The 121896-nt window shown below is 44.2% G+C and overlaps 1 protein-coding gene across 3 annotated transcripts; it reads left to right on the top strand.

The window, feature by feature from the left end:
- The first annotated feature begins 53926 nt into the window (after positions 1–53926).
- CCNH (cyclin H) lies at positions 53927–116563 on the top strand. 3 transcript variants are annotated; one of them, XM_029573667.1, is made up of 9 exons: positions 53927–54250; positions 58836–58958; positions 68109–68182; positions 77384–77594; positions 84185–84348; positions 100739–100809; positions 101897–102008; positions 109938–109995; positions 116057–116563. In XM_029573667.1, the coding sequence occupies exons 1-9, from the start codon at positions 54134–54136 to the stop codon at positions 116093–116095; spliced, it is 969 nt and encodes a 322-aa protein (XP_029429527.1). In that variant the 5' UTR covers positions 53927–54133; the 3' UTR covers positions 116096–116563. The 3 variants fall into 3 exon arrangements, with proteins under 3 accessions (XP_029429527.1, XP_029429534.1, XP_029429517.1); XM_029573657.1 differs by having other exon boundaries at positions 53929–54250; positions 109935–109995; XM_029573674.1 differs by lacking the exon at positions 109938–109995.
- The last annotated feature ends 5333 nt before the right edge of the window (positions 116564–121896 follow it).

The raw sequence follows: 121896 nt of genomic DNA on the forward strand, positions 1-121896 counted from the left end.
CCCAGAATTGCAAGGTCTGTTCTGTATAAACATCGAGTACAGGGAGGCCTGGGGGTTCCTAATTTAGAATGCTACTATCTAGCTGCACAATTTAAAACTTTAGTGGATTGGCACAGAACACATAACATAAAACCTTGGGTCTCTTTTAGCCAGCAACTACTGGGGGACACTCCCATTTCTAGTATATTATGGCAGCCAAGAAGAACCTGGAAGGTAGACCCTATGAAGTATCTCCCGCCATCTATGACATTCACAATAGATATCTGGATTAAATACAGTAACACTCTAGTGGGGGATAGGATATACCATAGAAGCACGAACTTATATGCGAACACTGCTTTCACTCCAGGGTATGATAGCTTGAAATTTAGGGCTTGGAAATCTAAGAATATTCGATACTGGGAACAACTATGGTCTGGTAAGGATTTGCTCCCTTTTTGAGTTTTGCAAATCAAATATGACTTACCTGCTATATTTACCCGTACCTGCAATTACAACATTTTGCACAGAAATATGGGCTTCAGGGCCAACTACAACAAGATAAATCTTACTTTGAAGTCCTATGTCAGAAGGCTGACCATGCAACCAAATTGCTATCCACAATATATAACTTGCTGGGAAAGGCCTTGTTTACTAAACCTAAACATCTCATAGCCTGGGAAAGGGATCTACAGAAAACATTTACTCAACAGGAATGGGAAAGGATATTTACCCGAATAGGCAAAGGGTTAATAGCTACCTCAATGATAGAAAATGCCTACAAACTGTTATACCAATGGCACTACTGTCCAGTTCGATTACATAGAATGATATCTACAGTTTCTGATAAATGTTGGAGGGGATGTCTTGAAACGGGCAGTTATTTACATATATGGTGGGATTGCCCACCACTTAGTAAATTGTGGCATGATATCGAGATCTGGGTCAGCCAGATGTTTCACACATGACTGAAGATTCAACCCCAACATGCTTTGCTGGGTGTACAGCTTTCTTCCTTAGATTATGACGACAAGGTGCTTTCCTATATACTAACTGTCGCTAAAGTTGAAATTGCCAGGAATTGGAAATCCACTATTATACCCATCTTGGGAGTAGTTCAATATAAACTGGCAAAACTCTACGTACTGGCAGAAATTATGGCACGGAAGCATAAGTAGCTTGGAAAGTTTCGGAAGACATGGCAAGCATATCGAATATGGCAAGAGACACTTTCAAACTCGCCACAGGGTTCCAGTAACCCTACGGATAACCACTGACCCTTTACTCTACACTTTTAATCCTTGTATGGTTATTGATACAGTGAATTCTTTGATAACATTACCAGGTGACTAAGGGAAGGGAGGGGGTTGGGGATGAGGGGATATAAATATAATAATTGACACAACGCAGACGTGATGGGAAATGACCATGTTTATATCTTTTATTTTCCAGTTCAGCAATCCTATGTTATTTGTGTACTTTCAACTCAAACTTTGTATGTAGCACAATGATATATATACTGCATACATATACGATAGTATAATGGTTAATATTCTATGCCTTTCTACACCATGTTATACTTGTATTACTGTGTCTTGAATAAAACATTAAATTTAAAAAAAAAAGCAAACAGAATGTTAGGAATTATTAGAAAGGGAATGGTGAATAAAACAGAAAATGTCATAATGCCTCTGTATCGCTCCATGGTGAGAGTGTACTTTGAATACTGTGTACAAGTCTGGTCGCTTCATCTCAAAAAAGATATAGTTGCGATGGAGAAGGTACAGAGAAGGGTGACCAAAATGATAAAGGGGATGGAACAACTCCCCTATGAGGAAAGACTAAACAGGTTACAACTGTTCAGCTTAGAGAAGAGACAGCTGAGGGGGGATATGATAGAGGTGTTTAAAATCATGAGAGGTCTAGAATGGGTACATGTGAATCAGTTATTTACTCTTTCGTATAATAGAAGGACTTGGGGCACTCCACGAAGTTAGCATGTAGCACATTTAAAACTAATTGGAGAAAATTCTTTTTCACTCAATGCACAATTAAACTCTAGAATTTGTTGCCAGGGGATATGGTTAGTGCAGTTAGTATAACTGTGTTTAAAAAAGGATTGGATAAGTTCTTGGAGAAGAAATCCATTACCTGCTATTAATCAAGTTGACTTAGAAAATAGCCACTGCTATTACTAGCATCAGTATCATGGGATAGACTTAGTTTTTGGGTACTTACCAGGTACTTATAGCCTGGATTGGCCAATGTTGGAAACAGGATTCTGGGCATGTTGGACCCTTGGTCTGACCCAGTATGGCATGCTCTTATGTCTTAATTCAGGACAGCTTAGAGTCAACAATTACTTCTAGATTTCAGGCCTGAGATTAAATAGATATAGCAGCAGCATCTGTTTGAATACTCAGTGGAGTTTCTATTGCATTACTATGTTGGATTCCTATAATCTCTGTTTTTGTCAGATTTAAAGCAAGCTTTTTATGACTAAGCCAGCACCTAATACTGCTCATACAGAGAGAAATTAGAACAGTAGTATCAGGCCATGATATTGCTAATGGGATGTAAAATTGAACATCATCAGCATAGTGTTAGGAAAGTGGACCTTCATCGTCGGCGAGGCGGGAGAGGAGGGAAGGCCCAATGGGAGCTTCACTTATACCAACCCTCGTTCCCCACCGGTTGAGCCCTTGGGTACCGGGGCCAGCAGAACTTAGGCACAGGCCTTCCCAGCGATGCCAGGAGGTGAATAGATGAAGCGAGGGTGAGATCCAACAGAGGAGGCCGGCGTAGGACAGACAGTGTAAGGCCACAGGCGAGGAGCCAGATACCAGGCAAAGAGTCAGGGCAGGCGGAGTTCAAGCAGAGTCAAGTATCAGGCAAGGAGTCAGGGTATGCAGAGTTCAAGCAGAGTCAAGTACCAGGCAAGGAGTCAGAACCAAGAGAACTATCCAGGGGATGAGGAGAAGGCAGGAACCGGAGACAGGAATAAGGATGGTGGAACTAAGGATCTGGAGCGAGGCAAGGTGAAGGCAGGAACACAGACAACTCGCACTCTACCGGAGAGCAGGACCCATTGCTGAGGCGAATTGAGAGTGGAGAGGCAAGGTTTAAATACCCTTTAAGGCTGATGTCATCAATCCGAGCTGTGGGGAACTTTCCCGCTGCTGGCCATTTAAATCCTGTGCTTCGGCACGTATGCCTAGGGAGGCAATCACGAGGAGCAGGAGTCGGCTGCATCCCGGGCCCACCAGAACAGGCCGTGAGCAGAGTATGAGGCCAGGAGTGGCGGCTGAGTCGGGCTTCCAACTGACTCAGGTGAAGGGGATTGGTTGCGGGTCGGTGCAGCCGGGATTCCTAACAGTACCCCCGCCTTTATGCTCCCTCTTAGAAGCCCAGGGTTTGTCAGGATGCGAGGTGTGAAACTGACGGAGCAGAGTTTTATCAAGTATGTTGGCTGCAGGTTCCCACATGGTTTCCTCAGAGCCGAAGCCCTCTCATGCGATCTGGTATTCCCATCTCCTATGATGACATCCTATGTCCAATATCTCCCTGACCCGATGGATCTCTTCTTTGGCAGTTAGGTCCTGTGGTTCTGTGATCTTGCGGCGTGGCCAAGAAGACACCAGGGGGTTTAAGGAGGGAGATGTGGAATGTGTTATATATCCTTAATAAGGATGGTAACCTCAGGCGGAAGGTAACTGGGCCGATTCATTCTGTGATGGAGAAGGCTGATGTACCTGGGAGCCAGTCTCATAGACGTATCTGTAGCCAGATGTGGCAGGTGCTAAGCCATACCCAGTCTCCTGGATTGAAGAGAGGTGCCGGCCGTCGATGCTTATTGGCTGTCTTTTCTGCCTCCTTGGCCACCCTTCGCAGATATCCTTGAGTATGGTTCCACAGGGTATGCAGTTGCTGAGCGGTAACTTGGGCTACAGGCGAAGGCACTGGAATCACCTTTCGAAGTGTCAGAGCTGGTTGCTTCCCTTAGACCACTAAGAAGGGCGAAGAGCCGGTGGAAGACTGGACATGCGAGTTATGTGAAAACTCGGCCCATGGCAGTAGTGTGGACCAGTTGTTCTGTCCGCTGTTTGCAAAGGCTTGTAGAAAGCTTTTTAAGGTCTGGGTCATGCGTTTGGCTTGGCTATTACCCTGAGGATGGTATGCTGTAGTAAAGTCAAGCTGGATGCTTAACTTCTTGCATAAGGAGCGCCAAAAGTTGACAGTGAACTGCACTCCATGGTCTGATGTGATGTACTGAGGAAATCCGTGTAGTCTGAAAATGTGTTGGGTGAATAGGTGGGCCAACTCTGGAGCCGACAGCAACTTGGGGAGAGTGGTGAGATGGACCATTTTGGAAAACCTATCTATGACTACCCAGATAATGTAGTGACCATTGGAGGGTGGCAGGTCCACCACGAAGTCCGTAGATAGGTAAATCCACGGTTCTTTAGGACTGGAAAGTGTTTGGAGTAGTCCCCAAGGTTGTCCTGTGGGAGGTTTCTGTTGGGCGCAGGTTGGGAAAGTTTCAACAAACACCTTGACATCCCTCTCTACTCGTGGCCACCAGTAGTAGCGTAACAGCAGTTCAAGCATGCAAGGTCTCCCAGGGTGTCCCGCAGTGAGGGAATCATGGGCCCAGGACAACGCCTTGAGCCGAAGTTGGAGGGGAACCACCGTCTTCCCTGGAGGAGCAGTCTGGGTGACCACTAAGGCCATCTTTGCTGGGTCCATAATATATTGGGGGACTGGTAGAGAGTCCTCTGGTTCAAATGCTTTGGAAAGCGCATTGGTCCATGTATTCTTGGTGGCTGGTCGGTAGCGGAGAGAAAAATCAAATCTACTGAAAAATAATGACCAGCAGGCTTGGTGGGGATTCAGTCGTTGGGCGTGGTGAAGGTATTCAAAGTTTTTGTGATCCGTGAAAACTGTAGTGGTATGCTGATCCCCCTCAAGCCACTGCCGACACTCCTCGAGTGCCATCTTGATGGCCAGAAGCTCCTTGTATCCTATGCTATAATTCTTTTCTGTAGGGGAAAACTTCCGGGAGAAATAGGAGCAGGGTAGCAGGGCCCCATGCGGAGAAAGTTGGCTCAAGACTGCCCCCAACCGCAGTGTCAAATGCGTCTACCTCCACCACAAATGGGCATGTGGGGTCTGGTGTCCTGGAGGAAGGCTCACTTCAGGTTCTCAAAAGCCATAGTCGCCTCGGGTGACCATTGCTTGGTATTGGCCCCCTTCTTGGTGAGGGCCATGAGAGGGGATACTAGCTGAGAGTACTGCGGCATGAAGTGCTGGTAGAAGTTGGCAAACTCGAGAAAATGCTGGAGGGCCAGGAGTCCCGTAGGCTGGAGCCAGTTCTGGATCTAGAGACCTTATCTGGGTCCATATGAAATCCTGTGAATGAGACAATGAAGCCCAGAAAGGGGAGCATTTCCTGTTCAAAGAGGCACTTCTCTAGCTTGGCAAACAGCTTGTGGTCCCGCAAATGTTGAAGCACCTGTCTGACTTCCTTGCGGTAGGAAGTGAGATCTTTGGAAAAAATCAATACATCATCCAGGTATACGATGACACAGGAGTGGAACATGTCCCGGAATACCTCATTCATAAGGTGCTGGAACACAGCTGGGAGTTTACAAAGACCGAAGGGCATCACTAAGTACTCATAGTGGCTGTCTCTCACATTAAAGGCGGTTTTCCATTTGTCACCTGGCTTTATACATACTAAGTTATAGGCGCCTCGGAGATCCAATTTTGTGAAGAGTTTGGCCCCCTGAAGGCCCCTGAAGGTCCAGAAGCTCGGAGATGTGCGGCAGAGGATACCAGTCCCTCCTGGTGATGGCGTTCAACCCCCAGTAGTCAAAACAAGGCCGCAATGAGCCTTCCTTTTTCGCCATCCCCCGCCGGGGATGTGGACAGCCTGATGAAATCCCTGTTAAGGTTCTCCTGGATGTACTTGGCAATGGCTTGGGTCTCAGGTAATGACAGGGGGTACATTCGTCCCCAAGGAGGCATAGTGCCTGGAAGGAGGTCGATAGCACAGTCAAAGGGACGATGTTCGGGGAGAGTCTCGGCCTTTTCCTTTGAAAAAACATCCCCAAAGTCTGTGTACTGCAGAGGTAAGGCAAGTGGTGTGGGAGCTGCAAGGAGAATGGGGCGAGACACCTCTCGGAAACAAGAAGTGTGGCACTGCAGGCCCCAGGAGGCTATTTGCAGCGTCCACCAGTCGGTGAGGAGAATGTTTCTGCAGCCAGGGGAGACCCAAGACTACTGAGTGAATTGTCTTTTCCAAAACAAAAAAGGTGAGCTCCTCCTCGTGGAGTACCCCGGTGCAGAGCCTTACTGGGGCAGTGGTGCAGTCAATCCTCCCAGGAAGTGGGTCCCCATGGATGGACGAGATAGTTAGCGTCAGTTCTCTGGAAAGTGTGGGCAGTTCCAATTGTGTCACAAGATCCGCTAGGATGAAATTCTCTCCGGCGCCAGAGTCGATCAGGGCTTGAGCGGTAAAATCCCCGTGGGTGAGGCGGAGGGTCATTGGCACGATGCATTGGGGAGCAGATTTAGTGCAGCCCAGGGTCATCGCCCCGATGACTCCTAGGCTTTGGCGTATCCCGGTCTCTCGGGGCACTGGGCCAGCAGTTGTCCTTGACCAGCACAGTATAGGCATAAGCCCATGCTGTGCCGACGCAACCTCTCTTCTGGGGTCAGCGGACTCCGACCCAGCTCCATGGATTCCTCCGTGGGGATGGTCTTGGAAGATATTGTAGCAGCTGGCGAAACCGGCTGTGAGAAAGACAGCACTGGCACCATTGGTCTGCGGGAGGGGCACAATTCTCAGAGGCGTTGCTGAAGTCTTCAGTCGACCCGACTAGCGAGGTCTATCAGTGCCTCCAAATCCTCCAGGAGGTCCTGGGCAGCCAGTTTGTCTTTGATTTTGGAGGATCGTCCAGAAAGATGCTCTGGAGACTATCCTGCCAACCTAGCTTGGAGGTGAGGGTGCGGAATTCAACTGTGTATTCCGGCAGAGGACACAACCCCTGCCACAGGTGCAGGAGGCAGTGGTAGTCTGCCAGGCTCGTCAAAGACTTGTTTAAAGACTTGGACAAAACAAGAGAGATCCTAGAGCAAGGAGTCCCCTCGTTCCCAAAGGGGAGAAGCCCATGCAAGCGCCTTGCCATCAAGGAGTGAGAGAATGAAGGTTGTTTTGACTCCGTCATTGGCAAACTGTCCGGCTGCAAAGAGAAGCACATGAAGCATTCATTCAGGAAACCTTGACACTGCCAGGTATCTCCTGCATAGTGGGGCAGAGCCAGCAGATGGAGGTTCACTACTGGAGTTGTGGGTGGCGGGATATGAGCCAGCTGAGGGCTGGGAGACAGGGTGGCATCCAGACGATTTGCCAACCATTCCATGGTGGCCGCCAGCACGTCCAAACACTGCTATTGCTGCTGTAGTCATTGGGCCAGGCCAGGAATGGTCTGTAAGTCGGACAGGTCCACCGGGTCCATGGCCTCAGCAATCTGTTAGGAAAGTGGACCCTGAGCCAAGGTGAGGTTGTTGCTACTTACAGGAATAGGCCCCTAGAGGTTCTCATCATCGGTGAGGCAGGACAGGAGGGAAGGCCCAACGGGAACTTCACCTATCCCAATTCTCGTTCCCCACAGGTTGAGCCCTTGGGTACTGGGGCCGGCAGGACTTAGGCGCAGGTCATCCCAGTGATGCCAGGAGGCGAGAAGATGAAGCGAGGGTGAGGTCCAACAGAGGAGGTTGGCGTTGGACCGACAGTGTAAGGCCACAGGCGAGGAGCTGGATACCAGGCAAGGAGTCAGGGCTGGTGGAGTTCAAGCAGAGACGAGTACCGGGCAAGGAGTCAGGGCAGGCGAAGTTCAAGCAGAGTCAAGTAGCAGGCATGGAGTCAGGGCAGGCAGAGTTCAAGCAGAGTCAAGTATCAGGCAAGGAGTCAGAGCCGAGAGAACAATCCAGGGGACAAGGAGAAGGCAGGAACCGGAGACAGGAACAAGAAGGTGGAACTGAGGATCTGGAGCGAAGCAAGGCGAAGGCAGGGACACAGGAATGCAGACAACTCGCACTCTACTGGAGAGCAGGACCCATTGCTGAGATTAATTGAGAGCGGAGAGGCAGGGTTTAAATACCCTGTAAGGCTGACATCATGAATCTGGGCCATGGGGAATAGGGATGTGAATCGTGTGCCCGATTGTTCTGGATAGGCTAGGGGGAGAAAAAAATCTGATCGGCATGATTTTTTTGCAAAAAAAAATCGTTTTTCTGAATAGTGCGCACTAACTCAAGTTAGTGCGCACTATCAAAAAATTGTTACTTAATGGTTTAAAAGTAACATTTGAGGAAATGTTCGTTAGCTAGAGGTGCACACTAAGCCACGCATGCTTGGTGCTGTCCCCTGTGGCCATTTTGCTACCAGATATAGCACGCACTAGCCAGAAAGAGAAAAAAGTGCCAGCAGGCTGCAGCAAGTGACAGTGCCAGCAGTAGCCACTAGCCAGTAGCCAGTCTAGCCTCAGCCTGCTCTTTAAATTTAACCACTGTAAATATAATAAATTAATAATAAAGTTTTTTGTTATTTTTTCTATAGTATGTTAATGTTTTGAAGCTCAGGTTGCAAGTTTCTTTATTAAATGTTTTGTTTCACTAAAATAGAATATAGAGAAGTACTTAATTTCATGTTATGTAAAGTTTCTTTAGTTTAATACACAAAGTACTTCATTTTATTTTATTCTACTCTAGTGAAAAAAAAGAAGTTTAGTTTAACGCAGGAACTGCAAACTTAAGCACAGTGAATGGGGGGGGAGAGGGATGTGAAGGAGGAGACAGCCCCTGCATTCAGCAGCTCTGATTTTCTGAAGAGATCTGTCCTTCAGAGACCAGGTAGTGGGACTGCCTTGGCCCTTCACCTCCCCCCTTCCCTTCATCAGCTACCAACCATTTCCATTTCCCATACCCCCATATATTAAACCATCACCTCAGTGGGAACCTTGGTAACATCAATAAATAAGAGGGCAGCCAATAGGAATGCTATTCATTCCTAACTGACCTGAAAAGTGTCAAATTGTAATCATTTTCTGTTAGTGCGCACTAGCCAGAGGGAGAAAAAAGTGCAGCATGGCTGCAGCAGTGACAGTGCCAGCAGTAGCCACTAGCCAGTAGCCAGTCTAGCCTCAGCCTGCTCTTTAAAATTTAACCACTGTAAATATAATAAATTAATAATAAAGTTTTTTGTTTATTTTTTCTATAGTATGTTAATGTTTTGAAGCTCAGGTTGCAAGTTTCTTTATTAAATGTTTTGTTTCACTAAAATAGAATATAGAGAAGTACTTAATTTCATGTTATGTAAAGTTTCTTTAGTTTAATACACAAAGTACTTCATTTTATTTTATTCTACTCTAGTGAAAAAAAAGAAGTTTAGTTTAACGCAGGAACTGCAAACTTGAGCACAGTGAATGGGGGGGAGAGGGATGTGAAGGAGGAGACAGCCCCTGCATTCAGCAGCTCTGATTTTCTGAAGAGATCTGTCCTTCAGAGACCAGGTAGTGGGACTGCTTGGCCCTTCACCTCCCCCTTCCCTTCATCAAGCTACCAACCATTTCCATTTCCCATCCCCCATATATTAAACCATCACCTCAGTGGGAACCTTGGTAACATCAATAAATAAGAGGGCAGCCAATAGGAATGCATATTCATTCCTAACTGACCTGAAAAGTGTCAAATTGTATCATTTTCTGTTAGTGCGCACTAGCCAGAGGGAGAAAAAAGTGCCAGCAGGCTGCAGCAGTGACAGTGCCAGCAGTAGCCACTAGCCAGTAGCCAGTCTAGCCTCAGCCTGCTCTTTAAATTTGACCACTATAAATATAATAAATTAATAATAAAGTTTTTTGTTTAGTTTTTCTATAGTATGTTAATGTTTTGAAGCTCAGGTTGCAAGTTTCTTTATTAAATGTTTGTTTCACTAAAGTAGAATATAGAGAAGTACTTAATTTCAATTTATGTAAGTTTCTTAGTTTAATATACAAAGTACTTCATTTTATTTTATTCTACTCTAGTGAAAAAAAAAAGAAGTTGTTTAACACAGGAACTGCAAACTTGAGCACAGTGATGGGGGGGGGGGGGGGGGAAGAGGGATGTGAAGGGGGAGACAGCCCCTGCATTCAGCAGCTCTGATTTTCTGAAGAGATCTGTCCTTCAGAGACCAGGGAGTGGGACTGCCTTGTCCCTTCATCTCCCCCTTTCCCTTCCCTTTGTCAAGCTACCAACCGTTTCCATTTCCCATCCGCCATATATTAAACCATCACCTCAGTGGGAACCTTGGTAACATCAATAAATAAGCGGGCAGCCAATGGAATACATATTCATTCCTAACTGACCTTAACTGACCTGAAAGTGTCAAATTGTATCATTTCTGTAGTACTCACTAACTTCCTTTTAGTGCGCACTAACTCCTGTTAATGCGCACTAACCCGATTAACGATTTTTTTACGATAAATCGGGGGAATTTCTATTGTATCGCACTCTTTAACGATTAATGACGATATTAAAAATATCGGACGATAATTTAAATCGTTAAAAAACTATTCACATCCCTAATGGGGAACTTTCCTGCCACTGGCCCTTTAATTCCTGTGCTTCGGTACGCTCACACCTAGGGATTCGACCACAAGGAGCAGGAGTTAGCTGTGTCCCGGGCATCGCCGGAACAGGCTAGGAGCAGTGGCTGAGTCAGGCTTCCAGCTGGCACAGGTGAGGGGGACCGTCGCAGACTGACACAGCCGGGATTCCTAACACATAGATTTGATAGCTTGAACACTGGGTAGACATCAGTTGATAGATCAGAGCCAAATATATGTGGAAGAATAGGGCCGATAGTGCGGATCCCTGGTGAAAGCCTGAGCACAAAGGGAACCAATCGGAGCATGATCCATCAATAATCATTTTTTTGTTGCCTGCTAGTTAAATAAGATTTCAACTATTACCAAACAGAACCTGAATGCCTATCTCCTTCAGCCTAAATATCAAGATCTTATCAACAATGGTATCAAATTCAAATGATATGTCTAGAATAACTAGAACATATTCTGGAGAGGATTCCAAACCTCTCCTAACAGAATGAAATAGAGATTGTAACAAAATTTCGGTGCTTAAAGACTGCTGAAACCCAAATTGAAATCGACTGAGGATTTCATGATCTTCAACAAACACTGCCAATTGTTTTAATACTACAGATTCAGTTATTTTGGTCGCAAAACATTTATAGATATTTAACTAAAGTTTAATTTTGTAACTCAAAAAGTTAGATTTAAGGATTAGTAACAAAACATTTATTAAATTAAAGTTTAATTTATAACTCAAAAGTCAGCATTTAAGGATTGAGCAAAGGCTGTCATCATTATGCAAAATCTTCTAGAGTCTGATTACTAAGAAAATTATCTTAATGAATCAGTGTACATAATTTATTTCTGCAGGTATATGACTGGACAAAGCAAACTATTACCAAACTCTGAAGCTAAATAATTTGCACCCTTATTGTGGAGTTTTTGTTTAAATTATGTATTAAATAGCACCACGTACTGCAGGACATTTGTTTGAACATTAAATCTGAGACAAATGAAAAAATTCACATATTTTAAGCTTGCAATGAATTTTGCAATCGGTTGTTGCAGGTTTGTTTTGTTACTGAATCCTTAAATGTGCCCAGAGTTGTTACCGAGATTATATCACTTCTGTAAATTATATTACCTTTAATCTTCCTCTACAGTGGAACAGTAAAATATGATGTAAGAGATGGCTCATACTGCTGAGCTTACTAATAGTCTAAGCCTCAGGGGTAGATGTATTAAGGCTCACAGTAGGCTGCAAATGGGAATTACTCAGGTACAAAATGTATTTGCTTTATATTAAGTGTTAATTGTACTCAAAATAGCTATTAGAATTTTGGGTCTCATTTCTAAGCATTTTTTCACAGACAGAAACATATGGAAGAAAAGCCTTTTTGTCTAACTATAATATCTCATTGTCTTTTCATCTGGGGAGTGGTTGTATTTAACAAGATGCACAGACAAAAATGTGAGAGGGAAACCTGGTAATGAACTCACAATTTTATGGAATGAATTGTTTTAGATTTTATGCCTTTTCTTCCAATAACTTTCATTTCTTTTTCCTTTCTAGCTGTTTACATGACTATTATGCTCACCCATTTTGAATTACTGTCTCCCATTCTGGATTGCTTTAGGCAGGCTCACAAGTTCTGAAATTGTTTTTTAACTTGTTTGTCTGTTCTATGCTCTCCACACTTCTCAGAATGCAAACAGCACAGTCCTGCTCCTGCTGCACCATTGCTTGATGAGTTGCCAGTATCACCTTCTCCATTTGACTTACTAAAAACCAGCTCCTGCAGCAGTATGGGTATAGCCTATGTCTCTTGCTGTTCCACAGAGAGAGAACCAGAGGTGTAGAAATAGAGACTGCAGATGCTGATGTCATGGTTGCTATCTCAACATGGCTAGCATCTTCCCAAACACCAGATGGACCTGTACAAGTAAGAGAAGAAAGAGGAAAATGACTGTAATAATCTAGACTTAATCCCTATTACAGCAAGTGTACACTGGTTTTCCCACTAGCAGACTTCTTGAGGTTGCCGCCATCTCACTCTGACATAGCTCCTACTACAACATCCAGTCACCTCTTCCTACCCTCATTTCAGCAGCTGTATTACTCCCAAACCCTTAGATCTAGACTAATAAGAAAAGAATTCTCTTTGTCAAGGGATGAAAGATTTCCTTCAGAAGGTGTAGGCATTTGTCAGAGGCGGGACCAAGTCTGAAGCAGTGCCCACAGAACCATAGAACCCTAGAACAACAGAATATAAATATAACTATAAATAAAGATAGTAAAGGCCTATCTAGTCTGCATATCATAGACCACAGTTGATTTGAGGCTTTCCCTTCACTTCTTGGCCATCTGTGATCCTTTGTGCTTATTTTATACTTTCTTTTAATTGTGCTACTGTTTTAGCTTCCATCACTTCAACTAGGAGGCAGTTTCATACATTCAGCACTCTTTCCATGAAAAATACTTCAACATCATCTTGTTCCTGTTTGGTCAGATGTAAGGGGCAGAGTCTACCCCCACCAGTGTTTTATTGGTGTTCCCTTATGTACGACTGCTTGAGGAGAAGCTTGTGTTTGGCATCTCTGAAGCAATGCTTTATGAAGGCAATTTTCAAACTGGCTACTTTGCACCAGAAATGTGTGTACTTTCCCAGTGAAAATTATCATGGATTAAAAGTACCTACAGACTTTTTCACCTTTTAACAGGGTAGATTTTCATGGAAAATAATGTGTACATTTGAAAATGCAATCTATGAGCATTATTTTCCAATCCCACACATTAGGCTCTCCCAGGAATTTCACCACCTAATGTGGCTAAAAGAACGTGCATTAAGGAATATTGTGTACTTTTAGATAGGGGAGGTTTCGTCTGCTTTGCCAGGCTGTCAGCATGAATCTTTAAATGTTACTTTGGTTTATGGAATTTGTGGACTTCTGCTGCATATGCAACCTTGCATTTTATGCAATTACTTTGACGTGAAGTAAACAATCTTAAAACTTTACTTGTGCATTGGCCTTTTTTTTCTGGTTGGAAGGACATCATGGGTGTTTCTTTTCTGTTTTTTTGGCCTGGGATTTACAGGACAGCCCAGAAACCTCAGTCATGAAGATGGCTGGTCTGTGATAACAGTCATGGGCCTATCCTCGAGTCAGAAGTTTCAAGGTCTGTGTTTCATGGATGTCACAGATGCTATCTCCCTGGGCCAGAGATTTCCACAATGGTGTGGAAAACTGTCCCACGGATGACAGGCCTGTGATAATATGGAGTCACACTGATAAGGATCAAACCAGTCTGTCATTAAAAGTGTCACTTTATTAAATCTCATTTAAAATCAGAATATATTTTTTAAATAAAAAAAACCAGGTACATGGCCATGGTGTGCATTAATAATACTCTTAAAATTCAAACATTAAAAAAAACAGGTAAATGGTGAGTTTCTTCTGGCATTCATCTTCACTGGGTTTTACACCGCTCTAAGGAGAGTCAAATGGAGTTGAAACACTATCTCTTCCATACAAACCTCCCCACCCCTGTTAACTCATCCCCACTCCTACCATTTGTAAAAATGTACCTCCAAAATAGTCTCCTATGACCTTGTGAGAAAGCTCATTCCCCCTTGCCGTACTATCTCTGTCTGTAGCAGGTGCAAACATATTCGGCTCTGGCCCCAGTTCTGGATCCACATCCAGATGAAGACCATGCCGGAAGACGATATTATGAAGCATATAATATATGATGATGATATCTGGTACTTTCACTATTGAATACTGTAGTGTCCTCCAAAGTGGTCAAGGCAGCAAAACCAGCTTTTCAAAATGCCAAATGTATGTTCTATGACTATTCTGGCTCTTGTGTATGCTTCATTATACTAGACTTCTGCTGCTGTATATGATGCAGAGGCATGAACAGTCATGCTTTACAGTCGTAACCAGCTGCAAAAATTTGGAAATACAACAATCTATTAACTTGCTGCATGCCATGCCTTTCCTTTGACACTCAATAACAAAAACATGGCAGAGCCAAAGGTACCAAAATAAATCATGCTGTCGACCTGTTGATACCCATCCTGTAGATGCTTACATGTATAGTGGAGTAATAAGCTCTTTTGGCCCCATGAACCAGAAAGTGTTTACTATTCTGCTTTCGGTACTTACCCCGAAAAACTTACAATATTGTAACTGTTTAGCCCAGAGAGCTTACATGTATTGTGGGATAGTATGCACTTTCGGCAACATCAATCAAACAGTGTTTACTATTCCAAATTCAGTACCAACCCCAGAGTTTACAGTTTAACTTTTTAGCTAACACTTTGGTTTGACTTCCATTACTAACTTATCCAGCAGTCAGCCTTTGCCATATTTCCCCTTCCATAAAAGTCTATGCCAGTGCCAATTATGCAAGGATGAAGAAATCATGGCAGCATAAGGGGTTAACATCTCCCCCGGGAAGACCAATAGTTTTAGGGATTCGTTCAGTACTGGAGCCTCTGTCAGTGTTTGTAGATTATTTTTTAAGGCCATTTGTATCACAAGCATGCTCCTATGTGGGGATTCATCACTCATTATTAAACTTTTATAATGTATTTGTGGATCAGTTTTTCTGATTTCTCTAGACATTGAATTTTTGTATTCGAATATTCCACAGGATGCAACCATTGAAGCGATTAAATCAACCTTGGAGAGAAGGATGGATTTGTGTGTTCCTTCTTTTTTTGCTGGAGCTTGCTACACTAGCTTTAACTAGAAACTATTTTCTCTTCAAGGGTGAATTTTTCCAGCAGATTCATGGGACAGCAATAGGGGTCACAATGGCCCCCAATATCGCATGTCTCTATGAAACACACTTTGAAGTTTGTTTATGGTTCAGTGTTTGCTCCTCATATAGTTATTTGGTTTTAATACATCAATGATGTATTTCTGGTGTGGAAGGGTAATGGGATGAGCTTGATTTCTTTCTCGTGTTTTTGAATGGATGTGACTCTAATTATGTTTTACGTCCAATGTTAGTGAAACTGACATTTCCTTTTTGGATATGAAGGTGCAGCTTGAGATGAGTGTTTTTTCTATGGAATTGTTTAGAAAACCAATGCATCACAATAACTTGTTACATTTTAGGAGTTGCCATCCTATGTTTATCAGGGAAAATATGCATCTTATGCAATATTTTTGGGTACATAGGATTTGTTCTTCACTTGATAATTACAAGAGACATGCAAGAGAATTGTCTAATCAATTTACAGAGTGGGGATTTCCACATAAATTGTTTCAGAGGGTTATATAAATTAGCTCATTTTGTTAATTGGGATTTGTTACTGATCCAAGGTACTTCTTACTTAGGAGTTACTACCCAGGAAAGAGATCTAGGCGTCATAGTGGATAATACATTCAAATTGTCGGCCCAGTGTGCTGTGGCGATCAAAAAACCAAATGGAATGTTAGGAATTATTAGGAAGGGAATGGAAAATAAAATGGAGGATGTGATAATGCCTCTGTATCGTTCCATGGTGACCGCACCTTGAATACTGTATGAAATTCTGTTCACCACATCTCAAAAAGATATAGCTGCACTGGAGAAGGTGCAGAGAAGGGTGACCAAAATGATATGGGGCATGGAATGGATGCCCTATGAGAAAATGCTAAAGAAGTTAGGGCTGTTCAGTTTGGAGAAGAGACGACTGAGGGGGGATATGATAGAAGTCTACACAATCATGAAAGGACTTGAACAAGTTAATGTAAATCGGTTATTTATTCTCTCAGATAATAGAAGGTCCAGGGGGCAGTATATGAAGTTAGCAAGTAGCTCATTTAAAGCAAATCGAAGAAAATTCTTTTTCACTCAGCGTATAGTTAAACTCTGAAATTCATTGCCAGGGATGTGGTTTCAGCAATTAGTGTTACTGGGTTTAAAAAAGATTTGAATACCTTTCTAGAGGTTAAATCCATAAACTGCTATGACAATAATTAATAAGCAATAGTAGCTTATGATCTATATGTTTGGGAACTTGTCAGGGACATGTGACTTGGATTGACCACTGTTGAAAACAGGATACTGGACTTGGTGGACCTATGTTCTTAAGAATCCCCTCATTTGGAATGTGTGTAGGTGGGGTTATTGATATTATTAAGGAGCATAGCATTTACTGGAGGATTTTGAGTGGCTAGAACTGATTCCTACATTTAATTTAGACATCCTCATATTCTTAGGGACTGGTTGGGACATTCAGTTTTGCGCACGCCTAGACCAATTGATTCTGGGTTGCTGGTTGGTCATCATTCTCATACACTGTTCAGTTTGCAGTTTATCCTTGTTAATTTCTCACTTATACACAGCAAAATAATAGACTACAATGGCCATCAGAAATGTCATTTAAGTTTTATTCCTGTCCTGATGCAGGCATTAAATTTTCCAAGTTAAAAAGCAAACATTAAAATGCCTCCTTGATAACATGGCTCTCTGCATTGCCCTATAATAGCTAATAGCTTTGTTTACATGCAATTTGCATGCACCAGTGCTAAGCATACCACGGGATTCATAGCATGAGTTTTTCGGTGATAAAACCCATATACATACCTGAGTAGAATTAGCGCCAAAAAAACAGAGTAAAAACTCACGGAAAGCTCAGCATGGCTTATTACATTGGTCTTAGAGTTACCACTTCAGAGCTGAGGACAATTAACAGTAATTTGGGCTGCAACATCAGTCCACATGGTGTGAAAAGGATATGTGACCAATAATTGCTGTAAGGTGTCAGGCAGCCTATGACTGAGTTCTGGTAAAGTTTATAATTTGGCTTTCGATGAATCCCTTAAAAATTCTTAAACAGTGATCTAAGAGATAAATGTTCTTTCTCTCATCAAACTATTGCCAACCTTTGGGTTTTTCTTCCTGTAGCCGGTCCCCCATATGGGTGGTTTAGCCGAATCTAGGGGTGCTACCAGTTTGGGTCCAAGTCAGGATGGAGAGAAAGAAAAGTCTTTGGGGGCCTCTAGTGCTATGAGGCACAGGCTAAATCCAAACTCACACCCTAGATAGATCTCCAGAAGGTGCCAATCTGACCAAAGAAGGAGCAAAGAAGCCAAAACCAATAAAAGGGGTAAATACCAAGACTCAAACCAGTGTCCATGCATTCAGTTATTGCACTGGGATTAGTAGGACAAATCAAGTATGGTGTTCAAAATAAAGTCTTTACTGCAACAAAGAAAAGAACCCAAGCCAATATTACAAAAATCAAAATCAGCATACAGCTGGTTTCCTTGTCCATTGTAGATGTACTCACAGCTCTACCTCTTGAACATTCATCCATTGTGAATATATCCTCTCCAGTGAGGGTAAGATAACTAGAATGTAACTACACCTCCAGCATAAACTGGTCAGATGGGAAAAATTATCCCCAAGCAAAGAATATCAAACTGAAATCCAAAAAAAGCAAAACACTTCAACTGTACAATTTACAATTTATTTATATACCGTTATTTTGTAGAATTCAAAACAGTTTCAAATTTAAAAACATACATAGTATGTAAACATCACAATACATTTTAAAAAAAAAGTAAGGTAGCTGCATGGATAATAATTAATTTGAAAATGGCATTTGAAAAACCATGTCTTTAGATCTTTCTTAAAAGCTGCAGAGGCATCATATTCAAACTCTCAAACAACTAAATCTCTTGAGTTTTTGGCTCAAAATACTTAATCCTTCTCTTCACCCATGCTGTTGACTGGTTGCCTGGGCAAAAAGATCTTTGATCCAGTCCTTTGGGATATTGAAGGTATACCCTTTCTTCTGGAACTGGTCAATCCAATCCAATGTCTTCCAAAACTATCTTCCTTAAAAACTCTTGCTTGAATAGCCTCTTTGAGATCCTGGGGAAATCTCCAGCTCTCCAACCACTCTTTCTCTGAGATCCTGGAGAAATTTCTAACTCTCCAATCCAACTGCTTTGAGATCCTGGAGGAAGCTCCTAGCTCACTCTTCAACCCATTCTTTGCCCACTGAAATACTGGGCATGTTGCAAGGTAATTTATACCCTCTTGAAATCTTTGCACCCAAAAGGTGGGGTTATAGCAATGGGAGGAATCAAAAAATTGGTGGAATACTTTCTGTGGGAATATCATGTGTGGATATCTACAATTGATTAAAATAATTTAATCTGATAACCTTATGATACAAATTCATTAGTTTAAAGGAGCAGTTGCTTACATTTTTGTGAGGTAATCAATCAGTTTTATTTTAGAGCGTAAGTACACAAGGTTTTTAATACGATACAGATTGCTGTGGGAGTCTCAGTTTAGTGGACCCTTGGGCCGACCTGCTGGAGACTGGGAATAGATGGTCAATGTCTCTAATGAATAGCAGGCCGGGAGGCAGATGTTCAGGCGGGACGTAGATGCTCTTCACCCTGGAAGCTGGTACTCCCCCGGGAGGAGCCCGTAAGAGCCCAACCACTGGGATAGGTAGCTTCACCCTTGGAAGCCGAAGCCTCCCCGGGAGGAGCCCGTAGGGGCCTGGCCGCTGGGACTTAGGCGGGTCGTAGATCAGGACAGGTAACTGGAACCAGACTAGGACAGTAGCTATACTGTAACTGGGTACGGGTTCTGGAACCAGGCAGGAACTGTAGCAAGACTCGGTTACTGGAACCAGGCAGGAACTGTAGCAAAACTCAGTTACTGGAACCAGGCAGGAACTGTAGCAGGTAAACAGGAATCAAGCAGGCACTGTAGCTGGCAGGCAGGAACCAAGCAGGTACTGTAGCAAGCAGACAGGAACCAAGCAGGTACTGTAGCAGGCAGGCAGGAACCAAGCAGGTACAGTAGCAGGAATGGAGCGACGTAGCCAAGCGAGTCACTCCGGGGCACAGCACAATAGGAAACCGGGAAGCTAACCCGTTGCAAGGTGAGGACTGGACGGCTGCGGCCGGCTTATCAAGGCCGTGGCGTCTGACATCAGGAACTGGGCGGAGTCACCACTGGTGGGAAATGGGCTAGAAAGGTGCCCAAGTGGCGCGCTCGCGCGCCTAGGAGCAAAGCATCCTCAGGCACCTTCGCGGCGGCGCAGCCCCAGCGGGGACGCCACCAAACAGGCCGCAAGCCAGGGCTCCGGAGGCGGGAGCAGGTCCGGGAACAAGGAGGTAAGGGCCTGGCTCCGGTGCTCACGGCCAGGACCGCAACAGTACCTCCCCTCTTACGCCCCCTCTTAGCCGGTCCAGGTTTACTTGGGTGATCCAAATGGAACTGCCGTAATAAGTCCTTGTCGAGGATATTATGGGCCGGTTCCCAAGAGTTATCCTCGGGTCCGCAACCCTCCCAGGCAAGCAAGTATTCTCATCGGCGTTGGTGGAACCGTACATCCAAAACTTCACGTTCGTGATACGTAGCCTCATCCGGTACTGAAGGGTCCGAGGGTTCAGGAGCCCGGGAGTGGTATCTGGACAACACAAGAGGCTTCAGCAATGACACATGGAATACATCATGTATGCGCATGGAGGAGGGTAGGCGTAGACGGTATGAAACTGCTCCCACTCGTTCAAAAGGGCCCACAGAATTTTGGAGCTAATCTTTGAGACGGAATCCGTAGCTGTAGATTTCTGGTGCTAAGCCAGACACGGTCTCCTGGGAGGAAGATAGGTGCTGGCTGACGATGCCTATCCGCCCACTCCTTGGTGGACAGGGCGGCTTTACGGATCTTTACCTGGGTAGAGATCCACAAGGACCGAAGCTGGCGGGCTGAGAGTTGCACTGCCGGGAGTGCACTAGGTTCAGGCGAAGGTAGGGGCGGTCGAAGTTGCTTCCCATAAACAACGAGGAACGGCCAACTTCCAGTAGCAGCATGCGTGTGATTGTTGCATGAGAACTCCGCCCACGGGAATAGATTAGACCAATTATCTTGTCGTTCGTTCACAAAGGCACGAAGAAAAGTCTTCAGGGTTCGATTGGTTATTTCCGTTTGCCCATTACTCTGAGGATGGAACACAGACGAAAGACTAAGCTGCACATTGAAGCGTTTGCATAGGGCTTTCCAATAGCGAGCTGTAAACTGCGGTACTCAATCGGAGACTATATCCTGTGGGAGACCGTGAAGTCTAAAAATATGCTGAGTGAACAGGCTAGCCAGGTCAGGGGCAGAAGGTAGTTTTGGCAAGAAAACAAAGTGCGCCATCTTGGAAAATCGGTCCACGGTTACCCAGATGACCGAATTACCCTTGGAAGCAGGAAGATCCACAACGAAATCAGTGGAGATGTGTGTCCAGGCTCCACCAGGATGGGCAATGGTTGCAACAAGCCCCTGGGCTTCCCGATGAGCGGCTTTTGAACAGCACAAGAGGGCATGAGCCCACAAAGGCTTGGACGTCCTGTCTCACCGTTGGCCACCAGTAGAAACGGTTTAACAAGTCTAAAGTCCCTTTCCAACCAGCATGACCCCCAGTGAGGGAGTCATGGGCCCAAGCGAGAACTGCTCTCTGGGAGCGACGCGGAATGACGGTCTTCCTTTGGGAGGACACCAAGGTTGCAGCAAGACTTACTTTCACGGGGTCCAAGATATACTGAGGTGTGTCAGGAGTCTCTTCGACCTCAGAAGAGCGTGAAAGCGTGTCAGCTCGAACGTTCTTAGAGCCGGGTCGGTAGCGTAAGGTAAAGTCAAACCGATCAAAAAACAGCGACCAACGGGCTTGCCTTGGATTCAGGCGTTGGGCTTGCTTCAAGAATGCTAGGTTTTTGTGATCGGTGTAAATCGTAACCAGATGGTTGGCTCCCTCCAACCACTGTCTCCATTCCTCCAGGGCAAGTTTCACAGCTAGCAACTCTTTGTCACCAACACAGTAGTTGCTCTTGGCCGGGGAGAATTTCCTTGAGAAATATGAACAGGGCAACAGCTGTCCAGAATCAGAGTACTGGCTCAGTACGGCCCCTACGGCCACATTGGAGGCATCAACCTCCACCACGAAAGGCCGGCTGGGATCCGGATGACGAAGGCAGGTGTCTAATAAGAAGGCTTCTTTGAGGGCCTCAAAAGCTTGGCAGGCAGAAGTTGGCCAATCCACCACGATAGCCCCCTTTCGGGTGAGGGCAGTTAATGGAGCCACAATACGAGAGTAATTGGGAATAAAGTGACGGTAGAAATTGGAGAAGCCGAGGAAGCGTTGCAACGCTTTAAGACCCCTCGGCCGGGGCCAATTCTTAATAGCCGCCACTTTCTCAGGATCCATTTGAAAGCCTGTTGCAGAGACTATGTAGCCTAGGAATGGCAGGGAGGTCTTCTCAAAGCTGCACTTTTCCAGTTTCGCATACAGGCCATGCTCCCTAAGTATCTGGAGCACTTAACGGACATGCTGACGGTGTGACGGCAGGTCCTGGGAGTAGACTAACACGTCGTTGAGATAAACAATTATGCAGGTGTTCAGAAAGTCCCGTAACACCTCATTCATCAGGTACTGGAACACCGCCAGGGCATTACATAAGCCGAAAGGCATCACGAGGTACTCGTAATGCCTGTCTCGGGTATTAAATGCGGTCTTCCACTCATCTCCAGGACGGATTCTGACCAAATTGTATGCTCCTCGTAAGTCCAACTTTGTGAAATTCTTCGCTCCTTGAAGCCGATCAAGGAGCTCCGAGATTAGTGGGAGCAGGTAGCGGTCTCGCTTGGTAATTGAATTTAGGCCTCGATAGTCTATACACGGCCTCAGTGAGCCATATTTCTTGCTGACAAAAAAGAAGCCTGCCCTTGCAGGTGACTTGGACGGGCGGATAAAACCCTTGGCCAAATTCTCTGCAATGTACTCAGACATAGCCCAGGTCTCAGGTATGGATAAGGGATAAACCCTTCCTCGAGGGGGCATAGTACCAGGTAGCAAGTCAATAGCACAGTCATACGGACAATGCTACGGAAGGATCTCCGCCTTGATCTTAGAGAATACAATCGTGAAGTCCTCATAAGGTGCAGGGGGACCCACGGCAGAGTGCATCAACGGAAGTGCGGGAGTCTTAGGCACTTTCATACAATTAGCCAGGCAGAAGGGACTCCACTTAACAATCTGTAGCGTATCCCATCGAATCGTGGGCGAGTGTTTCTGTAACCACGGCAACCCTAGCACCACAGGGTGGACAGCCTTATCCAACAATAGGAAGGCTATCTCCTCTGAATGGATCGCACCGGTGCGGACCGTAATGGGTGCCCTGGACATCTGGACAGGACCAGGGAGGAGCGTCCCCTGGATAGAGGTAATTCGTAATGGGAACTCCAGTCTATGTGTAGGAATCCGCAACTGGGAGACCAAGTCGTGCAGGATGAAATTACCTCCGGCTCCAGAATCCAGGAATGCCATCGTCTCAAAGGTTCCTCCGGGGTATTCCAGAGTAACAGGAACTGTACATTGAGGAGCTGTAGCACAGCCTAGGAGGAACTCCTCCCTACCTCCTAGGCTTTGGCATTTTCCGCACGCTTCTGGCAGCGTGCCAAGAAGTGGCCCTTCTGGCCACAATATAAACACAACTTCAACAAATGGCGACGTTGTCTTTCTTCAGCAGAAAGTGGGGCCAGTCCCAGCTGCATGGGTTCGCAGGAGGGAGCATCAGGACGAGAACTCTTAGGAGAGGGCGCAGGTCTCAGCTCACAAGCTGGACTGTGGCGAGAGGAGCGCTGCTCCTTGGCCCGTTGCTGTAGGCGGCGGTCAATGCAAGCAGCCATCTCAATCAAGGCGTTGAGGTCCTCCGGCAGATCTCGAGCTAGAATCTCATCCTTAATGCTTCCAGAGAGGCCTTCCAGGAAGATGGCCTTAAGACTACCATCTTGCCAACCTACTTCCTGGGTTAAAGTCCGAAACTCCATTGCGTAATCTGCCAAGGAGCATGCCCCCTTACGAAGTTGCAGCAGATCAGACATAACCGTGGCTACTCGAGCAGGCTCATCAAAGGCCTGGTGAAAGTTCAAGATGAACAATTGTAAATCCGTTAGTGAAGAATCATTGTTTTCCCAAAGGGGAGAAGCCCATATCAAGGCTTTCCCATCGAGCAAGGACAAGATATATGCCACTTTCACTGCATCCGAGGGAAACTGCCGAGGCAACAGGGAGAACCATACAAAACATTGGTTCAGGAAGCCGCGGCAGGTCCTTAAATCACCAGCATAGCGGGAGGGTGCCGGCAGCTGAGTCACTGATGAATCTTGGCCCTCGGGTGCTGGTTCTGGGGCAGACGAGACCCTGGCATCCAATCGGGCCGACAACTCCCCCACCGAACCAGTAAGGACCTCGAGGTATTGTTGGCCGGCAGCTGCTGGGCCAACCCTGGCAGATCCAGGGGAAAAGGCGCATCAGCCGAGTCCATGGCCTTGCAATCTGTTGTGGGAGTCTCAGTTTAGTGGACCCTTGGGCTGACCTGCTGGAGGCTGGGAATAGATGGTCAATGTCTCTAATGAATAGCAGGCCGGGAGGCAGATGTTCAGGCAGGACGTAGATGCTCTTCACCCTGGAAGCTGGTACTCCCCTGGGAGGAGCCCGTAGGAGCCCAACCACCCTGACTTAGGTGGCCTCACCCTTGGAAGCCGAAGCCCCACCGGGAGGAGCCCGTAGTGGCCCGGCCACTGGGACTTAGGCGGGTCATGGATCAGTACAGTTAACTGGAACCAGACTAGGACAGTAGCTATTCTGTAACTGGGTATGGGTTCTGGAACCAGGCAGGAACTGTAGCAGGACTCAGGTACTGGAACCAGGCAGGAACTGTAGCAAGACTCAGGTAATGGAACCAGGCAGGAACTGTAGCAGGACTCAGGTACTGGAACCAGGCAGGAACTGTAGCAAGACTCGGGTACTGGAACCAGGCAGGAACTGTAGCAGGTAAACAGGAACCAAGCAGGTGCTGTAGCTGGCAGGCAGGAACCAAGCAGGCACTGTAGCAGGCAGGCAGGAACCAAGCAGGTACTGTAGCAGGTAGGCAGGAACCAAGCAGGTAATGTAGCAAGCAGACAGGAACCAAGCAGGTACTGTAGCAGGCAGGCAGGAACCAAGCCGGTACTGTAGCAGGAACGGAGCGATGTAGCCAAGCGAGTCACTCCGGGGCACAGCGCAACAGGAAACCAGGAAGCTAACCCGTTGCAAGATGAGGACTGGACGGCTGCGGCCGGCTTATCAAGGCCGCGGCGTCTGACATCAGGAACTGGGAGGAGTCACCACTGGCGGGAAACGGGCTAGAAAGGTGCCCAAGTTGTGCGCGTGCGCACCTAGGAGCAGGGCGCCCTCAGGCACCTTCGCGGCGGCGCAGCCCCAGCGGGGATGCCGCCAAACAGGCCGCAATCCAGGGCTCCGGAGGCGGGAGCAGGTCCGGGAACAAGGAGGTAAGGGCCTGGTTGCGGTGCTCGCAGCCAGTACTGCAACAACAGATTTTCTTCTCTTTGTTTTTGGTTTTAATTTATAATGGTTTCACAGTGCAAAGCACTATAATGAAAGATAAACAGAACTATGCATTATCTCCAAGCCCAATTTTGCACTTGTTAATTACACAATTGCCAAACGAATTAACCCAGCTGACAGGTAAGTAAACCGATTTTATCTCACCTTTAATCGGTTCAGGTCACATTCCTGTAGAAGTCCAGGACCTGTCTCAATACCACGGGCACATCTGGTGAACCCAGAAGAGATGACAGAACCCAAAGATCTCAGACATCTCCACGAGATATATCGGCCTAATGCACTGTAGCAATCGAAGTTCTGGAAGCAAAGCTCTTTGTGATAATCCACAGTTTGTATAATTCAGAGTGCTTTTCTCTTTTCAGAACCTCAGTGCATATTCACTTCCAAAGGATCAAAAGTTGATCTCGATTAGATACTACCACCTTCTATAGTCAAAGTATTGATGGAATACAAATGATGTCATCTGAGTCTAGATGCATATGATATTCTTACTGCAGGTTAATGAAGTTCATCTGCAGACATGTGAACAATATTCATTTCATAGCTGGTCTCATGGCTGGATACAAAGTTTTCACTAAGGTCATGTGTACAATTCTTGTCCAAGGTTCTCCTCTCACAATGTGAGGTGCTGACAAATGTCTGATACAGAAGAACAATCATAGTTTATTCTTCTCTGTGTGAATCACAATCTCATATGAAGCTGTCAAGATCATTACGTGGCTGAAGACTCCATCTTTGTGTTGCTTAGACTTACACTTTTGGTTCATTCTATGTACATAGCAGCAGGCTTCAGTTCATTTATGTTTAGGGTCACTGGTGTTTACCGTACATTTGCCACCTTGTGAGATGGAATGTGCCGCAATGGACATATTGCCTCTTACACCTAACTAGCAAATATAACTGTGCAAGTTGAATTCAGAGTAACACAAGATAAAAATAAATGCAGTAATATAAAATGTAATAATCAATGCAAAATGAAATGAAGAAAATAAGAATATATTTCTATTGATTAAGTTTCAATGTAATATGACCAGTTAAATGTAATAACTATAGATGAATATATTTAAAAAATATCATGTGATTAAACTAATCTTGTACAAATAAATGTGAGTAAATATATTTCACATAATATAATTATGTGAAAATTAGAATAAAAATATTTTATGTGAGCTAGGTAAGTTATATGAGTTCTTTAAGTAAGCCAAAATTACAATCACTTAAGGTATCATATAATATCACAACTCAGTAGCTTGGTGTTCCACGAAGTCTTGCAAACACAGTGAGGTGGAAGCAAAATAGTTCTGCCCACAAGAAATCATAGCCCTAAACTTTCAGTTCATGAAAAATGAAATAATGTATTGTGTGAGCAAAAGAACGCCAAGATATATTGAAACACAGTCCATCTATAAAATGTCCACATCACGGAAATCATAGTGATAATTGCAATCTGAACAGCATCCTGGTCAACAGAGAGTTCAATAATGTGAAAGTCTCTAACTCTTCACTAAAGTTAATAGCATGTCCCCGAAACACATCTAAGATCTCTATCTCGGAGGGGACAAGTTATGGGTCCAAACAGTACAGACAGACCGGTGCTTTTCAATATATTTATAAATCATCTGGAAAGGAATATAATGAGGGAGGTAATCAAATTTGCAGATGATACAAAATAATTTAGAATAGTTAAATCACAAGTGGACTGTGATAAATTGCAGGAGGACCTTGCGAGACTGGAAGATTGGGCATCCAAATGGCAGATGAAATTTAATGTGGACAAGTGCAAGGTGTTGCATATAGGGAAAAATAATCCATGCTGTAGTTATACAATGTTAGGCTCCACATTAGGAGTTACCACCCAGGAAAAAAATCTAGGCATCATAATGGATAATACAGTGAAATAGTCAGCTCAGTGTGCTGTGGCAGTCAAAAAAGCAAACAGAATGTTATGAATTATTAGGAAGGGAATGGTGAATAAAATGGAAAATGTCATAATGACTCTGTATTGCTCCATGGTGAGACCGCACCTTGAGTACTGTGTACAATTCTGGTCACCACATCTCAAAAAAGATATAGTTGCACTGGAGAAGGTACAGAGAAGGGTGACCAAAATAATAAAGGGGATGGAACAGCTCCCCTATGAGGAAAGGCTGATGAGGTTAGGGCTGTTCAGCTTGGAGAAGAGACAGCTGAGGGGGATACGATAGAGGTCTTTAAAATCATGAGGTCTAGAACGGGTAGATGTGAATAGGTTATTTACTTTTTCGGATAATAGAAGGACTAGGGAGCACTCCATGAAGTTAGCAAGTAGCACATTTAAAACTAATCGTAGAAAATTCGTTTTCATTCAATACACAATTAAGCTCTGGAATTTGTTGCCAGAAGATGTGACTAGTGCAGTTAGTTTAGCTGGGTTTCAAAAAGGTTTGGATAAGTTCTTGGAGAAGTCCATTAACTGCTATTAATCAAGTTGACTTAGGGAATAGCCACTACTATTACTGGCATCAGTAGCATGGAATCTACTTAGTGTTTGGGTACTTGCCAGGTACTTGTAGCCTGAATTAGTCACTGCTGGAAACAGGATGCTGGGCTTGATAGACCCTTGGTCTGTCCCAGTATGGCAATTTCTTATGTTCTTATGATATTCCTCCCACTATTCTTAGGAATAGTAATAAGACACACATTACTGGGCAGAGGCATTCTGTTAAAACATATTTACTATGAAAAACTATCTCATTCTGTGGTGTACTAACTAAATATTATTTACAGCACACACATGTTATAAAATATCGGTCCCACGCGCACATGTGCGAGCGGATTGCCTACTCCGTGCACGGGTTTTTAGAAAAATATGTGTGGTGATGCAATCGAACCTCCCCCAGTTCCCTTCCAGTCCTCTCCAATAAAGGAGCAGACTGGGAGGGAACTTTCCTATCCCTAACCCTACCCTTCCTACCTCTTCCCTACTCCTCCCCGACCCCTAAATCTACCCTATTTTTTTTATTTTTGAACTTACCTGCTCCTTTGAGCAGTAGTAAGTTCCCCGTGCCGGCTGGCTGCCAGCCCGCACTTCCTTGCAGGGCCTGGCAATTCTGCGTGTAACAGGGGTTACACGCGTGGCCGGGCCCATTCTAAAATGTGAACATTGCGCATGGCCCTTTTAAAATCGGGCCGTAAGTATTACTGAGGATTATCATGTGGATAAGCTAAGAAGGCAGATATGTTCACATGAAGGACAAAATAATTGGATATGTACCTACATTAATCACCTGCTTCAATTTATTTATTTATTTATTTGTTTATTGATAAACATTAGGTAAATTCAACTATAAGCACTCTCCATTTTATCTGTGTATAACAGAATGGCACTTTCCATGTGGAAGGCAATTTGAATCTGAATAGGCTCAATGGAATTATGAATAATCTTAGCAAAAGCATCAGTAATGAACTCTGAGGACACCAGATAAGTAGGGATCTGACCCTGCATAAGGCTATTGATACTATTTTCTAACTCTCTAAGCAAGTCATTGGTGAAAGCTTGAATAGATGAAATAAAATGATGTTCTTCATTGACTGCTTTCTTAAGAATATACAATTCTTGTCCATGTTGATCAATGGCTTGTGAAAGTAAATTAAATACTGTGACAGTTTCTTTCAGTGTCTTGCCATAGGCAGTTAATTGACTCTGTTGATGATGTAACTGAACTGAGATGCTAATCATATCAGCTTGCAACTCTCATTCACTATTCTGTAAATTTCTCACAGAAACAGCATTCTCTATAGACATAGCGGAACCAAATAAAGAACCCAAAACTATGAAAGTAAATGATCCCACAGCAAATCCTGCAAATCTCTTGGATCTGTCTTGACCTTTCCTGTCTGGCTGAATCATAATTTTTTTTGTCTCAGTGTATTTACTGTATTATAGGCACCTGAAACCATTGTTGTGTAAAATGTCATGTGAGAAAGGCTAAAATGTCTCTAGACCAAATGGCGAGGATTCAGTGATACATATACTCTTTCGGTAACAATCTGTGACTGGGAGATCAGGATTCCAGGAGTGTCCTATACCACAATTCCTGAGGTAGGACCAGGTTCAATCAGCTTGGCAACCTCAGCTCCCATCAGCAGCAGCATCAGGACAAGGATCTTTATGGTTTGGTTCTCTAACTGTAAAAGAAAACAAACTATTCTCCCTTGGTTAGTATCTATTTGGAATAGATTCTTGACTTCAGAACCTGCTGGGATGGCAAGGTCGAAATTGATCAGTGTGGGTCCCATTTAAGGAGGTCTTCCCCTTCAGTGTTTTTCTTAATATGAATAAGATATACAGCAGGTGAAGCTTTGTTCACAACTGGACATGGTCCTTTCCAGCTAGGTAAGAATTTTTCTTTATTTTGCCTTATCCTTTCCAAAATTGTAATAAAACAATTTATCACCAATTTGGTACTCTTTAGAAGTAGTCCTGGGATTAGGTTCTTTTGACCAAAGGCAAAGGTACTTGGCAAATGTTGCCTCAGGTGTTCCATATATTCATGTGCAGATGTTGCACTTGCTACATTAGCATCTTGCATTCCTGCAAAGAAAACACATAGTTAATTCTCTCCCTTTCATCATTTCAAATGGGGACACTCACAAAGTGCAACGGGGAACAGGTCTGATAGCCATCAGTATCTGTAACACTTGTAGACATTTAAGTCAATTAAGCTACAGCCATAAACATCAGTAACAAAAGATTTTTTACTAGTATAACAATTCTTTTGCTGAGCTTTCTCAGCCTCATCTGTCAGCTGTACAAGCATTAGCTCCTGAAAGGTGATTGTACATCAGTTCCTCCAACCTGGGAGTGGTTCATGCTGAAGAATCTCAACTTCCTTTTCCATCTCTTCTGTGGCATGTCACACCTATAGCTGTCATCATCATCACAAAAAAGGGGAAACCATGTAAGTGCTTAGAATAGTTGCCCATTTATCAAATCATAAAATTTATTAATGTGTTTTTTAATTGCTATATTTTAATTGAATTCTTTATTTTTATTTGTATAAAGAATGAACCACATCAGCAAACCAGGCAGTGTATCTCCTGTGGCTGCAGAGATCGCTCGGTCTTTTCAATCACTTGCGGTAGATTCTATATGCGGTCCATCTTTAAGGTTGCAGTAATATGAAACAGATCAAATTAAATAGGCTCGCTATGTAGACATGTGTTTAAAAACATGATTGATGGATATTCAATTCAAGACCCGTTGAAATTCCAAGGTCTCAGCAGAAATTAAATAGGTTCAACAATGGCCGAAGTTTTGCTCGCATGCTTCTTCAGGAGCCAAACTTCTCGAAGTACTAATGTGTCAGAAGACAAACAAAGTCTATGATGTGTCCGTCTTTCACAAGAAACAGGGACAATGAGTCTCCAGAGCCTATAAACAAAGTCTTCTAATGCATATTCAGGTTCTGTCAACTGTTGAACTTGGGACGAAAAGGTCTCCCACTTGATTTCAAAATGGACAGAAACCGATGTCCCATATAGCTGTGACAGCTTTATGGGAATCATCTCTTTCAACAAATGGAATCTCTGTTTTGTCAAGCTCCCTTAACAATACCAGATTATCCTTTCCTGTTTGGACTTTGGAAGATTTGTTATCATGAGGCCCAATGTACTGTAAGTGACATGGCCTTTAGGAGATGTTCTGAATAATTTAGGCATTTCCTCATCTGGAAGAGTTTCAAGCATAAGCCTATGACAGGAAATCTCAACTCCAGGTCAGGGAAAGATTCTGCAATCAAAAACCCAAGAAATTCATCTTTAGTTATAGTTATTTCTTCTGGCTGTGTGTTTGTGACTAACAAGTGCAGTTTCCCGTTGATAGCAGGGCTGAATCAGCCATGATGTCTTGGGCTGTCTGTCAGGCCTGGGAAGGTGGAGCTTTCCAAAGCTGTTACACAGAGTTCAACTCTGTACAGCTGCGCGTGAGTTCCCACGCAGGAAAAGCAGATTCTCCTCAGTCTGTTTTTTCTACACACGGGAGCGCACGCGGAGCTTCTCATCTCCTCAGGGAAAACATTTTTCTGATGATAGAAAGTTCAAAAAACAGAGCAGACTCACACAGCAGAAAGGAAGGTAAAGTGCCCAGGCCATCCGTGTTCAAACCCTGTGCCTGCAGCAAAATCATGTCATTGACGGATGGCCATTCTGCCTGCTACGTGTGTCTGGGCCCAGACCACTACCAGGCTATCTGCAGACACTGTGGGAAGATGTCGCCCAGGGCGAGACGCCAAAGGGCAGACAAAATTGAAAATGTAAAAAGGGCTCGAAGTTCTAATGCCCCCCCTCAGAATCCCACGCTTCTCTGGGACTGGAAAAACAGGTGAGACTGATTCAAAAAAGGGCAGCCTCTCTAGGCCCTTCCTCCTTGGGCTAGGGTGACTGAGTCAAGCGCCGAGAGAAAGGTCATAGAGGCCTTTTGGCAGAAAGGGCATCCACCCCGCGATTGATGCAACCTTCGCGAGCATCGGAGGTGACGCACGATTCACTATCCAGTGCCTCGGAGCGGCCACATAAATCGAAGCCAGCGCAATCTTCTGCGTCGAAGCAACCAAAGTCGAAGCACCTTCCGACGCTGACGCATCTCCCTGAGCTGGGAAACCTGCCAACGCACTTACCAGCGCCGACATCGAGACCGACGCACCCATTAGAAAAGGTGAAAAAATAAATGCATTTACTCAAAAAAGCCCATAAATGAAGTCATAGCACTCCAGTCTTCCCTGGAACTACCAAGAAGCGACGACAAAAAGGTCACTCACCGATAATTTGACCATTGAAATTCAGGCCAGCAAAACATACTCATAAGAGAAAACATACAGTTTACCCGCATACTTCGGGTACTTCTACACCTGTGGATCACTCAGCATGACGAGTGCAAAAGCTGGCACTTTTATCACATGGCTCAACTGGCCATCAATCTCCTCTGTCGCACACAGCTTCAGAAGAATGGCTACAGGTCTCCTCCCATTCATCTCGATTCTCGTCATCCTCTTTACAAATATTCTCAAATGTGTCATCAATTTCACACACCCGACACGAGGATGTAGGATTACAAGAACCCATACATAAAAGGAGAGGCCTAGAAGAAGAATTTCCACCACAACTGATAATTCCAGTTCCAGGGGATCCTCTTCCATCCCTGCCACGATTGGAACCACCGTCAACAATACCTCCTCAAATGCCAGAACTAGCACAACAGGCCCTGAAGCAGATTTCCACTTTTTGCTTCATTATAATCAGCATATCAACTTCCTGCTCCTTACCCACTGGATCCGTTGCAATCTCCTTCCCGCTCAAAGGATCACTCTCAATGGCCTAAAAGTATTTCTCCAGGATGACCGCTTCCTATCCTTCCAGCACCAGTTCAGCCGGAGCAACCAATATCTCCCATAATACCGCAACAATCTATTTCTATCCCATCTTCTCCTACCTCCTCAACAGGATACCCATCAGATCCTTCTGAGGAACAGCAGGAGCCTTACTGACCCCCAGAGGACCTTACTTACCCGAAGTTCATAGAGAAAGTAGGTTCAGCTCTAAAATTAGAAGTACAAAAGGTACCTGACCCTCGCTCAGAAACCCTTGGTATACTGAAGATCTTTGACCTTCCTACTGAGCCGACTAGTCTACCATCTCACAGTGTACTAGAAGCAGTCCTGGAGAAATCTTGGGAAACCCCTTTCAATATCACTTCCGTGTCTAGAAAGATAGACCTCAAGTACAGGATGAAACAGTCACCATTCTACTCAACCCCACAATTGCCACATCAATCCATAGTGGTTGAGTCGGCTATGCAACGTGCTAAGAAGACTCGAACACACTCTAACAATCCACCAGGCCGAGATCATAAATACTTGGGCGACTTTGCCAAGAAATCCTTTCAATCATCAATGTTAACTGCACGTATTGGACACCACCAATTTTACATTGTCCAATACCTGTACGACTACTTACAACAAGTAAAAATTCTTCTCCCAGCTTCAGATTTGTCTTCTGGTATCCTTCAACTAATCCAAGACATGGAGGAAGGACTACGCCACCTCCTGAGAACAATTTATGAATTGTTTGAAATGTCTTCACGTAATTCAGCTTCGGCGATACGTGAAGATGTCCACGACAAGCTGGCAAATCTTCCATGTCGGGGAGACAATCTCTTTGGAAACAGATTGCAAGAGACAGTCTCACAATTGAAAGAGCAGTCAGTGGCGGTGCAATCATTGGTTAACTCCACATCATATTCCATATTTCCCAGGCGTTTTTATCCACCACCTAGGAGGCAACCATATCAAAGAAGACAGTACAGGCCATATCCACCATACCTTCCACGCTCCTATCAGCAGCCTCAATAGTCTCAGCTTCCTCAACAGCAAAACAGATGTGGAAGGCCTAGAGCCCGATGCACACAAGCTCAGGCATCAACATCTACAGCCAAGACTACATCATCTTTTTAAAGGTAGCAGGGCCACCACCACAAACTATCATAGCGGGCAGAATAACATTTTTTTTTCCATGCTTGGAAGAAAATCACTACGGACCGCTGGGTATTGGACATAGTGCAACAAGGCTATCACCTTCATTTCACATCCCAACCACCCCTTCCCTCTCTGGTTTATACCAGGCAGAGCAAGAAGAACCAATCACACCTAGCACAGGAAATCACTCAACTACTCAAACAACGCGCAGTACAACCCATTCCCCATGCGTCATGGGACAAAGGTTTCTATTCCCCATATTTCCTCTTTCCCAAGAAAATGGGGGATTTTATTTTATTTATTTATTAGCTTTTATATATCGACATTCGTGGGTTCATCATGCCGGTTTACAATATAACTGAAGGAGGAAATTACAAAAAAACCAGGGTGGGGGGAGAGGGAGCAGATAGGAAGAGAGAAAGGGCGAGAGAAGAGAGGGAAAAACAGGAAGAGGAGAAAAGGAACAGTATCTGATGGAAAACAACAGAAGAACATAATAAGTAGCATTGCAAATTATACACTCAGTAAGGGACTGTGTATAACCTTATATAAATTATACACTCCAAAAATATTATATACAATAATAACAAAAAGTATTATATACAATTATATACATTATCTTTAACTAGTACATACAGGAGACACTATATATGACATTACAAATTATGCGTTCAGAAAGGCAACTATATATAGACTAACAGGGTTGCTATAGGGAAAAGTAAGATTTAAAGGATAGCAGAGGGGGTAAATAGGTATAAAAGGGTTACTATAGGGAAAAAGGGAGGGTTTAAGGACAGGGAAAGGGGTATAAATGGGGGTATATAAGGGATTTACGCCCTATCTTGGATTTGAGCGAATTGAACAAGTACCTGGTGAAGGAAAAGTTCAAGATGGTTTCCTTAAAATCCATCCTGCCTCTGCTGCAACCCAATGATTGGATGTGTGCACTAGATCTGAAGGATGCCTATACACACATCCCAATGCATCTGATGTCTTGGCGATACCTCTGTTTCCAATTCAATGGCAAACATTACCAATACAAGGTACTATCGTGTGGACTAGCGGCTGCATCCAGAGTGTTCACAAAATGCATGGCAGTGGTGGTGGCTCACTCAGACAACAGGAAATTCAAATATTTCCATACTTGGTCGACTGGCCATGATTCTTCAATATCACGTCACTCAAACGATACACTGTCTGCAGACATTGGGACTAGTGGTAAATTTCCAAAAATCCAGTCTCAACCCATCACTCTTCAGTTTATTGGAGCTCACCTAGTAACCCATCAAAGCAGAGCGTTCCTTCCACAAGACAGGAAAAACAAACTCAGAAAATTACTAAAGACCTTAAAGAGGACACTACGGCCGACAGCGCTTCAAATCCTTACAGTCCTAGGGCATATGGCAGCAGCCATATATACAGTCCAGAATACTCGCCTTCACATACGAAGGCTTCAATGGAGATTAAAAAGACAATGGTCACAACACCGTCAACCAATATCACAGGTTATTTCGCTAACTCTCGAGATGCAAGTGGACATAGATTGGTGGTTAAAAAGACGAACACTCGCCAAAAGGAGCCCTGTTCTGCGCTCAACCTCCCAATGTGGTTCTCACAATGGACGCTTCACACAAAGGTTGGGGAGCCCAACTCGATCACCTCAAAATGCAAGGACAATGGTTTCTCCGAGAAACCAAATACCAGATAAACCTTCTGGAACTCAGAGCTATCAGGAACACACTCAAAACCTTCCTTCCACAATTACAGGGCAGACGAGTAATGATCCGCACGCACAATCAAGTAGCCATGTTCTACATAACAAGCAAGGAGGGTCAGGTTCATGGATCCTTTGCAAGGAAGCGATCCTCATACTGGAGTGGGCAGCTCTTCATTCAATTCACCTCCAAGCGACTTACCTACCAGGAATTGTCAATACACGGGCGGTCAGGTTAAGTCGTATTTTTCACCCTCATGAATAGTCACTGCACCAACAATTGGCAGACAAGATTTTCCGCCGCTGGGGTAAGCCAGTCATAGACCTCTTCGCCACGGACCAGAACAAGAAAGTACGCAACTTTTTCTCACTAAGACACAGCCTTCACAGAATTGCACAAGATGCCTTTCTCATTCCCTGGTACAGAGGACTAATATATGCCTTTCCACTGATTCCTCTTCTCAATAACACTATTCAGAAGTGCATACAGGACAGGGCAGAGCTCATTGTGTTTGCACCAGCGTGGCCCAGACAACCTTGGTATGCCTACCTACTCAAGTTGTCCATAGATGGCCCAATTCAACTTGAGGATTGCAGCGATCTACTATCACAGGATCAGGGCTCTCTTCTACACTCCATGCACAAGTCATTACATCTGACTGTATGGAGATTGAGCGGTCATTACTAGCAGACATGGGCTTATCCTACACTGTACAGGACATCATACTTTCAGCTAGGAAGCCGTCCACACGACGTAATTACCAGTTCAAATGGAAAAGATACACTACGTGGTGTACCCAGCACCACTTTGACCTGTGACACTGCCAACCTGAAGAACTGTTAGAATACCTACATACATTATATGCAGCAGGGCTTGCTACAGCTTCCGTGAGAGTTCATTTGAGTGCTATTGCGGCATTACATGTCCTCCATAATGGTCAATCGATTTCCATGCACCCAATAGTTTCTCGATTCATGACGGGCCTAGCCCACCTTCGACCCCCAGTGACAAAACCAACAATTCCATGGAATTTAAACACTGTATTTGAACAGCTCATGCTATCTCCATTTGAACCTGTGGACTCTTCCCACATAAAATACCTTACGTGGAAGGTGGTCTTTTTGATAGCAGTTACTTCTGCACGTGGAGTCAGTGAAATTCAAGCATTAGTTCACTACAGTCCATACTTAGTATTCTACCACCATAAGGTTGTTCTTCGGATGCACCCAACTTTCCTTCCGAAAGTGATTTCAGCCTTCCACCTCAACCAATCTATTGAGCTTCCAATATTTTTTCCAAAACCGCATAAAAATGAGAGCGAAAGATTGCTACATACATTGGATTGTAAAAGAGCTCTAGCTTACTACAAAAGCAGAACAAAAATTGAGTCCAGACCTCTCAACTTTTCCTCACATTCAACCCAAATGCTCCAGGTTAACCTGTGGCCAAGAGAACTATCTCCAGCTGGATTATTCAGTGCATAAAATTTTGTTACAAGAGAGGGTTACAGCTCTCCTCCACACCAAATGCCCATCAGGTACGGGCAGTATACACTTCTACTGCTCACCTAAGTCACGTTCCGCCAATTGACATATGTAAGGTGGCAACATGGTCCTCTCTGCATACCTTTACAGCACATTACTGCCTGTACCAACAATCAACAGATGATGTCAAAGTGGGCAGGGCAGTACTCAATACCCTACAGACATAAACTTTAACACTGGCTGTCCACAATCATAGGTCACGCTACGGTTACAAACGAATAACAATACTTCCATAGCATGACAAGTTAGCTTGGGACTCCCAAGTCAGCATGGCTAAATCAGCCCTGCTATCAATGAGAAAAAGCAAGTTTGCTTACCGTAAATGGTGTTTCCGTAGATAGCAGGATGAATCAGCCATGCTGACCCGCCCACCTCCCTGGTCAGCCAGGTAAAGGACTTTAACTTAAGCTACTGCTATGTCACAGACTGAGGAGAATCTGCTTTTCCTGCGCGGGAACTCACGCGCAGCCGCACAGAGTTGAACTCTGTGTAACAGCTTTGGAAAGCTCCGCTTTCCCAGGCCTGACAGACAGCCCAAGATAGCATGGCTGATTCATCCTGCTATCTACGGAAACACCATTTACGGTAAGCAAACTTGCTTGTATGGGTCAGCTACCTCCATGCAGGGCATGGCATATACAGACAAACCTAACTCTTCAAAATAAGAGTTGAGGACAAAGAAGGCTAAAGGGTCTAACATTTGTTGCCCTTTTCCAATGAGCATGAGCAAGACTAGAAAAAATGTTTGAAAACCTAGGTACCAGTTGAAACTTTTAGCAACTTGGGGAAAACAAATCTATGTGTTCATTTTTTACATATAATTTGTCTTAATATTTTTTTCTTTGAATTTCTTTGCTCTCCCCTTCTGCATTTCTTTCCCCTCCCCTCCCCTTTTGACAGTTGCTTGGACAGGTCCCAGTACTAGATGCAGTGGGGTGGTACGCTTGATCTGGCACCAACTGCAGCAGTGGCTCTGGTGCAGCAGTGGTTCACCGGCCCTGGTGGCAGCTCCCCAGTTATGCATCCTTGCCTAGAAAGCACTTTGCCAATGCTGTATCTATGATCGATGGGATGTAGAAAAGAAAATTATTCCTTACCTGCTAATTTTCGTTCCTGTAGTACCATGGATCAGTCCAGACGGTGGGTTATGTCCCCCGTCCAGCAGATGGAGTCAGAACAGATTTTGAGGGTGTTACCATGTAAACCAGTACACCCTCTGCTGGAGCTCAGTATCACAAATAGCAAAGCCCAAGTACAGCAAAACACAATTTGGATCAAGTGCACTTTAACTATAAATGGAACAGAGAATATAACAAGAAAACGGCCAAAAATAGGCCAACAACAGCCAACTTGTAGGGAGCTGTGAAGATCAGGTAGAGAAAATTGAAAGAAAACAGTAGACAGCTACATTAAAGAACCCGAGCAGGAGACAAAATCCCAGTGGTGGGCGTCTGGACTGATCCATGGTACTACAGGAACGAAAATTAGCAGGTAAGGAATAATTTTCTTTTCCCTGTACGTACCAGGATCAGTCCAGACGGTGGGATGTACCCAAGCTTCCCTAATTCGGGTGGGTCCCTGAAAGACCTGCTCGGAGAACCTGATCGCCAAAGAGTCCCGATGCCGACGGCGTCAGGTGTAGTCGATAATGCCTCGAGAAGGTGTGCAGTGAATACCATGTCGCCGCACGACAACTCTCCTGAGAGAAGGCGGAACGAGAGTCCGACCAGGACGCCGCATGTGAAAGAGTGGAGTGAGTTACGACGTCCCGAGGCGGACCCCGACCCGCTCCGATGTAAGAGACATAAATAGCTTCCTGTATCCAGCGAGTGATCGACGTCGTCAATGCCTGCGACCAACCAGAGCCCAAACAAGTGATTGGATACTCGGAAGTCATTGGTAGCCTGCAGGTAGCGTAGCAAGGGGCGCTCGACGTCCAGATGACGAAGAGACCTTGGGTCCTTGTAGGCGAACGCAGGGAGATCCACCGTCTGATTGAAGTGGAAAGACGAAATCACCGGGAAACTCCCGAGTCCGAGAAGTGGAGATAAGGTTCCCGGCATGATAAGGCTTGCAGCTCCGGAATGCGACGTGCTGAACAGATGGCTACGAGGAATACCGCCTGGAGTGTAAGATCCTTGAGGGTTGCTCCGCGGAGTGGTTCAAAGGGCGAGCCCGACAAGGCCCGCAGGACAAGGTTGAGGCTCCAAGAGGGACAGGGATCCCTAACCGGTGGACATGGATGCGAACACCCTTGCGGAAACGTGCGATGTCCGGTTGCAGAGGAAGAGAGATGTCCTGCTGAATCGGGATGGTCAGAGCCGCCACTTGGACGCGGTGAATTATAGACGAGCCCCTTATCCAGGCCCTCCTGAAGAAACTGTAGAATCAGTGGTACCGTCGCCTCTGTGGGCCAAACCCCATGGTTGGATCACCATATCTCGAAGACCCTCCAAACTTGGACGTAGGCAACGGAGGTAGAAAGCTTATGAGCCCGCAGCATAGTCGAGATCACCGACTACGGGTATCCTCTGTGACGGAGTCGGCGCCGCTCAAAAGCCATGCCACAAGACAGAAAAGATCTGACGACTCGAAAAATACCAGACCCTGGTACAGTAGACAAGGAAGGTGACCTAGATGAAGCGGACCGACTGTCGCCAGCTGTAGAAGGTCTGCAAACCAGGGACGACGAGGTCACTCCGGGGTGACGCGGATCACGGCTCCCGGATGGTTTTCTATTCTGTGAAGAACCCTGCCCACCAGGGGCCAGGGGGGAAAGACATAGAGTAGCTGAGCTGAAGGCCCCGGGAGGGCTAGGGCATCCACCCCTTCAGCGCCACGTTCTCTCCTGCGGCTGAAAAAGCGGGAGGCCTTGGCGTTGTGAGAAATCGCCAGCAAGTCCAGGTGCGGAGGTCCCCATCGGCGAATCAGGTGGTGCATCGCTTGGTCGGAGAGAGACCAGTCTCCGGGATCCAGCTGTTGACGACTCAGGTAGGCCGCCTGAATGTTGTCCATCCCGGCAATGTGCGAGGCCGCGATCCGGACGAGATGAATCTCTGTCCATTCCAGCAGTAGCGTGGATTCGAGGGAGACCTTCATGCTCCTTGTCCCTGCTCGTCGATTGATGTAGGACACGTTGGTGGCGTTGTCTGAGAGAATCCTCACCTCTCTGTTCCGGACCATGGGAAGAAAACGCTGGAGCGCTAGGCGAACCCTGGTTTCCAGCCGATTGATCGGCCACTTCGCTTCCACTGGTGACCACGTCCCCTGTGTGGCGTTTCGGTCGCAGACGGCGACCCATCCCACGAGGCCGGCATCGGAGGTCACCACCACACAATTGGGCACCTCTAGCGAGATGCTGCGAGCCAGATGCGACGGGACCAGCCACCAATTCAGACTTTTCCTGGCGGTCGAGGGGTAGTATCACCTAATAATCCTGTGAAACTGGTTTCCAACGGGCGAGAAGAGACGCCTGCAGAAGTCGTATATGTGCAAATGCCCAGGGCACCCTGTTGATGGAGCTGCAGATAATTGCAGGTGGTGGGCTCTGACAATGCAGAAAACCGACGTATGCGTTCCGTCAAGGATTGGGCCTTGTCCGGGCGTAAAAACACCCTGCCCTGCCGCGTATCGAAGCTCGCTCCCAAGAAGTCCAAGCGTTGTGAGGGGACGCGGGAGCTCTTGGAGAGGTTTACCCCCCAGCCCAGGGAGCGGTGGGACCGAATGACCCTGGCTTCTACCGACTGCCCGTGGGTGAAGGACTTTGCGTGAACCAGCCAGTCGTCCAGATAGGGGTGTACTAGGAAACCATCCTTTTGTAGAGCCGCCGCCATCACGACCATGATCTTGGTGAAGGTACGAGGAGCGGTTGTCAAGCCGAAGGGCAGCGCCCTGAAATGAAAATGCTGTCCGAGAATCTTGAAGCGGAGGTACCGCCGGTGAGCTGGAAGGAATGTGTAGATATGCTTCCGTCAGATCCAGGGAGTCAAGAAACTCTCCCTGGTGCACTGCTGCAATCACCGACCGCAGCGTTTCCATGCGAAGCCGGCTGACTCGAAGGGATCTGTTTACCTCCTTCAGATCCAGGAGAGGCCGAAAGGAACCGTCCTTCTTGGGTACGACGAAGTAGATGGAATAAAGTCCCAAGGCCACCTCGCCGACGGTGACGGTAACAATGGCCCCTATCTTCCGCAGCCGGTCTAGGGCTTGTTGAACCGCCATCCTCTTGAGATCTGAACTACAGGGGGAGAAGCGAACCTGTCCCTCGGAGGGCGGACGAACTCTAAGGTGTAGCTGTTCCTTATAGAGTCCAGGACCCACTGGTCTGTGGAGATGTGTACTCACTCCTCGAAGAATTCCACGAGCCGTCCCCCGAGTGGGGGAGTGGGCTGCCCCGGCATCATAGAGTGGAGTTTGGGGTAGAGTTCCCCTGCCCCGAACCGTCTCGTGTGGGCCTCCTTCCATGAAAGGAACGCGACCAGGGTTGAGACCTGGCGGTGGCTGTCCGCAGGACAGACTGCCGGTAAGACCTGTAGCGCCGCTGCGCCCTTGCCCTGGTTCTGGCCGAGGCAAAGGACCGGAAGGAGCGTTGACTATCCTCAGGAAGCTGGTGTGCAGCCTTCTCCCCTAGGGACTTGATGATTTGAACCAAATGCTCTCCAAACAAAAACTGTTCCCGGGAGGAAGGGATCCAAGGCTCAACTTGGAGGATGTATCTGCCGCCCAGGTACGGAGCCACAGAAGCCGCCGGGCCGCTACAACAGATACCATGGATCTTGCCAGCACTCGAAAAATGAATCATACAGAACATCCGCCCCGTACGCTGTAGCAGCCTTCAGGCGGTCCTCCTGGGCGGTTTCTTCGGGAGAAAGATCCCGAGACGGGAGGAGTGCTGGAAACCCAGCGCAGACTGGCCCGCTGTGCTAGCGAGCTGCACCTGACAGCTCGCATCCCTAGGGTAGAAGAAAACTCAAACACCCGTTTGAGGAAATCTCCAGTTTGCGGTCCTGAGCATCCTTCAGGGCCGCTCCGCCCGTGACCAGGATGGTAGTTCTCTTAGTTATCGCCGGAAACGCTGAACCCACCTTGAGAACCTTGATGAGATCCAAAAAACCCTCAGGCAGCGGGTACAATTTTCTTCCATGGCACGTGTGACCTTTAGGGATGTTTCAGGAGCGTCCCACTCCCTGGTGAGAAGCTGCAGGAAAGAATCATGTATGGGACAGGCCCGCGCCCTCGGCTGTAGGGCGGCAAGAACTGGATCCCCTATTCTTGGAAGACGTGGCGACGGCAGGAGCCACTGGAGCTGGAGGGTCCGTTGGTGGATCAAGGTCCAGCTCCTAAAAAATCTGTGGGATGAGCTCCACCAGCTCCTCCCGCTGGAAGATCCGCAGGACGCGAGGATCGTCACCGTCCGACTGCCCATCCTGGTGCGCTGGGTCTGATAGGTCCGGGAGGTCAGCTCCTGCCGGCGCAGCCGCCCCCGTAACACGGAGCCGGGGTGGCAACCCAGGGGCCTCCGAGGGAGAACCCCCCGGGCCCTCCGGTTCCTGTAAGTATGCACTGTGAAGTAGCAGGATAAATTCAGGAGAAAACAACTGCATACTGGGCAGAGGCCCTGTGGGGGAGGATCCTCCATGGGTCCCTGATCGGGCAAGTCCCCCTCCGGGGATAGAATCAGGTGGGAGACTTCCCGATACTCCCCTTCCCTTGCTGAAGCCCTTGTCGCATCCTGAGGAAATTCTAAAATGGCCGCCTTTCTCGCCAATGGCGGCGAAGTGGCCGGCCCACACCGCCCGGGTCGCGGGGAGGGGAAGAAAGCAAAAGCGTCTAGAAGCCGGGAGGTGCCTTCCCCTCTGGGGGAGGGCACCGCACACATATCCCCTCCCACGAAATGCGGGACCACGGCTCGCCGCAGGCCGCGCACCGCAACAGCCGCGGCATGACTACCGCCGTGGAAAAAGAGCCAAATGCCTCGGGGGGGGGCTGAGGGCTGGGAAAGTGCCGCGGGGGGGCCCGGAACGGCCTGCGCAGCCCGCCTGCGAGGTCCCTGGCCGCCGGAGGATTTCCCTTCCCGGCGCGAAAAAGCCTGCGAAAAGGAGCCACCGGGCCGCAGGACCGTCAGCAATCGAGTGGAGAGGCCGGCACCACCAGCATCCACGAGGCACTGTGTTCGAGCTGGGGAAAGAAAACCTGTAAAAAATAAAAACCGGCAACTTACCCCGAGGAGGAGAAGAGACAGCCAAGGGAGGCCGAACAGAGAAGAGACACGCCTCCCCAAAAGTTGAAACTTTTTTTTTTTTTTTAAATAACTTTAAACTTGATCCAAAAAGCCAGAAAACAAGTGACAGAAGAAGGAAACAGAAAATAAAGATTAAGATCCTGTCACCCTGGGGGAGCCACATGATCCCCCAACTTTCATCTGCTGGAGTCAGAAAGATACTGAGCTCCAGCAGAGGGTGTACTGGTTTACATGGTAACGCCCTCAAAATCTGTTCTGACTCCATCTGCTGGACGGGGGACATAACCCACCGTCTGGACTGATCCTGGTACGTACAGGGAACAGTGGTTCTGAATCCAGTCCTCAAATGTCCCCTAAACAGTCTGCTTTTCAAGATATCCACAATGAATATGGATGAGAAATACTTGCATGCACTGCTTCCATTATATGCCAGAAAAACCTGCGATCCCAAAACACAGGCCTCCTTATCATACCCCACACAAAACTAGCACACCTTACCACCACCAGACAACATACCTTCTCTGTAGCTGGCCCCACCCTCTGGAACAAACTGCCTTCCCAACTCAGACTGGAACCCTCCACCCAATCTTTCAAAAAGCAATTGAAAACATGGCTTTTCCAAAAAGCCTACCAACACCCCACCTAACCCCTCCCCCCCCCCTTGCTCCACCTCCCCCCCTACCTCCCCTCACCCCATTTCTCCCTCTCCCATACACTCTAGCCTCCCATTTAAATCTGGTTCATGTCACCCCGTACATACTCCATCTACCGCCTCTACATTATAAATTTTGCATGTTCTGACTCAGGTTGTCCCCATCATATCCTTTATACCTACCTTATTCTTGCTCAACTTGCTTAACTTACCTGTTTCTATCACTAAGGTTTTTTGCCAAATGTTATAAAGTTTGTTATAATGTTCCCCTCTTAAAGTTAATGTTACAATGTATAAATTGTATCCAGTCATACTATTCCTCTGTTATAATGTGAACCGATGTGATGTACGCCAACGAATGTTGGTATATAAAAGCAAATAAATAAATATGCAAATATATCTCATGTATATTCATTATGAATATCCTGAAAACCAGACTAACTACAAATCCTGAGAATTGGGTTTAGAACTTTTTGTGTAGAAGGTGTAAACATGCCAGAAGTAGAATGTATGAAGGCAGAATTCACACTATTATGTTATGATAATAGTGCAGAATAAATGATGGAGTGATAAAGTCCTTGTATGTAACATATAAGACTTCAGTTCCCAGTGAACTGAACCTCGCTGTGCTGTACTGATGTATAAAAGGGATTGTGAGGTTATGAGGTAATGATAGCAGGGCAGGGATTATAATGTATGCATAAAGAAAATTTATGCCTAGTGTCCTATGAAAGTTGTCTCTTGATGGAAAGATGTGAGCAACGAACTGAATATCTTTTGTTAGGTCTATTCTGATTATTTTATTTTATTTGCTGAATATCTTGTGAATAGGTTTTAAGTCTTAAAGGCACAGCATGACATTGAATTTAAATCTAGGAAGTTTTGCTTGAATTTAGGAGTCCCCAAATGTAATCCTATCAATAATGATCCTTAACAAGAATAAAAAGATAAATATTCTCACTAAATATCTAGTCATTAATAAAAGCAAGGAACCATGTACTAAGAATGAACACAGAATAAGAACAAAAAAGGTTTGAATGATCCAACTATAAACAACTAGGGAACATAAAATGTTTCAAAATTGTCACAAGAAATAAAAAAGAACTGATATTTAGTATTATTGTCTTTTAAGTTTGCTATCTTATGTCACTACACTTGATTTTAGCCAAATACTTTGGCATTTGCAATTTTTAATGGCCAAATAAAGCATTTTCATAGTCTGCAAACTTTTACACTTGATTGGTTACTACTAGTGATTAATAACTCTTCACAGTTAGTTATGAAAATGAGATTATAATGCTAGTGAAATTAACATTGCATTTCTAATTTTCTTGTCTTCTAAAAATATGCTCAGCAAGCATTCCTGCAGTTCATAATTAAATTGGTGTACTTATCTTCAGACTTCGGGTTCTATTTTAATTTTCATTTGTTCTACAGTCTTCCTGATTTATATTGCTTTTTTTTGTGGTTGTACTATTTTTTCCAGTTTATGATAATTTCATGTGAGTAGCTGTTCAGTTATAATGTGCTACCTGATTTATTTAATGTTATATAAGGAAAAGGAATGTTAGAAGACTCTTCCCTTGGAAAAAAGCATCAACTTCAAATCTCCAGTATGTTCACTGTATACTCATTCAAAATGCACTGAAACCATAGAGGCAGATTTTCAAAGGGATACGTGCGTACCCCCAGAAAACCTGCCCCAAGCTCCCCCTGCGCGCACCGAGCCTATGTTGCATAGGCTGCCGGCGTGCGCAAAGCCCCGGGACGCCCGTTAAGTCCCGGGGCTTTCCTGGGGGGGCGTGTCGAGGCGTGTCACAGCCGGCGCGTGATAAGGGCGTTCCGGGGGCGGGGCTGTGGGCGTGGTTCCGGCCCGGGGGGTGGCCGCGGCCTCCGGACCAGCCCCCAGACCGGAACATGGCGCGCCAGCAGCCGGCCCGGGGCAGGCATAACTTTGGGAATAAAGGTTAAAATCACTTCTGCAAACAGCGCATCACTCCAGGTCTCTGCGCTGTTTGCAGAAGTGATTTTAAGCATTGCTGACAATCACTGACTGTATATTGGGAGAGAAATGCAATACTGAGATTTTTTCACGACTGTGGAGTGTTTAAGCCCCTGAGGCAGCGGTTTTTGAACCGCGAAACTCGGCCTGAGTCGGGCAATTTTGAACAAGTCTCTGTTTTAATAAACAATTGAAAAAGATCCAGGCATCTATTTTTGTGTTTATCCTTATCCACTATGATGCCTGGATCTTTTTCCTGGGTGGTAGCTCCTAATATGGAACCTAACATCGTGTAACTACAGCAATGGTTATTTTTCCCTATATGCAACACCTTGCACTTGTCCACATTAAATTTCATCAGCCATTTGGATGCCCAATCTTCCAGTCTTGCAAGGTCCTCCTGTAATGTATCACAGTCCGCTTGTGATTTAACTACTCTGAATAATTTTGTATCATCCGCAAATTTGATAACCTCACTAGTCGTATTCCTTTCCAGATCATTTATATATATTGAAAAGCACCGGTCCAAGTACAGATCCCTGAGGCACCCCACTGTTTACCCTTTTCCACTGAGAAAATTGACCATTTAATCCTACTCTCTGTTTCCTGTCTTTTAACCAGTTTGTAATCCACAAAAGGACATCACCTCCTATCCCATGACTTTTTCGTTTTCTTAGAAGCCTGCTCCCCAGTTGCTTGCAAAATATAATTTATCCTGTGACAGCACTAGGGATGTATAAATTGGCAGCAACTCAGCCGAACCCTGTCTTGGGTCCTCAGAGTCATGGTTAAAAATTAGTTTGACCTAACTTTTCCATGATTCTGAAGTTCACTATGGTGTAACATCACCTTTTTTTTTTTTTTTAAATCATCCTGCTACACCAGTCCAGACTAATGAGTTACCTCCACTTACTAGTAAATGGAGATAGAGAAGACGCCCTTTTTTCAGTGACATCATCACTTGGTATACAAGCTGGTGCTGCACCAGCATTAATATTTCTCTATCTCCAGCAGATGGAGGACAGACATTGGTCTGGTGCAGTAGAATTTCTTTGCTCCTAACTCCCTGGTGTAGCTTGCTCCTGGGGAAACAGCTTGCATGCTGTTTTCCCTGGTACAGAAGGATCTCAGCAACTAAGACATCAATTTTTGAGGTTGCTCCCCTAGTGGAGCAGACCTGGATTGTAGCTCCAAAGAATCCCTTTGGGGTCTGGTTGAGCAGTAGTCCAGATCATGATTCCCGAATTCCCTTCAGGGCCTGGGTGAGCAGTGGCCCAAATTGTGACTCCCAGGTTCCCTTTGGGATCTGATTGAACAAGGCCTAGTTGAGACAAGAAGTCTGGTAAGGGAGGCCTTTGGCAGATCCCCCTCTATCTGAGGCTTGTGTCTGTGAAAATAGGTAGCAGTAGCAAAATGCTTTTATTAAAAAAAAAAAAAAGAGTTCAGTGATTGCTTATGACCTGGTATTTGTATGCCAGGAAATGGCTTTGTGTTTTGTCTCGTCAGCCTAAGTCTTGAGTGTGATAGCTCAGAGAGGAATATTCTTTAGCAGTGACTTTCTGCTGGAGTTGATTAGACTCAAGTCTTTTTTCATATCTCTAGTCATTTTACCCTAGCGGACAGTCATCCTGTTTATGCTGATCTTCCTGCAAAAGGGTTTTTGAGAAGGGTTGAGCCCCTAATTTCCTGGGGGTGCCAGTTTCAGCTATTTCATGGTATAGGCATCAGATCTGGGGCATTCGGTGTTAAGCGTATTTGCCCTCCTCTTGGAGCTCCAGTACCCCAATGAAATCTGGATCTGGTTCTTAGAACTCGTCTCCTCCACACATTCTCAAAGGATATTCCTTAAAGGTGTCATCCTTTTTACCCAAGGTAATTTTTGCCTTCAGTTAAACAGGCAATTTATCTTCCAGTGTCCCATAAAGGGGAATGTGATGGTAAGAATAGTCTCTCTCCCTATTAAAGGTTCTTTGAACCTTCCTCAGGTATTTAAAAGATGGCTAAACCCTTTCAGCTACAAGAGAGGCCGTTATTCAGCAGACCTCAAGGGAAAAGGCAGTTCATAATTCTTATTATCTATGTAAATCAAGCAGATGATCCCTTCAGCCTTTATTAAAGGGTCAACAGGTTCCGAAGATGCTTTGTGCTCATTCTAAAAGGGTGCAGGCTTCCTTTTGAGCAGAGTCTACAGCACCTGCTCCACAGGAGCCACATAGATTTTATGTTCTCTCATAGACTCTATGGATTAGATGTACAAGCCAAGAGAAATATTGCATTAAGACCATAAGAACATGCCATACTGGGTCAGACCAAGGATCCATCAAGCCCCGCATCCTGTCTCTAACAGTGGCCAATCCAGACCATAAGAACCTGGCAAGTAACTAAAAACTAAGTCTATCCCATGTTAATGTTGCTAGTAATAGCAGCGGCTATTTTCTAAGTCAACTTAATTAATAGCAGGTATTGGACTTCTCCAAGAACTTATCCAATCCTTTTTTAAACTCAGCTAACCACATCCCTGGCAACAAATTCCAGAGTTTAATTGTGAGTTGAGTGAAAAATAACTTTCTCTGATTCGTTTTAAATGTGCCACATACTAACTTCATGGAGTGCCCCCTAGTCCTATTATCCAAAAGAGTAAATATCCGATTCACATTTACCCGTTCTAGACCTCTCATGCTTTTAAACACCTCTATCATATCCCCCCTCAGCCGTCTTTTCTCCAAGCTGAACAGTCCTAACCTCTTTAGTCTTTCCTCATAGGGGAGCTGTTTCATCCGCTTTATCATTTTGGTTGCCCTTCTCTGTACCTTCTCCATCGCAAATATATCTTTTTTGAGATGTGGCAACCAGGTGCATTATGACATTTTCCGTTTTGTTAACCATTCCCTTCCTAATAATTCCTAACATTCTGTTTGCTTTTTTGACTGCTGCAGCACACTGAGCCAACAATTTCAAAGTATCATCCACTATGATGCCTAGATCTTTTACCTGGGTGGTAGCTCCTAATATGGAACCTAACATTGTGTTACTGCAGCAAGAGTTATTTTTCCCTATATGCAAACCTTGCACTTGTCCACTATACATTTCCTCCCAAGCTGTGCAAAATACAAACATATCAGAGATGCACATTTCCCAAAGATGACAAAATTAAAAAAAATAAATTCCACAAAAGAAAAAGCAGGGACAACCCCGGCATGATGTACCCACGAATGTCGGTATATAAAAGCTAATAAATAAATAAATAAAACTCTGTATAATCCTGGAGAAAACAGCAGTTAAGCAGTGAAATCTGTGCATCCTGCCATTAGGCCAGAAATGTAATCTGACCAGGGATAATATGGGCCAGCACAAAAAGATGAGAATTACCCTTGTACTTTCTGTAACCTGTAATTTTCTTTACTGATATTATTATTTTGTAATATTTCTTCCCCTCTTTATTTTAATTATCTTGTGTATCACTTTGGCAACAAATGGAGAACTGTCACACCAATAAAATCTAATAAATTACTAGTTATGGTATGGCAGATTTGTTATACAGGTGCTGAATGTGTTTTCTTGCAGGATTTTGTGTTTGTTATTATTGCAACTGTACAAAATAAGGCCCTCTGAAGCTATAATAAATGTCCAGAATCCTCTCAACTCAACCCAACCCAACTCCATAGTATACAGATCAGTCCAGACTAGTGGGTTAATGCATCCCTACCAGCAGATGGAGGCAGAGAACAAAACTTGGGGACACTGCTACATAACAGAGAGTGCCACCTGCAGTCCCTCAGTATTGACCTGTACACAAGCCAAAAAGTAGACCCTCTTCCCCACATTTTTAGGCAAACTGGAAAAAATCTAACCTAGGGTTGGAAACCCCTGAACTGGCAAGCCAAACAATACACAAAATCAGTCTTTCGGCTGCAACAATGGGTGGGTCTCTGGACTGATCTATGGTATTACAGGAACAAAAATTAGCAGATAAGAACCAATTTTCCTTTCCCGTACATATCCAGATCAGTCCAGACCAGTGGGATGTACCCAAGCACCCCTATACCAGGCAGGCACCTGAAAGACCCGCTCTTAACGCACTCTCACCACAAGACGCATCCTCCTGCGCTCGAACATCCAAATAGTAACACTTGGTGAAAGTATGTAATGAAGACCACACTGTAGTCTTTCATACCTCCTGAGGAGACACCAACTGACATTCCGCCCAGGAAGTTGCTTGTGCCCGAGACGAATGCGCCTTGAGACCTGCCAGAACTTCACGACCCTTACAAATATAGGCTGAACAAATGGTCTCCTTCAGCCATTTAGAAATCGTGGCCTTAGAGGCTTTCTTGCCTCTTCTTGATCCGCCGAACAACACAAACAGGTGATCCGACCTCCGAAAACTATTAGTGACTTTCAAATAACGCAACAGAGTGCGACGCATATCCAGGAGATGCAGATCCCTACCCTGAGGAGACCCACATGACAATCCGGAAAGGCCGGCAGCTCAACCATCTGATTCACATGAAAAGAAGATACCACTTTTGGCAAAAAGGAGGGAACCATATCCGCCTGTACACTGTCCACTCCCGCAATGTGTGAGGCTGCAATCCCCTCAAGATGATGCTCAACCCACACAAACAAAAGTTGTGTGGGTGCAGCATTATCACCCAAGCAAAAGCACGACTCTTTGTTCCTCCTTGTCGATTGATGCATACCACTGTCGTCACATTGTCTGAAAACACTCGTCTCCAGATGACTGATCGACCAAGACGCTTCTGTCGTTGACTAAATCCCCTGGGGAGACCAACCCAGGCACACCGCTTCCCAGCCCTTGAGGCTGGCATCTGTGGTGACCATCAACCAGTCCGGGGGCTCCAGGTCCACTCCTTTCTCCAGGTTGCTCCTCAATAGCCACCACGAAAGACTGAATCTGGATTCTCCTTGCAGAGGCAATGGCAGATGATACTCGTCCGACAATGGATTCCACCTGGACAACAGAGTTCTCTGTATAGGACACATGTGAGCAAAGGCCCATGGAATCAAATCCAAAGTCAAGGCCATGGAGCCCAGAACTTGCAGGTAGTCCCAGACCTTTGGCACTGACAGACTCAAAAGTCACTGCACTTGCAACTTCGTCAACCTGTCTACCATCAGCAACACCCTGCCTTGGTGGGTATCAAAATGGGCCCCTAGATACTCCAATTATTGGGACGATACCAGGTGACTCTTTGTCGCATTGATCACCCACCCCAGACAACTGAGGGTGTTCATTACGTGCTGCACTAACTGACTGCACTCTTCCTCCGTCTTTGCCCAAATAAGCTAATCATCCAGATATGGATGTACCAGAATCCCTTCCCGACTCAGGGCTGCCGCCATGACTACCATCACCTTTGTGAAGGTTCGGGGAGCTGTAACCAACCCAAAGGGAAGAGCCCAAAACTGGAAGTGTCATCCCAGCACCATAAAACAGAGAAACTTCTGATGGTCTTCCCAAATGGGAATATGTAGATAGGCTTCGGTCACATCCAGGGACGCGAGGAATTCTAATTTTCAGACCGCCGCTATTACAGTACGTAGTGCCTCAATCCGGAAACGTGGTACTCGCAAAGCTATATTTACCTTTAGCAAATCCAAAATAGGATGGAATGTACCCTCTTTCTTTGGCACCACAAAATAAATGGAGTACCTCCCCCGTCCCTGTTCGCTCAGCGTAACCGGAGTGATGGCCTCTATGCTTAACAACCTTTGCAGAGTCTGTTTACTGTGCCCTTTTGCTGCAAGACGAACAGTGGGACTCCAGAAAGGCCTCTCTGACCAGGCGCGAAAATTCTAAGATGTAACCCTCTCTTATGATGGCCAGCACCCACCAGTCCGCAGTGATCATGCTCCAATCCTCGTAAAAACGGGACAACCTGTCCTTTACCACTTCCAGTGAGGAGTGGATGGGCCTGGCTTCATTGCGAGGCCTTACCTCCTCCAATCCCCTGACCAGAGGTGCCTCTGGAGGATCTGCCGGTGCCCTGAAAGGGCTGCTGATGAACTGATGATTGCTTCAACCCCAAGGTCGCGGCCCCTCTTCCAGGATAAAACCTCCTTGAATCCCAAAACCAGGATCGGGGTAGAAATACCTTCTTAGAATTCTTCTTATCCTCAGGCAAACTGTTTCCCTTGGATTCCCAGAGGGACTTCATCGGCTGATCCAGTTCCTCCCTGAACAGCAATTTTCCCTTAAAGGGGAAATTACACAGCTGTGCCTTGGATGCCAAATTTGCTGACCAATTGCGTAACCAAAGATGCCAGTGCGCTGAAACTGCCAAGACCATACTCCTGGAGGAGGTACGCACAAAATCGTACAGTGCATCAGCTACATAAGCCACTCCAGCTTCCAGCTGAGCCGACTGGACGGGACTGATCATCCCGCTAGGTGCCTGCTCCTGCGACTTCTGAATCCAGCATAAACAGGCCCACTGCATCATACTAGCACACACCATGGCTCGAAGGCTTAAGGCAGACACCTCAAACGTGCGCTTCAACTGAACCTCCAACGTGTGGTCCTGCACATCCTTAAGTGCAGCCGAACCTGCAACTGGAATCATGGTCTTTTTGGTCACAGACGAGACTGCCACATCTAACTTAGGTGTCTTTAGACGTTCCAAATGTTCATCCATCAAAGGATAGAGCTTTGCCATAGCCCAACCGACCTTTAAGCCTGCCTCTGGAAAATCCCACTCCCAACTTATTGTATCTTCCTAGGCAATGGAAAGGCCGCAGGCGGACCTTGCAGTCCATTTAGGACCAGATTGACAACCTCATTATCCGACTCCTCCTGAGTCTGCTTAAAACGCAATTCCTCCAACACTTAAGGAATGAAAGGCTGCAGTTCCTCCTTCTTAAATAGCCGGATCACCCAAGGGTCATCCCCCTCCGGAACGGTTTCAAGATCCGGATCATCCTTACTCAAATCAGGATCCAGAAGCTGACCCCCATCAGGATCCTCTCCCTGCGGTAACACCAGATCCAAAGACTCATCCAAACTATCCAGGTCCCTGGAGTGTTTGCCTGCTCTAAATCACCTGAAATGTCCTCCGATGCCATCCTCGTTTTTTTGGGTGAGCCGGAATGATGCATCCTGGATCTCTTGACTCCTACCCCCTTCCTAGCCAGGAAGGCCCTGTGGGGAGAAATCCTCCGGATCGTCCATCTCCTGAAGGAAGAGGTTGTCCTCCGAATCTGCTCCCTCCTCATGGTCACCCTCAGCATCCTGCACCACAGGAAAAAGAGGAGGGGGAGAATTGCTGGTGCCCTAGCCCAGAACAGCCCCCACACCATGATCCTCGCAGGCCCCTCTCCCCTGCACTACAATCGCAACTCCTGAAGCGTGGAAAGATTTTCCTGACTTTGACCCCCCCACCAGATCCCTCTGCTCTGAAGCACAACCTGTGCATAGGAAGTGGGAATCAAGATGGGACAATCAGGGCCACAGGCCCTGCACGTGGCCACACAAGGTGTCGCCATGGCGCCAAGCAGCCATACCTCCGCGCAGTCAAAACCTTGCCTTTAACAAGCAGGCCACACCATGAGGGAGCTCGACTGGCCTGCACGCTCGCAAGCAGCATGCGCCGGAGCCACAGCAGGCCGAGGAATGCGCCAAAATCAAGTGGCACAGTCAAAGTTTTCCCGCAGGGGAAAAAACATCAAATCATGACAGTTGCCCCTCCTCCTCCTACGGCACTCGATAGTTCCCGCTGCCTAAATGTCCCGATCTGCGCTATCAGAGTCTCCGTTACCACAGGCTAGCACAGCCAGGGGCATCCAAGCCCCTATTTGCCTGGCTTCACTCAAGGGATGGCCCACAAAGGAACCTAACACCTCGAGAAGCTGCTCAACTTCTAACGTCCAAACTCCAACTCTCAATCAGGACTGCAGGTTTTGCACATCTACCAGCTGCTGGAGACAGAAATACTGAGGGACTGCAAGCAGCACTCTCCGTTATGTAAAAGTGTCCCAAACGTTTGTTCTCTGCCTCCATCTGCTGGTAGGGATGCATAAACCCACTGGTCTGGAATGATCTGGGTATGTACAGGAACTTTGCTTTCAGCCTGTAACATAAGCATGACAGTTACTAGATACCAGCGACTTCTTGCCCAAATCAAATATGCCTGCAGAATGTCTCACGTGATCAGAGCGCAGCCTCCCCCCAATTAGAGCTTTCGAAAATACAGGAATTTCCTCTCGCTGCCTCCGAGGCCTCATTCGCTTGCGGCGATAGGCGGGAGACGGAGAGCTACTCCGCGAGAAGCGGGCCCTCCCCCCGTCGGCTCCGTGACGTCAGACGCTCACCCGGACGTCTTCCGCGGCGCGCGAGTGGCAGGGGCTAGAGAGAGAGTAGCGAGCGATCTGCGGCTGCTGCTCAGCCCCGGTCTGCGAGGAGGCGGCGGCGGCACGCCATGTATCACAGCAGCACCCAGCGGCTGCACTGGACTTTCACCAGCGAGCAGGAGCCGGGGCGTCTCCGGGCCCAGGCGAACGCCAGGGTCAGGGCCAAAGTCTCCGCCGTTGGCAAGGTGAAAACAACAAAAACGCCACAGAACTTTTGTGATCAATTCGGAGTTGAGCTAAGATGGAAGGGGAAGCGGGATCGGAGTATAGGGAGCACGCTGGAAGTCAAACAGCGGGGGCGGGGGGAAGAAAAGCACAGATATTAAATAGCTATGTAGATCCCGTTTGAAGTTGTCGGAAGTAGAACATGGAAATGAGGTAGGAACAGAATATGACAGAGATAGATAGTAGAGGACCACAAGGCCCAGCCAATCGGCTCGTTTTCCCTTGTCAATGCTCTTGGGTCATATTACCTGCCGAATCGGCTACCACAGAGATGGACCGCAGCATCGGGAATGATTCCATGGTTTCAGATCCTGGATGGAGAATCCTAATCATCTGTGTGTCATAGGTTGTAAACACTAAGAAATGTCTGAAATTGTGGATGTTTTTTTTTCTTAAACTGCGTTTACATGTACTGGACAGAGAGAGAGCAGTTGCAGTTTCTCTGTGAATCTCTGTTAAAACAATTATTTTTACAGTGATACAAATTTTGGGAACCTAAGAGACCTTAGATTTTTACAGTTCTACTAATAACCATAAAAAGAAATAACCTTTCCCCTTTATAAGATGTAAAAAAAAATTTTAAGAACACACAAATTAAATAACTGTGAGAGTGCAGAAAATACATGTAGTAGCTGCGAGCCAGGCTAAAAAGACACCCAAATCCTAGGTGGCAGAAAAGTACTTAGAAAAGCTTGGTAGTAAAATTGTTTGCTTATATATGTATCAACATTTTAACTAGTGTAATAATTTTCTCTGATTACTTGGGTTCCTTTTTGACAGTGTAATTTGTTCAGTTGCACATGCAGATGAAACAGTCATTCCACCTTATACCCTCTGCTTCCCTTTCCCAAAATCTAGATATTAATCTCATTAAAGAGAAAGTCCTTAAATTGGGGCAGGCAGCTCTAGTCCTCGAGAACCTGAAAAGAATCTGATTTTCAAGGTAACTAACATTATGTATATTCACTGGCTTTTTAAACCAGGCATGGAAATGATCTTAGAAAACTTAGGGGCCAGCCAAAATCTTTAGGAACTGGAGGAAAATACTTTTTTAATCTTATTTTTCATGATTTTTTTGTTCTCATCTAACCATCTTACCTTTTTTGCCTCCCACATCCTCTCTTCTGCAGGATGACAGATGAACCTAATCCCTATTTATACTGCTGCTAGCCCTGGCTCTTCTGCCCAGTGGCATGTGCTGAACTTTAGACACCCACGTGCCTGTTATTTTTCCAGCTATACCTTAGATCAAATGTTTGTAAATATTTCATGCATGTTTATTGTGGGTGTATTTTAAAAATCTGACATATTTGAAACTTTCAAAGACTGGAGTTGCCTGCTCCTACCCTAAATAGTGACAAATTTCTTGGAAGAGCTTGAAAATTTGTAAAGAAAACATGATTTATGCACATAACATATGACTTAGGTGCACAAAAAATGCTTTCTGCACTAAATCTACTCCACCTCTGACTAGGAGTTGTTTCCATCGTTTATAAAAATATGATGATTTGCTTGAGAGGACACAAACCTGTTCACACATGCACATTTTTTACTGGAAAACTCCTTGGTGCACTGAATAAGAAAGTATCCACCTAGGTGATTATTATTATTATAAAGTTTCTTAGCATTCATATGGGTTAAGCCACACCAGTGGGTTATGCACCTCTACCAGCAGATGAAGATGGCGCAAAGCTGACCTCACGGTATATATACCCCTGCGCTTTCATCAGCCCGCCAGTATTCTCCATCTCCAGCAGATGGTGGATGTCCATCTCCCTAGTGCGGATTGTTTGAAAAAAAAAATACTTTTAGAAGGAAAATTAATTTGCCCTGCTCTCCTGTGGTGATACCTTCAGTCGAATTTTCCTGAGATGATATCTGCGGATCTCTCCCTCAGTATAGTGCCTTGGTCCGGTAGCTGGTTTTCTGGCGTGGACTTAGCAGTAGAGAGACAAACAGCAGGAAACAGAGTGCAGCAGTACAGGCCTTTTCCCTCTCCCCCTGCCGCTGGAGACTGGCTCTGTACTTGGCTGGGACCAGCTGAGCTCAGGTAAAGAGTAAATATATATAAAAAGAAGGGGAGTTAATTTTAGGGATTCCTTGCCCCCGACGTCCATTCCTGTCTCTGGGGCAGCCGGGGGACTCGTGGCAGCTTAGTGGGTTGAGCAGCCTTTTTGGCTAGGCCTCGCTCTCAGGCTTCGGTGAAACGCCATGTGGTAGGCTGCAGTGGAGTTTGCGTGCTTTTCTATACACGTCTGCCATGAAACAGTGACTGACATTGGTTCATGTGCGTCTGGGCGCTCGGGGGGTGCCTAGGTTTTGGGCATCCATAGTGTGCGCTTATTGGACAGAGCTTGTTTTTGAGCGCTCTATCCAGGCTCACTTGTGCGGGCGCGCAGCTGAGCGCACAATTGTCAGACACTTTTGGGAGTATGCTGCTAGCAGGTGTTCATTCATGGTGCCGGTAGCAAAGATGCCTAATGTTGCGCCGGCCAAAGGGCCAGGGTGGGGTTGACGCAACCCGAAGGAAGGATTCCCCGGGTCCCCACCGTCAGCAGGCGGAGTGGGCTGATGGACGGAGCCTGGCTGGTGCTTCACCAATACCAGCCCTCGTTCCCCGTGGGTTGAGCCTTTGGGTGCTGGGGCCGGCTGGACTTAGGTGGGCTTCCGTACGTCGTCGTCGATGGAAAGATCGAGGTCAGCCCAAAGGCAGCAACAAAGGAGAGAGGAGCTCTGTACTTGAGGCGGCGTCCTGGAGACCCGGGCGCCAAAGGAACAAGAGTTAGACAAGGGGCGCCCGAGCAAGAGCAGGCCGAAGCCTGAGTAGGTCAAGTCCAGCATGTAGACTGACGAGGTGTCGTAGGGCAAGCTTGGGTCAGGGGCTGGCGGCGATCTAGAAGCGGGTGGCAAACAAGGCAGAGGTCAGAGCGAGGAGATAGTCAAACGTAATCAGGCAATTCAGGGGTCGTGGCTCGGAGAGACTCAGTAGCGTAGTCAGGCAATGCAGGGGTCGTGGTTCAAAGTCAATCCGACGGGAAGGGAAATCAGGAACTTGAAGAATCACCAGGAGGCAACACGAAGTGAGAGAACCTGTTGCAAATAGGTCCTGGTGAATGACGTCACCAGGACGGGCCCGCAGCCTGAGCGTGCCGTGGGCTCTTTAAATCAAGCAGAGAGGTGAGCGCACGTGCCTGGAGAATTCAGAAAGAAGAGGCCACCGGTGGGCGTATCTGCCACGAGGGGAACGCCAGCTGCGTCTCCACCATGCCACAATGCCGAGTGCCGCAGGCAGGGCTGTTGAGAGGAGAGCAGCGCAGGAGGTGCTCCCTCCGCGTTTGCTCCCGGGATGGCAGCGGTGGGAAGTAAGGAAGGCCAGCGTCACGGGCTACAATAGCCCGCTGGATTAAGGAGGTTATCAAAGCCGCGTATGTGGATGCCGAGTAGCCATTGCCTAATCAGGTTAGGGCTCAGGCAGTGTCATGGGTAGAGATTAGATTGTTGTCTCTCATTGAGATTTGTCGAGCTGCAACATGCTCCTCCTTACACACCTTTTCCAGGCATTATCGTCTGGATGTACAGGCCCGGGAGGATGCAACTTTCACGCGTGCGGTGTTGATTGGACCACGGGCAACCTCCCGCCCTGTTTGGGAGTAGCTTTGGTATATCCCACTAAAGTGGATTAACCTGTCTGAATGCTAAGAAAGGAGAAATTACTACTTACATGATAATTTCCTTTTCTTTAATGAAGACAGTTTAATCCACCTTCCCACCCTTGGCTGCAAGATGGTGGTGCAGTTGTCCTCCTGTGTGGCTGTGTTTCCGGGGATTACTGGTAAATGTCAGATCCAATCCCTGGATTTAGTAATATTACGCTCCTTGTCTGAGCTCAGTGTCTTCCTGAGTGCTTGAATGGTTGTCTAAGTTATCTTCATGTATTGTTTAGTTGTCCCGCAGTTGATTTTGCAGAGAATACTGGTGGGCTGATGTCGGTGCAGGGGTATGTCTACCGTGACGTCAGCTTTCTCCATCTGCTGGTAGAGGTGCATAATCCACTGGTGAGGATTAACCTGTCTTCATTAAAGAAAAGAAAATTATCTGGCAAGTAGTAATTTCTCCTTAGTTGTCACATCCTAGATTATGGGTAATAAACCTGTGGGTATGGCAGAACAAAGCATATTTGCTGTGCTTTTTTCAAAGGCAACCCACCTTTAAATTTGTCTATTGAGTATGCTAAAAAGCCTAGGGAGGAAATTTATCAGTGGTTTTTCTCTCAGGCATAGACATTCTTTGATAAGCCAGGCCCTCAGTTTTCTTACCAAACATGCTCTGCACAATAGTACAGAATGTTAGTGTACAATTTTATGGTATTCTGTGCCATTCACATACATATTATTTTAATAATTTTAATTGAAGTTTAAATCATTACCATTCACATATTTTAAAAAGAGATCTTTTATTCAGGGAAGTGAGATTTTTGCAGACTGAACTAAACGAAGAACATAATTCCTGAGCTGTTGCCCTATCTTTTATCTTGTTTTCTGAAAGGTACTACCAGCTGATGCCCCATTTCTTGAGCCACATGAAGAGTTGACAATTTGTCGATACTATGAGAAGAGGCTTCTGGACTTCTGCTCTGCTTTTAAACCTGCAATGCCCAGATCTGTCATGGTGAGCTCAGCAATGCATTAGTAACATGCTGAATTATAAATAACACAGCAGCACGTCACTGTTTTACTTGTAGTGTTTGTTACCTGCGTGGCTCGAGGGATTTATTTCTTTTGGATATCATGAAGCACAGTTGCTCATTTTAGTCTGCTATGCATGTCAGCTTTTTCTGATTTGGGTTTGGAAGAATAGATTCAGCAAAGTAGAGTCTCCACTTTCCAGTGCCAGTAACAGTTTTGCCCTTTCTTTGAAGCATGCTTTTGACAACTTTTGAGGGAATAGTGTAAGGAATTTTCTGTGTATCAAAAGCCATTGCTGAATCATGCATTTGAGCTGCAAAAACCCAAGGGGGTGGTCAAAAGAGCAGCATCTGGGGGTGATCGTATCTGATGATCTTAAAGTGGCCAAGTAGGTGGATAAGGTGATGGGGAAAGCCAGAAAGATTGGGTTTATAGGGAGAGGAATGATCAGCAGAAAAAAGGTGGTGGTGTTCCTGTATAAATCGCTGGTGAGACCTCATTTGGAATAGTGTATGATTCTGGAGACCGCACCTTCAAAAGAATATAAACTTAAAGGCGTCTGCCTAGAGAAAATGTTCAGTGGTCTTTGTTATAAAACATATGGGGGGACATACTTAAAGATCTGAACATATATACCTTGGAGAAAAGGTAGGAAAGGGGGTTATAGAATAGAGACATTTAAATACCTCTAAGATATCAATGCACAGCAGCCAGGCTATTTTTGACAGAGAGGCGGCTCTGGAACAAGGGTTCGTGGGATAGGGGTGAAAGGGGTGGACTTAGGAGTAATATAAGTAAATATTTCTGTATAGTAAGCATGGTGAATGGTAGGCTCAGCCTTCCCTTGGAGATGATCTGAATTCATGGGAAAGCACAGGGGATCTCTGAGAGTGATAGGGATTGTAGAGCTGAGCAGTTGGGCAGACTAGGAAGGCCACATGGTCTTTTTTTTTCTGCTGTCATGTTTCTCTGCCAGTGGGTCAAGATGGTGTAGAAAATCTGAAGTACCATCTTTTCCAGCAATTTTGCCTTTCTTTATGAATGTTAAGCCAGCATTCATTTCCCCAGATTGCATTGGTATAAATTGTTGAGCAGACTCTGAACATTTTACTATTAAGCCTCCAATTTGTTTTTTCTTGACCTCTTGTTTATGTTAATCAGAGAATCCCTTTAAAGAAGCCACTAATTTGACTTGAACAGCATTTGCACTAATTAGCAGATCAGTCTCTGCTAAATTCAGTGCGCCAAATTTCCTGAGAAGTCTCCAAGTTCAACTAATCTATTTCTTTTTCAAAACTACAAGGAAAAAGAAACTGATTTGGTTCTCAAAGGAAGTGTCTGAAAAAATAAAGGCAAAAAGATCAGCGTTCAGCAAGTGTAAAAGATCCCAAAAAGAGGAACACAGGGAAGAATACCTGCAAAACTGAGGGAAATAAATCAGGAAAGCAAAAGGTCAAGCAGAAGAAAGGATTGCCAAAGAGGATAAGAGAGGTGACAAAACATTTTTCAGATATGAGAAAAAAGGAAAGCTGGAAGTGATATAGTGAAATTGAAAGTTGACGAGGAGCAATATGTAGAAACAGATGAAGAAATGACAGAAATAGTAAACAAATACTTCAGTTTGGTATTCATTAAAGAAGACTCTGGACAAGGACCATCACTGGTTGACAAGACCGTAGATGGGAATGGGGTAGACACAACTCCTTTTACAGAAAAGAATGTATGGTAAGAGCTAGGAAAAATGAAAGTGGACAAGGTCATGGACCAGACGAGGAACATTCCAGGATACTAGAGGAACTCAGATGTCCTGGCGGGTCTGCTGAAAGACCTGTTCAATAGATCCCTGAAAATAGGAGTGGTGCTGAAAGATTGGAGAAGAGCAGTTGTGGTCCCACTTCATAAGCATGGTAACAGGAGGCTAGAAACTAAGGCCGGTTAGCCTCACCTCGGTGGTAGGAAAATTAAAGGAAATGCTCCTGAAAGAAAGAATACTGAACTATCTACAATCCAGTAAGCTGCTGGACTCAAGGCAGCATGGATTCTCGAGAGGAAGGTCCTGTCAGACAAATCTGATACATTTTGTTTGATTGGGTGACTAGAAAATTGGATCAAGGAAGATTGTTCAATGTCATCTGCTTGGATTTAGGCAAAGCTTTTGATATGTTCCCACATAGGAAGCTTGTGAATAAAACGAGAAGCTTGTGAGTGAGCACCAAAGTGGTGGCATGGATTACAAACCGGCTGACTAATAGAAGACAGCTTGTAGTGGGGAAATGGAACCTACTCTGAAGAGAGAGCCATGTTAAATAAAGTGCCACAGGGATCGATATTGGGACCAGTTCTGTTCAATATCTTTGTGAGCGATATTGCATACAGGATAGAAGGTAAAATTTGTCTATTTGCAGATGATACTAAAATCTGCAACAGAGTGGACATGCTTGAAGGAGTAGAGAGAATGAAGAGTGATTTAAGAAAGCTTGAAGATTGGTTGAGGATTTGCAACTGGGATTAAATGCCAAGAAGTGCAGAGTCTTGCGTCTGGGATGCAGTAATCCAAAAGAGCCCTCTGTGATGGGAGATGAAAGACTGATGTGCACAGACCAAGAGAAGCAATCTGAAGATGGCAAAGCACTGTGACAAAGCGATAGCAAAAGCCAAAGAATGCTGGGCTGCATAGAGAGAGGAATAACCAATAAGAAAAAAGTGATAATTCCCTTGTTGAGGTCCTTGGTGAGGCCTCACCTTGAGTACTGTGTTCAGTTCTGGAGCCCTTATCGCAAAAATGATAGAGATAGGATGGAGGTAGTCCAGAGAAGGGCAACCAAAATGGTGTGGGGTCAATATTGGAAGACTTATGAGGCAAGGCTGAAGGATCTGAATATGTACACCCTGGAAGAAAGGAAGTGCAGGGGAAATATGATGCAGACATTCAGATACTTGAAAGATTTTAATGATGCACAGATGTCAAACCTTTTCCGTTGGAAAGAAATCAGTAGAACCTAGGGGTCATGAAATTAAACTCCAGGGAGGATGACTTAGAACCAAAGTCAGAAAATATTTATTCACGGAGAGGGTGGTGGATGCCTGGAACGCCCTTCCGGAGGTGGTGGTGAAGACAAAAACTGTGAAAGAATTCAAAGGAGCATGGGATAAACACTGTGGCTCCCTAAGGGGTAAAAGATGGAAATGAGGTAAAGAGTGCATGGGGGTAACTTGCTGGGGTGGTGGTTTCTACCCTTAACCAATAAGTCTTGATGCTTTTGATGCAACTCAATTTTGCTTTCTCCTTCAACTGCAGGGGAAAAGGGGAATTGGATTCAGACAGCAACAAAGGAGGGCCCCGACTCTTATGGTGTGGGGAATTGATAAGCATGGGGGTAACTTGCTGGTGTGGCTGTTACTACCCTTAACCAATAAGTCTTGATACTTTTGATGCAACTTCAACATTGCTTTCTTCTTCAACTGCAGGGGAAAAAGGGAATTGGGTTCAGAGAACAACCAACACGAGCCCTGTTTTTTTTTACTGTCTAGGATGCTGATGTGCAGCCATAAGGCAAAAAATACAGGATTGGTTCTATGGCCAAGTCCATAAGCAAAGCACATCAAGCGTAAGGCTTGGGGATAACTGCACAGAGTAGGGGTTGCTACCCTTAAGAGAAACATGGGAGTAACCTGCATGGCATGCAGATACTACCATAAGAAGCTTGGTGGGCAGACTGGATAGACCATTTGGTCCTTTTTCTGATGTCATTTCTGTGTTCTATTCTGTGTAATATATATATACCGTATTTTTCGATCCATAAGACACTTTTTTTCCCGCAAAAGTGGGGGGAAAATGTATGTGCGTCTTATGGAGCGAATATAAAAAAAACAACTAAAAATCTAACAAAACCCCCCCACGCTCCTGACTCCCCCAAGACCTGCCAAAAGTCCCTGGTGGTCCAGCGGGGGTCCGGGAGCGATCTCCTGGACTTGGGCCGTCGGCTGCCAGTAATCAAAATGGCGCCTACGGCCCTTTGCCCTTACTATGTCACTCACTCTAGCCCTTGTGACATAGTAAGGGCAAAGGGCCGTAGGCGCCATTTTGATTACTGGCAGCCGACGGCCCAAGTCCAGGAGATCGCTCCCGGACCCCCGCTGGACCACCAGGGACTTTTGGGAGGTCTTGGGGGGGGGGGGGTCAGGAGGGTGTGGGGATTGTAGTAAATTCATTTGGCAGGTCTTGGGCGGGGGGGGGGGGTCAGGAGGGTGGGGGTTGTTAATTTAAAGGGTTGGGATGTGGGGAGGGTTTGGGGGGGTCCCAGAAAACGATAAGTGTTTTCTGATCTGGGGATTGGACCGAAATGGCCCTCCCCAGACTCGAAAACAAAATGGGGAGAAAAAAAAATGTTATGCACTCCCCTAATTTGCTCCATAAGACGCACAGACGCCCAGGGACAGAGCCGGTTTAGCACAATTTTTTTTTTTTTAATTTTCCCCCTTTGAATCCTAGGTGCGTCTTAATGTCAGGTGTGTCTTATGGAGCGAAAAATACGGTAGATTTCACATAGTCTAGACAATTTTGTCTATAAGTATCTAAGGATTCGAGGAATGCTGTTATCGATTCTCCAGATTGTTGGGCTCTTTTCCATCAATACCAACAATTAGGACTTCAGCAAGAAATATGCTGCATTCTAAAACCTTAATGGATGTTCTTCATTGCTGTAGCACATAGGGACTGTACTGTCTTGTAGGAGAGATTTGTTGAATGGTTTTGTCCATCTCAGCAGTAAAACAAAACCACTCTGCATTATGGAAAGTCCATCTTGGCAATGTATTGATGGAATGACTATTTCAACACCCATATGACTAATAGTTGGCCTGTGTTGGCTATGTGTAAAGTCTGAGAGGATAACTAAGACAGGAACCCCATTGCCATCTGACAAGACCAAAATAAGATCAGGCTTATGTTCCCTCCCCCATTACAAAAATTGACAAGTTGCCCACTGTTTAGTATCGCATGTGAAATGAATATCTTGGGCTGACAACGAATCTTTCAGATTTCCCCTTTATAGTCATGTATTTTATAACCCCATTCAGTGTGATGACTACTAAATTCTTCTACTTATAGAACTGTATGTTGAGGAGGGGGAACTGGATTTATTATTATTTTTTTTTTTTTTTATTGGCGGAGAGGATGGGGTAAGCTTGTTGGTACAGTTAGAGGTGTAAATGTTGTAGTTTTTTGCATCTCTGCCTTAGCCTTGGTCTTCTCAGAGGCTGAGTATTGTGAACCCATGTTGACATAGTAAATGTATTGACATACTACCATCCAGAACTGGGGACCTTTCTTGTGACTTTGATATCAATTCCCATTCATTGGCTACCAACATTTTCAAATACTACCCCTCCTTTTTCCTTCTAATAGGATGTAGCAACACATAGAACAAAAATGTGTACCAATGCTAATCCAGACCTTCCTAAATTTAGAGACCCTCAAGATCCTACTACTTGTCATATGATTCCAGAGATGAGAAGATCTGGAAAATAATGGAAATATTTGGAGGGGAAAATCCTCCCCTCCCCCCCTAGGTCTAGAAGTGGAAAAATTGGAAGTTTGTCGATTTCCAGTTTTTACCCTTCTAGTCATGGTGGAAATTTTTTTTTCTGTGTCTTCACATCTGTAGAATGATGAGTCGGAGGGTCTCTATGGATGAGAAGGTTTAGAAGACTGAGCATCTTTTCCTTTAAGATGCTGAAGAATTCTGGAGGAAAGTTAATGCAGAAAACACTTTTTAAAATGCATGTTAACATAGCACCTCTCCTCTGCATTGCCTCTTTTCGCCTCCTTGGTGTAGTTTTGGATCAGCTTAATGTACTGTGATGTCTTTGACACATTTTTAAAAATTATTTTAATGCAAAATTATATAAATAGCAATGGTATTGATTAGAGTAAGTTGAAAACAGGCTAAAGAATCCTGAGACTAATGATCACTGGTATTCAAATTCTGCATGCTAGTTAGTGAGCTTGCACTCATGCAGCACTTACCTACAAGTTCTACATTCATAAACCTTTTAGTATAATGGCATTCCCTTATTGTTGCATCAGACCAGTCTAGATGCATAGTTTTGCTCCCTTTACTGAACAGCTGTAGGTAACATGACCCCCTATATATAGGTGAGCAGCAAATTAGTTCTCTGTCTGGTATTATTTACAGATGTTGGGATCCTTGACGCTGACCCCCTGGGCTGGCGTGGCCATTGTAGAGCTTCCTTCTGTCTTTTTGGAAGGCTCCGTCGCAAGACTACAAGAGGACAGTTCCATTACTGGTTGAGGCCAAAGCTAGCCTGGGTTGGTAGCTCTCTGATCAAAATCTGTCAAAAGGAATGAATTTGGAGTTCCTCAATTTAGATAGTGGTAAAGACAGATGCAAGTCTGAGTGAATGAGACGTGTATTATCAAAGCAGGACAGCCCAGTTCACTGGCATATGATGAAGCAAGTTGTCCATTAGTCGGTTAGAGACAAGAGCCATAAGGAGAGGCTTGTAGGAGTTTTCTAATAATTGACAGAGGACCAGTGAGAGTGTTCTCAAACAGTTTACTGTGGTAGTGTGTGTGAACTGTCAAGGGGTATTAGAAGTTTCCCAGTGGCCATGGAAGTGAGTCTCTCTTGCTCAGGTGGCAGAAAGACATATGGAGGAGCACTTTGCAGGCATAGAGAACGTCCAGGGAAACTATCTGAATGGGAAGACTGTACACCAGGGAGAGTCTGGGTTAGCAGATTAGGTCTTCTCAATGATTGTGCATAGGTGGGGAAAACCACTGGTAGATCTCATGGGGGAGAATTATTCAGAGAATAGAGGCTCATATCAGGGTTGAATAAGATTGGCCCAGGTGCCCTTTGCAGACCTGATAAAGCTCAAGCTGTGGGAAATTCTGAAGTTTCTTCACACAGAAGGTCTCTTGAGGTAAGGGCTGATCCAATTAGAATAAGACTTGTCCTCCATCTTGCAGCATGGCTAGTAAGAGAAGGCTGAAGTGTAGGCATTACTCAGAGGTAAGAACATAAGAAATTGCCATACTGGGTCAGACCAAGGATCCATCAAGCCCAGCATCCTGTTTCCAACAGTGGCCAATTCAGGCTTGCAAATACATGGAAAGTACCCAAACACTAAGTAGATCCCATGCTACTGATGCCAGTAGTAGCAGTGGCTATTCCCCAAGACAAATTGATTAATAGCAGGTAATGGACTTCTCCTCAAGAACTTATCCAAACCTTGGACTTCTCCTCAAGAACTTATCCAAACCATTTTTAAACCCAGCTACACTAACTGCATTAACCACATCCTCTGGCAACAAATTCTGAGCTTACAGGCTTGGAAGAAATCAAATTCCCTAGCTTACATCCGGGTTTTGGAAGATATTTGAGGCATAGTGTAAGAAGGTGGGGATTTCCCCCTTTAGGGCACACGTTTACTTGATTTTGGCCTTTTTTGCAGAGGGATTTGATGCTGAATTTTCTTCAGGTACAGGTGGCAGCTGTAGCCTGTTACTAGAGGAAGAGTTCAAGAGTTGTCTTTATCGGCTCACCTGAATATTTTGCAGTTTCTCAGGGGAGTTGAGTATCTCTGTCTGCAGTTCGGGTGATTATTCCTTCCTGGGACCTCAACTTGGTACTTAGGACTTTTTGTACAGCTCCATTTGATCTCAGTTAAGGATTTTATGCTTAAGTCAGTGTTTATGGTTGCAATCTGCTTGCTGAGGTGCATTTGAGAATTTCAAGCCTTGTCATGTAGAGAGCTATTTCTGAAGTTTCAGAGGATGGAGTGTCTTCATACAGTTTCATCATTCTTGCCTAAGGTGGTATCTCCATTTCACTTGAGGCAATTGGTGGATCAGCCAGCCTTTTGAAAAGATGGATTCGCTGGAGAGAGATGGTGAGCTCTGTCTTCTGAATGTGCACAAAATTCTGCTAAGAAGGAAGTCAGATCACTTGTTCCTTCTTTAGGATGGACCAAGGAGATGTGAAACCACCTCAAAAACCACAATAGTTTGGGGGCTCAGGGTGATGATGGGTTCGGTTTATGTGTCTAAGGGTCTCGTGTTGCCTATGGAACTCAAAGTAGACTCAACCAAAGTACAGGTGGCTTCCTGGGCTGAGCATTTTGGTTTCATTGGCTGTGATCTGCAAGGTGGTAACACGGACTTGTGCTTTTTCCACCCACCCCAAACACTATTGCTTGGATGTTCAATTGTGGGATGCTGCCTGCTTTGGGATCGGCATCTTGAGCATGGGCATTGAGGCTCCCTTCTGGGGTAAGGGTTGCTTGGTTACATCCCATGCATCTGTGTAGGTCTGGTGGGACGATAAGGAAAAGGTTTGATTCTTACCTGGCAATTTTCTTTCCTTGAGGCTTACCAGTCCAGGAATCTACCCCGTCTAGCCTTCAGCCTGCTTATCAGAAGTGATTCTACCAAGTTGTTCAGAATTCATAGATTTTTAAACTCCTTAAAGGTTTTCCATAAAGTTCTTTATTTGAAGGAGGTCAGTAAGGGTCCATCCTTATCACTTTCTCATGGGGGTAGAGAGGCAATATTATGTTGATCCTTTCGATATGGAAACCCTGGAGATCTGCAAATGGTACGGCACCCTATATAGAGTGAGTTCAGCAAACTAGTGGTTATACCTCCATCTGCTGATGGGGGAGCCAAACCATGCATTTGGACTGGTGGGATTGAGGGAAAGAAAATTTGCAGGTAATACCAAACTTTTCCTTAGTGGAAGCACAATTTTATCTTGCTTAGTGGAAATATCCATCTGCACAGTGTGACAGCCAATCCACCTAGCAATCTGAGCGACTAAGGGTCCATCAGTTTTTAGATACTGGAAATGGGTTATCACATAATTTCATCTTGTTTCCTTGTAGGCATGTACAAGGCACTGAGGGATAGGTGCAAGAAGTGTTTTATTGTAATAGTGCTATTTGATCTTAACTAAAGCATAAATTGGTTTCTGAGATTTATTCTTTATAAATCTTAGTTTGGTTTTCTTGTTGCTTTTTATTAGTGCTGACACTGACTGCAGACAGCTGTGTATGTATTCATTTTTTAAGCAGAATGTCTTACTGAGCTTTCTCTTCTTTTTAAACTTAGGGAACAGCTTGTATGTATTTCAAGCGTTTTTATCTCAACAATTCAGTGATGGAGTACCACCCTCGAATAATAATGTAAGTTTTAAAAATATAGCATAAGTGTCATGCTGGGTCCACTGAACCCAGCATCCTGTTTTAGACAGTGGCTGATCTGGGTCACTTGAAAGTATCCAGCAGATCCCTCTTGCTTGCTTACATAAGTTTTTCCCAAGTCTACCTGACTAGTAATTATTAATGGTCCTGTTCACTCAGGAATTTGTTCAAACTTTTTTTTTTTAAGTCCAGCTATATTGCTAGCCTTGACTGTATGCTCTGGTAACAAATTTTGCAATTTAATTGTGAGTTGAGCAAAAAAATACTTTCCTAAATTTGTTTTAAATTTTCTACCAGTTAGTTTCAAGGAGTGTCCCCTAGTTTCTTTAATCTTTTGAAAGGATAAATTAACTTGTTCCACGCACTATTATTTTTATACATCTAGAGCATAATAAGATGGCATGCTGGGTCAGTCCAAAGCTTCATCTAGCTTAGGATCCTGACTCCAATGGTTACCTTTAGGGAGTACCTAAGCGATCCCAAAGAGTAGATCCAGTTCTTAGTTTTTCACTCCCAGGGTCCACGTAGCTAAATTGTTTATGGACACTTCCTCCAGAAACTTGTCTAAACTTTTAAACCCAGCTATGCTAGATGCTTTGACCACATTTTCCAGCAACAGATTCAACAGTTTAATTGTGTGCTGAGTGAAAAAATGCTTTCCTCTTATTTTTCAACCTGGATCTGTTTTTTGTCCATTTTATGCTGATTATAATTATGTTTATACTCTTTTTGTAAACCGCTTAGATCCGCTACAAATTGTATAGACAGTATACAAGAATGTTTAAATAAATGTACGTGCTAGTTTCATGGCGTGTTCTCTAGTCCTGATTCTATTCGAAAGAGTAAATAAGCATACCTTATTTCATACCACTCATCACTTTATAAACCTCATATATCCCCTTTATCTCATCTCCAAACTGAAGAGCCCTAACCTTTTTAGCCTTTCACATAAGGGAGCTGCTATCATTTTTGTTGCCCTTTGTACCTTTTGTAATTCTACTACATCTTTTTTGAGATGGAGCAACTAGAACTGCACACAGTTCTCAAGGTATGATTGCACCGTAGATCTATACAGAGGTATTACGGTATTCTCAATTTTATTCTGTATTCATTCCTTTCTGAATAATTCCTAACATTGGCCTGGATTTATCAAAATGCACTAAATATTGCATGCGATAGGAAAAGGGGCTTGTTTTATGGTAATAACGCACTTTGCGATAAACAGACTATCTTAACGCTTTGCATAGGTATTACCACAAACTGCAATAACTTTTTCGCACTTTGCAGTAAGTGCCAGAATTGTTGTAATTCCTACCTACAACCACTGGGGGGGGGGGGGAGAGAGAGAGCACCTAGCTATAAGGCCCTCATACTAGGTAGGTATTTATACCTCTATATGTGGCCCACCTAGCTACTCGAGGTGAGGTTTAGTTATTAGCGTAGGGGTTAGGTGCCACTTTGACATTCAGAGTGCCACGTACGAACAGAACAGTGCTCTCTTGTGAAGGTTTGATGACCTTCGGAGTGAGGAAACTCACTCAAAGATGAGATTTGTGCAATGTTCTCTCAAGCTAGCTTGATGTTTCCCAGGTAGAGAGTCCATCAAGCTAGGTTGAGAGAACATTGCACAAATCTCATCTTTGGGTGAGATGCCTCACTCCGAAGGTCATCAAATCTTCACAAGAATGCACTGTTCTGTTCGTACTTCGCACTCTGAATGTCAAAGTGACCCCTAACCACCTACACTACGACCTGAACTGCACCTCGAGTAGCTATTTGGGCCTCATATAGAGGTATAAATACCTACCTAATATTGAGGGCCTTATAGCTAGTCTCTCCCTCTCCCTCCCTCCCAGTGGGGCTGGGCTAGGCTCTCTCTCCCCTAACAGCTTAAAATACTGAAAACACTGTAACATCACAAAGTGCAATAAAGCCATATTGCACGGCTTAACGCAAATGAAAAAGGTGTAGTTAAAATCTGCGTAAAAGCTGTGCGATATGGCTTCGCAAATTGCAAAGCCGGCCCACTTGGCCAGAAATCCCGCCCCAAACTCCTCCCCTTTTCCTAATTTGCATCGCACCATGCGTTATGGTGTTTTTGCATGCGTTAAAGGTGCTTTTCACATGCGAAAACGCCTTAACGCATGCAAAAATGCCATATAGCACTTTGATAAATGACCCCCGTTGTTTGCTTATTGGACTGCTGCTGCCCACTGAGCTGAGGATTTCAATGTATTATTCAGTTTCTCCAAGATTCTTTTCCTGATTGGTTAGTACTGAAGCAGGATGTACAGAATCATTCAGGGGTTTGCAATTATTCAAGGACTAAAGATTTTTTCTCTATACATGGTGATAAACTATGTGTTACAAAATATTTGTCCTGGGTAACCCTGGCTGATGGAATAAGTTTTTTTTTCTCACCCCTGGGTGTTTTTTTGTATTTTATAGCAGCTTCTTGTTATATACTGCTGCAAGGTTTAGAAAGTTCTGCAGCATAACTGAATGTATTTGTACAAAGAATGTATTTTGCAAAGCAGCCCAAATTTATTTTGAATTTTAAATGTTTCTTGAAGAAAAGTGTTCCAACCTTTGCATGCCTCTGGAGTTTTTTTTTTTAATTTCATTTTTATTCTTTCCTTTCTATATACTTCAGTTCTCTGTTTTTATATTTCATTCCTTTCTTCTCTGTCCTTTATCTGTGCTTTTCTTCTTTCCTCTCCTTCACCACTTCACTCTGGAGTGTTTCTGTAACTCTAATAACTACAAGAATACTGATTTGCTGCCAGTACCATGTGACCTAATAAGTAGAGCCACATGAGCAGCTCAAGCAGTAACAAAGCATGAGGAATGAGTGGGGCTGATGATGACTACATGGAGAGAAGGGCAATTAAATGTTTTGCTTTTTTTTGGGGGGGAGAGGGGATTCTGCTTACAAAAGGCAAGTTCTGTGGCAGTTATGACTACAGAATAAAGGCAGGCTGAGGGGAGGGGAGGCTGGATGGAGTTACAATGTATTGAACAAAGGTGGGGTTTGGCAACTGGTACCTTCTCTGTTGCTTGGCTTGTTTGAAGAGCGATAAAGCCTCCTCTACAGGTTAGCTGTCACCCTGGGGTACATCTTAAGGCAGTTTGTGGAGCAAAGCACCACTGGAAAAAATGTGTAGCTACAGGATATGGTTAAAGTGACTAGCATAGCAGGCAAGAGGTTTGGACAGTTTCTTGTAGGAAAACATTAGCCAGGTAGACTAGAGAAAGCTATTGCTGTCCCTGGGAGTGAATAGCAAGAAATAAATCTACTTTAGATTTGCTGGTTATTTGGGACCCAGTCTGGTCACTGTCAAAGACAGGATGTCGGGTTTGATGAACCTTGGCTTGATGCAGCATGGCCTTTCCTTATGTTATGTTTCCTAAAATTATTGAAATAGAGAATCTTGGTGCTGTCCTTCATTAGTATTGCACTGCTGCTTGATAAGTGAATAGTTCATCTCTCTCCCAGACTATTATATGGTTGGGTTTTAGTCTGAGGTGTGGTTTGACAGCTTGGAAATAATACTTTTTGTTTAGATGGTGTAAGTTTTTCACTGAGAATTCTCAGTTCCTTGCTGAATAAAGAAGTGTTTAGAAATACAAATTGAACATAAGGTTTTCATTTGGTCTTTCTTGTGGTATCCAAATTGAACATTCTCAGACTACCTCTATGTATTCACATTGGGCCCCCTTCAGTCTCATCTTTTCTGCAGAGTTGTGGACCTTCTCTTTCCTATTAGGGATTGTTTTTGCTTCCCAGAAGCACATGATTAGTTTTTTTTGGGGCCCAGCAGTTTTCTCTCGCCCATTTAGTCACCTTCAGGAATGCTTCGAGCATTGTTACTTTGTCTTCTTTTTCTATGACTTCATCATGCACAGGTACCAGTGCTTTGAATTGCAGTTTTTCCTGACATTGAGTGGTCTGATTTCACTGCGCTAATTTTTTGATTGATGCCCCAGAAGGAGGAGAAAGCCAGCAGCTTCAGAGTGCCCCCTGTATGAATGGGTCATGTCTATCACGGATCCCCATGACAAAATGTATCCTTTGTTGGAAGACAACCAAGCTGTCCTGGAGTGTCCCCTCTGCGAACTTAAGAAGGTGTCATTCCCAGATTGATCATTATAGAAAATCAGTTTGGGTATCGTATGTCCAGCCCACAATCAACATTGAGGTGCCCAGTTGCTTCACAAACAGCTGGTGGTACATAGACATCAATCCCCCCTCACCATTGAGCATTAGACAGGAACAGGAAGATAGGCCATTGTCTGACTTCTTCCACCGGAAGAGTGAAGGGTTCAGCCTCTTGGGTACTGGCATTACAGAGCTCCAGCAGCATGCATTGGTCTCTGATGCACGATGCTGGGATTAGGGACATTCTGGCGGCAGCTTTGAATCCCTCAAAGCATTCCCAAGGAAGGAGAACTCATCCTCCATGCATTCTTTGGAATTGCGACAGTCTCCATGGGTCAAGGATTCTGTCACTGATACACTTCTTTTCTGCACTGATACACTTCTGGCATCCCATAAAGGACATGGCTTCTGTTGCCCAGGCCATATTGGCATCGGCAGTTTTTGAGGAGTTGGATAGAAAGATCCACTGGGCCTTGTATCGTAAGATGCAAATCATCAATGTCTCTGCAGCCAGATGTCCAGCCCCTGCTGGAAACTATCTTGGTGCCTGGTGGAAGGGTCCCCGGCGCCATTTCTTGCAGGGGAACTGACATTGGGAACTTCAGCCCATCAGGGAGGAAACTACACCAAGGCACAGGAGTTCATTGTGGTCTGATGCCCCAAAAGACAAGTGCTGTCCTCTTTGAGGCCTTATTTGCTAGCTGGGTGAGATCAAGATCTACATCCCCAGCTGAGGGTATGACTGTGGACTTCTCTGATCAGGAGGGGTCTACAGGTCTCTCATCAGACCCTTTTCCTCCACAGGAAAGGGGATCATCTCCCCTAGAGGAGCCCTCCTTTGCTGATTTTGTTAAGAGAATTGTGGAGTCCATTCTGTTTACATTGTAAAAGGAGAAAGAGTCCAGGGAAAAGATGCTTGAAGTACCCTAGTTTGAGGAAACCTCAGAGGATATTGTGGCTATGCACGACCATGATATCGTCAGGAGGCACAGATGAGGAAGAGAGCCAATCTCCATGGCTCTGCTTAGTAAGAAGGTAGATGCAATAGATTATATCCAGAAGGCTTCTGAATTTGAGAAGCAGCAGCTGCTTCATCAGTCTACTCTCAAGAAGTCCAAGAGGTCAGGAACCCATTTCTTGGTACCCCTTGAGTGATTCTTGTACCCTGGATTTGCTTGGTAGGAGAGGTATTTCAGGAGGCTATGCGCAATGCCTGCAGAGCATCCTACTCAGCTCTTCATGAGCCAGTATATGAGAACTTACTGAAGAATATAAAAAAGCTGACAGAGCAGCTTCCTCTGAAGCAGCACAATGCCTTGGAATCACTTGTGAACAAGAATGCGGAAAATACATGGTCTGCTCTACTTTTGATGTTGTCGAGATGGCATCAAGAGACTCTGCAGTGGGTATTGATGCCCACAGACTTACTTAGCTGTGGGCCTCAGACCTATAATAGGGTGTCCAGGAAAGACTCACTGATATGCCTTGCAATGGGGAGAATCATCTCTTTGGAGATAAGGTCAAAGAAGTGGTGGCTCAGATTGTGCAATGCTTCAGATCCTCTCCAGACCTGCCATTAACCAAGAGTGGAGCACCGAAGAAACATTTCTATTTGTCAAGGAGATGTTTCCCTCTGCTCCTAAGGTCCCATCAGGAACATGGTCCTCTTGCACATCCTAGATGGGATGGTTTTTGATTGGTTTTTTTTGGGGGGAGGGGGGCACCTAGCCAGGATCCCAGTATCTGTGCCACACTGCCTTCATGTTAGAGTTAAGCTCAGATTTTATGTAAACTGTTGGCCCAGAATAACTTCAGTCAGTTGGGTTCAAAGAGGATTCAGAATAGTACCTATTGGGAGTCACACCAAGTTACTTACCAAAACCTGCATGGTCGGTATCTCAGCATCAGGAATTGCTGAAAAACAGCTCTTCTCCCTCTTAGAGGCCAGTGTGGTTGAGCCCATTGCACCAGGGGAAAGATTCTGATTTCCTCTCCATAAAACAAAAAACAGGGCACTGTCAAATCCTAAACCTTAGGGCTTTGAACAAGTACCTGATGAGGTTAAAAGTTCAAGATTTCAAGATTTCCCTTTTCTAAGAAAAAAGAGACTGGCTTTTTTTTCTAGATCTGAATGATGTTTACACCTACATAAATATTTCCAGGTCACAGAAAGTATCTCAGATTTGTAGCAGGGTAAACATCATCTCCAATATTGTGTGTTGCCCTTTGGCTTGGTGGCAGCACCACTTGTATTCACAAAGAGTCTTGTAGTGGTGGTGCATCAACACAAATTAGCATTGCATATGTTTCTCTAGACGAATGGCTTACATCTCATGGTGGTGCTTACAGAATTCATGAGGGAAAACCTATCCCCAGGTCCCTCTTGAGCCCATCCATCTCAATTGGAATTTAATGGAGCAGTGCTAGACGTGATTCAGGTGAGATCCTTCCTCCCTTAAAGAGAGAATTACCACATTGATATCTGCTCTGGAGGTAACTAATCAGCAAGCATTAGCATGGTACTTGTTGAAGATGCTGGGCTTCATGACATCAATACTCTGTTACTCTCTTGGCACATCTTGACGTGAGAAGAGCCCAATGGACCTTCAGATGGTATGCTACGCGAGGTCTGCAGGACAGAATCTGCATCACCCAGCTTTTGTTGGCTGATTCATTGCAATCTCACCAGGGGAATACCCTTCCCACTTCCTCAAGTGCAAATTGTCTTCACAGATGCATGCAGCCTGGGTTGGGAGAATCCACTTTAAAGGACTTTGCACCCCAGGGCCTTTCATCTACTCAGGAAGTTTCATCAGAAAAACTTTGAGAGAGGCTTTGAGAGATTAGTTAACCAACAAAGTTATGCTCATCTAGATGGACAATCAAGTAGCAATGTTCTACATCAAGCAGGGAGGAACAGGAGGCCTTACCTCCTGTGTCAGGAAGCTGTCCAGTTGTGGGACTGCACCATGTACTGGGCGGATAGACTGGCATTCAGTTTCTGGAATCCTACAAATGGTCCCTGGACCTAGAATTGCAAGCTACATATTCTGTGGTAGATCTTTTTGTGAGCCCTCTGAACAGAAATGTCCTGCTCTTCTGTTCCAGAAGGGGGGGGGGGGGGCTTTAGGAAAACTAGCCTCTGATGCCTGTGCCTTGGATTGAGCTTTTCTCTGGACTGCATCTAGTAGGTATTCTTTCAGGGGAATGCCCTTCAGAATTGGGCACACTACTCGACTGGAGCTTCTCGGGGGGGGGGGGGGGGGGGGGGGGGGGAGAATCCCCTGGTCCCCTGGTCCCCAGTACAGAAGAGTCACTAATGCCCACCCTTTTTTATGCAATCTAGCATATCTCCGGTTCTAGCCACTGCTTTATGCACTTGAGATCACTGGACACATTCACTCCTAGGTTTCTCTCTTCCGGTCAGTGCGCATCAACTTCCAAACCAACCCCATCATGTTTTGCTCTCTTGGATTTCTGCAGTCCCCAAGTTCATGACTCTGTACTTTTTTTTGCTTTGAATCTTCTGCCAAGCCTTAGACCACTTTTCAAGTTTTCTTAGATTGCTTCTCACTCTTTCTACTCCCTCAAATATATCGTCATAACCCCTCTGCAGTATCACTCAGATATATTGAACAGAGCCAACCTTATGACCAGTTGTAATGGGTATAGGAATGATGTATTTGCCAGGCAACTCGATCACACAAACACACCAAGAAACTGACACCTGATCACAGCTTATGTGAAAGTATGAAAAGCCATATTACTCTGCATAATATATGCACAAACAGACGTTTATAAGAACATCACCCTTAATTGCTTTTATCATAATGAATTCCATTTACCACTACCTTCTATCACTCATCCAGTTTCTAATCCAGTCCACCATCTACATACTTCTCCCTGGGCTGCTCATTTTATTTATGAGCCTTCTGTGTGGGACAGTATCAAAAGCTTTGCTGAACTCCAGGTAATCCATATCCAGTGGGTGCCCTTAATCTAATTTTCTAGTCACCCATTAAAAGAAATCAAGCAGATTTGCTTTGAGATGCTTCTCTCACGGTAAAGCTATGGCTTTAAATCCTGTAACCCACTGGATTCTAAATGAATGTATGTATGTATTTAGTGCATTTTTAACCCATAGGTTCAGAATGATTGCTCCCTGCAAGGTACAGCACAATACCCATAAATCAGATAAATCATAAAAATTCTACATAAAATAGCAGGTTACATCACAATGAAATTTTGAACAAGTACAGAAAGATAAGGTGCCAGAAAAAATCTGTTTTTAGTCCTATTCCAATTTTAAATAGTCTTCTAAATGTAAAACTAAAGGAAGTTGTGTTCCAAAGATTAGAGCCTGCAATGAAATGTGCATAAGACTTAGTTATATTTAGGCAGGCATGGCTAGCTGATGGAATTAAGAGTGTCATTGTATTTTCAAACTGGAGACTTAATGGTAAGAGTATAAAGCAAAATTAGGTGTCTCAACTATAAAATATAGAGCCTGAACATCCCATTAAACGAAATAACGAAGTGCCAGTGAGTTATATGGCTTTATAAAGGTAATATCAATCTAGCTGCCACATAATGGATAACCTGGAGCAGATATAGAAGTAAATGTTCCTGGATAACTTTGAAACCTAACCAGTTGTATACCTGGATAACTTTATTAGTTGATATTCAGCGGAACATTTATCCGGCTAACTTTAGTCATATAAATTATCCACTTTAGGGGTATTTGAATATTGACCTCAAACTCATAAGGTCTGTCGCATCTATCCCAAAATGTGAGGGATCTGTAAAACTAGAAAGAATCTGCTTATCCAAACCTATTTTGAAATGTGTATCCAAGGTATTTTGTCTGACTGCTTTAGTGTGTGTTGTACAGCCTGTTTAGTTGCTTGTCTTATATGATGCTGTATATAGACTTCCTTTATATAACCTGCATTTTTTTCCTCTTGACAGATTCTACTTGAGTATATGTGGTAAATGCTAAGATGAAATTTTTGTTTGTGTTTAAGGCTTACCTGTGCTTACTTGGCATGCAAAGTAGATGAGTTTAATGTGTCCAGCATCCAGTTTGTCAGCAACCTACAAGAGAGTCCCCTGGGACAGGAAAAGGCACTCGAACAGATATTGGAATATGAACTACTACTTATTCAGCAGTTGAATTTTCATCTTATAATACACAATCCCTATAGACCATTTGAAGGATTCTTGATTGATCTTAAGGTATTCTTTCTTCATTTTAGCAGTAAGAATGTTTTGGTTTCTTTGGGCTGATTTTCTTAAATACTGGCAACCTCAATTCTCAAGTCCAAGCCTTGACTTGAGACTTAGGAAAATATTTAATCTTCATGCCATTGGTTGGAATGCCAGACATTAATCTGTTTAGTTTTGTATCCCACTTCTGTCCCATTTTAGATTATAATATGACACATGACAAAAGGTTTTAGGGACACATACAGGATTGTTAACTGATGGTTTAAACGTGAGCAGAGATTGCAATTGAATTTGTATTTCAAAACTTGGCTGTTGGTTGGATTACTTTTGCAACGTTTTTAACTTTCTCCTTTCTCTCTCGTAGAACTGCAATTATGTAGATTGGAACAATAAGTTTAGCCCATTCTGAGAGCCTAATTTTTCCGAAATCTGTAAACAGAGTTCCCTGTACGTACCCAGATCAGTCCAGAATCCTGGGTTTTGCAACCCTGCCAGCAGATTGAGACAGAGAAAGTTTTATTGACACTGTTACATAACACTGAGTGCCACTTGCAGACCCTCAATATTTCTCTGTCTCCAGCAGATGGTAGACTGTGCAAAACCTGCAGTTCTACAGTTAGAAGAAGAAAAAAAAAAAGAAAAGATAGAAGAAGAGAGCCTTCCTCCCATGGGGTTGTTAGGTCCTGGTGGGACCATCCCTTTTGGTCTGAGGTGGACGAGCTGGGGGTTGGTGACCTTTAGTTCCGTGGGGTGTAAATCTGGTGGGCCAGATCCCTCCCCTTCACGAGGCGGCTTGAGGCATAGTGAAGCAGCTTGGAAGCAGCCTGTTCCCACTTGCAACTCTATGTTCCAGCCTAACCTAGGGAACTATCCTTACTTTTGTTGTTGGCTGTAAAGTTAATTTGAAAATAGAAAAATACAGAAGGAGGTTTCTGTTTTCCTGCTTGGGGTGGCCGATTGTGTTTTAGACCGCTTCTTCTCAGCGGCAGAGCATGTGCGGTGGGCGGCTATTGCTGAAGGGATCCCCATGGTTGCGGCCACGGGTACCATGTCACATGGCTCGGCCTGCTGTGCTTGCAGGTCAGCTCAGTTGTGGCTCAACCGGCCAGGTTGTGCACTGGCTGTTTGTCGGACGGTGAGGGATCTTTGCGGGACCTGTTACTGCTACAAAAAAAAAAACGGGCTCTGACTTCTGCTCCTCAGCTATGTCTGAGTTCACACCTGGCTGCGCAGGAACGGCAGCCATTTTGCAATCTCGGACAACTTTTGCAGTGCCAGCAGAGGGGGGAGGGGGATTCCTCTCTGAGGCTGTCTCCAGAGTTTAGGGGCTCTGAAGGAGAGAATTTTCCTGGTCTCCCTATTCTGAGTCCTCTCAGCTCATTCCTGGGTCTTCAAGGCCTTTTTCCACAGACTTTGTTCTGTTGATGCATGAGGATATTTAGCTAAAAGGCTCTCTAGAGAGGCGCATTCTGGGACCCCAGCCTGGCATTCAGAGAATCTGATTCCAGATCACAAGCCTGGGCAGGTAAAAAGGAAGTGATCTTTGCCTGTCCAGCGTGTGTTGGGCCTTGCCTCAGCATCGCAAGACACAGAGTCTTAGGATTCAGAAATTGCTACAGAAGCACCAGGGGTGCCACAGGAGGTTGACCTGGATGCAGCGCCATGGATCAGGTAGGGGATCCAGATGAGATCCCTGTTACTGAAGATGACTCCAGGGTAGTCTTTTTTTTTTATTATTATTTTTTTTTTTAATGAGGAACTGTGGCCCTTGATTCCACAGGTCCTGCAGGAGCTCGGCCTCAAAGTCCCTCAGGAGGACTCTGATTTGGAGGAAGTGGATCCTGTCCTGATGGCTTGAGGGGTCCAGCAAAAGCTTTCCCGTACCACAAGTTGGTTAAAAAGTTGGTGGATTGAAAGTGGGATACTCCCGAGGCTGGGTTGAGAGTTGGGGGGGCTATGACAAAACTTTATCCTTTTGCTCAAGCAGACATTGGAGCTTCTGTTACTTCCTAAAGTCGATGCTTCTGTGTCTGCAGTCATTTAAGAAGATGACTATTTCGCTAGCAGGGTCCACTGCTTTGAGGGACGTCCAAAATCGGAATTTGGAGGTTCACCTCAAAAACATTTTTGAGGTTTCGGCCCTGAGTTTATGAGTGGCCATTTATACTAGTTTTATGCAGCGGGCTTGTCTGCACTGGGTCCAGCAGTTGCAGGAGGCTCATTTGCAATTAGGCGAAGAGGCTCAGAAGGCTTAACGCTTGGAGGCTGTGGTGGCATATGGAGCAGATGCTGTATACCAGTGGTCCCCAACCCTGTCCTGGGAGCCCACCAGCCAATCGGTTTTTCAAGATATCTACAATGAATATGCATATGAGAAAATTTTCATGCACTGCCTCCATAACATGCAAATTTTCTCTCATGCATATTCATTGTGGATATCCTGAAAACCCGACTGGCTGGTGGGCCCCAAGGACAGGGTTGGGGACCACTGCTCTATACAACCTGGTCAGAATGTCCTCTAGGATCATGATGTCTGTGGTATCAGCCAGAAGATTGTTAAGCTTGTGTAACTGGTTGGCAGATGTGTGGTCCAAGTCTCATTTGAGGTCTCTTGCTTTGAAAGGAAAGCTCTTGTTTGGTGAGGAACTAGAACAGTTAATGTAGCACCTGGGGGAAACCAAGGTGCACAGGTTGCCAGAGGATAAGCCTAAGGGCAGAAGATTTTTCTTGGTCCCATTTTTGGGCTAATAGAAGGTTTTGCCCACAAGGGGTTCTTCAGGACCTCAGAAGCAATCAGTCTGTCCTGGGGTTAGTCCTTTCGAGGAAGTCGGAGACCCTTCCCGGACCTCACGGGGGGGAAATGCAGCTGGGGCTAAAGCCTCGCAATGAAGTGAGATTGGTCCATTCCTTCATTCCAGCTGTAGGCAGGCACCTGGCACTGCTTTACTGGGAATGGACCAAAATTACCATGGATCAGTGGGTTCTCAGTGTAGTAAGAGATGGCTACGCTTTAGAATTTGCTCATCCCATTTGTGATTTATTCCTAGTTTCCCTCTGTGGCCCCCTTGACAAGCAGATGACAGTTCGGGGAAACGCTAGACCGGTTGAAGAGGCTAGGTGCCATAGTGCCCGTGAAGAACGAGGCACAGGAAGGTATGCCATTTACTTCGTCATGCCAAAGAAGGAAGGCACTTTTTGCCCGATACTGGATCTAGAAAGGGTGAATGCAGCTCTGAAAGTTCTGTGTTTTTTGAATGTAGACCCTGCGGTCAATCATTGCGGCGGTGTGCAAAGATGAGTTCCTGGCTTCTCTAGATTTGACAGAGGCATATCTGCACATAGCCATCCGGCCGGAGCATCAGCAGTATCTGTGGTTTGTGGTTCTAGATCAGCATTTTAGTTTCGAGCTCTCCCATTCGGTCTGGCGACAGCATCATGTACTTTCACCTAGGTTATGGTGGTGGTGATGGAAGATTTGTATCAGGAAGGAGTTCTGGTGCACCCCTATTTAGATGACTGGTTCATCCAGGCAAAATCAGAGGACCTCTGTTGTCAATCAGTACAGAATGTGTTATTGCACCTAGAATCTCTCGGCTGGGTGGTGAACCTGGCAAAGAGTCACCTTGTACCCTTGCAGTCCCTGGAGTATCTGAGAGCTCGCTTCGATTCGCAGAGTGACAGAGTTTCTCACGGCAGAGAGAGTGCGGAAGCTGCAGGGGTAGATTTGTCAATTGTTGGGACTGGCGGTGCCCAGGGACTGGGACTATTTGCAGGTCCCTGGGTTCTATGGCATCAACTTTGGAGTTGGTGCCTTGGGCGTTTACTCGTATGCAGCCTCTGCAGAAGGCTTTTCTCTCCCAGTGGAATCTGCTGTCAAAGGAGTTTCATCTTCCCCTTCCACTCGAAGGGGACAGCAGGGACAGTCTTATCTTCGTGGCTCCTTCGGACCAGTCTGGAGCGTGATGTGGAGCTGGAGGTTATGGATTGGGTGATTCTTATCACTGATGTCAGCCTGCCCGGTTGGGGGATGGTGTGTCAATGAAGGACTGGTGGTCCAAGGAGAAGGCTTCTTGGTCTATCAGTCTGTTAGAGACCAGAGCAGTGCATTTCGCTTTACTTGCCTTTCTGACATTATTGAGAGGTCTGTCGGTAAGAGTCCTATTGGACAATGCGACGACTTTGGCCTCTATCATCAGGCAGGTTGGAACCAAGAGTCAGGCAGTATCCCAGGAGGCTCAGGAGCAGCACTTAGAGAGGATAGCGGCATCCCATATCACAGGGGTCGACAACGTGCAAATGGATTTTCTGAGTCACAGGGTATTAGACCCTGGAGAGTGGGAGCTGTCAGACAGTGATGCAACTCATCTGCAAGAAGTGGAGTTTCCTCATGTGGATCTAATGGCGACTCATCAAAATGCCAAGGCGTTTCAGTTTTTCAGTCAGCAAAAAGAGCACGGAGCAGAAGCATAGATGCTCTGGTTGTCCCTTGGCCTCGGAATGTTCTACTTTACATCTTTCCTTCATGGCCCCAGTAGGTAAGGTGTTGCGACAGAGAAACATCCAGGAGACATAATTCTGGTGGCGTCGGAGTGGCAACGCCAATCTTGGTTTGTGGATCTCGTCAACATGGCCATGAATGGACCACTATGCTTCTGCCATCTAGTGGATCTTCATAGTCAGGGCCCAATATTTTTGGATTAGGCTGCACACTTTTGTCTAGCATCCTGGCTTTTGAGAGGTGACATTTGAGATACAGGGGGTATCCTGAAGCAGTAATTGCCACACTGTTAAAGACTAAGCGAAGGTGCACATCTCTATCGTATATGCGAATTTGTAAGGTTTTTGAGACCTGGTGTATTGCTAATGAGGTACAAGCTCTCAAAGCTAGTGTCTCATATTTTGTCCTTTCTTCAGGAGGGTATGGTCAAAGTTCTGGCTTCTAACTCTCTCAGGGTCCAGGTGGCGGCTCTCTGTTGTCTTCGGGGTAAGGAAGAGGGCTTTCCTCTGACAATACAGTCAGATGTTTTTTACATTTTCTCCAAGGGGCAAAGAATTTGCATCCGCTGGTAAGGAGAATTTGCCTGTCCTGGAACCTTAATCTTATGCTCAGAGGTTTGTGTGAGGCTCCCTTTGAGCTGTTAAAGAGAGCAACTCTTAAGGACTTTATCCTTAAGGTAGTGTTCCTAGTGGCTGAATATTCAGCTAGAAGAATATTGGAGCTACAGGCTTTATCTTGCCGGGATCCTTTCCTTCAGATCTCGGACTTGGGGGTTTCATTGCGTATGGTACATTCTTTTTTTGCCTAAGGTGGTCTCATTGTTTCATGTGAATCAAATGGTGGGGCTTCCAGCTTTTCCGGAGTTGTTCTCCTCCGAACCTCACGCAAGAGACCTTAGGCTCTTAGATGTGTGGCGAGCTTTGTTGAGGTATCAGAAGGTAAGTGGGATGAAGAGAGGTTGTCAAGCCTCTAAAGCCACTATCACGTATTGGCTTAAGGAGGCGATTGGTTCGACTTATATAACTAAGATTCGACCGGTTCCTGAAGGTTTGAGAGCCCATTTGATGCAATCTCAGGCAGCCTCGTGGGCCGAGGCTCAGCAGATTTCTCCACAGGAGACTTGCAGGGCACGACTTGAAAGTCGCTGCACACTTTCGCCAGGCACTTTCATTTGGATGTTGGGGATCTGGCTTCCAGGACCTTTAGTGAGAGTGATCTGTGAGCGGCCTCTCCAGGTCCCACCCAGGTTAGGAAGCTTAGATACATCCCAGGAATCTGGACTGATCTAGGTACATTCAGGGAAAGAAAAATTGGTTCTTCCCTACTAATTTTCATTCCTGTAGTATTATAGATCAGTCCAGAACCTGCCCAGTCTGTGGAGAAGGAGAGTCATCTGCTCGTTCTTTTCTTGGCGTGGAATGCAGAGTTGTTAATTGGGTTCAAGCTGTTGGTTTAAATTAGACTTCTAAAGAGGTCACCATCCATCAGTTCTTGGAGGGAAGTTAAGAATTGGTTGACAATCAAGTTGTTGTATAGAAATAATGATTTTGCGTGGGTACACGTCAGTATTGAGGGACTGCAGGTGGCACTCAGGGTTATGTAGCAGGGTCAGTAAAACTTTCTCTGTCTCCATCAGGGATGCAAAACTCAGGAATCTGGACTGATTCAATTTTCCTGGTAGTGTCGTTCTCCAGGGCTCTGATGCTTTCAAATGTTGTAGAACTGTGTAAAATCTGCCAAAGTTTAAAAACAATTGGAGGGTGTTATCGTATCAGAAAAATATGATCCAAAATACTGTTTCCCATTCAGTTAACCTCATAGTGTCCTGTGGGAGCAAAACCTTTAAATGTCTCTTCTTCCAGTGAGGAAGAACAGAACGGATACGAAGGTACAATGCATTGGCTGCATTAGAACACTGCTGTACTGCCCAGGGATCTAGGGTTGATAATGCAGAAAAAATTAATTTGGTGTGAAACACGTTTTGCAGTAGCTTATGAACCATGCCATGCCAAAGAGGATTTATTGGGAAAGAGAATCCTCTTGTAGATTTGGAACTGTTTAGGGTAAAAGTGCTAAAAATAACACATGTACATCTCTCTAGACGCGGTATCTGATGCTGGAGAATCCGGAAGTTCTGAGGAAAGCTGCCGATGAGTTCCTTAATCGGGTAGCATTAACCGATGCTTGTCTGCTGTTCACTCCTTCAAAGATAGCCCTTGCTGCCATCTTATCTAGTGCATCTAGGGCAGGAATTAATCTGGAAAGGTAAATTTCTTTTCTGAGGCTTTTTTCAATACTGCTTCCACAGTCCCCACCCCATGGTTAATTAAGCCTGGTTTAAATCACTAACTTGCCGCTTGGCTGAATTTTTTAATGCATTTGTTTTGTGTTGTATATGATTTCTGTAAATGCTTTTGTTTTTCTTCCTGATTTCATCCTAAATTAACAATACGAGTGCACATGTGTATAAAGTAATATGTTGAGATTTTATGCGAGTTGTTTGTAATATACACAGCAGGATGAAAGGTACAAGGAGAAGATTATTATAGTTAAGCAGCACAGTAATGAGGTTCAAATATTTAGTAGGCAGATTAAATACAATATATTAGGGTAAGAAACTGCAGCATAAGAGTCTTGCCTTATTAGAATTCTTTTCTTCTACAGTTCTTCAGTTATCTTGAATGCACTGTGCAGATAGACTTGTGTTCATCTTCTTAAATCATACTAAAAAGTGTCATGTTAAATCATCTGGGCATCAGGGCATGTATTGTCAGATTGGATATGGAATTTCACTTGGTTATTACATTAAAGATGGCTATATCCTGATGAAAAACACCTCTCGTGAGTAAAAACTGTTTAGTATTTCTAAAACAAAGTAGTATTAATTTTAGTTCTCTTTCAGCAGAGAGATGAGTTTCATTTATGTCTTTAGGAACTGGCACAGTGTGACCAGGTACTTCAGGATCACCTGAGGGAGTGCACTTAAAACAATAGTAAAGCACACCTGTCCAAAGCTTTGTGGACCCCCTTGTACATGTTTGTATAAGTCCTCTAGAGCAGTGGTTCTCAACCTTTTTTTGGCCGGGACACACCTGACAGATGGTTCTCCCGGGCGTGACACACTGAATATGTGACCATCATGGGGCTAAATGTAAACATGCACTCTGCATCCACAGGAATCCCCTCAACCTCCAGCAATGAGTGCAGAGCAGATCTAGGGCATTACCCTGTACAACTCGCCATACAAAAACGATATTCTGGTTCTGATGTCATCTCAGTAACAGCAAAACAAACTCCCATTACTACCAGGCACAACAGCCTTCCTTATGAAAAGACAGTAATTTACCAGTAATGCATATCCTATTGAGAAAACACAACAAATAAGATTGATACAAATGTCTGCATGCTAGTAAAATACCTCACCTCGGTCACACATCCAGAACTGACCTTCACCAAGTACAGAAAAACCACAAATTATAAATATGGAGACAGAAACTGGAATGGAAAACCAAAAAAGCCACTGTGCATGCAGTGCAAACCTGAAGAAATGAAAAAAGGAAAATATAGCACCTAACAGACTCTCAGGATGTGCAATAATGCACGCAAACTAATCCGCACAAAGTTACACCGTATTATGGAACACACTCAAACAGTAACAACCTTATCTAAGAAATACAACTATTAAACCAGGCCCTAAACACTAATAAATTTCCAATTGGGAAAACAGAATAAGCCAAGCTGCTATAGAGCCCCACACAGAAATAATTGTAAAACTATACTAAAAATGTTACAAAACAGCTGCTGAACAGAATAATATCCAACAATTAAAAACTTGTAAAAATTATTAAAACATGTCCAAATATCAATATAATATTTCAAAACAGCAGACATCGCATAATACCCAACAATTAAAATGGCAGTCAATCAAGAAAAATAAATTTTAAAAGCCACCTTTATTTACCCTCTCCGGCAACTCTCCTACTCCTTTTCCTTCCAGGCCAATAGCACTCACCAGAAGCAGCAAAGGCTGCTGAAGCTCTGTCCTCAGTCCTCTTCCTTAGCGCCCACAACCAGTCACTTACACACACTTAGACCCCACGACCAATCTCTGTCTCTCTCACACCAGTCATCTTCCTGACCAGTCTCTCTCTCACACACAGAAACACATCACCTCCCTGACCAGTCTCTCTCTCAATCACACACATGCTCTCTTATATACAAGCTCTCAATCACACACAAATGCTCAGGCACCCATTCACACCCACAAGCTCTCACCCAGGCTTCCATTCACACCCACACACACACAAGCTCTCACCCAAGCACCCATTCACACCAGCTTTCATCCAGGCACCCATTCACACCCACAGACACAAACTCTCACCCAAGCACCCATTCACACACACAAGCTCTCACCCAAGCACCCATTCACACCCACAAGCACAAGCTCTCTCCCAGGCACCCATTCACACCCACAGGCACACGCTCTCACCAAAAATCTCTTCTTCCTTCACTGCAGGGATGGGCTCCAGTTCCTCCCCTGCTTTACTCTGGTGGGCCTTCTTTTTTTCATCGCCATGGGGATGGGCTCCCTTGGTGGCCTTGGTCAGGGTCGTGTTTCTTCTTCACCACCACGGGGATGAGCTCCCATAGCAGCCTTGCTTCGTTGGGGTCGGGTTTTCCTTTTCACCGCCACGGGGATGAGCTCCCGTGGCGGCTTTGCTTCGTCAGAGTTCAACAGAGTTCCATTCCTCCCACCCCACTCCCGAGCTATGCGATGCCTGCCTCACCAGCCACTCAGGCAGAATGAAGGAGGCTTCCCATTGGGCAGTGGGGGTAGGAAGAAAGGAGGCTTCCAATTGGCAGTGGGGGCTCGAAAAAGGGAGAAGGAAACTACAACGGGGCAGTGGGACACCGGGAGACGCGACATACCTGCCGGGGCTTGGCGACACACTGGTTGAGAATCGCTGCTCTAGAGGGCTTCAACTTTAATGTTCTGAGGAGTCTACAGGAGGAAGCTGAAAGAAAAGCTCCTACGGTCATACAAAGAATCAACCTACCTCCAGTTCCTATGTTAGACTTTCCAGCTTACCACTTGGAGGAAAATACAGCTCAACTGAGAGAATATTTTCCCCCTCTTCTAGTGACCATTGGAGAATTATGAGTAAAACCCCTGTGGTGTGTGTGAACAAGGGTCTTTACAAAATGCCTTTTCGTAGTAGTGGCTCATCTGCATCACCAGGGGATACAAGTCTTCCCTTACCTGAATGATTGCCTAACCCTAACAAACACAACAAACAAGCTGCAAACCTGTCGCCACTTAGCAAAATATATATATATATATCACAAAAGGTTATGCCAAGTGATCTCAGACTGTCACAGAATGTTTTCCTTTTTAGTTAGGGTACAGGTCTCATGTGTGCTTTTCCACCGATACTGTATATCGCTAAATCAATGTAGAAGGTTCTGCAGGATTGAGCTCGGCTAATCCTCATAGCTCTGGTGTGACCAGACAGATCTGGTATGCATATCTCGTACCACTTTCCATCAGCCCCCCCCCCCCCCTCCCACACACACACATCTGGGAACAGACCCTGCATTATTGACCCAGAAAGACAGGACACTTTATCATCCCAATCTTTCAGCCCTCAACCTAATAGCTTCGATATTGAGTGATCAGTGATCACGGATCTCCACATACCTATTGAAATCGTGTTCATAATAGTCTTGGCTAGAAAAGCCTCAGCCAGAAGAAATTATGCCTTCAAATGAAATAGGTATTCAGTGGTGCCAACAGCTTTGGATCGCTTTACTTGCAATTCCAGATACTTGCTACATCTTTTGACGCAGGTCTTGCCACCTTTCTCGGTGTGAGTACACCTCGGCGCTATAGCGGCTTACCATATTCAATAGGGTAGCAAACCGATCTCTACTCATCCGCTGATATGGAGTTTTATGAAAGATCTGTGGCATCTCAAGCTACCGGTATAAAAACCAACTTTTCCGCAGGACCTTAATGTGGTCCTTTCCCAACTAACGAAGCCTTCCTTTGAGTCAGCTTCTCTTAAGTTCCTAACATGGAAGGTAGTGTTTCTTGTCACAGTGACTTCAGCTAGAAGAGTCGGAAAACTCAGCTCTTGTCCACTATCTTCCGTACATGCAATTCTTCCACAGCAGGGTGGTTTTCTGTTCCCATCTGAAGTTTTTGCCAAAGGTAACCTTGGCTTTCCATATCAATCAGTCCTTTCCAAGACCCCATGAGCATGAAGGAGAAAAAGCCCTTCATACTTTGGACTACAAACGGGCCTTAGCAAATTACAAGAAGAGACTCAACCGTGTTGTCAAAACTTCCAACTGTTTGTCTCATATGACCCCATCAGACTTGGAGCAGCAGTTGCCAAGCATACTTTATCTATTTGGCTGAGTGCATTCACCACTATTACACCTTAGCAGGGTTGCAAATTACAGACTCTGTAAAGGCTGATCTTTGAAAAGTACCCATTGAAGATATCTACAAAGCTGCAACTTGGTCTTCAGTTCATACTTTCATACTGTCTTGATAACCTCCAAAAGACTGACAGTAAGTTTGGACAAGCAGTTTTGCATAAATTTTTTTCTCTGTAGTATGCTCTCCATGGTGGGGTCTGGGTAGATTACTAAGTAAGTTCTTTGCTGCAGCCCTCAATTTGGGACTCTCCACATGTAATAGCTAATTATCTACAGAAAAAGCAAGTTTCCTTACCATAAACAGTGTTTCCATGGGTAGCAGGAGGAATTAGCTATGGAATACCCACCCGTCTCCCTGGAGAGTCAATTACATAGGTAGAATTAACTTAGATATTGACTGAGGAGCTCAGTCAATGCTCAGTAGAGTTCTTAGTTCTACTAGATGGGAGAGAAATCAGTTTGGTGCTGCTGGATGACATCACCACAGATAATGGCCAATTCATCCTGCTATCTGCAGAAAACACTGTTTACAGTAAACAAACTTTATGAATTATATTGTAATCCGCTTAGCATGGCTGTCTGCTATACCTGTTAAATATTTACTTTTAAATAAATCTCATCTAGGAACAAAGCCAGTGCAAGGGTATTAGGCCATCTCACCCCCCTGACATTAGTTAACAATGTCCCCAGAGGACTTACAATCTAATAGGCCGATGCAATATCATGCGCTGAGCAAAGCGCACAGGTTAACAAGCACTTGGACGTGTATCCATAACCCCCGATGCAATAATTGGATTAGCACATCCAAAACGCACGTAGCTAATAGCACTCCTCACTTGTAAATTTCATGTAGATGAGGCTATTAGCTGTTAACCTGCAATGTAAAAAATCCCCATGCGCCTAAGGCGCTCTTTTTAACCCATCAAATTTTACACCTGCCCAGAACAGGCGTAACGTCTTCCTGCATGTTAAGGGCTCAACTTAAAAACAAAAAAAAAACCTTTTCTGAGGTTCGTCCTACTTGGTATTGTCATGATACTAAATAGAAAGAACCATAGAAAGCAGCGCCATGCAAAAAAATGTCAATGACAAAAAAAAAAATTTCGGGGCACACAATATACACCCACAATTCACACACTCAGGGTTGTATATATTGTGCGTGCGTATTGTGCCAGTAAATTAGCTGCTGTTGGATAAAACAGTCACTCATAAATTGAGTGTCTCTTTTGGTAACATGCATACACAGGGCACTTAATATTAATTCACTGCTTCATTTACATACAGTAGCCTAGTGGTTAGAGTAGTGGGCTATGACCCAGGAAACCAGGGTTCAAACTCCGCTTTTGCAAATCACTTTACCCTCCGTTGCCTCAGGTACAAAATTAGATTGTAAGCCCTGTGGGGACAGGGAAATACCTCTGGTACCTGTATGTAATCAGCTTTGAAGTGCTGAAAAGCGGAATATGAAAACCTAAATGTAACTTTTAAACAATCCCCTTTCAGAAGGCTATCCTGAAAGGGGATTGGTCCTTTCACTGACACTTGTCAGTGAAAAGGAACAATCAGGAACAGTCCTGCCAGGGATTAGGGAGGGAGCTCTGGCCAGACCCTTGTGGACGCACAGCCACTTCTCCTGGGCGCCCGATGCAGAGTGTTAAGGACGCACAAATTATCCATTGAGCATCACTTTTTAGCATGGCGGGTCATTTGCATACTGCATCGAACGCCCAGGAGAGGTGGATGTGCATGCATTCAAAAAATGCGCGACCACTTTGGATGCATGTTTTTTATGTGCATGAAATTGCATCGGCCTGTAAGTTGTTTTTTTTGTACCCGAGGCAGTGGAGGGTGAAGTGAGTTTCCCAAGGTCACACAGTATCATCCGGATTTGAACCCTGCCTTCCCTGGTTCTTAATTTGCTGCTATAAACACTAAGCTGATATTCCGCTTACCTGCTGGTGGTAGCTCCAGCACAGTGCTCCCTCCTTCCAGCGACAGCGGCTCTCTCACACACATCCCTTCTTTGGCAGCATTGGCTCTGCCATAGCACCCCGTTGATCTCTACTTCACTCTTTACCTCTTTTACCTCTCTGCCCAACATCTCTTCCCACAAAGTATTTTACCTTCTTCCCTCCATGTCCACTGCACCAGCATCGTCCGAATTTTTGTCTCTTTTTGCATTGTCCATATCTTCTCTTCGCCCTACTTTCATCCTCCCAGTAGACACACACATACTCTCCAGCCCCTATCTGCCCACTCAGCATGTCCACTTTCTTCACCTTGTGTGTGTATATCTCTCTCTCCCCTTTCTGATGCAGCAGCTTTAGTCTCTTTCTGTTCTACAGCTGCTGGTGGAATGAACTGTACCGGCAGCATTGGGCCTTGTGCTCGTGGTATTTTGCCATTCCCAAGGTTTTGGCCATCTTAGGTGATCATCTAGTTTGCCTAATGGATGGGCCAGTCCTGTATAGGAACCATGCTGAGCTAGTCTTACAGCCATGTTTGCTGCAACCTGCTATATTATCTGTGGCTTAGTTAGTGGTGTTAAGTAACTGAACAATGGGATGCATATCCTAAGCAGAATATTGAAGCCAGCACCAACCCTGTGGCTCCATGGTCTTGCAAGCATTTTGCCACCAGACATTGACAAGCATATGCAAACTGTAAGGGAGTTTACATGTTTTCTGGCCAGCGACAGTCCACTCATCAGCAAAGACCTCAACAATATTGGTCCTGATTCTGGAAATGTGCTGCCACCCTTCCAGAATATTACACAAACGTGGAAGAACATTGGCAAACAAAATGGAATAATGGGTCTAAAATGAGGAGTTTGTGACTTTCGTTAGGAGAAGATATGGGACAGTAGTAAATAATATGAATAGCCAAATGTAGCTTATAACAGATAGCTTAGCCACTCTGCTGACTAGTTAAGATTCTTGCATTATAGAAAATCATGTTGCTTAAATGTGTTTAAAAGACAAGCTGCACCTGTAGTAAACAGGAAGATGTGCAAGAGGGGTACTACTAGGAAAATATTTGCCATCTGGTGTGTGCTTTCACAAGGAGCGAGGGGGTGGATACTGAAATAGCTGACAGTTGTAAAGAGGGAGCTGGAATAGGTGGAAACTGGTTTGTGAGTTTTGACAAGTGTATAAAATATTTGGCAGAGGCTAACTTTTTAAGAAACAGCTCTGATATACTCGGGAACAGCTCTCCTTGTAATGCATTACAATAAAACTGGTTAATTTCTACCCTGAGCTCTTAATAGGAAAAGTCCCCACTTTCCAAACATTCCATTTCTTGACCTTCCTGTAAGAGGCTGGAGTATTATCAACTGCTTTAGAACATAAGCCGGCTGCCCCATGTGTTTTCAGAAATGACAAATTAAAGATAAGCTACAAGTGTGTTATGGCCGTGCAAGCCAAACTGTGTACCATGTATTGAATCGCAGTAATCTGTGCTCCTTCAGTGGAGAAATGACAACTTCCTCCTGAAATCTTTTTGATGTCTTGTGGACCCAGACGTTGATATTTAGCTACTGAACAAATTGCCACTTGCCTTTGGATTAAATGGTAAGTGTTGAGAGTTGGACAGAGAGCTAGAAATATTAGGGTTTTGCTATTAAGGTTATTCATGTCACATGGATTATAGATGTGAGGCTTTTTTTGTTTCCCTTATATCCTTGTGATACTCTAATTATGGTTAGTCAGTGATGCATGCTTTATCAACAACTCTGATCTCAGCCCGAAAAAAGGTTTTCCCATTTAATCCTGAAGTTTGATAAGCTTTGTGATATTCAGACATATAAATACTGTTCTCTTTTTATGGTGAGGAAGTCTAAACAATATTGAAAATAAATTTAAAAATAAGGTGTTTGGGGAATATATGTGTAATAGCTGTGGTAAAAAAAAAAAAAAAAAAATTAGAGGCAGCCTTATTTTATTTCAATGAATTAAGAAATGGAGTGTTTTTAGAGGCTGGCTTGGCATTTTCTCTCCATGCCCTGTTCCTTTGGTGCATATTGTGGGGGAGACTCGCTGCTGCTGCTGCTATAGGAGTGTACCAAAATAATCTCGCAGCTACAAGATGTTGCATGTGATTAATTTCTGATTTTATTTTCGACCTTTTGGGGACTGGTCAGCCACTTCAAAATGGATTGCATTTGGGTACTGTCGGCATTTCCCTATCCCCACAGGGCTTAAAATGTAAGTTTTATACCTAAAGGCATTGCCCAAGCTCACGGTGAGCTTCAGTAGAAGATGCAGAATTAGAACTCAGCTGCTGCTTTAACCACTGGGGCCTGTAATAAAATGCTGACACTGTTCCAAAAACCATATGGGTGAATTTTCAAAACATGCATGTGGAAACTAGCAGATACATGCATAACGTCTACTCGCATAGTCCGTATTTTATAAAATTAAACAGTATGCATGTTTTCAGTTTTGCATGCGCACATGCATAAAAAAGGGGCAGTCTAGGGGTGTTCCTGGATGGGGCAAGCATGCGTGTACATTTGTCAACTTACGTATTTTTACACCTAAGTTTTGGGCATAAATGGTATTAAATGTGTTTATTGTGTGGTACTGCCTGGGTGAACAGGGGAGGAGGGTTTAGGCTGAAGAACCAGGAAGGTCTCAATGACCTGGTGGACTAGGCAAGCTTGTGGACTAATTGATAAACTGATTCATTTCATTACCTTGCGCATGTTTAAAAATTGGCCAACTTACACGCATAAATCAGGACTTGGACTAGTAAATCTTACTTTACTTTTATGAGAATTTCATACACATATATATTTTTTTAATATATTAATGCTTAAAAGCTAAGCATTAATAACTTTTATTGATTATGAACTCGTGCATTTTTCTTCTCTGATTTCATGTTCTTTTGGGGGGTTTTTTATGTAAATGATTTGTAAACTTTCACTTTTGTTACCCTCCTAGAGCTGCGGATAGAGTGGGATACAAGTTTTTAAAATAAATAGAATGTGTGAAAAGTATGCGTGCTCTAATGCATTGATGTACATGGTTTCAGTGCATGGCATGTATTTGCACGTAAGCCTACAAACACACATTTGCGGTGGGGTAGAGATAAGCATAATTTATAAAAAGAAACCCCACATATATCATATAGGCGAGTTATAAAATGCTAGTGTAGATCTGCTTGCGACCATTAACGCACATATATGCTGCCATGCATTTGTTTGAAAATCATCCTGCCTGTGTTGCAATTCATTAAGCCAAAACCCCCCAAATATGGAAGTGGGCATTTCAGGTATGATCTGAGAGACTCATTATGAGGGAAATTCAAAATGAACTCCCTCCAAACCATCTTTACTTTCATTCATGTAAGAGATTGAATGTGTGCTCTGGACCTGAAAGATACATGTGCATGCATATCCATCCATCACTCTTACTGTGAAGTTTGCAAAACTGAATCTAATCCCAGACCAAAGAATCAAGTTTATAGGGGCATGGATAGACTCTCTGGAGGATAGAATGTTTCTTCTGGTGGAACAAGTATATGCTGCATTTGAACCTTGATCCAAGGACTTCTACAGAAGGATCATGTCCCAGCCAGGGAAATGTTGGTTGTCCTCAGTCACATGACAGCAGCTCGCCTTCAGTAGGAAAATGAAGGGGTCACTCCAGTGGTGGCTAGACCCGAACGACCTAGAGGTAGAGGGGTTATTCCAATGCATGCTGTGTGTGGGTGCAGTAAACACAGACATGAACACAAAGGGGCCAGAATCCAGCAGCTGCCTTCTCTTGTCAGGCTTCAGTGTACTTCACACCATGAACTGCAAACAAGACTCTCACAACCAACCGGAACAGCAGATCCCAGGACAATAGAAATGTATTCTATGTGGTTGGTTATGAAAGTAATGCAAAAAGAACTGTATATAGTAGGAATAATAGCAATACAGTGTACCATCCCATATGTATAAAAGAGTGCAGGGTCGCAGCATATCTGTCGTTTTTCTTCTCCCTCTCTGACTTGTCTGAGTCGGTCTTTTATTTTATGCTGTGTAGCCTATGACTGTTTCAGGGAGGCTGCCTATTTCCTACCCCTGAAATCCTCAGGGCAGCTTTCTGCCATGTAGCACACTGGATGTTCTCTGTTGGGGCATGTTAATTGTGTCAGGGACATGTTAACCTATAACCTCAGACACCTGTCTGGCTGTAGCTGTGCTAGAGAGAAAGTAAACCTTTAACCTAAGGCCTGTGCCTCTGCATATTCTTAGTTACTGCAGTCATGCGAGAACATTGAATTTACCAAAGGGTAGTTATACTCATGCTAAGTAATCCTATTACATATTCCTCTTTCTGGACTCCCAGGACTCACGCCAACACCTGCTGGATGAAAGCGGGCGGTTCTATCATGAGGCAGGGAGGGCAGCAGAACTTGAGGCGGGATGGAATGGGATGGTCTGAGTTGCTTTTACAGCAGTTGCTCCACTGCAACCCTCAGCTTGGGACTCCTACATGTCATAGCTAATTCAGTCTTGCCTTTCAATGGAGGAAGTAAGCTTGCTTTTACCATAAATGGGGTTCTCTGTAGACAGCAGGATGAATTAGCCATGCTTAATACAGGCCCCACCTCCTTGGAGAGTCGACTACTGAGCTAACACTAAGCTCTACAGTCAACTGAGGAGCTCACAAGGCAGTGTCTACTTGGGAACTCCCATACATACAAATCGATTTTAAAAGCATTGCTCATGCAAATACGGCCACATACGTGCATATGCGGCCCTCGCGTGAACACATTTTAAGAAGCATGCACGTACATACCCATGCATGCATCAAGAAGGTGGTGGAAAAGGGGTGGGGCTACGTGCAAAAGCCCGCATTTTAAAAAAAAAACCTTTCAATGGCGCGCATCTGCTTGTTATCCACGTAACTTTACTTCTGGTCCTGATGAAGAGCAAGTCTGGAGATCTTGAGTTTTAGCAATGTGTGAGGGTTTGGGGTCAAGTGGGGGGCTTGTAGGATGAGGAATCAGAAGGGTCCTGAAGATCTTGATCTGAACTGAGCAAACTGGTGGACTATTTGGAAAAACTGTTTTTCCCTCACGCGAGTATGTTTTAAAATCCACCTTCATTCACGGGTAAAAGCTGTTAAAACCCTAGCCATAGTGCACGTGGGAGGGGTGCCGTAAATGATATGCATGCACCTGCACGCAGGATTTAAACTTGCAGTGCATCTCTGCTTGTACTTAGCCTTTCTGAGCTAAGAGAAGCATCCGTTTGGTGTTGTCAAATGACAGCATCCACATTTCATGGCTAATTCTGCTGCCTACTACGGATGTGCGTTCATTGGGCCATTCGTTTCATTAGTTGTGGCCATATGCGTGCACCTAGCAGATTTATGGTACATGTGTTTATTTTTAACGAGTTATGCATGTTACTATACAGCCGCTATGTATGCTCGTATGGCTGCAATGAATGAATGAAACAATGGCCCAACAATGCACATCCCCCTACTGTCTACAGAGAACTCTGTTTATAGTAAGCAAACTTGCTTTTCATGCTGTGGACATTCTATGATATAAAAGTTATGCTGAGGGTCTTAAAGAGAACACCAGTGTCTCCTTAGCTTCCTGTTTTAAGTATCACTGCTTTAACCTTTGTCTGGAGAATTGATGGACCAGAGGCAGCATGGATTCACCAGGGGAAGATCCTGTCAGACAAATTTGATTGACTTTTTTGACTGGGTAACCAAGGAATTGGATCAAGGAAGAGCACTAGATGTCATCTACTTGGATTTCAGCAAAGCTTTTGATACGGTTCCGCACAGGAGACTGGTGAATAAAACGAGAAGCTTGGGAGTGAGTGCCGATGTGGTGACCTGGATTGCAAATTGGTTGACGGACAGAAAACAATGTGTGATGGTAAATGGAGCCTTCTCTGAAGAGAGAGCGGTTTTAAGTGGTGTGCCGCAAGGATCGGTGTTGGGACCGGTCCTGTTCAATATCTTTGTGAGCGACATTGCAGACGGGATAGAAGGTAAGGTTTGTCTTTTTGCGGATGACACTAAGATCTGCAACAGAGTGGACACGCCGGAAGGAGTGGAGAGAATGAGACGGGATCTAAGGAAACTGGAAGAGTGGTCGAAGATATGGCAGCTGAGATTCAATGCCAAGAAGTGCAAAGTCATGCATATGGTGGTGGAAATCCGAATGAACTGTACTCGATGGGGGGGGAAAAGCTGATGTACACAGAGCAGGAGAGGGACCTTGGGGTGATAGTGTCTAATGATGTGAAGACAGCGAAACAATGCGACAAGGCGATAGCAAAAGCCAGAAGAATGCTGGGCTGCATAGAGAGAGGAATATCGAGTAAGAAAAGGGAAGTGATTATTCCCTTGTACAGGTCCTTGGTGAGGCCTCACCTGGAGTACTGTGTTCAGTTCTGGAGACCGTATCTACAAAAAGACAAAGACAAGATGGAAGCGGTACAGAGAAGGGCGACCAGGAAGGTGGAGGATCTTCATAGGATGACGTACGAGGAGAGATTGAAGAATCTAAATATGTACACCCTGGAGGAGAGGAGGAGCAGAGGTGATATGATACAGACTTTCAGATACTTGAAAGGTTTTAATGATCCAAAAACGACAAACCTCTTCCGTAGGAAAATAATCAGCAGAACCAGGGGTCACGATTTGAGGCTCCAGGGAGGAAGATTCAGAACCAATGTCAGGAAGTATTTCTTCACGGAGAGGGTGGTGGATGCCTGGAATGCCCTTCCGGAGGAAGTGGTGAAGACCAGAACTGTGAAAGACTTCAAAGGGGCGTGGGATAAACACTGCGGATCCATAAAGTCAAGAGGCCGCCAATGAAGAGTGGGTGACTCGCCAGAATGATGGCTATTGACACAATACCCTTATTAAATAAACATACACATGCTTACTGTGACTCCTACATCGCTCTAAGCTTCAACAGCAAGAGGTAATGGAAAAAAGGATTTGCACTCATAAAGAGGGGAGTAGCTGGCTTGTTACGGCGGTTACTACCCCAAACCAAATATGCCTGATACTTCACTTTCAATGCATATACAGCATAGCTCTCTGCTTCAATGACAGGGGAGAAGAATAACTGATACTTCACACATCCAGCAGAGCTCTCTGCTACAACGGCAAAGGAGAAGAAAAAGGGTTCGCACTCAAAACGCAGGGAGTAGCTGGCTTGTTACGGCAGTTACTACCCCAAACCAAATGTGCCTGATACTTCACTTTCCATGCATATCCAGCATGGTTCTCTGCTGCATCGGCATGGGAGAAAGACTGATACACCACGCATTTCCAGCATAGCTCTCTGCTTCAACGGCAGGGGGAAAAAAACAAAAAACAAAAACAAAAACAAAAAACTGATGCTTCACGCATATCCTGCATAGCTTCAACGACAGGGGTGAAGAAAAAAAAAAGGATTCGCAATCACAAAGCGAGGAGTAGCTGGCTTGTTACGGCGGTTACTACCCCAACCAAATGTGCCTGCTCCTTCACTTTCAAGGCATATCCAGCATGGCTCTCTGCTTCTACAGCAGGGGAGAAGAAAAAAAAAACCAACAAGAGCTGTACAACATAGTCTAGGTAAAACAAATAAGCATGGGTGTAGCTTGCTTATCGCAGCGGTTACTGCCCCTACTACCCCTAACTAATCAAGCTAGATATTTCACTTGCATGCAGCTCCATCACTGCTCTCTACATTAATGGTGGGGGTGGAAGGGGAATAGAACAAGGAGCTAAGAGTAACAGATAAGAATGAGAGAAAAAATGTGTGAGGCTTGCTGGGCAGACTGGATGGGCCATTCGGTCTTCTTCTGCCGTCATTTCTATGTTTCTATGTTTCTATGTTCTATGATATACATGAACAAATGTATTGTTGTATCAAATAATATGGGTGAAAACCAGGTAGGTTTTTTTTTTTTTTTCTTCTTGGAAGCTGAACCATGGAGCATGCCTGTAGCAGGGTTCTAGTAAGAACATAAAAAATTGCCATGCTGGGTCAGATCAAGGGTCCATCAAGCCCAGCATCCTGTTTCCAACAGAGGACAAAACCAGCCCACAAGAACCTGGCAATTACCCAAACACTAAGAAGATCCCATGCTACTGATACAATTAATTCATCAACCTACACCAATACAAGGGACCACTTGTGCTCTGGTGTTACTTATGTACGGTGGCTATGTTAAAGGACAGCCCATTTGGTGGGTGCCCTTGTCTTTCGCCCTGTCTATTATTCTTTATTATCTCAATTTATTGTAAATCCTTTTTTTTAATTTTCTGCAACGTCAAGTAGCAGTTATTTACCAGGTACAGTCACATCCAAGAGGTGGAGATCTGAACTCAAAACTCATACAAATGGAGCAGAGATTTATCTACACTTGGAACACCACCACTCCTAATGGACTTAACCGCGAGATAGACTGGATGGTTTTTGCTTAAAGCACAGCGATGCTCCACTGTTACTATAAGCACAGAGCCAAGTAACACGACATCAAATCTGAGGAGTGATGCTCCACTGTTACCATAAGCACAGAGCCAAGTAACATGACATCAGATACGAGTAGGTCTCACACATTTACACATATTATTTCAGCATCCAATACATACATCAATAATAATACCACAGAGGGTAGCATTTCATTCAACTTACACACACGAAGATTTTCATTACGCAGTGAGCAGAGACCCAGCAATGAGAGCCGCAATACCGGAGAAAGAAGAGGAATCAGCTGATTAAATGAAGGTTTTCGACACAGATAAAACATTTAGTATCACAACAAGCTAAAGCTACAAATTAAGGCGGGACTACACCCTATAGCAAAAACGAACACGCCCTTCAGTAAAAACGGACACGTCCCCCTGGCTTAAGAGAAAGAGCGGACGTGGGAGTGAGTAGTCCCCCACCAGGTCCGCAGAGGCGTTTCTAAAAACCATTGACTAAATTGGGGTGGGATCACAATTAATTCCAAACACGCCTCCGTGGCGAAAGAAATAGTGAACATGGGAGTGTCCAGTCTCCCAAATAAGTCCCGAGAGGCGTTCCCTGCCACTGCTAATCACTTCAATTACAGACACCGTAGTTAGTCTCGGTTTGGTGCAGAGTCAGGGTAGAATCCCGCGGTAAGTATAAAACATTCAGAATAGGCAAGCGCGCCTCAGACACGGAAGAGTTGGCGCCGTCCACGCAGAAGTATGGTCATCACATAAGTAAGTGTTTTAACAGAGTGCAAATGGTATATTGAAAATGATTTTGCATGATAAGCATTCAGAATGAGAGTTATTTGTGCTAACTTTATAGTTGGAAACGCAAACAGCTACTGTGTACCTGCTAGGACACAGCACTACCCCACCCGTAGCCCCTGAAGCAGGCACGGAGGTGCCGAAACATGGCCCATGTCGGGCTAGCAGACGCGTACCCGTGAGAAGAAGCTGAGACGGTTGCCTCGATAAGTATATACACATCAATAGCGGGTCGCCTCTGAAAACGGGCAATTGGGGTTTTTCATGAAAATGACTGACGTTGCAGAACATTAAAAAAAAGGATTTACAATAAATTGAGATAATAAAGAATAATAGACGGGGCGAAAGACAAGGGCACCCACCAAATGGGCTGTCCTTTAACATAGCCACCGTACATAAGTAACACCAGAGCACAAGTGGTCCCTTGTATTGGTGTAGGTTGATGAATTACTATTGGAGGGAAGAGGTTGGTTGATGTACACTGATACAATTAATAGCAGTGGCTATTCCCTAAGTAAAATTGATTAATAGCCATTAATGGACTTCTGCTCCAAGAACTTATCCAAACCTTTTTTGAACCCAGCTACACTAATTGCACTAACCACATCCTCTGGCAACAAATTCCAGAGCTTTATTGTGCGTTGAGTGAAAAAGAAGTTTCTCCGATTAGTCTTAAATGTGCTACTTGCTAACTTCATGGAATGCCCCCTAGTCCTTCTATTATTTGAAAGTGTAAATAACCGAGTCACATCTACTCGTTCAAGACCTCTCATGATTTTAAAGACCTCTGTCATATCCTCCCTCAGCCGTCTTTTCTCCAAGCTGAACAGCCCTAACCTCTTCAGCCTTTCCTCATAGGGGAGCTGTAATACGATAAGCTGTCAAATTTCTTACTAAGCATAGCATCAGTTCTTTTTCATAAAAAAAAATAATTTGGACTACTGTCTAAACTTTCTCTTTTTTTTCAGTTACGTAAAAGAATGTCTTGAGCTGAAAGACAATTGTGAAGCAATGTCCCAGTTACTGGAAGAAATAAAAAGTAAGTAATACCTCTAGAAAAATAGATCAAATGCTTGAACAAATTACAGATAAACTACAAGCATTTGACTTCTTGAGATTTCAAAAAAAATTATGCTCTAAATAAATATTCAATTTGGCTGCTAGTTTGCTGCTGTGAAACAGTGTTTGACATTTGTTAAATGGGCTCTGTCCCTAGATAACTTTCTTTGCACTTTAAAAAAAGTAAAAGGCAAAAGGAAATCCCTATACAGATTATCACCACCCCAATTCCCAACAGGCAATTTGTCTTCAAAGTGTCAGAAGTAACATAGAGGAAATGGGCTTACAGTGGTGCAGGCTATCTTTTGGTCACTTAACCCTCTTCTGATAGTTTGTAAACAACTCACCTCTCAGAATTGGAAGGTGAAATTAATTTTTAAAAAAGCCCTTTGTTTAGAAAAGCCTTTTGACTGACTGCTCCCCATTACTATTTCTTTTTCAAGCAAAGGGATCCTTTTGTAGAAGAGGGACTCATTAAGAATTTGGCATTCATTTTTTATAAAACCTGGTCACTTTCAACTCAGTTTCAATCATGTCTGAGAAATCAGAATTCTGGTTAGTTAATAAAATATTCTTGGATACACATTTGGAAGCTCATCAAATCCTTGTATGCTCGTACTCTAGATGCATGGGATAGTTTGGAATTTAAAATTCATCCTCTTGGACTTTTCCCTAATTTACAAACATACCCCAGTAAATTACCAGATATTCAAGTTACGAACACAAATTTCAGGAAACAATCCATGACAACCCAGAAGGCATGGAGGCAATCTGCACAGAGCGGCAATTACTGTCGTAAGCATTTTGCTGGGCAGACTGGCTAGACCTTTTTCTTTATCTGTCATCATTTACTATGTAAAGGTGTTTTGTTCTGCCCTGAAAATGTTTCAGCACTGCCCTTTTGTTGGTTGCTATAATTTATAATCCCAGCTAAAGACCCACTTTTATAAACATTGACCTAAATATATGTCAGGGTATCTTCCACTCTTGCATTTGCTCTCTTAAATAAAAGTAAATCACTTGCTGAGGAAATGTTTTGTCCTAAATCACATTTCATTCTATTGTAGACATAAAAAATTTGTTAAAGATGTATGAATCGCCAAGACCTGATGATATAGCTGCTCTGAAACACAAATTAGAAAGATGCCACAGTTCAGAACTTGCTTTGACTGCATACCTGTAAGTAAAAACTGGAGAAGTCACATTTGCTAATGTGAAATATAAAATAGCCGGATAAGTGTAACATTCGCAATTAAATAGCATATAGAAAGGCATGGATTTACACAAGGGAACAAAATACAAAAAAAAAGCCCCAAAAAACAATGAGATGTGGATCCAAAAATATTGCCAGTATTTCAAAAGGAGAAGCAGTACCAGAAAAATCCAGTGCTATATTTTTATCCATTGTCTCCTGCCTGCAGAGGGCTTCAGAATATTGGTAATTGGCACCTGAAATTCAAATAATCTACCAAACTCATTGTTAAACATCAAATCCTAGCATCTATATTTTATTTTTATTTAAATTGCTATATAGTATCAGGTATCTGAGGCACTTCCATTCAACATGTATAAAAAATATATGCACTGTCATAATAATCTGTTGTATAACATCAAAAAGTCGGAAAAACCTTCATTTATTAAAAAAAAAAAAAACAAAACCCACGTATCTGCTTCACAATGTTGTTCAAACAACCAAATTCAGGAAAGTATGTTGGGTTATCGTAATGGGTGTAGTTTTTAAAATGTGATTGTTTGAACAACACTGTGAAGCAAATAAGTGCTTTTTATAAATGGAAGTTTTTCCAACCGTCTGATATTAAACAGCAGATTAATGATTGCTTTGACAGCGGATATGTTTTTTATATACTTTTAATGTAAGTGCCTCAGGTCCCTGGTTATATATAGCAGTTTAAATACAAATAAAATATAGATGCATTTTGGGATTTGATGTTTATTTAACAAGGAGTTTGGTAGATGATTTGAATTTCAGGTGCCAGTTACTGATACTGTTTGAAGCCCATTGTGGGCAGGAGACAGTGGATTAAAAATATAGCACTGGGTTTTTCTGATATCTCTCTCCTTTTGAAATATTGGAAATATTTTTGGGTATGTATTTATATCCACACCTCATTGTTTTCTGTATTTTATTTTGGAGTGTTGCTCTTTCTGTGGATTAGTCATACTTTACTCAAGGGAAGCATTACCTCACCAAACTACAGAATAGTTTGAAGGTGCTTTTTAATATATTTATAAATGATCTGGAAAAGCAGATGATGAGCGAGGTGATTGAATTTGCATCTGACACAAAATTCTCTGAGGACAAGCAGGATGGGAGTCTTCACACATGGGTGACATCATCAGATGGAGCCCCGACACAGAAAACTTATGTCAAAGTCCGTCTTCAGTCTCTCTTTTTCCATGGAGCTGCAGCATTGTGGTTCGTGAGCCTCACTCTTTTTTGGCCTTTTCTGGAATGCAGGCGATAGCTGCCTGCATTCAGCACCAGCTCCTCTCGGTCTTCCCTGTAGCAATCCTAGTTAAGGGTGTTCATTTATTGGTAAGTTTCCTTTCACAGGGTATTCCCCTTGGCAGTGGTGCGGTGGTGCTTCGGTGCTCACTGGCCATCAATGTCTGACTCCATCGATTTTGATCTTCCTGTTTATTTCATCCCATCATGGCCGAATCTGGGTTTAAGCGATGTCTTTGGGCCCGAGGACCATGTCCATCACTGATCCTCATGATGAATGTGTTCTCTGGGGCATCGCATGACATCCGGGGTTGCCGCAAATGCACCCAGATGACCCCAAAAGGACGTAGTCTTCAACTCGACAAGATGAAGCACCTCTTCAGGTAGAAGAAGTCCAAGCCATTGGCATTGGCAGCATAGGCAAAGGACCATGGAGCCGCATCAAAAGATACCGAGCCATCGACGTTGGTGGGACCATTGGATCTGTTGGTGACGACGGCTGATAGGGGCACCAGAGACCAACCATAGTCAGGCTCCTCCAGGGTGTGGATGTCAGGTTCCTTGTCATTGGCCTGGGCACCGGAGAAACACCATGTCAAGCATTGGTTTGGTCTCCATTGATGCACAGTGCTGAGCACAGGGATGCGTCAGTTCATGTGTTATGCCCCCAAAGCGACCCTGTTGTGAGGAGTGCCAGTCCTCCAGTGGTGCTGGGGGTCCACAATGGTCTCCATTGGACAACGTGCCAGCCACCGAGCCTCCTCTCTGTTCCCAAGAAGTTCTGCTCACCCCTCCCTTTCCAGTCTGTGTTGGCATTAGCAATGTTTGAGAAGCAGCTCAAGAGACAAGTAAAGCTGGCAGTTGAGCAGGCGATGCAAGACATCAGTCCTACGGTACCGGAGCTGCAACCATCCGTCTTGGAGCCACTGTTGGAGAAACTACATGTGCTCACTGGCGCATTACCAACCCAGTTGGCTTCTGTGCCTTTTGGGGCACCACAGCCTCCCCCCTTCTGAAATGATGGTCGGGACTGGTTTCTCGGAGGCCTAGGTCAGCCTGCAGACCCCATCCAGCCCAGCCAGTGCCTGCACCACTGGATGAAGGCTGAGCATACATCAGTGAGGATGAAGGCCCCTATGAGCCCTGGGGGGATGACACTATGAAGTCCTCCACTGATGGTTCTGAGGGTCTACCCTCAGACCCTTGTCCTCAGAGGAGCAAAGGTCTCCGACCGAGGTCCTAACCTTCACAGGTTTTGTTCAGGTGATAGCAGAGGCCATTCCTTTTCAGTTGCTGACAGAGAAGGATGCCAGGCACAAAAATGCTTGAAATCCTCCAATTCGTGGAGCCTCCTGAGGAGGTTGTGGCAGTCATGGTACACGACACCCTTAAGGAGTTACTGCTGAGGATGTGGGAACACACCCCTTATGGTGCCTCCTGTAAACAAGAAGGCTTATGGGGTTTACCTCATCCAGAAGGCTCCCAGGTTTGATAAGGTGACAGCTTCCCCACAAATCTGTGGTAGTCATATCCGATCTCAATAAAGCCAAGCAGTCTCGGAATCATTCCTGGTGCCCCCAGGAGAAGGATCACAGAGCGATGGACATTCTTGGAAGAAAGTTTTTTAGGGAGCCATACTTATTTCCCGAATAGCTTTCTACCAGCTCTACATGAGCCAGTACTTGCGGGACAACTGGAAACAGGTGCAGGAGGTAGCCAAGCAGTTGCCTCAGCATTAGGATATCCTCATTTCACTGGTGCATAAAGGAACTGGAGTGTGGAAAACATGAGGTCTGAGCAACCTATAATGTTTTCGAAATGGCATCGAGGGTTTCTGCAATGGGAATCTGCGCCCGCAGAATGGCATGGCTGAGGCCCTCAGATCTCAGTTCAGTGGTACAGGAAAGACTCACTGATGTGTTGTGTACTGGGGAGAATCTCTTCAGAGATAGTATGAAAGATGCAGAGGCCCAGCTCCAGGACCTCAATGAAACCATCCAACAACTCTCTGCTAGGAGGTTGTCTAGATCAGGGCAGCAGAAGTTTTTTTGTTTTTTTTGCCAGAGGAAGTACTATTCTCTGCTCCCTCGCTCCCGACAGCGGCATCAGAACTCCCGTGGCCATCCCAGGCAGCAGAGAGCTCCCAAGGCCAAGCCGGTACCTTAGTCAACTCCAGGGATGGGGTTTTGACTGGGTCGTAGGGAGTATAGTCTAGTTACCTGTACCCAGGCGATGGCACCGCCAGTCGAGGGCAGGTCGCGGTTCTTTGGGAACCAGTTGCCCAATATAACCTCAGACCGGTGGGTTCTTTCCATTGTCCATCAAGGATACTGATTGAACCTATTGGTGCCACGCCAAATTGCCCTCTGAGCCTGATTTGGGGGCCAGTAGCGCATGAGGAGTTATTACTAATGGAGCTCTTCTCCCTCTTAACGGCTAGAGTGGTCGAATCTGTTCCACCAGGGCAAAGAGGGTGGGGATTTTACTCCCAGTATTTCTTGATTCCAAAGAAAGCAGGACTCTGTCCCATCCTAGATGTGAGGGCCTTGAACAAATTTATCAAAAAGGAAGATTGAGGCAGGTTGAGACATCCCACCCTCCAGCCCTGTCGCTCACAGCCTTGATATTGAGAGGTTAGTTTTGCAACCACTCGATCTTTCAGAAGATGTGTCTCGGATCCTGCTGGCTTCTATAAAGCCTTCCACTAGAAGGTCCCATGGACTGAAGTGGAGGAGGTTTCCATGTGGTGTGAGCAGAAGGCTGTAGATTCGTTCTCCTGCCCCATACAAAAACTGCTTCATTACCTTCTACACCTATCGGAAGCTGGCTTGAAAACCAACTCCGTTAGAGTTCATCTGCGTGCAGCTGGCGCATACCTCCATGGTGTAGATGGTACGCCCATCTCTGTATAGCCTGTAATTGTACTTTTCATGCTGGGTCTGCTTCATTTAATGCCTCCCTGAAGCCTCCCCCTGTGTCTTGGGACCTTAGCATGGTGTTAGCTCAGCTGATAAAAGCTCCTTTTGAGCTGCTGTGCACCTGTGACCTGAAGTACCTGACCTAGGTGGTCATATTTTTGGTGGCAGTCACCTCAGCACGCAGTATCAGCGAGCTCCAGGCCTTAGTGACTTATCCACCTTATATTAAGTTTCATCATGATAGGGTGGTCATGCATACACATCTTAATTTCCTACCTAAGGTGGTGACGGACTTCCATCTTAACCGGTCCATCGTCCTGCCAATGTTCTTTCCCAGGCCCCATTTGCACCAAGGTGAACGAGCACTGCACAGTTTGGACTGCAATCCACCCAACTTTGTTTCTTTTGATAGAAATAGGTTAAGCCTTGCCACTGCCAAACAGACACTATCGAATTGGATAGCAGATTGCATCTCCTTCTGTTATGCCCAGGCAGGACTGCATCTTGGAGGTTATGTCAAGGCTTATTCTATCCAAGCCATGGCAGTGTCAGTGCTGTTCCGGGTTCAGATCATGCACTCTGGCATTCTGCCCAGGGGCTCTGACCTGGGTGACTAGTCTCACTGAGGTCTACACTAGGGATTACCTGAGGGGCTTATCTCCTGCGTGTACACAGGACTACCTCAGGGGCTTACCCAATATAAACACACACAATTACTGGGATTATACCTGGGGGCTTGAACCCAGGAGCTTATACTCTACACAGACTTTGATTCAGTACATCACAGTTCCAGGTACTTAGGAAAGTAATTTTATTTGAGCAATAGGAGGATAGAACAAATAAAATCAGATCATACAGAAGTAATGGTAGATAATAATTGTTACATATATATATATATATATATATATATATATATATATAAAAAGTTCCAAAGGATCAGCCTGTGCTATCACATCCAGAGCACGCTCTCCCCTCTCCCTAGCTGTTATTACTGCTTATACACTAAAATGCTTGGTAAAGCAGCAATATTCCCTCCCTCTGAGTTCTTTTCAATCTCAGGTGCAGCTGTTTGGCCTTCACTTTCTCTCAGGCTTTAGTATAAGTTAATTGCTTGCTTTCTCATCATAGACCTACTGGACAAACTAAAATAAACAGACTCCTGCCTGTTCATAAATATTTCACAGTGCAAAACAGTAAACAGGAGTTCACTCAGAGGTTGGCCTGTGGCCTTCAAACTAGTTTGTGTTTGGGTAAGGACTCTTAATCCATACAGCTTACCCTCTATATACATAACAAAAAATGACTCCATCAGTGGCCCTCTTGCGAGCAGTTCCCTTGGAGAGTTCTGCAGATTTGTGACGTGGAGTTCTCACCACACATTCACATCTCACTATTGCTTGGATAGGGATGGCCAACACAATAATAGGTTTGGCCAGTCTGTCCTTTGGAATCTGTTTGAGGTGTAGAACCCAGTATATGGCCCGTTGTTTGGGTTCAGGCAGTCTCCCCCTCGTTACTAACATAACTACCATTGTTGTGCCCATTGGCAACTGGTTGAGTGTTTGTTGGCCCCCCTTTTATGTTGAGGGATAGCCTGTAGCTAGGGGTTCACCCCATGTATGAGGGCTACCATAATGCTTGTCTTCTGATAGGATGTTAGTCCTCACGAAACCTGCCCGCCACCCCATGGAGTTGGATTTCTCCTGTTTTTTTATTTTTGTCTATTTCTATGTTACAAGACTGAAGAGGGAGCCCCACGTGGATGCGTGGTATATGGCATGCTGGGCATACTCAGTATAGCAAGCCAAAGTTCTAGAAACATTGACATAAGTTTTCCATGTCGGGGCTCCATCTGATGTCACCCATGTGTGAGGAAGGACTAACATCCTGGTGCCCTCGGTGAACACCTGTTACAGGTATGCAACTGTGCTTTATTCAAATTAGTGAAATAAGCAGATTGTGAGAAATTGCAGGAAGACCTTAATGATAATGGGAGATTGCACATCCAAATGGCAGATGAAATTTAATGTGGACAAGTACAAAGTGATATACATGGGGGAAAAGTAACTCACACTGTAGTTACGTAATGTAGGGTTCCGTATTGGGAGTTATAACCCACGAAAAGGATCTGCTGTGTCCTGATGGACAATCCGTGGCTCAATGTGTGGTGGCGGTCAAAAAAGTAAATAATGTTAAGAGTTATTAGAAAAGGAATAGAGAATAAAATGTGACATGCGATAATACCTCTATATTGTTCCATGGTGAGACTTCAGGTAAGATGCGGCGACCAGAATTGCAAAGGTACAGAAAAGGGCAAGCAAAATAATAAAAGCAGATGGACTGGCTCTCCCTTGAGGAAAGGCTAAAGAGGTTAGGTCTGTTAAGTTTGAAAAAGAGACGGTTGGGGGGAGTTATGATACAGGTCTGTAAAAATCTTGAGTGGAATAGAACTGGTAAATGTGAATTGGTTATTTACCCTTTCAAATAATATAAAAACTAGGGGACACTTCATGAAGTTAATAAGTAGTATATTTAAACAAGTTGGAGAAAAGTATTTTCATTTGATGCACAATTAAACTCTGGAATCTATATCTTGAATAAAATTTTGAATTTATACAAAATTAGGAACTAGCCCTTTTCCATCTTAGGACCTTCACTATGGAATGCTCTCCCTGATGCTTTATGAAGTTCAGATGACAGCTCTCAGTTCCATAAACAATTGAAAACTTTATTATTTCAGGAAGCTTTTATGATAGAATGAGTTTGAGCAAACAATACGTTTATTTTCAGCATATGGAGTGTTTTGTTTTATATTTATATTGTTTTATATGTTAAATGTTTATTGTAAGCACAGCAGTTGCGTTATAAGTGAAAAAATAAAGTTTTTAAATAAATTCATTGCCGGATAATGTGGTAAAGGCAGCTAGCATAGCTGGGTTTAAAAAAGGTTTGGACAAGTTATTTGAGGAGAAGTCCATAAATTGTTATTAACCAGATTGATTTGGGAAACGCCACTACTTATCCCTGGGCTTTAGCAGCATGGGATCTGTCTGTTTGGAATCCTGCCAGGTACTTGTGCCCTGGATTGGCCACTGTTAGAAACAGGAATACTAGGTTTGACAGACCCTTGGTCTGACCCTGCATAGCAACTTTTTATGTTCTGAGTTTAAAAGAGGAGTGGACGTGTTCCTAGAGGAAAAGTCCAAACATTATTAGCCAAGTAAACTTGGGAAACTCACCACATATCTCCAGGCATGATCCACAACAAATGGATCTACTGTTTGAAATCTGCTGAGTATTTCCTAGAGACCTGGCTTGGCCACTGTGAAAGAGAGGATGTGGGGGCTAAATGGACCTTCAGTCTGACCCAGCATGGCACATCTTATATTCTAACCATTAGCAACTTAATCCCATAATGGAGAATGCTCATCTTTTTATTTTGTGGACGGGAGAATGGGATGAAGTAAGCATAACTGTTTTGTTATACCTGTTCTTCAGACATATGTGCATGGTCACTCCACTCACCTGCCTTCTGTTTTGAAGGCTGCCACTACCGTTTCGCTACTTACTATCAAAAAGGAAGGGAAGCACTTGGTTTCTAGCTGCTCTACATCACCTGTAAGAACTTCTTGAATTTTGTAGAGCTAGGGAGAAGTTCATCCAACTCTGCATGTTTCACATCTGGTTGAGACCACTGTTGTAAAATACTTTTTGTTTTAGAAGGAAGAGAAAAGGCTATGAAGAGGATGAATATGTTAGCAAGAAACCTAAACTGGACGAGGTCAGACTTTTTTCACCTCAGCTTATATATTTTGCAGGCACCAGGTCCTGCTCTATAAAGCATATTGTGACTTCTGTGTAATTTGAGATTAGATATTTTGATCAATTCTGTAATGCCTAAAAGAAATCTGAATTTAATTTTGTTGTTTTATTAAAATGTCATGAATGTGCCAGCAATTTTTCCAAGACTGTGGGGCACTTGTAATTCAAACAGCCAGATTGAAGCTGGCCAATGGAGGAGGCAGACACAGGTAAGTGCTGTTCTGCTTATTTGAGGAGGCCTGAGAATTGAGTGGGGCATTGTGGGTATGGGGGAAGAGAGGTGTATATGTGGCATCCGAGTTCCCTCTTTGGTCTGCAGCAGCAGTGGCTAATGATGCTGCTACTTTATTCTGGCTCTGCTGTATTTAGTAGCCATTGGGAGATCATGGGGTATGGGGAAGGGTGTTAGCTGATAACCATCTGTTAGATCTTTTGCCATTGGGCACCTGTGCCCCAGTACCAGGAAAACAGGGCAGTGAATGCCTATGTTATTTATTAGCTGTATTACCAAAGGCTTGCAAACAAAGCTGTTGTGGAGCTTAAAGCAATATTTGAGAACATCCTCGTCAACAGATATTTGCTTGTGGTCCTTTGAACAGCTAGTTCTTGAATATCACATATTAAATACGTTTGTAGTCTCTTGTGGAGGAGGGGAAAGAAATTGGGCTGCTACAGCCCCTGACCTTTTTATTTAAACTTAAGAAGAAATCAGAGGAATTGGCCAGAATATTCAGTAGGAAACAACTGCAACTGAATGCACCCATTTAGGTTTAAATTTATCGGAGTCAATTTACCTGTATATCTTTCAACCTTTTCTCTAGCACAATCAGATTTACTGAGCTAAATTTAACTGGATAGTACTGAACATAGTTTCCTCTAAGCTGAGCATGTGAGCGATTGCTCATACATTTCAGAGTATTGCTTACAGGTTTTTACATGGTTGCTCACATAAATTTGTCTTTGTGCTATTTACAGAAATGCAGCACTAATTACTGGTGCTGAGATTGTTGGTTTAAAAAATTGCTGCTCACAGAAAAAAAATTTTGTATACACCTAGCCACTCCTTAGAGGGAACATTGGTACCGAATACAAGTGTTATCTGATCAAGTTGAAGCCCTAAATCCAGAATATTCCCGTATCACCTTTTTATATTTTTTTATCCAGACAGCGGGGGAGGATATTTAAAATCCCAGGTTTGTATTGCTAAATCCTGAATTTAGCTGTAAAAACCCCTTTGAATATTGATTCAAAGCTTCTTTCTTTTAAAAAATTCAGATTCATTGCCAAAATCCAGCAGGCCTCTAGTGTTAGTTTGTTCAGACTCTTTTTCTTATTGACTAAGAAAATACCTGCTTGATCTTCTTGCTTGCAGAAACATCTGGTTTTCCATAATAAACCAGAACTAATGCTAGATGCTCTGTGATAGAACCAGTTGGTTTGTTTCAACATTCTGTGTTTTGTATAAATAGAGGGGATATTTAGGTTTAGCTGTTGATGCTGTTAAAGCCTGGGATTGGTATACAGCTACTTCAGAGACAGGAAATTGAATTATCAGTTAAGGTGTTGCTAAGCAGGTGAGAGCACATAGTGGATTCTGGGAATTTATCAGAATCTATAGATATTCTGGAGACTCAGAGAGAGAAGAAAAAACTTTTTCTACCTGCTTCTTGCTCACTTAGAAATCCAGCAATTGGTTAAGTCAACAAACCATAAAACTTTATATGTGCTTTATATATTTTTTTTGTTTCTTTTTTGTAACTACTGCGATAAAAGTGCAATTGTGTAAATTATGCAAGTCCAATATGGACACAATAATAGTTTAAATCCCTAGCATTTACCCACTAATTCCAATATTACAATTAACAAAAGGGGAATGGAAAATATTTTTTTTTTTACATTTGTAATATAATCAAGGACATTTTTCCTTATTAAAAAAAATATATCAACCACATACAGCAATTATCGAATATCACTCCAATCCACATAAACCCACCCTCACATTAATACAACATAATCCCCCAAAAAACATGCAGTTAAAAAAAAAATTCATATCACTACACAAATACAATGTAATCAAATAATGTTATAGCAAAGTATCACATATTTAACAAATACATCTGTGTAACACGGTGATATATACCTCTGTAATCAAAAGCATCTGCTAATCCAATCCAATCCAATCACTATGTATCCAGCCAATGCATCTCCGGTGTTATCTACTTTACATGGTTGCACCACATCCCATGTTTATATTTTATACGACTCATGTAACATTTCATATGGCTCATGTGTTCTGACACAGGACTGCATTTTGCCCCATAAATGAGGCTGCCTCAGGGGAGCTAAAATAAAAACAAACCATCAAATCACCCAATGAACATAAAAATCACCCCACATATTTAAAAAATACACCTTTACCGAAATCCCAACCACTGTAAAATGCCAACAGAGAAAAGGACAATATTCCAAACCTCAACAGATTACCTAATTAATAAAACACTAAATGATAGCATAAATAATCTACTTAAAAAAAATAAACCAAATATACCACATCAAATAATCTTGGTAAATGGCAAAACCATTACCAGCTTCCAATAGATGCAGACTAATAGCTCAACCAATAAACTTTTTATACCTCACAAGAAACTCTCCAATCAGAAGGCATTTGACAAAGTCTTGCATGAAAAGTTTCTAAGAAAACTAAAAAGTCATGGGATAGATGGCGATGTCCTTTTGTGGATTGCAAGTTGCTTAAAAGACAAGAAACAGAGAGTAGGATTAAATGGCCAGTTTTCTCAGTGGAAAATGGTAAACAGTGGAGTGCCTCAGGGATCTGTACTTGGACTGGTGCTTTTTAATATGTTTATAATTGATCTGGAAAGGGGTACAACAAGTGATCAAATTTGTGGATGATACAAAATTATGCAGAGCAGTTAAGTGGATTGTGATGAATTGCAGGAGAACCTTGTGAGACTGGAAGATTGGGCTTCCAATTGGCAGATGAAATTTAATGTGGACAAGTGCAAAGTGATGCATATAAGGAAAAATAACCCTTGCTGTAGTTACACGATGTTAGGTTCTATCTTAGGTGTTACCACCCAGGAAAGAGATCTAAGTGTTATAGTGGATAATACATTGAAATCGTTGGCTCAGTGTTAGGGCTGTTCAGTTTGGAGAAGAGACGACTGAGGGGGGGATTTGATAGAAGTCTACAAAATCATGAAAGGACTTGAACAAGTTAATGTAAATCAGTTATTTACTCTCTCAAATAATAGAAGGACTGGGGGGTGGGGGGGCACTCCATGAAGTTAGCAAGTAGTTCATTTAAATCAAATCAAAGAAAGTTCTTTTTCACTCCATGCATAGTTAAGCTCTGGAATTTCTTTCTGCACAACTGAGTGTTTCTAGCCAAATCTGGGTAGATCCAGACTTTCTGCCCATAGAAGGTCACAGATCTGTACTTGAAGAAAAACCTTAATACATTTTCTTTATCTGTTAAAGCAAAGTTCACTATCAGAGTCCCTCTTTGTTTAATCTCAAAGTCCTGAGAGCTTTGGAGAAATTCCGATATATTCAATGAAGCATCTAACAGTGGTAAATCCTCTCTCTCATTTCCTTCAAGTTGTATTTGTTCTTTCTTCTGAGGGATATAGTAAGCTTTAGTTATCACTGGAATACATTCTGATGGCATCTTCAAAACTTGTATGTAATTCTTGAACAAATCCACAGAATTCATCTGCTTTATAATAGGAAAGCATACTATTCTCAGGTTTAATGCTTGTATATTATTTTCAATATATTCCATTTTTCTTGCGGTTTCTCTCTCCACCTTTATTTGTTGAAATTGAATTTTTTCACTTGGGTAAGACGATTATCCAAGCTCTCAGTTTTCCCTTCTTGCCTCTTTAAATATTCAGAATTTAATTTTAAGGTATTTATTTCTGACACTGCTTGTCAGCGAGGATATCGAGGATTCCAATCTAACGATTAGGTTCCATAGTGTCTCCAAAGTAATTACTGGAGATTTAATAATTACAGTCTCACTGACCTGTGCTCTCAGGTTCGCCCCAAGTTCCTGCTGCTTATTTATTTATTATTTTTTATATACCAACATTCAATCTGAGATATCACATCAGTTTACATTCAGGCACTGTAGGTATTATTATCTGGATCAGTGTCCTTCGGGACTGGCATACTAGCCTCCATAGGTGTTAAGGGAGGTGATCCAAAGGCCTCGGAGGCAGGCGTCTCCAACATTGCCTGCCATCCGGTCTCCTCCTCACTCCGGGCGTCCTCTCCCTTTGCTGTCCGAAGGTCCACTGGTACAATGGCAGACTTTCGGGTTTCCCCCGGCTCTTGCCCTGGAGTCCTCACTCCAGCGCCAGGGGGAGATGGTGTATCTGGCGCTCCCAGGTTTAGCGAGATCTCTTCGACCTGGAGGTAGGGACCTCGCTCCAGGTCCCCTCCCTCAGCGGTCATCACATCGGGAGTAGTTGGGGGCACAGCAAAACACTCTGAGATGCTCCTCTGTGTCGTATCCACACTCGAGGTAATTAAAGAAAGTTTTAACTTTGCTTTTCTTTTCATGTGTGGCATCTTAATCGCCAAATAGGAAATAACTCCAGCAAGAAATCAGACTTGAGAGGCAGAGTGTTTGCGTGGCGTTCAACGGGCAGCCATTTTGTCTCTTCCCTTGTGATATTATTTTTGTATGAATACAGTTTGTGCTCTTAGATTGCATATTATTGAACATTGCAGTAATATTAACTACTACCGAATGGAGGTCCTACTAGTAGCGCATTGGATTGAGGTACAATATTCTCTCTGTGATTTGCAGTTTTTCACTTTATGGCATGTTATTCCTAACACTCAGGGAGGGGATTTAAATAGACAGCTGTTAAGGATGGAGCAGAAGTGGATTTATTGTTTGGATTCAGTCTCTCCTAATTGGTTAAATATAAGATTGAGTGGGGCAGTTTCTTGTAGGATTAGGTTGGTTGGTTGGTTATATACAAAGGGACTTTGTATTGTCTGGTAGGAAGCCCCTTGGTGGCTGATGCAGCTATTTGGAGGAGAGAATTTCATGTTAATTGATTGAGGTATTAGTCTCCATCAGTTGGAAGCTAGTTGTGGTTTTGCCATTTGCCAAGATTATTTGATTTGGCATATTCTTTAAAGCTAGTGTGTGTTTTTTATTTTTAAAGTAGATTTTGACTTGTTTTTTTAATTTATCATCTAGTGTTGTGTTAGGTATTTGGTTGATATTTAGAATGTTGTCCTTCTGTATTGGCTTTATTCAGCGGCTGGGGAGTTAGGTAAATGTGTGTATTTTAAATATGTGGAGTGGTTTTTGTGTTCATCGGATGATTTGATGGGTTGGTTTGTTTTTATTTTAGTTCCCCTGAGGCAGCCTAGTTTGAGGCGAAACTTAGGTCCATGTCAGGAACATTGGACCATACAAAGTGAAGATGTGGTGAAAATATGTAAAGTAAATAACATTGGAGATGCATGATTGGAATGGATTAGCAGATGCTTTTGACCAGGGAGATATATATATCACACTGTTAGACAGATGTAATTGTTAAATATGTGATACTGTGCTATAATACTACTGTATTTTTTTAATTGAAAGATTAAAAAGTTGCTGTGGGGAAAAATATTTCTTTCCTTGTAGTACAAATATTACATTTTTTTTTACATTCCTCTTTTGTTGTTTGCATATCAAGCAAGTGCTAAGTTTTCTACTGTGCAAGAAAACCGAAATCGTACTAAGGAGGCAAGAAAATAATCTGGTTGGACGCTTTCTGGTTTTCTTGATCCAGAACTTGCTCCCAAAAGAATGTTTCCTATACTGCTATAACACAAAAGTGAAAATACATGGACAAACTTAGGCATAGTTCTTTTGGGGGCATTTCATGGGAGATCTAAATTTTTATCTCTGTGGGTTTTTTTAATACTTGTCATAAGACTGCATTTTTGATTGAAATGTATGACTTTTTGGTGTTCTCTTCTGATTTTAGGAAGAATGGACTGATGATGACTTGGCAGACTCGCTGTGATTTCTAGTTGGCAAAAATATAAACATCTGTATGAGGACAGAAAAATAATCTTCAAAGCAAGCTGAATGGAGGCAATCCTGAAGGAGATGACTCTTCTGCTAGGGTGGTCCCTGCTGGCATATGACCAGGCCTGATGGGTTCAGCTTCCAAGAAAGATTCCCTTCTACTCCTGGACTCATAAGCAGATATCAAAGTGCCCTATGAGTAAGCTGGGAAAGTATGGGGTAGCAGAGAAAGACAGACAAGTAGAAAAGAACCTAAAAATGAGAAATGAAGCTTCAACAGCATTTCTATTTTCATTTTAAAATTTCTAAAAGATTTTTGGTTACCTGTGTAATTTTCTTTCTTTAGAAAGATCTTAAATATAAAAGAATGCTTTGTTTTATTTATGTATTTTGGTTGTTATATTCTGGTGTAAAAAATACAACTCAAGTCTTTACCGTTACAATAAATTACTATTTTCCTATATTCATGTTTTAATGCTTTGCATTGCTGGTTTTCCAACCTTTTGTTTAGGATCAGTCGAAGAGCTGTAAGAAAATCACAGGATACAGCATATAATTGGATCATAGTTCTACATTTTTCCAGTTGTGTGAAGCTAAACTGCCTTAGGTGTAGTTGTGTGCAAAAGTTTATAGGTGGGCCCTGTGCCACATGGCCGGAGCACACCCTTGACGGCAGTGGCCGGAGCCTGCTCTTTCTACCTTTTTTTCAGCAGGCAGATGAGGGCAGAGACCGAGCGACATCATGGCCCTGCCCGGGGCTATGATGTTGAAAGGGAGCGCCGGTGGCGCCCTCTGATGACGCATACAGCCCCTTAAAGGGCCGCGGTGTGCTGTAAGCGATCCTTTTCGGATCGCTCAAGCAGATGAAAGGATCATGACGCGATCAGACCGCGAGTGCCTAGGCGGCACTTCCGATTCAAGGCCTGTATCATCCAGGACCCAGTCTGCTCCGTGTGTCCACAATACAGCAGCTGCCTGCCTGCGGAGCCCGGCGAACATCACACGGTCAACTTCTCTCGGCCGAGAGACCTGCATCGTACACGGGCTTGGGGACACTGGCTGCGAGCTCCAAGCTGAGCCCAGAGCTGAGAGCATGTGGACAGCACCACACGACTGTCGAGACCGGCAGCGTTCACAAACACCACAGGGGACCTAAAAAAAACACAAAAACAGCAAGTATTAAAAAAAAAAAAATTATTTACGTTGCCTTCTTTTCCTTTCCCCAACCACCCCTTTTGCCAGTGGGTTTTTCCAATAAATCAAATGGGATAAACGTTAGTGTTGGGGGTTACATACAAATTGTGTGTGTCTGATCGGCGGCCATGAGGCCCACCTGGTTTTTCAAATACATAAAACGGATTAAATAAAGGTTAAGAACATAAGAAAATGCCATACTGGGTCCGACCAAGGGTCCATCAAGCCCAGCATCCTGTTTCCAACAGTGGCCAATCCAGGCCATAAGAACCTGGCAAGTACCCAAAAACTAAGTCTATTCCATGTTACCATTGCTAATGGCAGTGGCTATTCTCTAAGTGAACTTAATAGCAGGTAATGGACTTCTCCTCCAAGAACTTATCCAATCCTTGGTTGGGAAGTTATTAATAATTACAGGGGGTGGGATCAGCGGACATGCGGTCCACACACTGATGGGGGGGGGGGGGAATTCAGCACCAGGGGTTCTGCTGGGGATTTATGAATCCAGGTGGATGGAAGTTTTGGGATCTTCGGCCATGCGCTCGGGGGAGGTTTGCAGGGGCTTCGGTTCCATGTGGCCAGGGGTTAGGTTCACCGCCATGCAGCCCGCATGTAGATTGGGGGGATTCCAGGGGATTTGGCCCATGCCCGTTGTACATTAAAAAAAAAAAATTTTCTTTGTAGAATTATAATAAAGGATTAGAGGAGGTGGGAAGGTCTTGAGCTGGGGGTTTCATTTGTGGTTTGCTACGCAAGGCCCACCGGCAGCCTATGGCAGCATTAATTGGCCCTCGAAAATCCATTAACTGCTATTTAATCCTCTTTACTTAGGGAATGGCTACTGCTGTTATTTGCTTCTGTGGCATAGGATGTTTGGGTGGCGGCATGGGCAGGTGGCATGGGATGTTTGGTCCTCCTGTCCAACCCAGAGGGGCAATCTATGATGTTTTTAAAATTTAAAACACTTATGAAAATGAATAAAACCAGGCCGTGGGGGCAATTAAAAAAAACATTTAAATTTAATTATGTATAGTAAATTATAAGCGAGCATATGAACGATAATTTACACTTTGCAACGATAGCAGGTATCCCAGGTCATCAGATTCAGCAACCTCCCATACGCCCATGCAGAGATACAAGATGGAGACAGGGCGATCGGGAAGGTACAGGCAAGTGATGCGCTTAGATGGAAGGGGCGAAGAAGCAAAGTCAACACACAGATCACGCAAACAGAACGACTCGTAAGAGGCAGAAAAAGAGCAAGAGTCACGAGGAGTAGAGGAAGAGTCCAAGGTGCCAGGGGTATGAGTCGGAACGAGACTGAGAGGCAGAAGAGCATCACTGGACTGCATCAAGGAAGTGAGGAATCGGCCATGACCTCCATGAATAAGGAAGCTGGGACAGATGAGGCCGTGGCCTCATTACCACAACAGCACAATGCGGAGAGAGGGACATTGAGTAATATAACGAGGCAGAGCTCAAGAAATGCTCCTGGATAATGGATTATCCTTTGTCCCCACAAATTTTCACAATGCGTTCGACTGCAGGATATCTTTATACCGTTTATTCAGGAAGTTGAACTTGAGATTATTTTTTCAAGGGAACACTGATATGCAAGATCATTCAATAGTTAAGTGTAAATCAAGTTGGAACCCTCCAGGTCCTATTGATGCTCATGTAGCAACATTTAGAGATTTAGTGCTGCGAGATATTGAGGAGTTTGAGAACTCTTCTAAAAAGGTTTTTTGTAATCTCCCTGTTGTCCAACGTGAAGCGATACGAACTTTGGTGGGCAGCGATGATTTGGTGATCAAACCCGCTGACAAGGGGGGTGCTATTGTTATACAAGACAAAACGACATATACATAAAAAATGTTAGAGCATTTGAATGATACCCTTACGTATAGTATTCTGTTAGAGGACCCCTCAAGAAGTTTGAGAGATCAGATTAAAGATATTGTAACATCTGCTAGATGCTTAACTGAAAAAGAACAAAAGTTTTTGGTTGTTGATCATCCTAGAGTACCGGTAATATACGGTCTGCCTAAGATACATAAGGACGTTAAGAATCCACCGATCCGGCCAATTGTATCCTTAAGGGGTTCAGTATTGAAACCACCAGCTATCTTTGTGGAGAAATTCCTTCAACCATTGGTACAAGCAAAGCATTCATATCTGAAAGACACCATTCAGTTTTTAATAAACTGATGGAAATATAATTGGGACAAGCACCGATACTGTTAGTGACCATGCATATAGTTTCACTTTATACATGTATACCGCAACAAGCAGCTGTGAACATTGTTAAAGAATCAGTTGTATCCCATCAAGGTCCTAGCAGGATTAAGGCTGAATTTTTGAGCACACTTGCGGAGTTGGTGATATTCAACAACTATTTCAGTTTTGATGAAAGATTCTACCACCAGAACCATGGAATCCCCATGGGTTCTTCATTGGCCCCGGCAGTTGCAAATTTATTTGTAGCAGATTTTGAAGAAAAAGTCATTTACAAGTCCTAATGGTAGCCTATGATTGGGACTTGGTATAGGTACATCGATGACATTTTTGTCATCTGGAAGAATTCAAAAGAAAACTTGGAACTATTCATGGAATGAATTAATGGTGTGGATCAAAATGTGAAATTCACATTCCAGCACAGTGCTTCAAAAATAGTGTACCTTGATGTGGTTGTTGAGATTAGGGATGATCGAATAGTCACCACAGTAAATAGAAAGCCGACTGATAAAAACAAACTGTTAAGGTATCATAGTCACCACTCAGCGGCTTTCAAGAAGGGGTTACCTGTATCACAGTTCTTTCGGATTAAGCGCATATGCTCTTCTAATGATGAATTTGAGAAGCAGGCAGCAATGTTGACAAAGATTTAAAGATCGTGGATACCCTGCTAAGGTTATAAGGCAAGCGTATAAAAGATCAAAGTATAGTGATCGGATGCAATTAACATACCGGGAACATAGATTACATGAACAACTTGTTTTTGTACTTCAACAGAGTACTTCGACTTCTGTGGTGATTAAAGCTGTAAAAAGACACTGGCACATTTTAGGACTCCACAAAATCTTTGAGGATTTACCATTGTTTGCAACAAGTTGGGGCTCTAATATACGGGACAAGGTTGTCCAGGCCAATTTAAAAAAGAAAAACTATCAGTTGGCAAACTTGGGAGAACATAAGAAGTGTGGAAGGTGTGCAGTATGTGTGAATACTATCGAGGGGAGCTGTTGGATTGATATTAATACAGGATACACAGTGAAACGGAGACATTTGACTGATTGCACCACAAACAACGTGGTGTATGTGATCATATGCGATTGCTTTAAGGTGTATGTGGGACGGACAAGTAGGGCGATTAAGATTTGTTTGATGGAACATAAATCGCGAATCAACAACAGAATTTTGTCAGCTCCCCTTGTGAGTCACTGTGCTGAGCATGGCCACAGTTTTGAGGATTTGAAATGGACAATAATCGAGAGAGTAATAAGCAATTCACCGTTGGATGATATGGGGTCATTACTAAACTAGGGAGCAATATTGGATTTATAAGTTAAAAACTGAAGCACTGTCTGGGTTGAACGATCAAATTGATTGGTTTTCACTCATTTAAAGGGAAGTTTGAATTTCATTACCACCATGGTTAGAGTCACATGATGGAGTCCCTTTAAAAACGGGACGCTGAACAGAGGTAGGCAGGTTCGCCATGTTTTGAGAGAACATCGGGCAGCGCTTTTGTGAGCTTATTCAATGGATTTAAGTGAAGATCGAACTGAGATGTGCAGCGGCTAAGTGGCTTCCCCTGACGAAGAAGTAATTCGAAACCGGGCCTTGTTGGGGCAAACTTTGCCAATGGTCACACTGAAGCCTTGGGATTCAAGCTTAAGTTAGTTACATTTGGGACACTTTTCCACTTACCTTTTTGGTTTTGAATGTTTTTGGGCGAACTGTGATCCTCTGTGTTGCTTTTCACATTTCCTCATAAAGAATTTGAAATAATAATATAAAACAACAAAAAAAATGTTTTGAGAAAATAAAAAGGACTTTAGGATGGACTGTGGTGCTCATGATTAAAAAACTAAACAAGGTAAACCGGGATGGTGCCCTAAAGTTTTATGAAGCATCACTTACACCCTTTAAAAATGGTTTTAACCCTATGGGGGATTATGTGCAAGTGTGAAAAGAGTTTTTAAGCGAGTTTTGAAGCTTTAAATCATTATGTTTTGAAAATAGTAAAAAAGAAAAAAATTTAGGGTATATTAACATTTAAAAGGTTAATGAGTGTGGGTTTTATAGTGCGATTATTGTGATTACCCCTACTGTGTGTGGATTGGTAGTGTTTTGTTAACATTTTACAGGCATACCAGGAACACGAGGGTTGGGCATGGCTCAACTACGATGAGCAATTCTGTGACTAGATGGAGGAGAATCGATTTATGACATGGGGAACCCAGGACGCAAGTCTTTGGATAAATCAGATGACCAGGAAATCTACCGAACAAGGAATACGGTCAAGGTTTGCAAGGAGAACATCGCCTGTCAAGCATGCGACAAGACAAGTGCATGGACAAGATAATACTTGCTGGTGGT

The sequence above is a fragment of the Rhinatrema bivittatum genome, chromosome 1, assembly GCF_901001135.1.
Source record: "Rhinatrema bivittatum chromosome 1, aRhiBiv1.1, whole genome shotgun sequence".
Classification (NCBI taxonomy): Eukaryota; Metazoa; Chordata; class Amphibia; order Gymnophiona; family Rhinatrematidae; genus Rhinatrema; species Rhinatrema bivittatum.

Bases quoted from the DNA above. Each gene is read 5' to 3' on its own strand.
- CCNH (XM_029573657.1), top strand. From the start codon at position 54,134: ATGTATCACAGCAGCACCCAGCGGCTGCACTGGACTTTCACCAGCGAG. The intron at 100,810-101,896 runs GTAAGTAATACC...ATTCTATTGTAG, and splicing joins GTTACTGGAAGAAATAAAAA to ACATAAAAAATTTGTTAAAG. The intron at 102,009-109,934 runs GTAAGTAAAAAC...TTTTTGTTTTAG, and splicing joins CTTGCTTTGACTGCATACCT to AAGGAAGAGAAAAGGCTATG.